Here is a 144179-nt window from a genome sequence, read left to right as displayed (position 1 = left end):
TTACAAGTAAAACTAGCTAAAATGTGCCTGGCTGCTCTTCACTGAAAAGCTCATTCTGCGTACATTTTTGGCATACATTTGCTCCTGCCGGGTCAGCTGAGCAGCGAATTTCTATTTAACCACCTGCTATCATGAGAGACCTCAGGGCTGCATGTTTTGGGCCCAGTACTGAACCTGAAAAGTGTTTCCAACCCCACCTACAAGTAAAACTACCTAAATGTGCCTGGCTGCTCTTCACTGAAAAGCTCATTCTGCGTACATTTTTGGCATACGTTTGCTCCTGCCGGGTCAGCTGAGCAGCGAATTTCTATTTAACCACCTGCTATCATGAGAGACCTCAGGGCTGCATGTTTTGAGCCCAGTACTGATCCTGAAAAGCGTTTCCAACCCCACTTACAAGTAAAACTAGCTAAAATGTGCCTGGCTGCTATTCACTGAAAAGCTCATTCTGTGTACATTTTTGGCATACGTTTGCTCCTGCTGGGTCAGCCAAGTGCCAAACTTCTACTTAACCACCTGCTATCATGAGAGACCTCAGGGCTGCATCTTTTGAGCGCAGTACTGAGCCTGAAAAGCGTTTCCAACCCCAACTTACAAGTAAAACTTGCTAGAATGTGCCTGGCTGCTCTTTAGTGAAAAGCTCATTCTGCGTACATTTTTGGCATACGTTTGCTCCTGCCGGGTCAGCTGAGCAGCGAATTTCTATTTAACCACCTGCTATCATGTGAGACCTCAGGGCTGCATGTTTTGAGCCCAGTACTGAGCCTGAAAAGCGTTTCCAACCCCACTTACAAGTAAAACTAGCTAGAATGTGCCTGGATGCTATTCACTGAAAAGCTCATTCTGCGTACATTTTTGGCATACGTTTGCTCCGGCCGGGTCAGCTGAGCAGCGAATTTCTATTTAACCACCTGCTATCATGAGAAACCTCAGGGCTGCATGTTTTGAGCGCAGTACTGAGCCTGAAAAGCGTTTCCAACCCCACTTACAAGTAAAACGAGCTAAAATGTGCCTGGCTGCTAGTCACTGAAAAGCTCATTCTGCGTACATTTTTGGCATACATTTGCTCCTGCCGGGTCAGCTGAGCAGCGAAGTTCTACTTAACTACCTCCTATCAGGAGAGACCTCCGGGCTGCATGTTTTGAGCCCCGTACTGAGCCTGAAAAGCGTTTCCAACCCCACTTACAAGTAAAACTAGCTAAAATATGCCTGCCTGCTCTTCACTGAAAAGCTCATTCTGGGTACATTTTTGGCATACGTTTGCTCCTGCCGGGTCAGCTGAGCAGCGAATTTCTACTTAACCACCTGCTATCATGAGAGACCTCAGGGCTGCATCTTTTGAGCGCAGTACTGAGCTTGAAAAGCGTTTCCAACCCCACTTACAAGTAAAACGAGCTAAAATGTGCCTGGCTGCTAGTCACTGAAAAGCTCATTCTGCGTACATTTTTGGCATACATTTGTTCCTGCCGGGTCAGCTGAGCAGCGAAGTTCTACTTAACTACCTCCTATCAGGAGAGACCTCTGAGCTGCATGTTTTGAGCCCAGTACTGATCCTGAAAAGCGTTTCCAACCCCACTTACAAGTAAAACGAGCTAAAATGTGCCTGGCTGCTAGTCACTGAAAAGCTCATTCTGCGTACATTTTTGGCATACATTTGCTCCTGCCGGGTCAGCTGAGCAGCGAAGTTCTACTTAACTACCTCCTATCAGGAGAGACCTCAGAGCTGCATGTTTTGAGCCCGGTACTGATCCTGAAAAGCGTTTCCAACCCCACTTACAAGTAAAACTAGCTAAAATGTGCCTGGCGGCTATTCACTGAAAAGCTCATTCTGTGTACATTTTTGGCATACGTTTGCTCCTGCTGGGTCAGCCAAGTGGCAAATTTCTACTTAACCACCTGCTATCATGAGAGACCTTAGGGCTGCATGTTTTGAGTGCAGTACTGAGCCTGAAAAGTGTTTCCAACCCCACTTACAAGTAAAACTAGCTAAAATGTGCCTGGCTGCTAGTCACTGAAAAGCTCCTTCTGCGTACATTTTTGGCATACATTTGCTCCTGCCGGGTCAGCTGAGCAGCGAAGTTCTACTTAACTACCTCCTATCAGGAGAGACCTCTGAGCTGCATGTTTTGAGCCCAGTACTGATCCTGAAAAGCGTTTCCAACCCCACTTACAAGTAAAACTAGCTAAAATGTGCCTGGCTGCTATTCACTGAAAAGCTGAGCCTGAAAAGCGTTTCCAACCCCACTTACAAGTAAAACTTGCTAGAATGTGCCCAGCTGCTCTTCACTGAAAAGCTGATTCTGCGTACATTTTTGACATACATTTGCTCCTGCCGGGTCAGCTGAGCAGCGTAGTTCTACTTAACCACCTGCTATCATGAGAGACCTCAGGGCGGCATGTTTTGAGCCCAGTACTGATCCTGAAAAGCGTTTCCAACCCCACTTACAAGTAAAACTAGCTAAAATGTGCCTGGCTGCTAGTCACTGAAAAGCTCATTCTGCGTACATTTTTGGCATACATTTGCTCCTGCCGGGTCAGCTGAGCAGCGAAGTTCTACTTAACTACCTCCTATCAGGAGAGATCTCAGAGCTGCATCTTTTGAGCCCAGTACTGAGCCTGAAAAGCATTTCCAACCCCACTTACAGGTAAAACTAGCTAAAATGTGCCTGGCTGCTCTTCACTGAAAAGCGCATTGTGCGTACATTTTTGGCATACGTTTGCTCCTGCCGGGTCAGCTGAGCAGCGAATTTCTATTTAACCACCTGCTATCATGAGAGACCTCAGGGCTGCATGTTTTGAGCCCAGTACTGTTCCTGAAAAGTATTTCCAACCCCACTTACAAGTAAAACTAGCTAAAATGTGCCTGGCTGCTATTCACTGAAAAGATCATTCTGCGTACATTTTTGGCATACATTTGCTCCTGCCGGGTCAGATGAGCAGCGAAGTTCTACTTAACTACCTCCTATCAGGAGAGATCTCAGAGCTGCATCTTTTGAGCCCAGTACTGAGCCAGAAAAGCATTTCCAACCCCACTTACAAGTAAAACTAGCTAAAATGTGCCTGGCTGCTCTTCACTGAAAAGCTCATTCTGCGTACATTTTTGGCATACATTTGCTCCTGCCGGGTCAGCTGAGCAGCGAATTTCTATTTAACCACCTGCTATCATGAGAGACCTCAGGGCTGCATGTTTTGAGCCCAGTACTAAACCTGAAAAGCGTTTCCAACCCCTCTTACAAGTAAAACTAGCTAGAATGTGCCTGGCTGCTATTCACTGAAAAGCTCATTCTGCGTACATTTTTGGCATACGTTTGCTCCGGCCGGGTCAGCTGAGCAGCGAATTTCTATTTAACCACCTGCTATCATGAGAGACCTCAGGGCTGCATGTTTTGAGAGCAGTACTGAGCCTGAAAAGCGTTTCCAACCCCACTTACAAGTAAAACGAGCTAAAATGTGCCTGGCTGATAGTCACTGAAAAGCTCATTCTTCGTACATTTTTGGCATACATTTGCTCCTGCCGGGTCAGCTGAGCAGCGAAGTTCTACTTAACTACCTGCTATCAGGAGAGACCTCCGGGCTGCATGTTTTGAGCCCCGTACTGAGCCTGAAATGCGTTTCCAACCCCACTTACAAGTAAAACTAGCTAAAATATGCCTGCCTGCTCTTCACTGAAAAGCTCATTCTGCGTACATTTTTGGCATATGTTTGCTCCTGCCGGGTCAGCTGAGCAGCGAATTTCTACTTAACCACCTGCTATCATGAGAGACCTCAGGGCTGCATCTTTTGAGCGCAGTACTGAGCTTGAAAAGCGTTTCCAACCCCACTTACAAGTAAAACGAGCTAAAATGTGCCTGGCTGCTAGTCACTGAAAAGCTCATTCTGCGTACATTTTTGGCATACATTTGCTCCTGCCGGGTCAGCTGAGCAGCGAAGTTCTACTTAACTACCTCCTATCAGGAGAGACCTCTGAGCTGCATGTTTTGAGCCCAGTACTGATCCTGAAAAGCGTTTCCAACCCCACTTACAAGTAAAACGAGCTAAAATGTGCCTGGCTGCTAGTCACTGAAAAGCTCATTCTGCGTACATTTTTGGCATACATTTGCTCCTGCCGGGTCAGCTGAGCAGCGAAGTTCTACTTAACTACCTCCTATCAGGAGAGACCTCAGAGCTGCATGTTTTGAGCCCAGTACTGATCCTGAAAAGCGTTTCCAACCCCACTTACAAGTAAAACTAGCTAAAATGTGCCTGGCGGCTATTCACTGAAAAGCTCATTCTGTGTACATTTTTGGCATACGTTTGCTCCTGCTGGGTCAGCCAAGTAGCAAATTTCTACTTAACCACCTGCTATCATGAGAGACCTTAGGGCTGCATGTTTTGAGTGCAGTACTGAGCCTGAAAAGTGTTTCCAACCCCACTTACAAGTAAAACTAGCTAAAATGTGCCTGGCTGCTAGTCACTGAAAAGCTCATTCTGCGTACATTTTTGGCATACATTTGCTCCTGCCGGGTCAGCTGAGCAGCGAAGTTCTACTTAACTACCTCCTATCAGGAGAGACCTCTGAGCTGCATGTTTTGAGCCCAGTACTGATCCTGAAAAGCGTTTCCAACCCCACTTACAAGTAAAACTAGCTAAAATGTGCCTGGCTGCTATTCACTGAAAAGCTGAGCCCGAAAAGCGTTTCCAACCCCACTTACAAGTAAAACTTGCTAGAATGTGCCCGGCTGCTCTTCACTGAAAAGCTGATTCTGCGTACATTTTTGGCATACATTTGCTCCTGCCGGGTCAGCTGAGCAGCGTAGTTCTACTTAACCACCTGCTATCATGAGAGACCTCAGGGCGGCATGTTTTGAGCCCAGTACTGATCCTGAAAAGCGTTTCCAACCCCACTTACAAGTAAAACTAGCTAAAATGTGCCTGGCTGCTAGTCACTGAAAAGCTCATTCTGCGTACATTTTTGGCATACATTTGCTCCTGCCGGGTCAGCTGAGCAGCGAAGTTCTACTTAACTACCTCCTATCAGGAGAGATCTCAGAGCTGCATCTTTTGAGCCCAGTACTGAGCCTGAAAAGCATTTCCAACCCCACTTACAAGTAAAACTAGCTAAAATGTGCCTGGCTGCTCTTCACTGAAAAGCTCATTCTGCGTACATTTTTGGCATACGTTTGCTCCTGCCGGGTCAGCTGAGCAGCGAATTTCTATTTAACCACCTGCTATCATGAGAGACCTCAGGGCTGCATGTTTTGAGCCCAGTACTGTTCCTGAAAAGTATTTCCAACCCCACTTACAAGTAAAACTAGCTAAAATGTGCCTGGCTGCTATTCACTGAAAAGATCATTCTGCGTACATTTTTGGCATACATTTGCTCCTGCCGGGTCAGATGAGCAGCGAAGTTCTACTTAACTACCTCCTATCAGGAGAGATCTCAGAGCTGCATCTTTTGAGCCCAGTACTGAGCCTGAAAAGCATTTCCAACCCCACTTACAAGTAAAACTAGCTAAAATGTGCCTGGCTGCTCTTCACTGAAAAGCTCATTCTGCGTACATTTTTGGCATACATTTGCTCCTGCCGGGTCAGCTGAGCAGCGAATTTCTATTTAACCACCTGCTATCATGAGAGACCTCAGGGCTGCATGTTTTGAGCCCAGTACTGAACCTGAAAAGTGTTTCCAACCCCTCTTACAAGTAAAACTACCTAAATGTGCCTGGCTGCTCTTCACTGAAAAGCTCATTCTGCGTATATTTTTGGCATACGTTTGCTCCTGCCGGGTCAGCTGAGCAGCGAATTTCTATTTAACCACCTGCTATCATGAGAGACCTCAGGGCTGCATGTTTTGAGCCCAGTACTGATCATGAAAAGCGTTTCCAACCCCACTTACAAGTAAAACTAGCTAAAATGTGCCTGGCTGCTAGTCACTGAAAAGCTCATTCTGCGTACATTTTTGGCATACGTTTGCTCCTGCTGGGTCAGCCAAGTGCCAAACTTCTACTTAACCACCTGCTATCATGAGAGACCTCAGGGCTGCATCTTTTGAGCGCAGTACTGAGCCTGAAAAGCGTTTCCAACCCCAACTTACAAGTAAAACTTGCTAGAATGTGCCTGGCTGCTCTTTAGTGAAAAGCTCATTCTGCGTACATTTTTGGCATACGTTTGCTCCTGCCGGGTCAGCTGAGCAGCGAATTTCTATTTAACCACCTGCTATCATGTGAGACCTCAGGGCTGCATGTTTTGAGCCCAGTACTGAGCCTGAAAAGCGTTTCCAACCCCACTTACAAGTAAAACTAGCTAGAATGTGCCTGGATGCTATTCACTGAAAAGCTCATTCTGCGTACATTTTTGGCATACGTTTGCTCCGGCCGGGTCAGCTGAGCAGCGAATTTCTATTTAACCACCTGCTATCATGAGAGACCTCAGGGCTGCATGTTTTGAGCGCAGTACTGAGCCTGAAAAGCGTTTCCAACCCCACTTACAAGTAAAACGAGCTAAAATGTGCCTGGCTGCTAGTCACTGAAAAGCTCATTCTGCGTACATTTTTGGCATACATTTGCTCCTGCCGGGTCAGCTGAGCAGCGAAGTTCTACTTAACTACCTCCTATCAGGAGAGACCTCCGGGCTGCATGTTTTGAGCCCCGTACTGAGCCTGAAAAGCGTTTCCAACCCCACTTACAAGTAAAACTAGCTAAAATATGCCTGCCTGCTCTTCACTGAAAAGCTCATTCTGCGTACATTTTTGGCATACGTTTGCTCCTGCCGGGTCAGCTGAGCAGCGAATTTCTACTTAACCACCTGCTATCATGAGAGACCTCAGGGCTGCATCTTTTGAGCGCAGTACTGAGCTTGAAAAGCGTTTCCAACCCCACTTACAAGTAAAACGAGCTAAAATGTGCCTGGCTGCTAGTCACTGAAAAGCTCATTCTGCGTACATTTTTGGCATACATTTGCTCCTGCCGGGTCAGCTGAGCAGCGAAGTTCTACTTAACTACCTCCTATCAGGAGAGACCTCTGAGCTGCATGTTTTGAGGCCAGTACTGATCCTGAAAAGCGTTTCCAACCCCACTTACAAGTAAAACGAGCTAAAATGTGCCTGGCTGCTAGTCACTGAAAAGCTCATTCTGCGTACATTTTTGGCATACATTTGCTCCTGCCGGGTCAGCTGAGCAGCGAAGTTCTACTTAACTACCTCCTATCAGGAGAGACCTCAGAGCTGCATGTTTTGAGCCTGGTACTGATCCTGAAAAGCGTTTCCAACCCCACTTACAAGTAAAACTAGCTAAAATGTGCCTGGCGGCTATTCACTGAAAAGCTCATTCTGTGTACATTTTTGGCATACGTTTGCTCCTGCTGGGTCAGCCAAGTGGCAAATTTCTACTTAACCACCTGCTATCATGAGAGACCTTAGGGCTGCATGTTTTGAGTGCAGTACTGAGCCTGAAAAGTGTTTCCAACCCCACTTACAAGTAAAACTAGCTAAAATGTGCCTGGCTGCTAGTCACTGAAAAGCTCATTCTGCGTACATTTTTGGCATACATTTGCTCCTGCCGGGTCAGCTGAGCAGCGAAGTTCTACATAACTACCTCCTATCAGGAGAGACCTCTGAGCTGCATGTTTTGAGCCCAGTACTGATCCTGAAAAGCGTTTCCAACCCCACTTACAAGTAAAACTAGCTAAAATGTGCCTGGCTGCTATTCACTGAAAAGCTGAGCCTGAAAAGCGTTTCCAACCCCACTTACAAGTAAAACTTGCTAGAATGTGCCCAGCTGCTCTTCACTGAAAAGCTGATTCTGCGTACATTTTTGACATACATTTGCTCCTGCCGGGTCAGCTGAGCAGCGTAGTTCTACTTAACCACCTGCTATCATGAGAGACCTCAGGGCGGCATGTTTTGAGCCCAGTACTGATCCTGAAAAGCGTTTCCAACCCCACTTACAAGTAAAACTAGCTAAAATGTGCCTGGCTGCTAGTCACTGAAAAGCTCATTCTGCGTACATTTTTGGCATACATTTGCTCCTGCCGGGTCAGCTGAGCAGCGAAGTTCTACTTAACTGCCTCCTATCAGGAGAGATCTCAGAGCTGCATCTTTTGAGCCCAGTACTGAGCCTGAAAAGCATTTCCAACCCCACTTACAGGTAAAACTAGCTAAAATGTGCCTGGCTGCTCTTCACTGAAAAGCTCATTCTGCGTACATTTTTGGCATACGTTTGCTCCTGCCGGGTCAGCTGAGCAGCGAATTTCTATTTAACCACCTGCTATCATGAGAGACCTCAGGGCTGCATGTTTTGAGCCCAGTACTGTTCCTGAAAAGTATTTCCAACCCCACTTACAAGTAAAACTAGCTAAAATGTGCCTGGCTGCTATTCACTGAAAAGATCATTCTGCGTACATTTTTGGCATACATTTGCTCCTGCCGGGTCAGATGAGCAGCGAAGTTCTACTTAACTACCTCCTATCAGGAGAGATCTCAGAGCTGCATCTTTTGAGCCCAGTACTGAGCCTGAAAAGCATTTCCAACCCCACTTACAAGTAAAACTAGCTAAAATGTGCCTGGCTGCTCTTCACTGAAAAGCTCATTCTGCGTACATTTTTGGCATACATTTGCTCCTGCCGGGTCAGCTGAGCAGCGAATTTCTATTTAACCACCTGCTATCATGAGAGACCTCAGGGCTGCATGTTTTGAGCCCAGTACTGAACCTGAAAAGCGTTTCCAACTCCACTTACAAGTAAAACTAGCTAGAATGTGCCTGGCTGCTATTCACTGAAAAGCTCATTCTGCGTACATTTTTGGCATACGTTTGCTCCGGCCGGGTCAGCTGAGCAGCGAATTTCTATTTAACCACCTGCTATCATGAGAGACCTCAGGGCTGCATGTTTTGAGCGCAGTACTGAGCCTGAAAAGCGTTTCCAACCCCACTTACAAGTAAAACGAGCTAAAATGTGCCTGGCTGCTAGTCACTGAAAAGCTCATTCTGCGTACATTTTTGGCATACATTTGCTCCTGCCGGGTCAGCTGAGCAGCGAAGTTCTACTTAACTACCTCCTATCAGGAGAGACCTCCGGGCTGCATGTTTTGAGCCCCGTACTGAGCCTGAAATGCGTTTCCAACCCCACTTACAAGTAAAACTAGCTAAAATATGCCTGCCTGCTCTTCACTGAAAAGCTCATTCTGCGTACATTTTTGGCATACGTTTGCTCCTGCCGGGTCAGCTGAGCAGCGAAGTTCTACTTAACTACCTCCTATCAGGAGAGACCTCTGAGCTGCATGTTTTGAGCCCAGTACTGATCTGAAAAGCGTTTCCAACCCCACTTACAAGTAAAACTAGCTAAAATGTGCCTGGCTGCTATTCACTGAAAAGCTGAGCCTGAAAAGCGTTTCCAACCCCACTTACAAGTAAAACTTGCTAGAATGTGCCCGGCTGCTCTTCACTGAAAAGCAGATTCTGCGTACATTTTTGGCATACATTTGCTCCTGCCGGGTCAGCTGAGCAGCGTAGTTCTACTTAACCACCTGCTATCATGAGAGACCTCAGGGCGGCATGTTTTGAGCCCAGTACTGATCCTGAAAAGCGTTTCCAACCCCACTTACAAGTAAAACTAGCTAAACTGTGCCTGGCTGCTATTCACTGAAAAGATCATTCTGCGTACATTTTTGGCATACATTTGCTCCTGCCGGGTCAGATGAGCAGCGAAGTTCTACTTAACTACCTCCTATCAGGAGAGATCTCAGAGCTGCATCTTTTGAGCCCAGTACTGAGCCTGAAAAGCATTTCCAACCCCACTTACAAGTAAAACTAGCTAAAATGTGCCTGGCTGCTCTTCACTGAAAAGCTCATTCTGCGTACATTTTTGGCATACATTTGCTCCTGCCGGGTCAGCTGAGCAGCGAATTTCTATTTAACCACCTGCTATCATGAGAGACCTCAGGGCTGCATGTTTTGAGCCCAGTACTGATCCTGAAAAGCGTTTCCAACCCCACTTACAAGTAAAACTAGCTAAAATGTGCCTGGCTGCTATTCACTGAAAAGATCATTCTGCGTACATTTTTGGCATACGTTTGCTCCTGCTGGGTCAGCCAAGTGCCAAACTTCTACTTAACCACCTGCTATCATTAGAGACCTCAGGGCTGCATCTTTTGAGCGCAGTACTGAGCCAGAAAAGCGTTTCCAACCCCAACTTACAAGTAAAACTTGCTAGAATGTGCCTGGCTGCTCTTTAGTGAAAAGCTCATTCTGCGTACATTTTTGGCATACGTTTGCTCCTGCCGGGTCAGCTGAGCAGCGAATTTCTATTTAACCACCTGCTATCATGTGAGACCTCAGGGCTGCATGTTTTGAGCCCAGTACTGATCCTGAAAAGCGTTTCCAACCCCACTTACAAGTAAAACTAGCTAAAATGTGCCTGGCTGCTATTCACTGAAAAGCTCATTCTGTGTACATTTTTGGCATACGTTTGCTCCTGCTGGGTCAGCCAAGTGGCAAATTTCTACTTAACCACCTGCTATCATCATGAGAGACCTCAGGGCTGCATCTTTTGAGCGCAGTACTGAGCCTGAAAAGCGTTTCCAACCCCACTTACAAGTAAAACATGCTAGAATGTGCCTGGCTGCTCTTCACTGAAAAGCTCATTCTGCGTACATTTTTGGCATACGTTTGCTCCTGCCGGGTCAGCTGAGCAGCGAAGTTCTACTTAACTACCTCCTATCAGGAGAGACCTCAGAGCTGCATCTTTTGAGCCCAGTACTGAGCCTGAAAAGCATTTCCAACCCCACTTACAAGTAAAACTAGCTAAAATGTGCCTGGCTGCTCTCACTGAAAAGCTCATTCTGCGTACATTTTTGGCATACGTTTGCTCCTGCCGGGTCAGCTGAGCAGCGAATTTCTATTTAACCACCTGCTATCATGAGAGACCTCAGGGCTGCATGTTTTGAGCCCAGTACTGAGCCTGAAAAGCGTTTCCAACCCCACTTACAAGTAAAACTAGCTAGAATGTGCCTGGATGCTATTCACTGAAAAGCTCATTCTGCGTACATTTTTGGCATACGTTTGCTCGGGCCGGGTCAGCTGAGCAGCGAATTTCTATTTAACCACCTGCTATCATGAGAGACCTCAGGGCTGCATGTTTTGAGCGCAGTACTGAGCCTGAAAAGCGTTTCCAACCCCACTTACAAGTAAAACGAGCTAAAATGTGCCTGGCTGCTAGTCACTGAAAAGCTCATTCTGCGTACATTTTTGGCATACATTTGCTCCTGCCGGGTCAGCTGAGCAGCGAAGTTCTACTTAACTACCTCCTATCAGGAGAGACCTCCGGGCTGCATGTTTTGAGCCCCGTACTGAGCCTGAAAAGCGTTTCCAACCCCACTTACAAGTAAAACTAGCTAAAATATGCCTGCCTGCTCTTCACTGAAAAGCTCATTCTGCGTACATTTTTGGCATACGTTTGCTCCTGCCGGGTCAGCTGAGCAGGGAATTTCTACTTAACCACCTGCTATCATGAGAGACCTCAGGGCTGCATCTTTTGAGTGCAGTACTGAGCTTGAAAAGCGTTTCCAACCCCACTTACAAGTAAAACGAGCTAAAATGTGCCTGGCTGCTAGTCACTGAAAAGCTCATTCTGCGTACATTTTTGGCATACATTTGCTCCTGCCGGGTCAGCTGAGCAGCGAAGTTCTACTTAACTACCTCCTATCAGGAGAGACCTCTGAGCTGCATGTTTTGAGCCCAGTACTGATCCTGAAAAGCGTTTCCAACCCCACTTACAAGTAAAACGAGCTAAAATGTGCCTGGCTGCTAGTCACTGAAAAGCTCATTCTGCGTACATTTTTGGCATACATTTGCTCCTGCCGGGTCAGCTGAGCAGCGAAGTTCTACTTAACTACCTCCTATCAGGAGAGACCTCAGAGCTGCATGTTTTGAGCCCGGTACTGATCCTGAAAAGCGTTTCCAACCCCACTTACAAGTAAAACTAGCTAAAATGTGCCTGGCGGCTATTCACTGAAAAGCTCATTCTGTGTACATTTTTGGCATACGTTTGCTCCTGCTGGGTCAGCCAAGTGGCAAATTTCTACTTAACCACCTGCTATCATGAGAGGCCTTAGGGCTGCATGTTTTGAGTGCAGTACTGAGCCTGAAAAGTGTTTCCAACCCCACTTACAAGTAAAACTAGCTAAAATGTGCCTGGCTGCTAGTCACTGAAAAGCTCATTCTGCGTACATTTTTGGCATACATTTGCTCCTGCCGGGTCAGCTGAGCAGCGAAGTTCTACTTAACTACCTCCTATCAGGAGAGACCTCTGAGCTGCATGTTTTGAGCCCAGTACTGATCCTGAAAAGCGTTTCCAACCCCACTTACAAGTAAAACTAGCTAAAATGTGCCTGGCTGCTATTCACTGAAAAGCTGAGCCTGAAAAGCGTTTCCAACCCCACTTACAAGTAAAACTTGCTAGAATGTGCCCAGCTGCTCTTCACTGAAAAGCTGATTCTGCGTACATTTTTGACATACATTTGCTCCTGCCGGGTCAGCTGAGCAGCGTAGTTCTACTAAACCACCTGCTATCATGAGAGACCTCAGGGCGGCATGTTTTGAGCCCAGTACTGATCCTGAAAAGCGTTTCCAACCCCACTTACAAGTAAAACTAGCTAAAATGTGCCTGGCTGCTAGTCACTGAAAAGCTCATTCTGCGTACATTTTTGGCATACATTTGCTCCTGCCGGGTCAGCTGAGCAGCGAAGTTCTACTTAACTACCCTATCAGGAGAGATCTCAGAGCTGCATCTTTTGAGCCCAGTACTGAGCCTGAAAAGCATTTCCAACCCCACTTACAGGTAAAACTAGCTAAAATGTGCCTAACTGCTCTTCACTGAAAAGCTCATTCTGCGTACATTTTTGGCATACGTTTGCTCCTGCCGGGTTAGCTGAGCAGCGAATTTCTATTTAACCACCTGCTATCATGAGAGACCTCAGGGCTGCATGTTTTGAGCCCAGTACTGTTCCTGAAAAGTATTTCCAACCCCACTTACAAGTAAAACTAGCTAAAATGTGCCTGGCTGCTATTCACTGAAAAGATCATTCTGCGTACATTTTTGGCATACATTTGCTCCTGCCGGGTCAGATGAGCAGCGAAGTTCTACTTAACTACCTCCTATCAGGAGAGATCTCAGAGCTGCATCTTTTGAGCCCAGTACTGAGCCTGAAAAGCATTTCCAACCCCACTTACAAGCAAAACTAGCTAAAATGTGCCTGGCTGCTCTTCACTGAAAAGCTCATTCTGCGTACATTTTTGGCATACATTTGCTCCTGCCGGGTCAGCTGAGCAGCGAATTTCTATTTAACCACCTGCTATCATGAGAGACCTCAGGGCTGCATGTTTTGAGCCCAGTACTGAACCTGAAAAGTGTTTCCAACCCCTCTTACAAGTAAAACTACCTAAATGTGCCTGGCTGCTCTTCACTGAAAAGCTCATTCTGCGTATATTTTTGGCATACGTTTGCTCCTGCCGGGTCAGCTGAGCAGCGAATTTCTATTTAACCACCTGCTATCATGAGAGACCTCAGGGCTGCATGTTTTGAGCCCAGTACTGATCATGAAAAGCGTTTCCAACCCCACTTACAAGTAAAACTAGCTAAAATGTGCCTGGCTGCTATTCACTGAAAAGCTCATTCTGTGTACATTTTTGGCATACGTTTGCTCCTGCTGGGTCAGCCAAGTGCCAAACTTCTACTTAACCACCTGCTATCATGAGAGACCTTAGGGCTGCATCTTTTGAGCGCAGTACTGAGCCTGAAAAGTGTTTCCAACCCCAACTTACAAGTAAAACTTGCTAGAATATGCCTGGCTGCTCTTTAGTGAAAAGCTCATTCTGCGTACATTTTTGGCATACGTTTGCTCCTGCCGGGTCAGCTGAGCAGCGAATTTCTATTTAACCACCTGCTATCATGTGAGACCTCAGGGCTGCATGTTTTGAGCCCAGTACTGAGCCTGAAAAGCGTTTCCAACCCCACTTACAAGTAAAACTAGCTAGAATGTGCCTGGATGCTATTTACTGAAAAGCTCATTCTGCGTACATTTTTGGCATACGTTTGCTCCGGCCGGGTCAGCTGAGCAGCGAATTTCTATTTAACCACCTGCTATCATGAGAGACCTCAGGGCTGCATGTTTTGAGCGCAGTACTGAGCCTGAAAAGCGTTTCCAACCCCACTTACAAGTAAAACGAGCTAAAATGTGCCTGGCTGCTAGTCACTGAAAAGCTCATTCTGCGTACATTTTTGGCATACATTTGCTCCTGCTGGGTTAGCTGAGCAGCGAAGTTCTACTTAACTACCTCCTATCAGGAGAGACCTCCGGGCTGCATGTTTTGAGCCCCGTACTGAGCCTGAAAAGCGTTTCCAACCCCACTTACAAGTAAAACTAGCTAAAATATGCCTGCCTGCTCTTCACTGAAAAGCTCATTCTGCGTACATTTTTGGCATACGTTTGCTCCTGCCGGGTCAGCTGAGCAGCGAATTTCTACTTAACCACCTGCTATCATGAGAGACCTCAGGGCTGCATCTTTTGAGCGCAGTACTGAGCTTGAAATGCGTTTCCAACCCCACTTACAAGTAAAACGAGCTAAAATGTGCCTGGCTGCTAGTCACTGAAAAGCTCATTCTGCGTACATTTTTGGCATACATTTGCTCCTGCCGGGTCAGCTGAGCAGCGAAGTTCTACTTAACTACCTCCTATCAGGAGAGACCTCTGAGCTGCATGTTTTGAGGCCAGTACTGATCCTGAAAAGCGTTTCCAACCCCACTTACAAGTAAAACGAGCTAAAATGTGCCTGGCTGCTAGTCACTGAAAAGCTCATTCTGCGTACATTTTTGGCATACATTTGCTCCTGCCGGGTCAGCTGAGCAGCGAAGTTCTACTTAACTACCTCCTATCAGGAGAGACCTCAGAGCTGCATGTTTTGAGCCCGGTACTGATCCTGAAAAGCGTTTCCAACCCCACTTACAAGTAAAACTAGCTAAAATGTGCCTGGCGGCTATTCACTGAAAAGCTCATTCTGTGTACATTTTTGGCATACGTTTGCTCCTGCTGGGTCAGCCAAGTGGCAAATTTCTACTTAACCACCTGCTATCATGAGAGACCTTAGGGCTGCATGTTTTGAGTGCAGTACTGAGCCTGAAAAGTGTTTCCAACCCCACTTACAAGTAAAACTAGCTAAAATGTGCCTGGCTGCTAGTCACTGAAAAGCTCATTCTGCGTACATTTTTGGCATACATTTGCTCCTGCCGGGTCAGCTGAGCAGCGAAGTTCTACTTAACTACCTCCTATCAGGAGAGACCTCTGAGCTGCATGTTTTGAGCCCAGTACTGATCCTGAAAAGCGTTTCCAACCCCACTTACAAGTAAAACTAGCTAAACTGTGCCTGGCTGCTATTCACTGAAAAGATCATTCTGCGTACATTTTTGGCATACATTTGCTCCTGCCGGGTCAGATGAGCAGCGAAGTTCTACTTAACTACCTCCTATCAGGAGAGATCTCAGAGCTGCATCTTTTGAGCCCAGTACTGAGCCTGAAAAGCATTTCCAACCCCACTTACAAGTAAAACTAGCTAAAATGTGCCTGGCTGCTCTTCACTGAAAAGCTCATTCTGCGTACATTTTTGGCATACATTTGCTCCTGCCGGGTCAGCTGAGCAGTGAATTTCTATTTAACCACCTGCTATCATGAGAGACCTCAGGGCTGCATGTTTTGAGCCCAGTACTGATCCTGAAAAGCGTTTCCAACCCCACTTACAAGTAAAACTAGCTAAAATGTGCCTGGCTGCTATTCACTGAAAAGATCATTCTGCGTACATTTTTGGCATACGTTTGCTCCTGCTGGGTCAGCCAAGTGCCAAACTTCTACTTAACCACCTGCTATCATTAGAGACCTCAGGGCTGCATCTTTTGAGCGCAGTACTGAGCCTGAAAAGCGTTTCCAACCCCAACTTACAAGTAAAACTTGCTAGAATGTGCCTGGCTGCTCTTTAGTGAAAAGCTCATTCTGCGTACATTTTTGGCATACGTTTGCTCCTGCCGGGTCAGCTGAGCAGCGAATTTCTATTTAACCACCTGCTATCATGTGAGACCTCAGGGCTGCATGTTTTGAGCCCAGTACTGATCCTGAAAAGCGTTTCCAACCCCACTTACAAGTAAAACTAGCTAAAATGTGCCTGGCTGCTATTCACTGAAAAGCTCATTCTGTGTACATTTTTGGCATACGTTTGCTCCTGCTGGGTCAGCCAAGTGGCAAATTTCTACTTAACCACCTGCTATCATCATGAGAGACCTCAGGGCTGCATCTTTTGAGCGCAGTACTGAGCCTGAAAAGCGTTTCCAACCCCACTTACAAGTAAAACATGCTAGAATGTGCCTGGCTGCTCTTCACTGAAAAGCTCATTCTGCGTACATTTTTGGCATACGTTTGCTCCTGCCGGGTCAGCTGAGCAGCGAAGTTCTACTTAACTACCTCCTATCAGGAGAGACCTCAGAGCTGCATCTTTTGAGCCCAGTACTGAGCCTGAAAAGCATTTCCAACCCCACTTACAAGTAAAACTAGCTAAAATGTGCCTGGCTGCTCTCACTGAAAAGCTCATTCTGCGTACATTTTTGGCATACGTTTGCTCCTGCCGGGTCAGCTGAGCAGCGAATTTCTATTTAACCACCTGCTATCATGAGAGACCTCAGGGCTGCATGTTTTGAGCCCAGTACTGAGCCTGAAAAGCGTTTCCAACCCCACTTACAAGTAAAACTAGCTAGAATGTGCCTGGATGCTATTCACTGAAAAGCTCATTCTGCGTACATTTTTGGCATACGTTTGCTCGGGCCGGGTCAGCTGAGCAGCGAATTTCTATTTAACCACCTGCTATCATGAGAGACCTCAGGGCTGCATGTTTTGAGCGCAGTACTGAGCCTGAAAAGCGTTTCCAACCCCACTTACAAGTAAAACGAGCTAAAATGTGCCTGGCTGCTAGTCACTGAAAAGCTCATTCTGCGTACATTTTTGGCATACATTTGCTCCTGCCGGGTCAGCTGAGCAGCGAAGTTCTACTTAACTACCTCCTATCAGGAGAGACCTCCGGGCTGCATGTTTTGAGCCCCGTACTGAGCCTGAAAAGCGTTTCCAACCCCACTTACAAGTAAAACTAGCTAAAATATGCCTGCCTGCTCTTCACTGAAAAGCTCATTCTGCGTACATTTTTGGCATACGTTTGCTCCTGCCGGGTCAGCTGAGCAGGGAATTTCTACTTAACCACCTGCTATCATGAGAGACCTCAGGGCTGCATCTTTTGAGTGCAGTACTGAGCTTGAAAAGCGTTTCCAACCCCACTTACAAGTAAAACGAGCTAAAATGTGCCTGGCTGCTAGTCACTGAAAAGCTCATTCTGCGTACATTTTTGGCATACATTTGCTCCTGCCGGGTCAGCTGAGCAGCGAAGTTCTACTTAACTACCTCCTATCAGGAGAGACCTCTGAGCTGCATGTTTTGAGCCCAGTACTGATCCTGAAAAGCGTTTCCAACCCCACTTACAAGTAAAACGAGCTAAAATGTGCCTGGCTGCTAGTCACTGAAAAGCTCATTCTGCGTACATTTTTGGCATACATTTGCTCCTGCCGGGTCAGCTGAGCAGCGAAGTTCTACTTAACTACCTCCTATCAGGAGAGACCTCAGAGCTGCATGTTTTGAGCCCGGTACTGATCCTGAAAAGCGTTTCCAACCCCACTTACAAGTAAAACTAGCTAAAATGTGCCTGGCGGCTATTCACTGAAAAGCTCATTCTGTGTACATTTTTGGCATACGTTTGCTCCTGCTGGGTCAGCCAAGTGGCAAATTTCTACTTAACCACCTGCTATCATGAGAGGCCTTAGGGCTGCATGTTTTGAGTGCAGTACTGAGCCTGAAAAGTGTTTCCAACCCCACTTACAAGTAAAACTAGCTAAAATGTGCCTGGCTGCTAGTCACTGAAAAGCTCATTCTGCGTACATTTTTGGCATACATTTGCTCCTGCCGGGTCAGCTGAGCAGCGAAGTTCTACTTAACTACCTCCTATCAGGAGAGACCTCTGAGCTGCATGTTTTGAGCCCAGTACTGATCCTGAAAAGCGTTTCCAACCCCACTTACAAGTAAAACTAGCTAAAATGTGCCTGGCTGCTATTCACTGAAAAGCTGAGCCTGAAAAGCGTTTCCAACCCCACTTACAAGTAAAACTTGCTAGAATGTGCCCAGCTGCTCTTCACTGAAAAGCTGATTCTGCGTACATTTTTGACATACATTTGCTCCTGCCGGGTCAGCTGAGCAGCGTAGTTCTACTTAACCACCTGCTATCATGAGAGACCTCAGGGCGGCATGTTTTGAGCCCAGTACTGATCCTGAAAAGCGTTTCCAACCCCACTTACAAGTAAAACTAGCTAAAATGTGCCTGGCTGCTAGTCACTGAAAAGCTCATTCTGCGTACATTTTTGGCATACATTTGCTCCTGCCGGGTCAGCTGAGCAGCGAAGTTCTACTTAACTACCCTATCAGGAGAGATCTCAGAGCTGCATCTTTTGAGCCCAGTACTGTTCCTGAAAAGTATTTCCAACCCCACTTACAAGTAAAACTAGCTAAAATGTGCCTGGCTGCTATTCACTGAAAAGATCATTCTGCGTACATTTTTGGCATACATTTGCTCCTGCCGGGTCAGATGAGCAGCGAAGTTCTACTTAACTACCTCCTATCAGGAGAGATCTCAGAGCTGCATCTTTTGAGCCCAGTACTGAGCCTGAAAAGCATTTCCAACCCCACTTACAAGCAAAACTAGCTAAAATGTGCCTGGCTGCTCTTCACTGAAAAGCTCATTCTGCGTACATTTTTGGCATACATTTGCTCCTGCCGGGTCAGCTGAGCAGCGAATTTCTATTTAACCACCTGCTATCATGAGAGACCTCAGGGCTGCATGTTTTGAGCCCAGTACTGAACCTGAAAAGTGTTTCCAACCCCTCTTACAAGTAAAACTACCTAAATGTGCCTGGCTGCTCTTCACTGAAAAGCTCATTCTGCGTATATTTTTGGCATACGTTTGCTCCTGCCGGGTCAGCTGAGCAGCGAATTTCTATTTAACCACCTGCTATCATGAGAGACCTCAGGGCTGCATGTTTTGAGCCCAGTACTGATCATGAAAAGCGTTTCCAACCCCACTTACAAGTAAAACTAGCTAAAATGTGCCTGGCTGCTATTCACTGAAAAGCTCATTCTGTGTACATTTTTGGCATACGTTTGCTCCTGCTGGGTCAGCCAAGTGCCAAACTTCTACTTAACCACCTGCTATCATGAGAGACCTTAGGGCTGCATCTTTTGAGCGCAGTACTGAGCCTGAAAAGTGTTTCCAACCCCAACTTACAAGTAAAACTTGCTAGAATATGCCTGGCTGCTCTTTAGTGAAAAGCTCATTCTGCGTACATTTTTGGCATACGTTTGCTCCTGCCGGGTCAGCTGAGCAGCGAATTTCTATTTAACCACCTGCTATCATGTGAGACCTCAGGGCTGCATGTTTTGAGCCCAGTACTGAGCCTGAAAAGCGTTTCCAACCCCACTTACAAGTAAAACTAGCTAGAATGTGCCTGGATGCTATTTACTGAAAAGCTCATTCTGCGTACATTTTTGGCATACGTTTGCTCCGGCCGGGTCAGCTGAGCAGCGAATTTCTATTTAACCACCTGCTATCATGAGAGACCTCAGGGCTGCATGTTTTGAGCGCAGTACTGAGCCTGAAAAGCGTTTCCAACCCCACTTACAAGTAAAACGAGCTAAAATGTGCCTGGCTGCTAGTCACTGAAAAGCTCATTCTGCGTACATTTTTGGCATACATTTGCTCCTGCTGGGTTAGCTGAGCAGCGAAGTTCTACTTAACTACCTCCTATCAGGAGAGACCTCCGGGCTGCATGTTTTGAGCCCCGTACTGAGCCTGAAAAGCGTTTCCAACCCCACTTACAAGTAAAACTAGCTAAAATATGCCTGCCTGCTCTTCACTGAAAAGCTCATTCTGCGTACATTTTTGGCATACGTTTGCTCCTGCCGGGTCAGCTGAGCAGCGAATTTCTACTTAACCACCTGCTATCATGAGAGACCTCAGGGCTGCATCTTTTGAGCGCAGTACTGAGCTTGAAATGCGTTTCCAACCCCACTTACAAGTAAAACGAGCTAAAATGTGCCTGGCTGCTAGTCACTGAAAAGCTCATTCTGCGTACATTTTTGGCATACATTTGCTCCTGCCGGGTCAGCTGAGCAGCGAAGTTCTACTTAACTACCTCCTATCAGGAGAGACCTCTGAGCTGCATGTTTTGAGGCCAGTACTGATCCTGAAAAGCGTTTCCAACCCCACTTACAAGTAAAACGAGCTAAAATGTGCCTGGCTGCTAGTCACTGAAAAGCTCATTCTGCGTACATTTTTGGCATACATTTGCTCCTGCCGGGTCAGCTGAGCAGCGAAGTTCTACTTAACTACCTCCTATCAGGAGAGACCTCAGAGCTGCATGTTTTGAGCCCGGTACTGATCCTGAAAAGCGTTTCCAACCCCACTTACAAGTAAAACTAGCTAAAATGTGCCTGGCGGCTATTCACTGAAAAGCTCATTCTGTGTACATTTTTGGCATACGTTTGCTCCTGCTGGGTCAGCCAAGTGGCAAATTTCTACTTAACCACCTGCTATCATGAGAGACCTTAGGGCTGCATGTTTTGAGTGCAGTACTGAGCCTGAAAAGTGTTTCCAACCCCACTTACAAGTAAAACTAGCTAAAATGTGCCTGGCTGCTAGTCACTGAAAAGCTCATTCTGCGTACATTTTTGGCATACATTTGCTCCTGCCGGGTCAGCTGAGCAGCGAAGTTCTACTTAACTACCTCCTATCAGGAGAGACCTCTGAGCTGCATGTTTTGAGCCCAGTACTGATCCTGAAAAGCGTTTCCAACCCCACTTACAAGTAAAACTAGCTAAAATGTGCCTGGCTGCTATTCACTGAAAAGCTGAGCCTGAAAAGCGTTTCCAACCCCACTTACAAGTAAAACTTGCTAGAATGTGCCCAGCTGCTCTTCACTGAAAAGCTGATTCTGCGTACATTTTTGACATACATTTGCTCCTGCCGGGTCAGCTGAGCAGCGTAGTTCTACTTAACCACCTGCTATCATGAGAGACCTCAGGGCGGCATGTTTTGAGCCCAGTACTGATCCTGAAAAGCGTTTCCAACCCCACTTACAAGTAAAACTAGCTAAAATGTGCCTGGCTGCTAGTCACTGAAAAGCTCATTCTGCGTACATTTTTGGCATACATTTGCTCCTGCCGGGTCAGCTGAGCAGCGAAGTTCTACTTAACTACCTCCTATCAGGAGAGATCTCAGAGCTGCATCTTTTGAGCCCAGTACTGAGCCTGAAAAGCATTTCCAACCCCACTTACAGGTAAAACTAGCTAAAATGTGCCTGGCTGCTCTTCACTGAAAAGCTCATTCTGCGTACATTTTTGGCATACGTTTGCTCCTGCCGGGTCAGCTGAGCAGCGAATTTCTATTTAACCACCTGCTATCATGAGAGACCTCAGGGCTGCATGTTTTGAGCCCAGTACTGTTCCTGAAAAGTATTTCCAACCCCACTTACAAGTAAAACTAGCTAAAATGTGCCTGGCTGCTATTCACTGAAAAGATCATTCTGCGTACATTTTTGGCATACATTTGCTCCTGCCGGGTCAGATGAGCAGCGAAGTTCTACTTAACTACCTCCTATCAGGAGAGATCTCAGAGCTGCATCTTTTGAGCCCAGTACTGAGCCTGAAAAGCATTTCCAACCCCACTTACAAGTAAAACTAGCTAAAATGTGCCTGGCTGCTCTTCACTGAAAAGCTCATTCTGCGTACATTTTTGGCATACATTTGCTCCTGCCGGGTCAGCTGAGCAGCGAATTTCTATTTAACCACCTGCTATCATGAGAGACCTCAGGGCTGCATGTTTTGAGCCCAGTACTGAACCTGAAAAGCGTTTCCAAGCCCACTTACAAGTAAAACTAGCTAGAATGTGCCTGGCTGCTATTCACTGAAAAGCTCATTCTGCGTACATTTTTGGCATACGTTTGCTCCGGCCGGGTCAGCTGAGCAGCGAATTTCTATTTAACCACCTGCTATCATGAGAGACCTCAGGGCTGCATGTTTTGAGCGCAGTACTGAGCCTGAAAAGCGTTTCCAACCCCACTTACAAGTAAAACGAGCTACAATGTGCCTGGCTGCTAGTCACTGAAAAGCTCATTCTGCGTACATTTTTGGCATACATTTGCTCCTGCCGGGTCAGCTGAGCAGCGAAGTTCTACTTAACTACCTCCTATCAGGAGAGACCTCCGGGCTGCATGTTTTGAGCCCCGTACTGAGCCTGAAATGCGTTTCCAATTCCACTTACAAGTAAAACTAGCTAAAATATGCCTGCCTGCTCTTCACTGAAAAGCTCATTCTGCGTACATTTTTGGCATACGTTTGCTCCTGCCGGGTCAGCTGAGCAGCGAAGTTCTACTTAACTACCTCCTATCAGGAGAGACCTCTGAGCTGCATGTTTTGAGCCCAGTACTGATCTGAAAAGCGTTTCCAACCCCACTTACAAGTAAAACTAGCTAAAATGTGCCTGGCTGCTATTCACTGAAAAGCTGAGCCTGAAAAGCGTTTCCAACCCCACTTACAAGTAAAACTTGCTAGAATGTGCCCGGCTGCTCTTCACTGAAAAGCTGATTCTGCGTACATTTTTGGCATACATTTGCTCCTGCCGGGTCAGCTGAGCAGCGTAGTTCTACTTAACCACCTGCTATCATGAGAGACCTCAGGGCGGCATGTTTTGAGCCCAGTACTGATCCTGAAAAGCGTTTCCAACCCCACTTACAAGTAAAACTAGCTAAACTGTGCCTGGCTGCTATTCACTGAAAAGATCATTCTGCGTACATTTTTGGCATACATTTGCTCCTGCCGGGTCAGATGAGCAGCGAAGTTCTACTTAACTACCTCCTATCAGGAGAGATCTCAGAGCTGCATCTTTTGAGCCCAGTACTGAGCCTGAAAAGCATTTCCAACCCCACTTACAAGTAAAACTAGCTAAAATGTGCCTGGCTGCTCTTCACTGAAAAGCTCATTCTGCGTACATTTTTGGCATACATTTGCTCCTGCCGGGTCAGCTGAGCAGCGAATTTCTATTTAACCACCTGCTATCATGAGAGACCTCAGGGCTGCATGTTTTGAGCCCAGTACTGATCCTGAAAAGCGTTTCCAACCCCACTTACAAGTAAAACTAGCTAAAATGTGCCTGGCTGCTATTCACTGAAAAGATCATTCTGCGTACATTTTTGGCATACGTTTGCTCCTGCTGGGTCAGCCAAGTGCCAAACTTCTACTTAACCACCTGCTATCATTAGAGACCTCAGGGCTGCATCTTTTGAGCGCAGTACTGAGCCTGAAAAGCGTTTCCAACCCCAACTTACAAGTAAAACTTGCTAGAATGTGCCTGGCTGCTCTTTAGTGAAAAGCTCATTCTGCGTACATTTTTGGCATACGTTTGCTCCTGCCGGGTCAGCTGAGCAGCGAATTTCTATTTAACCACCTGCTATCACGTGAGACCTCAGGGCTGCATGTTTTGAGCCCAGTACTGATCCTGAAAAGCGTTTCCAACCCCACTTACAAGTAAAACTAGCTAAAATGTGCCTGGCTGCTATTCACTGAAAAGCTCATTCTGTGTACATTTTTGGCATACGTTTGCTCCTGCTGGGTCAGCCAAGTGGCAAATTTCTACTTAACCACCTGCTATCATCATGAGAGACCTCAGGGCTGCATCTTTTGAGCGCAGTACTGAGCCTGAAAAGCGTTTCCAACCCCACTTACAAGTAAAACATGCTAGAATGTGCCTGGCTGCTCTTCACTGAAAAGCTCATTCTGCGTACATTTTTGGCATACGTTTGCTCCTGCCGGGTCAGCTGAGCAGCGAAGTTCTACTTAACTACCTCCTATCAGGAGAGACCTCAGAGCTGCATCTTTTGAGCCCAGTACTGAGCCTGAAAAGCATTTCCAACCCCACTTACAAGTAAAACTAGCTAAAATGTGCCTGGCTGCTCTCACTGAAAAGCTCATTCTGCGTACATTTTTGGCATACGTTTGCTCCTGCCGGGTCAGCTGAGCAGCGAATTTCTATTTAACCACCTGCTATCATGAGAGACCTCAGGGCTGCATGTTTTGAGCCCAGTACTGAGCCTGAAAAGCGTTTCCAACCCCACTTACAAGTAAAACTAGCTAGAATGTGCCTGGATGCTATTCACTGAAAAGCTCATTCTGCGTACATTTTTGGCATACGTTTGCTCGGGCCGGGTCAGCTGAGCAGCGAATTTCTATTTAACCACCTGCTATCATGAGAGACCTCAGGGCTGCATGTTTTGAGCGCAGTACTGAGCCTGAAAAGCGTTTCCAACCCCACTTACAAGTAAAACGAGCTAAAATGTGCCTGGCTGCTAGTCACTGAAAAGCTCATTCTGCGTACATTTTTGGCATACATTTGCTCCTGCCGGGTCAGCTGAGCAGCGAAGTTCTACTTAACTACCTCCTATCAGGAGAGACCTCCGGGCTGCATGTTTTGAGCCCCGTACTGAGCCTGAAAAGCGTTTCCAACCCCACTTACAAGTAAAACTAGCTAAAATATGCCTGCCTGCTCTTCACTGAAAAGCTCATTCTGCGTACATTTTTGGCATACGTTTGCTCCTGCCGGGTCAGCTGAGCAGGGAATTTCTACTTAACCACCTGCTATCATGAGAGACCTCAGGGCTGCATCTTTTGAGTGCAGTACTGAGCTTGAAAAGCGTTTCCAACCCCACTTACAAGTAAAACGAGCTAAAATGTGCCTGGCTGCTAGTCACTGAAAAGCTCATTCTGCGTACATTTTTGGCATACATTTGCTCCTGCCGGGTCAGCTGAGCAGCGAAGTTCTACTTAACTACCTCCTATCAGGAGAGACCTCAGAGCTGCATGTTTTGAGCCCGGTACTGATCCTGAAAAGCGTTTCCAACCCCACTTACAAGTAAAACTAGCTAAAATGTGCCTGGCGGCTATTCACTGAAAAGCTCATTCTGTGTACATTTTTGGCATACGTTTGCTCCTGCTGGGTCAGCCAAGTGGCAAATTTCTACTTAACCACCTGCTATCATGAGAGGCCTTAGGGCTGCATGTTTTGAGTGCAGTACTGAGCCTGAAAAGTGTTTCCAACCCCACTTACAAGTAAAACTAGCTAAAATGTGCCTGGCTGCTAGTCACTGAAAAGCTCATTCTGCGTACATTTTTGGCATACATTTGCTCCTGCCGGGTCAGCTGAGCAGCGAAGTTCTACTTAACTACCTCCTATCAGGAGAGACCTCTGAGCTGCATGTTTTCAGCCCAGTACTGATCCTGAAAAGCGTTTCCAACCCCACTTACAAGTAAAACTAGCTAAAATGTGCCTGGCTGCTATTCACTGAAAAGCTGAGCCTGAAAAGCGTTTCCAACCCCACTTACAAGTAAAACTTGCTAGAATGTGCCCAGCTGCTCTTCACTGAAAAGCTGATTCTGCGTACATTTTTGACATACATTTGCTCCTGCCGGGTCAGCTGAGCAGCGTAGTTCTACTTAACCACCTGCTATCATGAGAGACCTCAGGGCGGCATGTTTTGAGCCCAGTACTGATCCTGAAAAGCGTTTCCAACCCCACACAAGTAAAACTAGCTAAAATGTGCCTGGCTGCTAGTCACTGAAAAGCTCATTCTGCGTACATTTTTGGCATACATTTGCTCCTGCCGGGTCAGCTGAGCAGCGAAGTTCTACTTAACTACCCTATCAGGAGAGATCTCAGAGCTGCATCTTTTGAGCCCAGTACTGAGCCTGAAAAGCATTTCCAACCCCACTTACAGGTAAAACTAGCTAAAATGTGCCTAACTGCTCTTCACTGAAAAGCTCATTCTGCGTACATTTTTGGCATACGTTTGCTCCTGCCGGGTTAGCTGAGCAGCGAAGTTCTACTTAACCACCTGCTATCATGAGAGACCTCAGAGCTGCATGTTTTGAGCCCGGTACTGATCCTGAAAAGCGTTTCCAACCCCACTTACAAGTAAAACTAGCTAAAATGTGCCTGGCGGCTATTCACTGAAAAGCTCATTCTGTGTACATTTTTGGCATACGTTTGCTCCTGCTGGGTCAGCCAAGTGGCAAATTTCTACTTAACCACCTGCTATCATGAGAGACCTCAGGGCTGCATGTTTTGAGCCCAGTACTGAGCCTGAAAAGCGTTTCCAACCCCACTTACAAGTAAAACTAGCTAAAATGTGCCTGGCTGCTAGTCACTGAAAAGCTCATTCTGCGTACATTTTTGGCATACATTTGCTCCTGCCGGGTCAGCTGAGCAGCGAAGTTCTACTTAACTACCTCCTATCAGGAGAGATCTCAGAGCTGCATCTTTTGAGCCCAGTACTGAGCCTGAAAAGCATTTCCAACCCCACTTACAGGTAAAACTAGCTAAAATGTGCCTGGCTGCTCTTCACTGAAAAGCTCATTCTGCGTACATTTTTGGCATACGTTTGCTCCTGCCGGGTCAGCTGAGCAGCGAATTTCTATTTAACCACCTGCTATCATGAGAGACCTCAGGGCTGCATGTTTTGAGCCCAGTACTGTTCCTGAAAAGTATTTCCAACCCCACTTACAAGTAAAACTAGCTAAAATGTGCCTGGCTGCTATTCACTGAAAAGATCATTCTGCGTACATTTTTGGCATACATTTGCTCCTGCCGGGTCAGATGAGCAGCGAAGTTCTACTTAACTACCTCCTATCAGGAGAGATCTCAGAGCTGCATCTTTTGAGCCCAGTACTGAGCCTGAAAAGCATTTCCAACCCCACTTACAAGTAAAACTAGCTAAAATGTGCCTGGCTGCTCTTCACTGAAAAGCTCATTCTGCGTACATTTTTGGCATACATTTGCTCCTGCCGGGTCAGCTGAGCAGCGAATTTCTATTTAACCACCTGCTATCATGAGAGACCTCAGGGCTGCATGTTTTGAGCCCAGTACTGAACCTGAAAAGCGTTTCCAACCCCTCTTACAAGTAAAACTAGCTAGAATGTGCCTGGCTGCTATTCACTGAAAAGCTCATTCTGCGTACATTTTTGGCATACGTTTGCTCCGGCCGGGTCAGCTGAGCAGCGAATTTCTATTTAACCACCTGCTATCATGAGAGACCTCAGGGCTGCATGTTTTGAGCGCAGTACTGAGCCTGAAAAGCGTTTCCAACCCCACTTACAAGTAAAACGAGCTAAAATGTGCCTGGCTGCTAGTCACTGAAAAGCTCATTCTGCGTACATTTTTGGCATACATTTGCTCCTGCCGGGTCAGCTGAGCAGCGAAGTTCTACTTAACTACCTCCTATCAGGAGAGACCTCCGGGCTGCATGTTTTGAGCCCCGTACTGAGCCTGAAATGCGTTTCCAACCCCACTTACAAGTAAAACTAGCTAAAATATGCCTGCCTGCTCTTCACTGAAAAGCTCATTCTGCGTACATTTTTGGCATACGTTTGCTCCTTCCGGGTCAGCTGAGCAGCGAAGTTCTACTTAACTACCTCCTATCAAGAGAGACCTCTGAGCTGCATGTTTTGAGCCCAGTACTGATCCTGAAAAGCGTTTCCAACCCCACTTACAAGTAAAACTAGCTAAAATGTGCCTGGCTGCTATTCACTGAAAAGCTGAGCCTGAAAAGCGTTTCCAACCCCACTTACAAGTAAAACTTGCTAGAATGTGCCCGGCTGCTCTTCACTGAAAAGCTGATTCTGCGTACATTTTTGGCATACATTTGCTCCTGCCGGGTCAGCTGAGCAGCGTAGTTCTACTTAACCACCTGCTATCATGAAAGACCTCAGGGCGGCATGTTTTGAGCCCAGTACTGATCCTGAAAAGCGTTTCCAACCCCACTTACAAGTAAAACTAGCTAAACTGTGCCTGGCTGCTAGTCACTGAAAAGCTCATTCTGCGTACATTTTTGGCATACATTTGCTCCTGCCGGGTCAGCTGAGCAGCGAAGTTCTACTTAACTACCTCCTATCAGGAGAGATCTCAGAGCTGCATCTTTTGAGCCCAGTACTGAGCCTGAAAAGCATTTCCAACGCCACTTACAAGTAAAACTAGCTAAAATGTGCCTGGCTGCTCTTCACTGAAAAGCTCATTCTGCGTACATTTTTGGCATACGTTTGCTCCTGCCGGGTCAGCTGAGCAGCGAATTTCTATTTAACCACCTGCTATCATGAGAGACCTCAGGGCTGCATGTTTTGAGCCCAGTACTGTTCCTGAAAAGTATTTCCAACCCCACTTACAAGTAAAACTAGCTAAAATGTGCCTGGCTGCTATTCACTGAAAAGATCATTCTGCGTACATTTTTGGCATACATTTGCTCCTGCCGGGTCAGATGAGCAGCGAAGTTCTACTTAACTACCTCCTATCAGGAGAGATCTCAGAGCTGCATCTTTTGAGCCCAGTACTGAGCCTGAAAAGCATTTCCAACCCCACTTACAAGTAAAACTAGCTAAAATGTGCCTGGCTGCTCTTCACTGAAAAGCTCATTCTGCGTACATTTTTGGCATACATTTGCTCCTGCCGGGTCAGCTGAGCAGCGAATTTCTATTTAACCACCTGCTATCATGAGAGACCTCAGGGCTGCATGTTTTGAGCCCAGTACTGAACCTGAAAAGTGTTTCCAACCCCTCTTACAAGTAAAACTACCTAAATGTGCCTGGCTGCTCTTCACTGAAAAGCTCATGCTGCGTACATTTTTGGCATACGTTTGCTCCTGCCGGGTCAGCTGAGCAGCGAATTTCTATTTAACCACCTGCTATCATGAGAGACCTCAGGGCTGCATGTTTTGAGCCCAGTACTGATCCTGAAAAGCGTTTCCAACCCCACTTACAAGTAAAACTAGCTAAAATGTGCCTGGCTGCTATTCACTGAAAAGCTCATTCTGTGTACATTTTTGGCATACGTTTGCTCCTGCTGGGTCAGCCAAGTGCCAAACTTCTACTTAACCACCTGCTATCATGAGAGACCTCAGGGCTGCATCTTTTGAGCGCAGTACTGAGCCTGAAAAGCGTTTCCAACCCCAACTTACAAGTAAAACTTGCTAGAATGTGCCTGGCTGCTCTTTAGTGAAAAGCTCATTCTGCGTACATTTTTGGCATACGTTTGCTCCTGCCGGGTCAGCTGAGCAGCGAATTTCTATTTAACCACCTGCTATCATGTGAGACCTCAGGGCTGCATGTTTTGAGCCCAGTACTGATCCTGAAAAGCGTTTCCAACCCCACTTACAAGTAAAACTAGCTAAAATGTGCCTGGCTGCTATTCACTGAAAAGCTCATTCTGTGTACATTTTTGGCATACGTTTGCTCCTGCTGGGTCAGCCAAGTGGCAAATTTCTACTTAACCACCTGCTATCATCATGAGAGACCTCAGGGCTGCATCTTTTGAGCGCAGTACTGAGCCTGAAAAGCGTTTCCAACCCCACTTACAAGTAAAACATGCTAGAATGTGCCCGGCTGCTCTTCACTGAAAAGCTGATTCTGCGTACATTTTTGGCATACATTTGCTCCTGCCGGGTCAGCTGAGCAGCGTAGTTCTACTTAACCACCTGCTATCATGAAAGACCTCAGGGCGGCATGTTTTGAGCCCAGTACTGATCCTGAAAAGCGTTTCCAACCCCACTTACAAGTAAAACTAGCTAAACTGTGCCTGGCTGCTAGTCACTGAAAAGCTCATTCTGCGTACATTTTTGGCATACATTTGCTCCTGCCGGGTCAGCTGAGCAGCGAAGTTCTACTTAACTACCTCCTATCAGGAGAGATCTCAGAGCTGCATCTTTTGAGCCCAGTACTGAGCCTGAAAAGCATTTCCAACGCCACTTACAAGTAAAACTAGCTAAAATGTGCCTGGCTGCTCTTCACTGAAAAGCTCATTCTGCGTACATTTTTGGCATACGTTTGCTCCTGCCGGGTCAGCTGAGCAGCGAATTTCTATTTAACCACCTGCTATCATGAGAGACCTCAGGGCTGCATGTTTTGAGCCCAGTACTGTTCCTGAAAAGTATTTCCAACCCCACTTACAAGTAAAACTAGCTAAAATGTGCCTGGCTGCTATTCACTGAAAAGATCATTCTGCGTACATTTTTGGCATACATTTGCTCCTGCCGGGTCAGATGAGCAGCGAAGTTCTACTTAACTACCTCCTATCAGGAGAGATCTCAGAGCTGCATCTTTTGAGCCCAGTACTGAGCCTGAAAAGCATTTCCAACCCCACTTACAAGTAAAACTAGCTAAAATGTGCCTGGCTGCTCTTCACTGAAAAGCTCATTCTGCGTACATTTTTGGCATACATTTGCTCCTGCCGGGTCAGCTGAGCAGCGAATTTCTATTTAACCACCTGCTATCATGAGAGACCTCAGGGCTGCATGTTTTGAGCCCAGTACTGAACCTGAAAAGTGTTTCCAACCCCTCTTACAAGTAAAACTACCTAAATGTGCCTGGCTGCTCTTCACTGAAAAGCTCATGCTGCGTACATTTTTGGCATACGTTTGCTCCTGCCGGGTCAGCTGAGCAGCGAATTTCTATTTAACCACCTGCTATCATGAGAGACCTCAGGGCTGCATGTTTTGAGCCCAGTACTGATCCTGAAAAGCGTTTCCAACCCCACTTACAAGTAAAACTAGCTAAAATGTGCCTGGCTGCTATTCACTGAAAAGCTCATTCTGTGTACATTTTTGGCATACGTTTGCTCCTGCTGGGTCAGCCAAGTGCCAAACTTCTACTTAACCACCTGCTATCATGAGAGACCTCAGGGCTGCATCTTTTGAGCGCAGTACTGAGCCTGAAAAGCGTTTCCAACCCCAACTTACAAGTAAAACTTGCTAGAATGTGCCTGGCTGCTCTTTAGTGAAAAGCTCATTCTGCGTACATTTTTGGCATACGTTTGCTCCTGCCGGGTCAGCTGAGCAGCGAATTTCTATTTAACCACCTGCTATCATGTGAGACCTCAGGGCTGCATGTTTTGAGCCCAGTACTGATCCTGAAAAGCGTTTCCAACCCCACTTACAAGTAAAACTAGCTAAAATGTGCCTGGCTGCTATTCACTGAAAAGCTCATTCTGTGTACATTTTTGGCATACGTTTGCTCCTGCTGGGTCAGCCAAGTGGCAAATTTCTACTTAACCACCTGCTATCATCATGAGAGACCTCAGGGCTGCATCTTTTGAGCGCAGTACTGAGCCTGAAAAGCGTTTCCAACCCCACTTACAAGTAAAACATGCTAGAATGTGCCTGGCTGCTCTTCACTGAAAAGCTCATTCTGCGTACATTTTTGGCATACGTTTGCTCCTGCCGGGTCAGCTGAGCAGCGAAGTTCTACTTAACTACCTCCTATCAGGAGAGACCTCAGAGCTGCATCTTTTGAGCCCAGTACTGAGCCTGAAAAGCATTTCCAACCCCACTTACAAGTAAAACTAGCTAAAATGTGCCTGGCTGCTCTCACTGAAAAGCTTATTCTGCGTACATTTTTGGCATACGTTTGCTCCTGCCGGGTCAGCTGAGCAGCGAATTTCTATTTAACCACCTGCTATCATGAGAGACCTCAGGGCTGCATGTTTTGAGCCCAGTACTGAGCCTGAAAAGCGTTTCCAACCCCACTTACAAGTAAAACTAGCTAGAATGTGCCTGGATGCTATTCACTGAAAAGCTCATTCTGCGTACATTTTTGGCATACGTTTGCTCCGGCCGGGTCAGCTGAGCAGCGAATTTCTATTTAACCACCTGCTATCATGAGAGACCTCAGGGCTGCATGTTTTGAGCGCAGTACTGAGCCTGAAAAGCGTTTCCAACCCCACTTACAAGTAAAACGAGCTAAAATGTGCCTGGCTGCTAGTCACTGAAAAGCTCATTCTGCGTACATTTTTGCAATACATTTGCTCCTGCCGGGTCAGCTGAGCAGCGAAGTTCTACTTAACTACCTCCTATCAGGAGAGACCTCCGGGCTGCATGTTTTGAGCCCCGTACTGAGCCTGAAAAGCATTTCCAACCCCACTTACAAGTAAAACTAGCTAAAATATGCCTGCCTGCTCTTCACTGAAAAGCTCATTCTGCGTACATTTTTGGCATACGTTTGCTCCTGCCGGGTCAGCTGAGCAGCGAATTTCTACTTAACCACCTGCTATCATGAGAGACCTCAGGGCTGCATCTTTTGAGTGCAGTACTGAGCTTGAAAAGCGTTTCCAACCCCACTTACAAGTAAAACGAGCTAAAATGTGCCTGGCTGCTAGTCACTGAAAAGCTCATTCTGCGTACATTTTTGGCATACATTTGCTCCTGCCGGGTCAGCTGAGCAGCGAAGTTCTACTTAACTACCTCCTATCAGGAGAGACCTCTGAGCTGCATGTTTTGAGCCCAGTACTGATCCTGAAAAGCGTTTCCAACCCCACTTACAAGTAAAACGAGCTAAAATGTGCCTGGCTGCTAGTCACTGAAAAGCTCATTCTGCGTACATTTTTGGCATACATTTGCTCCTGCCGGGTCAGCTGAGCAGCGAAGTTCTACTTAACTACCTCCTATCAGGAGAGACCTCAGAGCTGCATGTTTTGAGCCCGGTACTGATCCTGAAAAGCGTTTCCAACCCCACTTACAAGTAAAACTAGCTAAAATGTGCCTGGCGGCTATTCACTGAAAAGCTCATTCTGTGTACATTTTTGGCATACGTTTGCTCCTGCTGGGTCAGCCAAGTGGCAAATTTCTACTTAACCACCTGCTATCATGAGAGGCCTTAGGGCTGCATGTTTTGAGTGCAGTACTGAGCCTGAAAAGTGTTTCCAACCCCACTTACAAGTAAAACTAGCTAAAATGTGCCTGGCTGCTAGTCACTGAAAAGCTCATTCTGCGTACATTTTTGGCATACATTTGCTCCTGCCGGGTCAGCTGAGCAGCGAAGTTCTACTTAACTACCTCCTATCAGGAGAGACCTCTGAGCTGCATGTTTTGAGCCCAGTACTGATCCTGAAAAGCGTTTCCAACCCCACTTACAAGTAAAACTAGCTAAAATGTGCCTGGCTGCTATTCACTGAAAAGCTGAGCCTGAAAAGCGTTTCCAACCCCACTTACAAGTAAAACTTGCTAGAATGTGCCCAGCTGCTCTTCACTGAAAAGCTGATTCTGCGTACATTTTTGACATACATTTGCTCCTGCCGGGTCAGCTGAGCAGCGTAGTTCTACTTAACCACCTGCTATCATGAGAGACCTCAGGGCGGCATGTTTTGAGCCCAGTACTGATCCTGAAAAGCGTTTCCAACCCCACTTACAAGTAAAACTAGCTAAAATGTGCCTGGCTGCTAGTCACTGAAAAGCTCATTCTGCGTACATTTTTGGCATACATTTGCTCCTGCCGGGTCAGCTGAGCAGCGAAGTTCTACTTAACTACCCTATCAGGAGAGATCTCAGAGCTGCATCTTTTGAGCCCAGTACTGAGCCTGAAAAGCATTTCCAACCCCACTTACAGGTAAAACTAGCTAAAATATGCCTGCCTGCTCTTCACTGAAAAGCTCATTCTGCGTACATTTTTGGCATACGTTTGCTCCTGCCGGGTCAGCTGAGCAGCGAATTTCTACTTAACCACCTGCTATCATGAGAGACCTCAGGGCTGCATCTTTTGAGTGCAGTACTGAGCTTGAAAAGCGTTTCCAACCCCACTTACAAGTAAAACGAGCTAAAATGTGCCTGGCTGCTAGTCACTGAAAAGCTCATTCTGCGTACATTTTTGGCATACATTTGCTCCTGCCGGGTCAGCTGAGCAGCGAAGTTCTACTTAACTACCTCCTATCAGGAGAGACCTCTGAGCTGCATGTTTTGAGCCCAGTACTGATCCTGAAAAGCGTTTCCAACCCCACTTACAAGTAAAACGAGCTAAAATGTGCCTGGCTGCTAGTCACTGAAAAGCTCATTCTGCGTACATTTTTGGCATACATTTGCTCCTGCCGGGTCAGCTGAGCAGCGAAGTTCTACTTAACTACCTCCTATCAGGAGAGCATCAGAGCTGCATGTTTTGAGCCCGGTACTGATCCTGAAAAGCGTTTCCAACCCCACTTACAAGTAAAACTAGCTAAAATGTGCCTGGCGGCTATTCACTGAAAAGCTCATTCTGTGTACATTTTTGGCATACGTTTGCTCCTGCTGGGTCAGCCAAGTGGCAAATTTCTACTTAACCACCTGCTATCATGAGAGGCCTTAGGGCTGCATGTTTTGAGTGCAGTACTGAGCCTGAAAAGTGTTTCCAACCCCACTTACAAGTAAAACTAGCTAAAATGTGCCTGGCTGCTAGTCACTGAAAAGCTCATTCTGCGTACATTTTTGGCATACATTTGCTCCTGCCGGGTCAGCTGAGCAGCGAAGTTCTACTTAACTACCTCCTATCAGGAGAGACCTCTGAGCTGCATGTTTTGAGCCCAGTACTGATCCTGAAAAGCGTTTCCAACCCCACTTACAAGTAAAACTAGCTAAAATGTGCCTGGCTGCTATTCACTGAAAAGCTGAGCCTGAAAAGCGTTTCCAACCCCACTTACAAGTAAAACTTGCTAGAATGTGCCCAGCTGCTCTTCACTGAAAAGCTGATTCTGCGTACATTTTTGACATACATTTGCTCCTGCCGGGTCAGCTGAGCAGCGTAGTTCTACTTAACCACCTGCTATCATGAGAGACCTCAGGGCGGCATGTTTTGAGCCCAGTACTGATCCTGAAAAGCGTTTCCAACCCCACTTACAAGTAAAACTAGCTAAAATGTGCCTGGCTGCTAGTCACTGAAAAGCTCATTCTGCGTACATTTTTGGCATACATTTGCTCCTGCCGGGTCAGCTGAGCAGCGAAGTTCTACTTAACTACCCTATCAGGAGAGATCTCAGAGCTGCATCTTTTGAGCCCAGTACTGAGCCTGAAAAGCATTTCCAACCCCACTTACAGGTAAAACTAGCTAAAATGTGCCTAACTGCTCTTCACTGAAAAGCTCATTCTGCGTACATTTTTGGCATACGTTTGCTCCTGCCGGGTCAGCTGAGCAGCGAATTTCTATTTAACCACCTGCTATCATGAGAGACCTCAGGGCTGCATGTTTTGAGCCCAGTACTGTTCCTGAAAAGTATTTACAACCCCACTTACAAGTAAAACTAGCTAAAATGTGCCTGGCTGCTATTCACTGAAAAGATCATTCTGCGTACATTTTTGGCATACATTTGCTCCTGCCGGGTCAGATGAGCAGCGAAGTTCTACTTAACTACCTCCTATCAGGAGAGATCTCAGAGCTGCATCTTTTGAGCCCAGTACTGAGCCTGAAAAGCATTTCCAACCCCACTTACAAGTAAAACTAGCTAAAATGTGCCTGGCTGCTCTTCACTGAAAAGCTCATTCTGCGTACATTTTTGGTATACATTTGCTCCTGCCGGGTCAGCTGAGCAGCGAATTTCTATTTAACCACCTGCTATCATGAGAGACCTCAGGGCTGCATGTTTTGAGCCCAGTACTGAACCTGAAAAGCGTTTCCAACCCCTCTTACAAGTAAAACTAGCTAGAATGTGCCTGGCTGCTATTTACTGAAAAGCTCATTCTGCGTACATTTTTGGCATACGTTTGCTCCGGCCGGGTCAGCTGAGCAGCGAATTTCTATTTAACCACCTTGTGAGAAGTTGGCCTGATAGGTAGTGTTTCCAATTCTGGAACCACTGGTTATCAGTCCAAACAAACCCCAAAGATGTCAGGTTGTAAGTCAACCTTGTAGACAAGCTATCCTAGTGGTAGCATGGACTAAGCAGCCTTAAAGGCTTAACTTAAGAGGTCGTGTTAAGCGAGCTTGTTTTACCACATACAATCCTGTAATCAAATGAAAGGACACCACACAAGTATATATTATAAAAATATATGTATTTATTACTAAATTACTCCCCAGTACTCTTTATGAGGAAAGGGGCACAAGCGTTAAATCAAAAGCACTGTTACACATAGAAAGTTGGCACAATTATGGCTGAGGGCGGGGGCCACTCAGACCATATATCAAAAAAGTGGTATAAGTAACACTTTACGAACAATGGTTAGGCCTAGGGCCTAGAGATTCGCTGGGAGCAGTCAGGACAAGCAATGAAGAAGTCGGGAGTAGCCCACAGGAGACGGATGCAGCACGGAAAGTGCAGCGCGCACCAATGCACTGTCAATGGTGCGTAAAAGTCAGTTAAAGTGAATAAAAAGATACTTCCGCTGAACCTAGGAACACAAAACTTTAGACACAGACCCTAGAGGTGTGTACCAGTGTAAATACACCGGCGTTGCAAAGTTACCTCACCCACAGGCCGTGGGTGCACAGGGTCGAAGTGGCGTCGGGTTCTGTCACGCAGGTTCTGGGTGCTTGGAGCTGTTGCAGCTGCAGGCGCTGTGAAGCAGAAGTGTCCGGTGCGATCCAAGGGTGGATCGATGTAGAAAAGTACCTGAAAGCAGAGGGGACAGAGTCTGGGTCACTCAGCAGTGACCAGGGTGGAACCAGGACGGAACCAGGCAATGTCGGGCGCAATCAGGCGGTTGTCGATAGGCTTCTCTCCGCTGTCACGTGGGCTCTGGGGCATCTGCGACGTCCAGGAGCGGGTCACGATCTGTCCCACGTAGGCTCTCGCCGTCAGCACCGTCGGCTTGAAGATTGTAGCAAACAGCACTTGGCAAAAGCAATCCACGCGGAACCGGGAGATTGCTTATCACTCGAACCAGGAGGGTCAGAGTGGGTGCTCCTTTTCACAGGAGCTGGTGCAGATCTGGAGCAACCAGAAAAGCAAGTCGTATTTCGAAGTTCGTCGGCACAGGGGCCACAAGCCAGCTGGCAAGTGACCGGGCCAACGCGTCGAGCGCACACAAGCAGAAGGGCCCCACGCAGCACTCAGCGAGTGTGGAGGGGTGAGCTTTGGTGCAAGTGGAGCTCGGGGCTGGGGCTTCTCAAACCCCGGTGTACAGCTTCGAGGGTCACTCGTGGGCCGCACGGTCAGCGTCTCGTGGCCTTTTCAAGATGGCGTGCCCCACGCTTCCGGTCGCCTCCACGGGTCTCAGCTCTGCAGGGACTGTGGATCGGGCAGGTAGAAGGCAGGCAAGCTTGATCTCGTCGATCTCTGTCGCTCGAGTTCCGGCGGGAACTGCAACAAAGCAAGGGTCGAGGGCTGGATGGTGCCTGTTTGCACAGGGTGGTCACTCCTTGACCACAAGGGAGATTCTTCAGTCTTCTCACGTCGTGTAGAAAGTCGAAGGGTCCAGATTTCGTTTCTTATGTTTCTTCAGGATGATCTGAGGTCCGTTGGGACTGCTCCCCCTCTTATTCGAATCTAGGGGGTTGGACATCCTGCTAGGTCCCCTCCTATGGGTGGGACCCAGGAAGGGGGTGGTTACACCCCTCTCCTTTGATCCTGGCCGCGCTGGGACAGGGGCTGGGAGGCCCCAGAACCGGTTTGGCCGGATCCTGCAAGGGGCAGCCTTGTGCTCCCCAGGCAGTGTCTGGTTTCATTGAAACCTCCCTACTCCAATCCACTATCTCCTGTCTGGGGTGGTTTGACACCGCCCTGTGACAGGAAACTCTTTGTCCAGGCCTCCTCTGCCGGGTTTCGGTCAGCAGCAGGAGGTCAGACCCGTGTCTGTGGCAGGGGCATCCATTTTGTGGATCTGAGGCTCATTTTAAATCAACCGCGTTTCAGTAAAGTAACATGTCTTCTCCCTCTAGAAGGGTGGAATGCTATCCCCGTCGCCAGAACTGGCGAGGGGATAGTATTCCAATTCGTATGACACCTTACACGACATGTTTTGATAAAGCCAAACCAAAGTTGCTATATAACCGCGAGGATTATAATGCGCTTAAGAGTATATGGTATGGCATTATCCCAGATCAGCTTAGGGAGTTGTTCCCGACAGCTGCAGACAGGCTCAGCTCACGCCAGAGCACCATCTCACATAAAACCACGCACTCTGCCTCCAGGATTGATGAGGCCTTCCATAGGAGTGGCTTACAGGCTATATATGTGTCCAGATATAGGTTTAGATATAGGTATACTATATCTAAGCAAGGGGTGATTACACCCACTTGCCCCAGCTGAGTGATCAGCCAGTTGTGTCAATTTAGATAGCCAGCCAGGGGTGGCAAAAGATATGCTGCAGCCCCTGGTAGGCCTTGGATGCACCTATGCCCTGGGCACCTATAGTGCTCTGTACAGGGGCTGATAAGGTGACCCAAGCCAATCTAGTTATGCACCTAGGGTACATGGAATCCATTTTACAGAGAGAGCAGATAGCCTGGGGCCCTGATTAGCAGGGAACCAGGCCAACTAAGTCGAAAACCAGCTAAACACAGGGCAAAAAATCTGGGGTAACCATAGTCAGGTAGCCACCTTCCTACATAACCCCCCCCCAAACGAAAGGAGATAAGGCTATCCTTGGCCAGGTAAGCCTTTATTGCCTGAGTGGCCATATAAGGAAGTACCTGCACTAGCATGGGTACCCCCTGTCTCATGGTCCACTAAGCAGTCCCTCACCCTAGGGGTATTAGAGGGTCTCCACCATAGGGAATCACTACCTTGGGTGTGTTTATGCAAAGTTAAAGGCTGGTTTGGATATGGAGTATTGAAGTGAGGCTCCACTATTTTTGGGCTCAACTTCCTCCAATTATCTTCCACCATATGTGCCTTTCTTTCTTCAACTGAGTTGCACTGAGCTCTCAGGGTCAACCTCTGGCTACCTAAAGCTGGAGGCTGGGTCCCTCTGTTTGGCTTGCTGGAGGGACAGTTCAGGTTTGGGCCCTTTGGGTCCCAGGTTTGGCTGTGCCCAACAGCATCCATCTGTGGGAGGTCCCTAACTGTTTTTAAGGGGGCTCCCTCAGGAGTTTTTAAAGTTTTCACCTTACTAGGCCTCCTAGTTTTGGTGCCCCTAATCTGTTGATGGGGGTGCTTTATTTGACAGGGGGCCCTCTGGGTCTCACTGTCCGTCTTGTCCTCTGCAGCCCTGGGCTGACTAAGGCAAGGTAGAGAGGGGCAGGTTACCTGCTCCAGACTGGATCCCACCTGAGAAGGGTCCACTGCCATCAGAGGCTCTGTCAGGCCAGGCCTAACAACCTCTGGGGCAGTTCCTTCACCAGGGGTAAGATCAGTTCCCTGAGGAGGCTGATCCTGTCCTACTGTCTGGTGAGGGGGAGATTTCTCTTCCTCCTCCATGCTCTCAGTTTGGGTGGAGTGATCCATCATTTCAGGCTTCACAACACACATATCTGTTTGAGTTTGGGCTGTGGCCATCACAGCCCCACCAACCTTTTCAGGAGGAGACTCAGTTTGGGTTTCTGCTGTTATCATAACAGCTTTGCTACTCTGTCTTGGAAGAGCTTCTGGTAAAGATGGGGCAGAGAGTTGCTCAGCCCTACCAACCTTTTCAGGAAGGACATCTTGAATTGGGGCTATAGCCAGTACAGCCCCACTAACCTTTCCATTGGAATTTACCATTCTAGAATGGATTTCCTGTTCAACCTCAGCCCAGGCTGAGATTTCCAAATCATTACCCAGTAGACAGTCTACAGGCAAGTTTGGTGATACTGCCACTCTCTTTGGGCCAGTGACACCTCCCCAGCTGAGACTTACTACTGCCATGGGATGATCGGTTTGGATGCCATCAATGTTTGTTACCTGGTATGTGGCACCTGGTAAAAGTTGCTTAGAGGGGACTATACAGTCAGCCACCATGGTGATGCTAGCCCCTGTGTCTCTAAAAGCTTCAACTTTCAAACCATTGATGATGGGTTCCTGTCTATATTTGCTCAATGTATTTGGGCAAACAGAGAAGTTGGCAAACCCCATGCCAGTCTCATAGACAAGATCATTTGGGGATGGAGACCTGGATAGGCCAGGGTCCCCTTGGGCTCCAAAAGTAAACCCACCCAGATTCCTGGGTGTGCTCCCACTTCCTGGGGGATTACTGCTGACAGTAACAGGAGGTGTTGGAGCTGGCTTTGGAGGTATGTTTTCTTTATTGCCATTCTTGGGACAACAGCTGTCTGTTTTGTAATGCCCAACCTGTTTACAGGCATGGCAATAAGGCTTTTTCTCTGTTGAAGAAGTGTCTTGGGACCCACCCCCCTTCTTGGAGTTTTGGGGCCCTGGGGAAGTGTTTTCTTTACTTTTATCCCCACCCTTATCTTGAGGCTTGGTAGACTCCTTCTTCTGGTTATTGTCCTGATTCTTAGGCCTAATCCTGGTTCTGACCCACTTATCTGCCCTCTTTCCCAATTCTTGGGGAGAGGTCAAATCTGAGTCCACCAGGTGCTGGTGTAAGAGCTGGTTCTGACAATTACTAAGGATCTGCTCCCTCATAATCAAATTATACAATCCTGTGAAGTCATGTACTTTGCTGCCATTCAGCCAACCCTCCAGAGCCTTAGTTGCACAATCAACAAAATCAGTCCAGTCCTGAGTCTGTGTCTTCTGGGTATCTCTGAACTTTAACCTGTACTGTTCAGTGGTTAAGCCAAACCCATCTATCAGAACACTCTTCAGGACTTTGTAATTGCTGGCATCCTCATGTCTGACAGTGAGGAGCCTATCCCTCCCTTTCTCTGAAAAGGAGTACCATAAGATTGCTGCCCACTGTTCCTCAGGAACCTGCTGTACCATGCAGGCTCTCTCCAGAGCAGTCATCCATTTGTGGATGTCATCCCCTTCCTGATAGGGGGGCACAATCTTTGTCAGGTTTCTACTATCATAGGACCTGGCTTTTTCTTTAGGAACTTTGCTGCCACCAGTGGCATCTAAGCCACACAATTTTCTCTCTCTTGCTAAAGCAAGTTTAGCTTGAGCCAAGGCTACCTCTTCCCTTTCTATTTGGAGTTGGACAGCCCTCATCCTGGCCCTATGCTCTTTTCTCTGGGAGGAAGTCATTCCTCTTTGAGATTCTCTTGAGGCACTAGAAAGGTGAGAGTCCCTTGACAGAGATCTCTCCCTTCTATTACCTGGGAGAATTTGGTTATGAGATCTGGAGTGGTGCTGGCCCCCTCCATTCCCATGTAGGTCCAAGTTGGCCTGGTTAAGCCTGGCAACCTGTACCTGGTTTCCCACCTGATCCTGATCTTCAGGCTCTTCTACATCAGAGCCTTCCTCTTCTTCTTCCTCCTCCACTACATCATCTTGAAGATCCTCATTCTCAGGGGAGTTTATCCCTTCCTCTGTTTCTAAGGGAGTCTGACTCACCTTGTCTAGGTCATCCTTTTCTAGGAGAGCTATTAGGGAAGGAATGGTAGGGCCTCTGCCCTTTTTTAGCCCCCTGGCTGTGCACAAGGCACTCAGGTCTTTGTGGCTAAGGTTGTCATATCTGGATGTTGTCCCTATAGGATCAACTTCTACAGGAGCAGAGCCTGAGGCTCTTTCTGTATCAGACATGACTGCTAGTGAGGTGTAAGTGGTGCACTTACCTACACTAAGTGGTTTCCTACTGTACCTTGCTAGTGAGTTGTAGTCAGGGTGTGCTAATCCCTTTAATCTACAACTACTAAGTTCAGTAGAACTTAATATGCTAAGCTTTTGATTTATATGTACCTAGAGGTACTTGATGTGATCTTTCAATTTGATAAAGATTGTAATGGTAAAACAAACAGCAAGCTCAAATCCGCACCGCTGCACACCAATGTGAGAAGTTGGCCTGATAGGTAGTGTTTCCAATTCTGGAACCACTGGTTATCAGTCCAAACAAACCCCAAAGATGTCAGGTTGTAAGTCAACCTTGTAGACAAGCTATCCTAGTGGTAGCATGGACTAAGCAGCCTTAAAGGCTTAACTTAAGAGGTCGTGTTAAGCGAGCTTGTTTTACCACATACAATCCTGTAATCAAATGAAAGGACACCACACAAGTATATATTATAAAAATATATGTATTTATTACTAAATTACTCCCCAGTACTCTTTATGAGGAAAGGGGCACAAGCGTTAAATCAAAAGCACTGTTACACATAGAAAGTTGGCACAATTATGGCTGAGGGCGGGGGCCACTCAGACCATATATCAAAAAAGTGGTATAAGTAACACTTTACGAACAATGGTTAGGCCTAGGGCCTAGAGATTCGCTGGGAGCAGTCAGGACAAGCAATGAAGAAGTCGGGAGTAGCCCACAGGAGACGGATGCAGCACGGAAAGTGCAGCGCGCACCAATGCACTGTCAATGGTGCGTAAAAGTCAGTTAAAGTGAATAAAAAGATACTTCCGCTGAACCTAGGAACACAAAACTTTAGACACAGACCCTAGAGGTGTGTACCAGTGTAAATACACCGGCGTTGCAAAGTTACCTCACCCACAGGCCGTGGGTGCACAGGGTCGAAGTGGCGTCGGGTTCTGTCACGCAGGTTCTGGGTGCTTGGAGCTGTTGCAGCTGCAGGCGCTGTGAAGCAGAAGTGTCCGGTGCGATCCAAGGGTGGATCGATGTAGAAAAGTACCTGAAAGCAGAGGGGACAGAGTCTGGGTCACTCAGCAGTGACCAGGGTGGAACCAGGACGGAACCAGGCAATGTCGGGCGCAATCAGGCGGTTGTCGATAGGCTTCTCTCCGCTGTCACGTGGGCTCTGGGGCATCTGCGACGTCCAGGAGCGGGTCACGATCTGTCCCACGTAGGCTCTCGCCGTCAGCACCGTCGGCTTGAAGATTGTAGCAAACAGCACTTGGCAAAAGCAATCCACGCGGAACCGGGAGATTGCTTATCACTCGAACCAGGAGGGTCAGAGTGGGTGCTCCTTTTCACAGGAGCTGGTGCAGATCTGGAGCAACCAGAAAAGCAAGTCGTATTTCGAAGTTCGTCGGCACAGGGGCCACAAGCCAGCTGGCAAGTGACCGGGCCAACGCGTCGAGCGCACACAAGCAGAAGGGCCCCACGCAGCACTCAGCGAGTGTGGAGGGGTGAGCTTTGGTGCAAGTGGAGCTCGGGGCTGGGGCTTCTCAAACCCCGGTGTACAGCTTCGAGGGTCACTCGTGGGCCGCACGGTCAGCGTCTCGTGGCCTTTTCAAGATGGCGTGCCCCACGCTTCCGGTCGCCTCCACGGGTCTCAGCTCTGCAGGGACTGTGGATCGGGCAGGTAGAAGGCAGGCAAGCTTGATCTCGTCGATCTCTGTCGCTCGAGTTCCGGCGGGAACTGCAACAAAGCAAGGGTCGAGGGCTGGATGGTGCCTGTTTGCACAGGGTGGTCACTCCTTGACCACAAGGGAGATTCTTCAGTCTTCTCACGTCGTGTAGAAAGTCGAAGGGTCCAGATTTCGTTTCTTATGTTTCTTCAGGATGATCTGAGGTCCGTTGGGACTGCTCCCCCTCTTATTCGAATCTAGGGGGTTGGACATCCTGCTAGGTCCCCTCCTATGGGTGGGACCCAGGAAGGGGGTGGTTACACCCCTCTCCTTTGATCCTGGCCGCGCTGGGACAGGGGCTGGGAGGCCCCAGAACCGGTTTGGCCGGATCCTGCAAGGGGCAGCCTTGTGCTCCCCAGGCAGTGTCTGGTTTCATTGAAACCTCCCTACTCCAATCCACTATCTCCTGTCTGGGGTGGTTTGACACCGCCCTGTGACAGGAAACTCTTTGTCCAGGCCTCCTCTGCCGGGTTTCGGTCAGCAGCAGGAGGTCAGACCCGTGTCTGTGGCAGGGGCATCCATTTTGTGGATCTGAGGCTCATTTTAAATCAACCGCGTTTCAGTAAAGTAACATGTCTTCTCCCTCTAGAAGGGTGGAATGCTATCCCCGTCGCCAGAACTGGCGAGGGGATAGTATTCCAATTCGTATGACACCTTACACGACATGTTTTGATAAAGCCAAACCAAAGTTGCTATATAACCGCGAGGATTATAATGCGCTTAAGAGTATATGGTATGGCATTATCCCAGATCAGCTTAGGGAGTTGTTCCCGACAGCTGCAGACAGGCTCAGCTCACGCCAGAGCACCATCTCACATAAAACCACGCACTCTGCCTCCAGGATTGATGAGGCCTTCCATAGGAGTGGCTTACAGGCTATATATGTGTCCAGATATAGGTTTAGATATAGGTATACTATATCTAAGCAAGGGGTGATTACACCCACTTGCCCCAGCTGAGTGATCAGCCAGTTGTGTCAATTTAGATAGCCAGCCAGGGGTGGCAAAAGATATGCTGCAGCCCCTGGTAGGCCTTGGATGCACCTATGCCCTGGGCACCTATAGTGCTCTGTACAGGGGCTGATAAGGTGACCCAAGCCAATCTAGTTATGCACCTAGGGTACATGGAATCCATTTTACAGAGAGAGCAGATAGCCTGGGGCCCTGATTAGCAGGGAACCAGGCCAACTAAGTCGAAAACCAGCTAAACACAGGGCAAAAAATCTGGGGTAACCATAGTCAGGTAGCCACCTTCCTACACACCTGCTATCATGAGAGACCTCAGGGCTGCATGTTTTGAGCGCAGTACTGAGCCTGAAAAGCGTTTCCAACCCCACTTACAAGTAAAACGAGCTAAAATGTGCCTGGCTGCTAGTCACTGAAAAGCTCATTCTGCGTACATTTTTGGCATACATTTGCTCCTGCCGGGTCAGCTGAGCAGCGAAGTTCTACTTAACTACCTCCTATCAGGAGAGACCTCCGGGCTGCATGTTTTGAGCCCCGTACTGAGCCTGAAATGCGTTTCCAACCCCACTTACAAGTAAAACTAGCTAAAATATGCCTGCCTGCTCTTCACTGAAAAGCTCATTCTGCGTACATTTTTGGCATACGTTTGCTCCTGCCGGGTCAGCTGAGCAGCGAAGTTCTACTTAACTACCTCCTATCAGGAGAGACCTCTGAGCTGCATGTTTTGAGCCCAGTACTGATCCTGAAAAGCGTTTCCAACCCCACTTACAAGTAAAACTAGCTAAAATGTGCCTGGCTGCTATTCACTGAAAAGCTGAGCCTGAAAAGCGTTTCCAACCCCACTTACAAGTAAAACTTGCTAGAATGTGCCCGGCTGCTCTTCACTGAAAAGCTGATTCTGCGTACATTTTTGGCATACATTTGCTCCTGCCGGGTCAGCTGAGCAGCGTAGTTCTACTTAACCACCTGCTATCATGAGAGACCTCAGGGCGGCATGTTTTGAGCCCAGTACTGATCCTGAAAAGCGTTTCCAACCCCACTTACAAGTAAAACTAGCTAAAATGTGCCTGGCTGCTAGTCACTGAAAAGCTCATTCTGCGTACATTTTTGGCATACATTTGCTCCTGCCGGGTCAGCTGAGCAGCGAAGTTCTACATAACTACCTCCTATCAGGAGAGATCTCAGAGCTGCATCTTTTGAGCCCAGTACTGAGCCTGAAAAGCATTTCCAACCCCACTTACAAGTAAAACTAGCTAAAATGTGCCTGGCTGCTCTTCACTGAAAAGCTCATTCTGCTTACATTTTTGGCATACATTTGCTCCTGCCGGGTCAGCTGAGCAGCGAATTTCTATTTAACCACCTGCTATCATGAGAGACCTCAGGGCTGCATGTTTTGAGCCCAGTACTGTTCCTGAAAAGTATTTCCAACCCCACTTACAAGTAAAACTAGCTAAAATGTGCCTGGTTGCTATTCACTGAAAAGCTCATTCTGTGTACATTTTTGGCATACGTTTGCTCCTGCTGGGTCAGCCAAGTGCCAAACTTCTACTTAACCACCTGCTATCATGAGAGACCTCAGGGCTGCATCTTTTGAGCGCAGTACTGAGCCTGAAAAGCGTTTCCAACCCCAACTTACAAGTAAAACTTGCTAGAATGTGCCTGGCTGCTCTTTAGTGAAAAGCTCATTCTGCGTACATTGTTGGCATACGTTTGCTCCTGCCGGGTCAGCTGAGCAGCGAATTTCTATTTAACCACCTGCTATCATGTGAGACCTCAGGGCTGCATGTTTTGAGCCCAGTACTGATCCTGAAAAGCGTTTCCAACCCCACTTACAAGTAAAACTAGCTAAAATGTGCCTGGCTGCTATTCACTAAAAAGCTCATTCTGTGTACATTTTTGGCATACGTTTGCTCCTGCTGGGTCAGCCAAGTGGCAAATTTCTACTTAACCACCTGCTATCATCATGAGAGACCTCAGGGCTGCATCTTTTGAGCGCAGTACTGAGCCTGAAAAGCGTTTCCAACCCCACTTACAAGTAAAACATGCTAGAATGTGCCTGGCTGCTCTTCACTGAAAAGCTCATTCTGCGTACATTTTTGGCATACGTTTGCTCCTGCCGGGTCAGCTGAGCAGCGAAGTTCTACTTAACTACCTCCTATCAGGAGAGACCTCAGAGCTGCATCTTTTGAGCCCAGTACTGAGCCTGAAAAGCATTTCCAACCCCACTTACAAGTAAAACTAGCTAAAATGTGCCTGGCTGCTCTCACTGCAAAGCTCATTCTGCGTACATTTTTGGCATACGTTTGCTCCTGCCGGGTCAGCTGAGCAGCGAATTTCTATTTAACCACCTGCTATCATGAGAGACATCAGGGCTGCATGTTTTGAGCCCAGTACTGAGCCTGAAAAGCGTTTCCAACCCCACTTACAAGTAAAACTAGCTAGAATGTGCCTGGATGCTATTCACTGAAAAGCTCATTCTGCGTACATTTTTGGCATACGTTTGCTCCGGCCGGGTCAGCTGAGCAGCGAATTTCTATTTAACCACCTGCTATCATGAGAGACCTCAGGGCTGCATGTTTTGAGCGCAGTACTGAGCCTGAAAAGCGTTTCCAACCCCACTTACAAGTAAAACTAGCTAAAATGTGCCTGGCTGCTAGTCACTGAAAAGCTCATTCTGCGTAAATTTTTGGCATACATTTGCTCCTGCCGGGTCAGCTGAGCAGCGAAGTTCTACTTAACTACCTCCTATCAGGAGAGACCTCCGGGCTGCATGTTTTGAGCCCCGTACTGAGCCTGAAAAGCGTTTCCAACCCCACTTACAAGTAAAACTAGCTAAAATATGCCTGCCTGCTCTTCACTGAAAAGCTCATTCTGCGTACATTTTTGGCATACGTTTGCTCCTGCCGGGTCAGCTGAGCAGCGAATTTCTACTTAACCACCTGCTATCATGAGAGACCTCAGGGCTGCATCTTTTGAGCGCAGTACTGAGCTTGAAAAGCGTTTCCAACCCCACTTACAAGTAAAACGAGCTAAAATGTGCCTGGCTGCTAGTCACTGAAAAGCTCATTCTGCGTAAATTTTTGGCATACATTTGCTCCTGCCGGGTCAGCTGAGCAGCGAAGTTCTACTTAACTACCTCCTATCAGGACAGACCTCTGAGCTGCATGTTTTGAGCCCAGTACTGATCCTGAAAAGCGTTTCCAACCCCACTTACAAGTAAAACGAGCTAAAATGTGCCTGGCTGCTAGTCACTGAAAAGCTCATTCTGCGTACATTTTTGGCATACATTTGCTCCTGCCGGGTCAGCTGAGCAGCGAAGTTCTACTTAACTACCTCCTATCAGGAGAGACCTCAGAGCTGCATGTTTTGAGCCCGGTACTGATCCTGAAAAGCGTTTCCAACCCCACTTACAAGTAAAACTAGCTAAAATGTGCCTGGCGGCTATTCACTGAAAAGCTAATTCTGTGTACATTTTTGGCATACGTTTGCTCCTGCTGGGTCAGCCAAGTGGCAAATTTCTACTTAACCACCTGCTATCATGAGAGACCTTAGGGCTGCATGTTTTGAGTGCAGTACTGAGCCTGAAAAGTGTTTCCAACCCCACTTACAAGTAAAACTAGCTAAAATGTGCCTGGCTGCTAGTCACTGAAAAGCTCATTCTGCGTACATTTTTGGCATACATTTGCTCCTGCCGGGTCAGCTGAGCAGCGAAGTTCTACTTAACTACCTCCTATCAGGAGAGACCTCTGAGCTGCATGTTTTGAGCCCAGTACTGATCCTGAAAAGCGTTTCCAACCCCACTTACAAGTAAAACTAGCTAAAATGTGCCTGGCTGCTATTCACTGAAAAGCTGAGCCTGAAAAGCGTTTCCAACCCCACTTACAAGTAAAACTTGCTAGAATGTGCCCAGCTGCTCTTCACTGAAAAGCTGATTCTGCGTACATTTTTGACATACATTTGCTCCTGCCGGGTCAGCTGAGCAGCGTAGTTCTACTTAACCACCTGCTATCATGAGAGACCTCAGGGCGGCATGTTTTGAGCCCAGTACTGATCCTGAAAAGCGTTTCCAACCCCACTTACAAGTAAAACTAGCTAAAATGTGCCTGGCTGCTAGTCACTGAAAAGCTCATTCTGCGTACATTTTTGGCATACATTTGCTCCTGCCGGGTCAGCTGAGCAGCGAAGTTCTACTTAACTACCTCCTATCAGGAGAGATCTCAGAGCTGCATCTTTTGAGCCCAGTACTGAGCCTGAAAAGCATTTCCAACCCCACTTACAGGTAAAACTAGCTAAAATGTGCCTGGCTGCTCTTCACTGAAAAGCTCATTCTGCGTACATTTTTGGCATACGTTTGCTCCTGCCGGGTCAGCTGAGCAGCGAATTTCTATTTAACCACCTGCTATCATCATGAGAGACCTCAGGGCTGCATGTTTTGAGCCCAGTACTGTTCCTGAAAAGTATTTCCAACCCCAATTACAAGTAAAACTAGCTAAAATGTGCCTGGCTGCTATTCACTGAAAAGATCATTCTGCGTACATTTTTGGCATACATTTGCTCCTGCCGGGTCAGATGAGCAGCGAAGTTCTACTTAACTACCTCATATCAGGAGAGATCTCAGAGCTGCATCTTTTGAGCCCAGTACTGAGCCTGAAAAGCGTTTCCAACCCCACTTACAAGTAAAACTAGCTAAAATGTGCCTGGCTGCTAGTCACTGAAAAGCTCATTCTGCGTACATTTTTGGCATACATTTGCTCCTGCCGGGTCAGCTGAGCAGCGAAGTTCTACTTAACTACCTCCTATCAGGAGAGAGCTCAGAGCTGCATCTTTTGAGCCCAGTACTGAGCCTGAAAAGCATTTCCAACCCCACTTACAGGTAAAACTAGCTAAAATGTGCCTGGCTGCTCTTCACTGAAAAGCTCATTCTGCGTACATTTTTGGCATACGTTTGCTCCTGCCGGGTCAGCTGAGCAGCGAATTTCTATTTAACCACCTGCTATCATCATGAGAGACCTCAGGGCTGCATGTTTTGAGCCCAGTACTGTTCCTGAAAAGTATTTCCAACCCCAATTACAAGTAAAACTAGCTAAAATGTGCCTGGCTGCTATTCACTGAAAAGATCATTCTGCGTACATTTTTGGCATACATTTGCTCCTGCCGGGTCAGATGAGCAGCGAAGTTCTACTTAACTACCTCATATCAGGAGAGATCTCAGAGCTGCATCTTTTGAGCCCAGTACTGAGCCTGAAAAGCATTTCCAACCCCACTTACAAGTAAAACTAGCTAAAATGTGCCTGGCTGCTCTTCACTGAAAAGCTCATTCTGCGTACATTTTTGGCATACATTTGCTCCTGCTGGGTCAGCCAAGTGCCAAACTTCTACTTAACCACCTGCTATCATGAGAGACCTCAGGGCTGCATCTTTTGAGCGCAGTACTGATCCTGAAAAGCGTTTCCAACCCCAACTTACAAGTAAAAGTAGCTAAAATGTGCCTGGCTGCTATTCACTGAAAAGCTCATTCTGCGTACATTTTTGGCATACGTTTGCTCCTGCTGGGTCAGCCAAGTGGCAAATTTCTACTTAACCACCTGCTATCATCATGAGAAACCTCAGGGCTGCATCTTTTGTGCGCAGTACTGAGCCTGAAAAGCGTTTCCAACCCCACTTACAAGTAAAACATGCTAGAATGTGCCTGGCTGCTCTTCACTGAAAAGCTCATTCTGCGTACATTTTTGGCATACGTTTGCTCCTGCCGGGTCAGCTGAGCAGCGAAGTTCTACTTAACTACCTCCTATCAGGAGAGACCTCAGAGCTGCATCTTTTGAGCCCAGTACTGAGCCTGAAAAGCATTTCCAACACCACTTACAAGTAAAACTAGCTAAAATGTGCCTGGCTGCTCTCACTGAAAAGCTCATTCTGCGTACATTTTTGGCATACGTTTGCTCCTGCCGGGTCAGCTGAGCAGCGAATTTCTATTTAACCACCTGCTATCATGAGAGACCTCAGGGCTGCATGTTTTGAGCCCAGTACTGAGCCTGAAAAGCGTTTCCAACCCCACTTACAAGTAAAACTAGCTAGAATGTGCCTGGATGCTATTCACTGAAAAGCTCATTCTGCGTACATTTTTGGCATACGTTTGCTCCGGCCGGGTCAGCTGAGCAGCGAATTTCTATTTAACCACCTGCTATCATGAGAGACCTCAGGGCTGTATGTTTTGAGCGCAGTACTGAGCCTGAAAAGCGTTTCCAACCCCACTTACAAGTAAAACGAGCTAAAATGTGCCTGGCTGCTAGTCACTGAAAAGCTCATTCTGCGTAAATTTTTGGCATACATTTGCTCCTGCCGGGTCAGCTGAGCAGCGAATTTCTACTTAACCACCTGCTATCATGAGAGACCTCAGGGCTGCATCTTTTGAGCGCAGTACTGAGCTTGAAAAGCGTTTCCAACCCCACTTACAAGTAAAACGAGCTAAAATGTGCCTGGCTGCTAGTCACTGAAAAGCTCATTCTGCGTAAATTTTTGGCATACATTTGCTCCTGCCGGGTCAGCTGAGCAGCGAAGTTCTACTTAACTACCTCCTATCAGGAGAGACCTCTGAGGTGCATGTTTTGAGCCCAGTACTGATCCTGAAAAGCGTTTCCAACCCCACTTACAAGTAAAACGAGCTAAAATGTGCCTGGCTGCTAGTCACTGAAAAGCTCATTCTGCGTACATTTTTGGCATACATTTGCTCCTGCCGGGTCAGCTGAGCAGCAAAGTTCTACTTAACTACCTCCTATCAGGAGAGACCTCAGAGCTGCATGTTTTGAGCCCGGTACTGATCCTGAAAAGCGTTTCCAACCCAACTTACAAGTAAAACTAGCTAAAATGTGCCTGGCGGCTATTCACTGAAAAGCTCATTCTGTGTACATTTTTGGCATACGTTTGCTCCTGCTGGGTCAGCCAAGTGGCAAATTTCTACTTAACCACCTGCTATCATGAGAGACCTTAGGGCTGCATGTTTTGAGTGCAGTACTGAGCCTGAAAAGTGTTTCCAACCCCACTTACAAGTAAAACTAGCTAAAATGTGCCTGGCTGCTAGTCACTGAAAAGCTCATTCTGCGTACATTTTTGGCATACATTTGCTCCTGCCGGGTCAGCTGAGCAGCGAAGTTCTACTTAACTACCTCCTATCAGGAGAGACCTCTGAGCTGCATGTTTTGAGCCCAGTACTGATCCTGAAAAGCGTTTCCAACCCCACTTACAAGTAAAACTAGCTAAAATGTGCCTGGCTGCTATTCACTGAAAAGCTGAGCCTGAAAAGCGTTTCCAACCCCACTTACAAGTAAAACTTGCTAGAATGTGCCCAGCTGCTCTTCACTGAAAAGCTGATTCTGCGTACATTTTTGACATACATTTGCTCCTGCCGGGTCAGCTGAGCAGCGTAGTTCTACTTAACCACCTGCTATCATGAGAGACCTCAGGGCGGCATGTTTTGAGCCCAGTACTGATCCTGAAAAGCGTTTCCAACCCCACTTACAAGTAAAACTAGCTAAAATGTGCCTGGCTGCTAGTCACTGAAAAGCTCATTCTGCGTACATTTTTGGCATACATTTGCTCCTGCCGGGTCAGCTGAGCAGCGAAGTTCTACTTAACTACCTCCTATCAGGAGAGATCTCAGAGCTGCATCTTTTGAGCCCAGTACTGAGCCTGAAAAGCATTTCCAACCCCACTTACAGGTAAAACTAGCTAAAATGTGCCTGGCTGCTCTTCACTGAAAAGCTCATTCTGCGTACATTTTTGGCATACGTTTGCTCCTGCCGGGTCAGCTGAGCAGCGAATTTCTATTTAACCACCTGCTATCATCATGAGAGACCTCAGGGCTGCATGTTTTGAGCCCAGTACTGTTCCTGAAAAGTATTTCCAACCCCAATTACAAGTAAAACTAGCTAAAATGTGCCTGGCTGCTATTCACTGAAAAGATCATTCTGCGTACATTTTTGGCATACATTTGCTCCTGCCGGGTCAGATGAGCAGCGAAGTTCTACTTAACTACCTCATATCAGGAGAGATCTCAGAGCTGCATCTTTTGAGCCCAGTACTGAGCCTGAAAAGCATTTCCAACCCCACTTACAAGTAAAACTAGCTAAAATGTGCCTGGCTGCTCTTCACTGAAAAGCTCATTCTGCGTACATTTTTGGCATACATTTGCTCCTGTCGGGTCAGCTGAGCAGCGAATTTCTATTTAACCACCTGCTATCATGAGAGACCTCAGGGCTGCATGTTTTGAGCCCAGTACTGAACCTGAAAAGCGTTTCCAACCCCTCTTACAAGTAAAACTAGCTAGAATGTGCCTGGCTGCTAGTCACTGAAAAGCTCATTCTGCGTACATTTTTGGCATACATTTGCTCCTGTCGGGTCAGCTGAGCAGCGAATTTCTATTTAACCACCTGCTATCATGAGAGACCTCAGGGCTGCATGTTTTGAGCCCAGTACTGAACCTGAAAAGCGTTTCCAACCCCTCTTACAAGTAAAACTAGCTAGAATGTGCCTGGCTGCTAGTCACTGAAAAGCTCATTCTGCGTACATTTTTGGCATACATTTGCTCCTGCCGGGTCAGCTGAGCAGCGAAGTTCTACTTAACTACCTCCTATCAGGAGAGACCTCCGGGCTGCATGTTTTGAGCCCCGTACTGAGCCTGAAATGCGTTTCCAACCCCACTTACAAGTAAAACTAGCTAAAATATGCCTGCCTGCTCTTCACTGAAAAGCTCATTCTGCGTACATTTTTGGCATACGTTTGCTCCTGCCGGGTCAGATGAGCAGCGAAGTTCTACTTAACTACCTCCTATCAGGAGAGACCTCTGAGCTGCATGTTTTGAGCCCAGTACTGATCCTGAAAAGCGTTTCCAACCCCACTTACAAGTAAAACTAGCTAAAATGTGCCTGGCTGCTATTCACTGAAAAGCTGAGCCTGAAAAGCGTTTCCAACCCCACTTACAAAACTTGCTAGAATGTGCCCGGCTGCTCTTCACTGAAAAGCTGATTCTGCGTACATTTTTGGCATACATTTGCTCCTGCCGGGTCAGCTGAGCAGCGTAGTTCTACTTAACCACCTGCTATCATGAGAGACCTCAGGGCTGCATGTTTTGAACCCAGTAATGATCCTGAAAAGCGTTTCCAACCCCACTTACAAGTAAAACTAGCTAAAATGTGCCTGGCTGCTAGTCACTGAAAAGCTCATTCTGCGTACATTTTTGGCATACATTTGCTCCTGCCGGGTCAGCTGAGCAGCGAAGTTCTACTTAACTACCTCCTATCATGAGAGATCTCAGAGCTGCATCTTTTGAGCCCAGTACTGAGCCTGAAAAGCATTTCCAACCCCACTTACAAGTAAAACTAGCTAAAATGTGCCTGGCTGCTCTTCACTGAAAAGCTCATTCTGCTTACATTTTTGGCATACGTTTGCTCCTGCCGGGTCAGCTGAGCAGCGAATTTCTATTTAACCACCTGCTATCATGAGAGACCTCAGGGCTGCATGTTTTGAGCCCAGTACTCTTCCTGAAAAGTATTTCCAACCCCACTTACAAGTAAAACTAGCTAAAATGTGCCTGGCTGCTAGTCACTGAAAAGCTCATTCTGCGTACATTTTTGGCATACATTTGCTCCTGCCGGGTCAGCTGAGCAGCGAAGTTCTACTTAACTACCTCCTATCATGAGAGATCTCAGAGCTGCATCTTTTGAGCCCAGTACTGAGCCTGAAAAGCATTTCCAACCCCACTTACAAGTAAAACTAGCTAAAATGTGCCTGGCTGCTCTTCACTGAAAAGCTCATTCTGCTTACATTTTTGGCATACGTTTGCTCCTGCCGGGTCAGCTGAGCAGCGAATTTCTATTTAACCACCTGCTATCATGAGAGACCTCAGGGCTGCATGTTTTGAGCCCAGTACTGTTCCTGAAAAGTATTTCCAACCCCACTTACAAGTAAAACTAGCTAAAATGTGCCTGGTTGCTATTCACTGAAAAGATCATTCTGCGTACATTTTTGGCATACATTTGCTCCTGCCGGGTCAGATGAGCAGCGAAGTTCTACTTAACTACCTCCTATCAGGAGAGATCTCAGAGCTGCATCTTTTGAGCCCAGTACTGAGCCTGAAAAGCATTTCCAACCCCACTTACAAGTAAAACTAGCTAAAATGTGCCTGGCTGCTCTTCACTGAAAAGCTCATTCTGCGTACATTTTTAGCATACATTTGCTCCTGCCGGGTCAGCTGAGCAGCGAATTTCTATTTAACCACCTGCTATCATGAGAGACCTCAGGGCTGCATGTTTTGAGCCCAGTACTGAACCTGAAAAGTGTTTCCAACCCCTCTTACAAGTAAAACTAGCTAAAATGTGCCTGGCTGCTCTTCACTGAAAAGCTCATTCTGCGTACATTTTTGGCATACGTTTGCTCCTGCCGGGTCAGCTGAGCAGCGAATTTCTATTTAACCACCTGCTATCATGAGAGACCTCAGGGCTGCATGTTTTGAGCCCAGTACTGATCCTGAAAAGCGTTTCCAACCCCACTTACAAGTAAAACTAGCTAAAATGTGCCTGGCTGCTATTCACTGAAAAGCTCATTCTGTGTACATTTTTGGCATACGTTTGCTCCTGCTGGGTCAGCCAAGTGCCAAACTTCTACTTAACCACCTGCTATCATGAGAGACCTCAGGGCTACATCTTTTGAGCGCAGTACTGAGCCTGAAAAGCGTTTCCAACCCCACTTACAAGTAAAACTTGCTAGAATGTGCCTGGCTGCTCTTTAGTGAAAAGCTCATTCTGCGTACATTTTTGGCATACATTTGCTCCTGCCGGGTCAGCTGAGCAGCGAAGTTCTACTTAACTACCTCCTATCAGGAGAGACCTCAGAGCTGCATCTTTTGAGCCCAGTACTGAGCCTGAAAAGCATTTCCAACCCCACTTACAAGTAAAACTAGCTAAAATGTGCCTGGCTGCTATTCACTGAAAAGCTCATTCTGCTTACATTTTTGGCATACGTTTGCTGCTGCCGGGTCAGCTGAGCAGCGAATTTCTATTTAACCACCTGCTATCATGAGACCTCAGGGCTGCATGTTTTGAGCCCAGTACTGAACCTGAAAAGTGTTTCCAACCCCTCTAACAAGTAAAACTAGCTAAAATGTGCCTGGCTGCTCTTCACTGAAAAGCTCATTCTGCGTACATTTTTGGCATACGTTTGTCCTGCCGGGTCAGCTGAGCAGCGAATTTCTATTTAACCACCTGCTATCATGAGAGACCTCAGGGCTGCATGTTTTGAGCCCAGTACTGATCCTGAAAAGCGTTTCCAACCCTACTTACAAGTAAAACTAGCTAAAATGTGCCTGGCTGCTATTCACTGAAAAGCTCATTCTGTGTACATTTTTGGCATACGTTTGCTCCTGCCGGGTCAGCTGAGCAGCGAATTTCTATTTAACCACCTGCTATCATGAGAGACCTCAGGGCTGCATGTTTTGAGCCCAGTACTGATCCTGAAAAGCGTTTCCAACCCCACTTACAAGTAAAACTAGCTAAAGTGCGCCTGGCTGCTATTCACTGAAAAGCTCATTCTGTGGACATTTTTGGCATACATTTGCTCCTGCTGGGTCAGCCAAATGGCAAATTTCTTTTAACCACCTGCTATCATGAGAGACCTCAGGGCTGCATCTTTTGAGCCCAGTACTGAGCCTGAAAAGCGTTTCCAACCCCAACTTACAAGTAAAACTTGCTAGAATGTGCCTGGCTGCTCTTTAGTGAAAAGCTCATTCTGCGTACATGTTTGGCATACGTTTGCTCCTGCAGGGTCAGCTGAGCAGCGAATTTCTATTTAACCACCTGCTATCATGTGAGACCTCAGGGCTGTATGTTTTGAGCCCAGTACTGATCCTGAAAAGCGTTTCCAACCCCACTTACAAGTAAAACTAGCTAAAATGTGCCTGGCTGCTATTCACTGAAAAGCTCATTCTGTGTACATTTTTGGCATACGTTTGCTCCTGCTGGGTCAGCCAAGTGGCAAATTTCTACTTAACCACCTGCTATCATCATGAGCGACCTCAGGGCTGCATCTTTTGAGCGCAGTACTGAGCCTGAAAAGCGTTTCCAACCCCACTTACAAGTAAAACATGCTAGAATGTGCCTGGCTGCTCTTCACTGAAAAGCTCATTCTGCGTACATTTTTGGCATACGTTTGCTCCTGCCGGGTCAGCTGAGCAGCGAAGTTCTACTTAACTACCTCCTATCAGGAGAGACCTCAGAGCTGCATCTTTTGAGCCCAGTACTGAGCCTGAAAAGCATTTCCAACCCCACTTACAAGTAAAACTAGCTAAAATGTGCCTGGCTGCTCTCACTGAAAAGCTCATTCTGCGTACATTTTTGGCATACGTTTGCTCCTGCCGTGTTAGCTGAGCAGCGAATTTCTATTTAACCACCTGCTATCATGAGAGACCTCAGGGCTGCATGTTTTGAGCCCCGTACTGAGCCTGAAAAGCGTTTCCAACCCCACTTACAAGTAAAACTAGCTAAAATATGCCTGCCTGCTCTTCACTGAAAAGCTCATTCTGCGTACATTTTTGGCATACGTTTGCTCCTGCCGGGTCAGCTGAGCAGCGAATTTCTACTTAACCACCTGCTATCATGAGAGACCTCAGGGCTGCATCTTTTGAGCGCAGTACTGAGCTTGAAAAGCATTTCCAACCCCACTTACAAGTAAAACGAGCTAAAATGTGCCTGGCTGCTAGTCACTGAAAAGCTCATTCTGCGTAAATTTTTGGCATACATTTGCTCCTGCCGGGTCAGCTGAGCAGCGAAGTTCTACTTAACTACCTCCTATCAGGAGAGACCTCTGAGCTGCATGTTTTGAGCCCAGTACTGATCCTGAAAAGCGTTTCCAACCCCACTTACAAGTAAAACGAGCTAAAATGTGCCTGGCTGCTAGTCACTGAAAAGCTCATTCTGCGTACATTTTTGGCATACATTTGCTCCTGCCGGGTCAGCTGAGCAGCGAAGTTCTACTTAACTACCTCCTATCAGGAGAGACCTCAGAGCTGCATGTTTTGAGCCCGGTACTGATTCTGAAAAGCGTTTCCAACCCCACTTACAAGTAAAACTAGCTAAAATGTGCCTGGCGGCTATTCACTGAAAAGCTCATTCTGTGTACATTTTTGGCATACGTTTGCTCCTGCTGGGTCAGCCAAGTGGCAAATTTCTACTTAACCACCTGCTATCATGAGAGACCTTAGGGCTGCATGTTTTGAGTGCAGTACTGAGCCTGAAAAGTGTTTCCAACCCCACTTACAAGTAAAACTAGCTAAAATGTGCCTGGCTGCTAGTCACTGAAAAGCTCATTCTGCGTACATTTTTGGCATACATTTGCTCCTGCCGGGTCAGCTGAGCAGCGAAGTTCTACTTAACTACCTCCTATCAGGAGAGACCTCTGAGCTGCATGTTTTGAGCCCAGTACTGATCCTGAAAAGCGTTTCCAACCCCACTTACAAGTAAAACTAGCTAAAATGTGCCTGGCTGCTATTCACTGAAAAGCTGAGCCTGAAAAGCGTTTCCAACCCCACTTACAAGTAAAACTTGCTAGAATGTGCCCAGCTGCTCTTCACTGAAAAGCTGATTCAGCGTACATTTTTGACATACATTTGCTCCTGCCGGGTCAGCTGAGCTGCGTAGTTCTTTTAACCACCTGCTATCATGAGAGACCTCAGGGCGGCATGTTTTGAGCCCAGTACTGATCCTGAAAAGCGTTTCCAACCCCACTTACAAGTAAACTAGCTAAAATGTGCCTGGCTGCTAGTCACTGAAAAGCTCATTCTGCGTACATTTTTGGCATACATTTGCTTCTGCCGGGTCAGCTGAGCAGCGAAGTTCTACTTAACTACCTCCTATCAGGAGAGATCTCAGAGCTGCATCTTTTGAGCCCAGTACTGAGCCTGAAAAGCATTTCCAACCCCACTTACAGGTAAAACTAGCTAAAATGTGCCTGGCTGCTCTTCACTGAAAAGCTCATTCTGCGTACATTTTTGGCATACGTTTGCTCCTGCCGGGTCAGCTGAGCAGCGAATTTCTATTTAACCACCTGCTATCATCATGAGAGACCTCAGGGCGGCATGTTTTGAGCCCAGTACTGTTCCTGAAAAGTATTTCCAACCCCAATTACAAGTAAAACTAGCTAAAATGTGCCTGGCTGCTATTCACTGAAAAGATCATTCTGCGTACATTTTTGGCATACATTTGCTCCTGCCGGGTCAGATGAGCAGCGAAGTTCTACTTAACTACCTCATATCAGGAGAGATCTCAGAGCTGCATCTTTTGAGCCCAGTACTGAGCCTGAAAAGCATTTCCAACCCCACTTACAAGTAAAACTAGCTAAAATGTGCCTGGCTGCTCTTCACTGAAAAGCTCATTCTGCGTACATTTTTGGCATACATTTGCTCCTGTCGGGTCAGCTGAGCAGCGAATTTCTATTTAACCACCTGCTATCATGAGAGACCTCAGGGCTGCATGTTTTGAGCCCAGTACTGAACCTGAAAAGCGTTTCCAACCCCTCTTACAAGTAAAACTAGCTAGAATGTGCCTGGCTGCTAGTCACTGAAAAGCTCATTCTGCGTACATTTTTGGCATACATTTGCTCCTGCCGGGTCAGCTGAGCAGCGAAGTTCTACTTAACTACCTCCTATCAGGAGAGACCTCCGGGCTGCATGTTTTGAGCCCCGTACTGAGCCTGAAATGCGTTTCCAACCCCACTTACAAGTAAAACTAGCTAAAATATGCCTGCCTGCTCTTCACTGAAAAGCTCATTCTGCGTAAATTTTTGGCATACATTTGCTCCTGCCGGGTCAGCTGAGCAGCGTAGTTCTACTTAACCTCCTGCTATCATGAGAGACCTCAGGGCTGCATGTTTTGAACCCAGTAATGATCCTGAAAAGCGTTTCCAACCCCACTTACAAGTAAAACTAGCTAAAATGTGCCTGGCTGCTAGTCACTGAAAAGATCATTCTGCGTACATTTTTGGCATATATTTGCTCCTGCCGGGTCAGATGAGCAGCGAAGTTCTACTTAACTACCTCCTATCAGGAGAGATCTCAGAGCTGCATCTTTTGAGCCCAGTACTGAGCCTGAAAAGCATTTCCAACCCCACTTACAAGTAAAACTAGCTAAAATGTGCCTGGCTGCTCTTCACTGAAAAGCTCATTCTGCGTACATTTTTGGCATACATTTGCTCCTGCCGGGTCAGCTGAGCAGCGAATTTCTATTTAACCACCTGCTATCATGAGAGACCTCAGGGCTGCATGTTTTGAGCCCAGTACTGAACCTGAAAAGTGTTTCCAACCCCTCTTACAAGTAAAACTAGCTAGAATGTGCCTGGCTGCTCTTCACTGAAAAGCTCATTCTGCGTACATTTTTGGCATACGTTTGCTCCTGCCGGGTCAGCTGAGCAGCGAATTTCTATTTAACCACCTGCTATCATGAGAGACCTCAGGGCTGCATGTTTTGAGCCCAGTACTGATCCTGAAAAGCGTTTCCAACCCCACTTACAAGTAAAACTAGCTAAAATGTGCCTGGCTGCTATTCACTGAAAAGCTCATTCTGTGTACATTTTTGGCATACGTTTGCTCCTGCTGGGTCAGCCAAGTGCCAAACTTCTACTTAACCACCTGCTATCATGAGAGACCTCAGGGCTACATCTTTTGAGCGCAGTACTGAGCCTGAAAAGCGTTTCCAACCCCACTTACAAGTAAAACTTGCTAGAATGTGCCTGGCTGCTCTTTAGTGAAAAGCTCATTCTGCGTACATTTTTGGCATACATTTGCTCCTGCCGGGTCAGCTGAGCAGCGAAGTTCTACTTAACTACCTCCTATCAGGAGAGACCTCAGAGCTGCATCTTTTGAGCCCAGTACTGAGCCTGAAAAGCATTTCCAACCCCACTTACAAGTAAAACTAGCTAAAATGTGCCTGGCTGCTATTCACTGAAAAGCTCATTCTGCTTACATTTTTGGCATACGTTTGCTGCTGCCGGGTCAGCTGAGCAGCGAATTTCTATTTAACCACCTGCTATCATGAGACCTCAGGGCTGCATGTTTTGAGCCCAGTACTGAACCTGAAAAGTGTTTCCAACCCCTCTAACAAGTAAAACTAGCTAAAATGTGCCTGGCTGCTCTTCACTGAAAAGCTCATTCTGCGTACATTTTTGGCATACGTTTGTCCTGCCGGGTCAGCTGAGCAGCGAATTTCTATTTAACCACCTGCTATCATGAGAGACCTCAGGGCTGCATGTTTTGAGCCCAGTACTGATCCTGAAAAGCGTTTCCAACCCTACTTACAAGTAAAACTAGCTAAAATGTGCCTGGCTGCTATTCACTGAAAAGCTCATTCTGTGTACATTTTTGGCATACGTTTGCTCCTGCCGGGTCAGCTGAGCAGCGAATTTCTATTTAACCACCTGCTATCATGAGAGACCTCAGGGCTGCATGTTTTGAGCCCAGTACTGATCCTGAAAAGCGTTTCCAACCCCACTTACAAGTAAAACTAGCTAAAGTGCGCCTGGCTGCAATTCACTGAAAAGCTCATTCTGTGGACATTTTTGGCATACATTTGCTACTGCTGGGTCAGCCAAATGGCAAACTTCTTTTAACCACCTGCTATCATGAGAGACCTCAGGGCTGCATCTTTTGAGCCCAGTACTGAGCCTGAAAAGCGTTTCCAACCCCAACTTACAAGTAAAACTTGCTAGAATGTGCCTGGCTGCTCTTTAGTGAAAAGCTCATTCTGCGTACATGTTTGGCATACGTTTGCTCCTGCAGGGTCAGCTGAGCAGCGAATTTCTATTTAACCACCTGCTATCATGTGAGACCTCAGGGCTGCATGTTTTGAGCCCAGTACTGATCCTGAAAAGCGTTTCCAACCCCACTTACAAGTAAAACTAGCTAAAATGTGCCTGGCTGCTATTCACTGAAAAGCTCATTCTGTGTACATTTTTGGCATACGTTTGCTCCTGCTGGGTCAGCCAAGTGGCAAATTTCTACTTAACCACCTGCTATCATCATGAGAGACCTCAGGGCTGCATCTTTTGAGCGCAGTACTGAGCCTGAAAAGCGTTTCCAACCCCACTTACAAGTAAAACATGCTAGAATGTGCCTGGCTGCTCTTCACTGAAAAGCTCATTCTGCGTACATTTTTGGCATACGTTTGCTCCTGCCGGGTCAGCTGAGCAGCGAAGTTCTACTTAACTACCTCCTATCAGGAGAGACCTCAGAGCTGCATCTTTTGAGCCCAGTACTGAGCCTGAAAAGCATTTCCAACCCCACTTACAAGTAAAACTAGCTAAAATGTGCCTGGCTGCTCTCACTGAAAAGCTCATTCTGCGTACATTTTTGGCATACGTTTGCTCCTGCCGTGTTAGCTGAGCAGCGAATTTCTATTTAACCACCTGCTATCATGAGAGACCTCAGGGCTGCATGTTTTGAGCCCCGTACTGAGCCTGAAAAGCGTTTCCAACCCCACTTACAAGTAAAACTAGCTAAAATGTGCCTGCCTGCTCTTCACTGAAAAGCTCATTCTGCGTACATTTTTGGCATACGTTTGCTCCTGCCGGGTCAGCTGAGCAGCGAATTTCTACTTAACCACCTGCTATCATGAGAGACCTCAGGGCTGCATCTTTTGAGCGCAGTACTGAGCTTGAAAAGCGTTTCCAACCCCACTTACAAGTAAAACGAGCTAAAATGTGCCTGGCTGCTAGTCACTGAAAAGCTCATTCTGCGTAAATTTTTGGCATACATATGCTCCTGCCGGGTCAGCTGAGCAGCGAAGTTCTACTTAACTACCTCCTATCAGGAGAGACCTCTGAGCTGCATGTTTTGAGCCCAGTACTGATCCTGAAAAGCGTTTCCAACCCCACTTACAAGTAAAACGAGCTAAAATGTGCCTGGCTGCTAGTCACTGAAAAGCTCATTCTGCGTACATTTTTGGCATACATTTGCTCCTGCCGGGTCAGCTGAGCAGCGAAGTTCTACTTAACTACCTCCTATCAGGAGAGACCTCAGAGCTGCATGTTTTGAGCCCGGTACTGATTCTGAAAAGCGTTTCCAACCCCACTTACAAGTAAAACTAGCTAAAATGTGCCTGGCGGCTATTCACTGAAAAGCTCATTCTGTGTACATTTTTGGCATACGTTTGCTCCTGCTGGGTCAGCCAAGTGGCAAATTTCTACTTAACCACCTGCTATCATGAGAGACCTTAGGGCTGCATGTTTTGAGTGCAGTACTGAGCCTGAAAAGTGTTTCCAACCCCACTTACAAGTAAAACTAGCTAAAATGTGCCTGGCTGCTAGTCACTGAAAAGCTCATTCTGCTTACATTTTTGGCATACATTTGCTCCTGCCGGGTCAGCTGAGCAGCGAAGTTCTACTTAACTACCTCCTATCAGGAGAGACCTCTGAGCTGCATGTTTTGAGCCCAGTACTGATCCTGAAAAGCGTTTCCAACCCCACTTACAAGTAAAACTAGCTAAAATGTGCCTGGCTGCTATTCACTGAAAAGCTGAGCCTGAAAAGCGTTTCCAACCCCACTTACAAGTAAAACTTGCTAGAATGTGCCCAGCTGCTCTTCACTGAAAAGCTGATTCTGCGTACATTTTTGACATACATTTGCTCCTGCCGGGTCAGCTGAGCAGCGTAGTTCTTTTAACCACCTGCTATCATGAGAGACCTCAGGGCGGCATGTTTTGAGCCCAGTACTGATCCTGAAAAGCGTTTCCAACCCCACTTACAAGTAAACTAGCTAAAATGTGCCTGGCTGCTAGTCACTGAAAAGCTCATTCTGCGTACATTTTTGGCATACATTTGCTCCTGCCGGGTCAGCTGAGCAGCGAAGTTCTACTTAACTACCTCCTATCAGGAGAGATCTCAGAGCTGCATCTTTTGAGCCCAGTACTGAGCCTGAAAAGCATTTCCAACCCCACTTACAGGTAAAACTAGCTAAAATGTGCTTGGCTGCTCTTCACTGAAAAGCTCATTCTGCGTACATTTTTGGCATACGTTTGCTCCTGCCGGGTCAGCTGAGCAGCGAATTTCTATTTAACCACCTGCTATCATCATGAGAGACCTCAGGGCTGCATGTTTTGAGCCCAGTACTGTTCCTGAAAAGTATTTCCAACCCCAATTACAAGTAAAACTAGCTAAAATGTGCCTGGCTGCTATTCACTGAAAAGATCATTCTGCGTACATTTTTGGCATACATTTGCTCCTGCCGGGTCAGATGAGCAGCGAAGTTCTACTTAACTACCTCATATCAGGAGAGATCTCAGAGCTGCATCTTTTGAGCCCAGTACTGAGCCTGAAAAGCATTTCCAACCCCACTTACAAGTAAAACTAGCTAAAATGTGCCTGGCTGCTCTTCACTGAAAAGCTCATTCTGCGTACATTTTTGGCATACATTTGCTCCTGTCGGGTCAGCTGAGCAGCGAATTTCTATTTAACCACCTGCTATCATGAGAGACCTCAGGGCTGCATGTTTTGAGCCCAGTACTGAACCTGAAAAGCGTTTCCAACCCCTCTTACAAGTAAAACTAGCTAGAATGTGCCTGGCTGCTAGTCACTGAAAAGCTCATTCTGCGTACATTTTTGGCATACATTTGCTCCTGCCGGGTCAGCTGAGCAGCGAAGTTCTACTTAACTACCTCCTATCAGGAGAGACCTCTGAGCTGCATGTTTTGAGCCCAGTACTGATCCTGAAAAGCGTTTCCAACCCCACTTACAAGTAAAACTAGCTAAAATGTGCCTGCCTGCTCTTCACTGAAAAGCTCATTCTGCGTACATTTTTGGCATACATTTGCTCCTGCCGGGTCAGATGAGCAGCGAAGTTCTACTTAACTACCTCCTATCAGGAGAGACCTCTGAGCTGCATGTTTTGAGCCCAGTACTGATCCTGAAAAGCGTTTCCAACCCCACTTACAAGTAAAACTAGCTAAAATGTGCCTGGCTGCTATTCACTGAAAAGCTGAGCCTGAAAAGCGTTTCCAACCCCACTTACAAGTAAAACTTGCTAGAATGTGCCCGGCTGCTCTTCACTGAAAAGCTGATTCTGCGTACATTTTTGGCATACATTTGCTCCTGCCGGGTCAGCTGAGCAGCGTAGTTCTACTTAACCACCTGCTATCATGAGAGACCTCAGGGCTGCATGTTTTGAACCCAGTACTGATCCTGAAAAGCGTTTCCAACCCCACTTACAAGTAAAACTAGCTAAAATGTGCCTGGCTGCTAGTCACTGAAAAGCTCATTCTGCGTACATTTTTGGCATACATTTGCTCCTGCCGGGTCAGCTGAGCAGCGAAGTTCTACTTAACTACCTCCTATCATGAGAGATCTCAGAGCTGCATCTTTTGAGCCCAGTACTGAGCCTGAAAAGCATTTCCAACCCCACTTACAAGTAAAACTAGCTAAAATGTGCCTGGCTGCTCTTCACTGAAAAGCTCATTCTGCTTACATTTTTGGCATACGTTTGCTCCTGCCGGGTCAGCTGAGCAGCGAATTTCTATTTAACCACCTGCTATCATGAGAGACCTCAGGGCTGCATGTTTTGAGCCCAGTACTGTTCCTGAAAAGTATTTCCAACCCCACTTACAAGTAAAACTAGCTAAAATGTGCCTGGTTGCTATTCACTGAAAAGATCATTCTGCGTACATTTTTGGCATACATTTGCTCCTGCCGGGTCAGATGAGCAGCGAAGTTCTACTTAACTACCTCCTATCAGGAGAGATCTCAGAGCTGCATCTTTTGAGCCCAGTACTGAGCCTGAAAAGCATTTCCAACCCCACTTACAAGTAAAACTAGCTAAAATGTGCCTGGCTGCTATTCACTGAAAAGCTCATTCTGTGTACATTTTTGGCATACGTTTGCTCCTGCTGGGTCAGCCAAGTGCCAAACTTCTACTTAACCACCTGCTATCATGAGAGACCTCAGGGCTGCATCTTTTGAGCGCAGTACTGAGCCTGAAAAGCGTTTCCAACCCCAACTTACAAGTAAAACTTGCTAGAATGTGCCTGGCTGCTCTTTAGTGAAAAGCTCATTCTGCGTACATTTTTGGCATACGTTTGCTCCTGCCGGGTCAGCTGAGCAGCGAATTTCTATTTAACCACCTGCTATCATGTGAGACCTCAGGGCTGCATGTTTTGAGCCCAGTACTGATCCTGAAAAGCGTTTCCAACCCCACTTACAAGTAAAACTAGCTAAAATGTGCCTGGCTGCTATTCACTGAAAAGCTCATTCTGTGTACATTTTTGGCATACGTTTGCTCCTGCTGGGTCAGCCAAGTGGCAAATTTCTACTTAACCACCTGCTATCATCATGAGAGACCTCAGGGCTGCATCTTTTGAGCGCAGTACTGAGCCTGAAAAGCGTTTCCAACCCCACTTACAAGTAAAACATGCTAGAATGTGCCTGGCTGCTCTTCACTGAAAAGCTCATTCTGCGTACATTTTTGGCATACGTTTGCTCCTGCCGGGTCAGCTGAGCAGCGAAGTTCTACTTAACTACCTCCTATCAGGAGAGACCTCAGAGCTGCATCTTTTGAGCCCAGTACTGAGCCTGAAAAGCATTTCCAACCCCACTTACAAGTAAAACTAGCTAAAATGTGCCTGGCTGCTCTCACTGAAAAGCTCATTCTGCGTACATTTTTGGCATACGTTTGCTCCTGCCGGGTCAGCTGAGCAGCGAATTTCTATTTAACCACCTGCTATCATGAGAGACCTCAGGGCTGCATGTTTTGAGCCCAGTACTGAGCCTGAAAAGCGTTTCCAACCCCACTTACAAGTAAAACTAGCTAGAATGTGCCTGGATGCTATTCACTGAAAAGCTCATTCTGCGTACATTTTTGGCATACGTTTGCTCCGGCCGGGTCAGCTGAGCAGCGAATTTCTATTTAACCACCTGCTATCATGAGAGACCTCAGGGCTGCATGTTTTGAGCGCAGTACTGAGCCTGAAAAGCGTTTCCAACCCCACTTACAAGTAAAACGAGCTAAAATGTGCCTGGCTGCTAGTCACTGAAAAGCTCATTCTGCGTACATTTTTGGCATACATTTGCTCCTGCCGGGTCAGCTGAGCAGCGAAGTTCTACTTAACTACCTCCTATCAGGAGAGACCTCCGGGCTGCATGTTTTGAGCCCCGTACTGAGCCTGAAAAGCGTTTCCAACCCCACTTACAAGTAAAACTAGCTAAAATATGCCTGCCTGCTCTTCACTGAAAAGCTCATTCTGCGTACATTTTTGGCATACGTTTGCTCCTGCCGGGTCAGCTGAGCAGCGAATTTCTACTTAACCACCTGCTATCATGAGAGACCTCAGGGCTGCATCTTTTGAGTGCAGTACTGAGCTTGAAAAGCGTTTCCAACCCCACTTACAAGTAAAACGAGCTAAAATGTGCCTGGCTGCTAGTCACTGAAAAGCTCATTCTGCGTAAATTTTTGGCATACATTTGCTCCTGCCGGGTCAGCTGAGCAGCGAAGTTCTACTTAACTACCTCCTATCAGGAGAGACCTCTGAGCTGCATGTTTTGAGCCCAGTACTGATCCTGAAAAGCGTTTCCAACCCCACTTACAAGTAAAACGAGCTAAAATGTGCCTGGCTGCTAGTCACTGAAAAGCTCATTCTGCGTACATTTTTGGCATACATTTGCTCCTGCCGGGTCAGCTGAGCAGCGAAGTTCTACTTAACTACCTCCTATCAGGAGAGACCTCAGAGCTGCATGTTTTGAGCCCGGTACTGATCCTGAAAAGCGTTTCCAACCCCACTTACAAGTAAAACTAGCTAAAATGTGCCTGGCGGCTATTCACTGAAAAGCTCATTCTGTGTACATTTTTGGCATACGTTTGCTCCTGCTGGGTCAGCCAAGTGGCAAATTTCTACTTAACCACCTGCTATCATGAGAGACCTTAGGGCTGCATGTTTTGAGTGCAGTACTGAGCCTGAAAAGTGTTTCCAACCCCACTTACAAGTAAAACTAGCTAAAATGTGCCTGGCTGCTAGTCACTGAAAAGCTCATTCTGCGTACATTTTTGGCATACATTTGCTCCTGCCGGGTCAGCTGAGCAGCGAAGTTCTACTTAACTACCTCCTATCAGGAGAGACCTCTGAGCTGCATGTTTTGAGCCCAGTACTGATCCTGAAAAGCGTTTCCAACCCCACTTACAAGTAAAACTAGCTAAAATGTGCCTGGCTGCTATTCACTGAAAAGCTGAGCCTGAAAAGCGTTTCCAACCCCACTTACAAGTAAAACTTGCTAGAATGTGCCCAGCTGCTCTTCACTGAAAAGCTGATTCTGCTTACATTTTTGACATACATTTGCTCCTGCCGGGTCAGCTGAGCAGCGTAGTTCTACTTAACCACCTGCTATCATGAGAGACCTCAGGGCGGCATGTTTTGAGCCCAGTACTGATCCTGAAAAGCGTTTCCAACCCCACTTACAAGTAAAACTAGCTAAAATGTGCCTGGCTGCTAGTCACTGAAAAGCTCATTCTGCGTACATTTTTGGCATACATTTGCTCCTGCCGGGTCAGCTGAGCAGCGAAGTTCTACTTAACTACCTCCTATCAGGAGAGATCTCAGAGCTGCATCTTTTGAGCCCAGTACTGAGCCTGAAAAGCATTTCCAACCCCACTTACAGGTAAAACTAGCTACAATGTGCCTGGCTGCTCTTCACTGAAAAGCTCATTCTGCGTACATTTTTGGCATACGTTTGCTCCTGCCGGGTCAGCTGAGCAGCGAATTTCTATTTAACCGCCTGCTATCATCATGAGGGACCTCAGGGCTGCATGTTTTGAGCCCAGTACTGTTCCTGAAAAGTATTTCCAACCCCAATTACAAGTAAAACTAGCTAAAATGTGCCTGGCTGCTATTCACTGAAAAGATCATTCTGCGTACATTTTTGGCATACATTTGCTCCTGCCGGGTCAGATGAGCAGCGAAGTTCTACTTAACTACCTCATATCAGGAGAGATCTCAGAGCTGCATCTTTTGAGCCCAGTACTGAGCCTGAAAAGCATTTCCAACCCCACTTACAAGTAAAACTAGCTAAAATGTGCCTGGCTGCTCTTCACTGAAAAGCTCATTCTGCGTACATTTTTGGCATACATTTGCTCCTGTCGGGTCAGCTGAGCAGCGAATTTCTATTTAACCACCTGCTATCATGAGAGACCTCAGGGCTGCATGTTTTGAGCCCAGTACTGAACCTGAAAAGCGTTTCCAACCCCTCTTACAAGTAAAACTAGCTAGAATGTGCCTGGCTGCTAGTCACTGAAAAGCTCATTCTGCGTACATTTTTGGCATACATTTGCTCCTGCCGGGTCAGCTGAGCAGCGAAGTTCTACTTAACTACCTCCTATCAGGAGAGACCTCCGGGCTGCATGTTTTGAGCCCAGTACTGATCCTGAAAAGCGTTTCCAACCCCACTTACAAGTAAAACTAGCTAAAATGTGCCTGGCTGCTATTCACTGAAAAGCTCATTCTGTGTACATTTTTGGCATACGTTTGCTCCTGCTGGGTCAGCCAAGTGCCAAACTTCTACTTAACCACCTGCTATCATGAGAGACCTCAGGGCTACATCTTTTGAGCCAGTACTGAGCCTGAAAAGCGTTTCCAACCCCACTTACAAGTAAAACTTGCTAGAATGTGCCTGGCTGCTCTTTAGTGAAAAGCTCATTCTGCGTACATTTTTGGCATACATTTGCTCCTGCCGGGTCAGCTGAGCAGCGAAGTTCTACTTAACTACCTCCTATCAGGAGAGACCTCAGAGCTGCATATTTTGAGCCCAGTACTGAGCCTGAAAAGCATTTCCAACCCCACTTACAAGTAAAACTAGCTAAAATGTGCCTGGCTGCTATTCACTGAAAAGCTCATTCTGCTTACATTTTTGGCATACGTTTGCTCCTGCCGGGTCAGCTGAGCAGCGAATTTCTATTTAACCACCTGCTATCATGAGACCTCGGGGCTGCATGTTTTGAGCCCAGTACTGAACCTGAAAAGTGTTTCCAACCCCTCTTACAAGTAAAACTAGCTAAAATGTGCCTGGCTGCTCTTCACTGAAAAGCTCATTCTGCGTACATTTTTGGCATACGTTTGTCCTGCCGGGTCAGCTGAGCAGCGAATTTCTATTTAACCACCTGCTATCATGAGAGACCTCAGGGCTGCATGTTTTGAGCCCAGTACTGATCCTGAAAAGCGTTTCCAACCCTACTTACAAGTAAAACTAGCTAAAATGTGCCTGGCTGCTATTCACTGAAAAGCTCATTCTGTGTACATTTTTGGCATACGTTTGCTCCTGCCGGGTCAGCTGAGCAGCGAATTTCTATTTAACCACCTGCTATCATGAGAGACCTCAGGGCTGCATGTTTTGAGCCCAGTACTGATCCTGAAAAGCGTTTCCAACCCCACTTACAAGTAAAACTAGCTAAAATGCGCCTGGCTGCTATTCACTGAAAAGCTCATTCTGTGGACATTTTTGGCATACATTTGCTCCTGCTGGGTCAGCCAAATGGCAAATTTCTTTTAACCACCTGCTATCATGAGAGACCTCAGGGCTGCATCTTTTGAGCGCAGTACTGAGCCTGAAAAGCGTTTCCAACCCCAACTTACAAGTAAAACTTGCTAGAATGTGCCTGGCTGCTCTTTAGTGAAAAGCTCATTCTGCGTACATGTTTGGCATACGTTTGCTCCTGCAGGGTCAGCTGAGCAGCGAATTTCTATTTAACCACCTGCTATCATGTGAGACCTCAGGGCTGCATGTTTTGAGCCCAGTACTGATCCTGAAAAGCGTTTCCAACCCCACTTACAAGTAAAACTAGCTAAAATGTGCCTGGCTGCTATTCACTGAAAAGCTCATTCTGTGTACATTTTTGGCATACGTTTGCTCCTGCTGGGTCAGCCAAGTGGCAAATTTCTACTTAACCACCTGCTATCATCATGAGAGACCTCAGGGCTGCATCTTTTGAGCGCAGTACTGAGCCTGAAAAGCGTTTCCAACCCCACTTACAAGTAAAACATGCTAGAGTGTGCCTGGCTGCTCTTCACTGAAAAGCTCATTCTGCGTACATTTTTGGCATATGTTTGCTCCTGCCGGGTCAGCTGAGCAGCGAAGTTCTACTTAACTACCTCCTATCAGGAGAGACCTCAGAGCTGCATCTTTTGAGCCCAGTACTGAGCCTGAAAAGCATTTCCAACCCCACTTACAAGTAAAACTAGCTAAAATGTGCCTGGCTGCTCTCACTGAAAAGCTCATTCTGCGTACATTTTTGGCATACGTTTGCTCCTGCCGGGTCAGCTGAGCAGCGAATTTCTATTTAACCACCTGCTATCATGAGAGACCTCAGGGCTGCATGTTTTGAGCCCAGTACTGAGCCTCAAAAGCGTTTCCAACCCCACTTACAAGTAAAACTAGCTAGAATGTGCCTGGATGCTATTCACTGAAAAGCTCATTCTGCGTACATTTTTGGCATACGTTTGCTCCGGCCGGGTCAGCTGAGCAGCGAATTTCTATTTAACCACCTGCTATCATGAGAGACCTCAGGGCTGCATGTTTTGAGCGCAGTACTGAGCCTGAAAAGCGTTTCCAACCCCACTTACAAGTAAAACGAGCTAAAATGTGCCTGGCTGCTAGTCACTGAAAAGCTCATTCTGCGTAAATTTTTGGCATACATTTGCTCCTGCCGGGTCAGCTGAGCAGCGGAGTTCTACTTAACTACCTCCTATCAGGAGAGACCTCTGAGCTGCATGTTTTGAGCCCAGTACTGATCCTGAAAAGCGTTTCCAACCCCACTTACAAGTAAAACGAGCTAAAATGTGCCTGGCTGCTAGTCACTGAAAAGCTCATTCTGCGTACATTTTTGGCATACATTTGCTCCTGCCGGGTCAGCTGAGCAGCGAAGTTCTACTTAACTACCTCCTATCAGGAGAGACCTCAGAGCTGCATGTTTTGAGCCCGGTACTGATTCTGAAAAGCGTTTCCAACCCCACTTACAAGTAAAACTAGCTAAAATGTGCCTGGCGGCTATTCACTGAAAAGCTCATTCTGTGTACATTTTTGGCATACGTTTGCTCCTGCTGGGTCAGCCAAGTGGCAAATTTCTACTTAACCACCTGCTATCATGAGAGACCTTAGGGCTGCATGTTTTGAGTGCAGTACTGAGCCTGAAAAGTGTTTCTAACCCCACTTACAAGTAAAACTAGCTAAAATGTGCCTGGCTGCTAGTCACTGAAAAGCTCATTCTGCGTACATTTTTGGCATACATTTGCTCCTGCCGGGTCAGCTGAGCAGCGAAGTTCTACTTAACTACCTCCTATCAGGAGAGACCTCTGAGCTGCATGTTTTGAGCCCAGTACTGATCCTGAAAAGCGTTTCCAACCCCACTTACAAGTAAAACTAGCTAAAATGTGCCTGGCTGCTATTCACTGAAAAGCTGAGCCTGAAAAGCGTTTCCAACCCCACTTACAAGTAAAACTTGCTAGAATGTGCCCAGCTGCTCTTCACTGAAAAGCTGATTCTGCGTACATTTTTGACATACATTTGCTCCTGCCGGGTCAGCTGAGCAGCGTAGTTCTTTTAACCACCTGCTATCATGAGAGACCTCAGGGCGGCATGTTTTGAGCCCAGTACTGATCCTGAAAAGCGTTTCCAACCCCACTTACAAGTAAAACTAGCTAAAATGTGCCTGGCTGCTAGTCACTGAAAAGCTCATTCTGCGTACATTTTTGGCATACATTTGCTCCTGCCGGGTCAGCTGAGCAGCGAAGTTCTACTTAACTACCTCCTATCAGGAGAGATCTCAGAGCTGCATCTTTTGAGCCCAGTACTGAGCCTGAAAAGCATTTCCAACCCCACTTACAGGTAAAACTAGCTAAAATGTGCCTGGCTGCTCTTCACTGAAAAGCTCATTCTGCGTACATTTTTGGCATACGTTTGCTCCTGCCGGGTCAGCTGAGCAGCGAATTTCTATTTAACCACCTGCTATCATCATGAGAGACCTCAGGGCTGCATGTTTTGAGCCCAGTACTGTTCCTGAAAAGTATTTTCAACCCCAATTACAAGTAAAACTAGCTAAAATGTGCCTGGCTGCTCTTCACTGAAAAGCTCATTCTGCGTACATTTTTGGCATACATTTGCTCCTGTCGGGTCAGCTGAGCAGCGAATTTCTATTTAACCACCTGCTATCATGAGAGACCTCAGGGCTGCATGTTTTGAGCCCAGTACTGAACCTGAAAAGCGTTTCCAACCCCTCTTACAAGTAAAACTAGCTAGAATGTGCCTGGCTGCTAGTCACTGAAAAGCTCATTCTGCGTACATTTTTGGCATACATTTGCTCCTGCCGGGTCAGCTGAGCAGCGAAGTTCTACTTAACTACCTCCTATCAGGAGAGACCTCCGGGCTGCATGTTTTGAGCCCCGTACTGAGCCTGAAATGCGTTTCCAACCCCACTTACAAGTAAAACTAGCTAAAATATGCCTGCCTGCTCTTCACTGAAAAGCTCATTCTGCGTACATTTTTGGCATACGTTTGCTCCTGCCGGGTCAGATGAGCAGCGAAGTTCTACTTAACTACCTCCTATCAGGAGAGACCTCTGAGCTGCATGTTTTGAGCCGAGTACTGATCCTGAAAAGCGTTTCCAACCCCACTTACAAGTAAAACTAGCTAAAATGTGCCTGGCTGCTATTCACTGAAAAGCTGAGCCTGAAAAGCGTTTCCAACCCCACTTACAAGTAAAACTTGCTAGAATGTGCCCGGCTGCTCTTCACTGAAAAGCTGATTCTGCGTACATTTTTGGCATACATTTGCTCCTGCCGGGTCAGCTGAGCAGCGTAGTTCTACTTAACCACCTGCTATCATGAGAGACCTCAGGGCTGCATGTTTTGAACCCAGTACTGATCCTGAAAAGCGTTTCCAACCCCACTTACAAGTAAAACTAGCTAAAATGTGCCTGGCTGCTAGTCACTGAAAAGCTCATTCTGCGTACATTTTTGGCATACATTTGCTCCTGCCGGGTCAGCTGAGCAGCGAAGTTCTACTTAACTACCTCCTATCATGAGAGATCTCAGAGCTGCATCTTTTGAGCCCAGTACTGAGCCTGAAAAGCATTTCCAACCCCACTTACAAGTAAAACTAGCTAAAATGTGCCTGGCTGCTCTTCACTGAAAAGCTCATTCTGCTTACATTTTTGGCATACGTTTGCTCCTGCCGGGTCAGCTGAGCAGCGAATTTCTATTTAACCACCTGCTATCATGAGAGACCTCAGGGCTGCATGTTTTGAGCCCAGTACTGTTCCTGAAAAGTATTTCCAACCCCACTTACAAGTAAAACTAGCTAAAATGTGCCTGGTTGCTATTCACTGAAAAGATCATTCTGCGTACATTTTTGGCATACATTTGCTCCTGCCGGGTCAGATGAGCAGCGAAGTTCTACTTAACTACCTCCTATCAGGAGAGATCTCAGAGCTGCATCTTTTGAGCCCAGTACTGAGCCTGAAAAGCATTTCCAACCCCACTTACAAGTAAAACTAGCTAAAATGTGCCTGGCTGCTCTTCACTGAAAAGCTCATTCTGCGTACATTTTTGGCATACATTTGCTCCTGCCGGGTCAGCTGAGCAGCGAATTTCTATTTAACCACCTGCTATCATGAGAGACCTCAGGGCTGCATGTTTTGAGCCCAGTACTGAACCTGAAAAGTGTTTCCAACCCCTCTTACAAGTAAAACTAGCTAAAATGTGCCTGGCTGCTCTTCACTGAAAAGCTCATTCTGCGTACATTTTTGGCATACGTTTGCTCCTGCCGGGTCAGCTGAGCAGCGAATTTCTATTTAACCACCTGCTATCATGAGAGACCTCAGGGCTGCATGTTTTGAGCCCAGTACTGATCCTGAAAAGCGTTTCCAACCCCACTTACAAGTAAAACTAGCTAAAATGTGCCTGGCTGCTATTCACTGAAAAGCTCATTCTGTGTACATTTTTGGCATACGTTTGCTCCTGCTGGGTCAGCCAAGTGCCAAACTTCTACTTAACCACCTGCTATCATGAGAGACCTCAGGGCTGCATCTTTTGAGCGCAGTACTGAGCCTGAAAAGCGTTTCCAACCCCAACTTACAAGTAAAACTTGCTAGAATGTGCCTGGCTGCTCTTTAGTGAAAAGCTCATTCTGCGTACATTTTTGGCATACGTTTGCTCCTGCCGGGTCAGCTGAGCAGCGAATTTCTATTTAACCACCTGCTATCATGTGAGACCTCAGGGCTGCATGTTTTGAGCCCAGTACTGATCCTGAAAAGCGTTTCCAACCCCACTTACAAGTAAAACTAGCTAAAATGTGCCTGGCTGCTATTCACTGAAAAGCTCATTCTGTGTACATTTTTGGCATACGTTTGCTCCTGCTGGGTCAGCCAAGTGGCAAATTTCTACTTAACCACCTGCTATCATCATGAGAGACCTCAGGGCTGCATCTTTTGAGCGCAGTACTGAGCCTGAAAAGCGTTTCCAACCCCACTTACAAGTAAAACATGCTAGAATGTGCCTGGCTGCTCTTCACTGAAAAGCTCATTCTGCGTACATTTTTGGCATACGTTTGCCCCTGCCGGGTCAGCTGAGCAGCGAAGTTCTACTTAACTACCTCCTATCAGGAGAGACCTCAGAGCTGCATCTTTTGAGCCCAGTACTGAGCCTGAAAAGCATTTCCAACCCCACTTACAAGTAAAACTAGCTAAAATGTGCCTGGCTGCTCTCACTGAAAAGCTCATTCTGCGTACATTTTTGGCATACGTTTGCTCCTGCCGGGTCAGCTGAGCAGCGAATTTCTATTTAACCACCTGCTATCATGAGAGACCTCAGGGCTGCATGTTTTGAGCCCAGTACTGAGCCTGAAAAGCGTTTCCAACCCCACTTACAAGTAAAACTAGCTAGAATGTGCCTGGATGCTATTCACTGAAAAGCTCATTCTGCGTACATTTTTGGCATACGTTTGCTCCGGCCGGGTCAGCTGAGCAGCGAAGTTCTACTTAACTACCTCCTATCAGGAGAGACCTCCGGGCTGCATGTTTTGAGCCCCGTACTGAGCCTGAAAAGCGTTTCCAACCCCACTTACAAGTAAAACTAGCTAAAATATGCCTGCCTGCTCTTCACTGAAAAGCTCATTCTGCGTACATTTTTGGCATACGTTTGCTCCTGCCGGGTCAGCTGAGCAGCGAATTTCTACTTAACCACCTGCTATCATGAGAGACCTCAGGGCTGCATCTTTTGAGCGCAGTACTGAGCTTGAAAAGCGTTTCCAACCCCACTTACAAGTAAAACGAGCTAAAATGTGCCTGGCTGCTAGTCACTGAAAAGCTCATTCTGCGTAAATTTTTGGCATACATTTGCTCCTGCCGGGTCAGCTGAGCAGCGAAGTTCTACTTAACTACCTCCTATCAGGAGAGACCTCTGAGCTGCATGTTTTGAGCCCAGTACTGATCCTGAAAAGCGTTTCCAACCCCACTTACAAGTAAAACGAGCTAAAATGTGCCTGGCTGCTAGTCACTGAAAAGCTCATTCTGCGTACATTTTTGGCATACATTTGCTCCTGCCGGGTCAGCTGAGCAGCGAAGTTCTACTTAACTACCTCCTATCAGGAGAGACCTCAGAGCTGCATGTTTTGAGCCCGGTACTGATCCTGAAAAGCGTTTCCAACCCCACTTACAAGTAAAACTAGCTAAAATGTGCCTGGCGGCTATTCACTGAAAAGCTCATTCTGTGTACATTTTTGGCATACGTTTGCTCCTGCTGGGTCAGCCAAGTGGCAAATTTCTACTTAACCACCTGCTATCATGAGAGACCTTAGGGCTGCATGTTTTGAGTGCAGTACTGAGCCTGAAAAGTGTTTCCAACCCCACTTACAAGTAAAACTAGCTAAAATGTGCCTGGCTGCTAGTCACTGAAAAGCTCATTCTGCGTACATTTTTGGCATACATTTGCTCCTGCCGGGTCAGCTGAGCAGCGAAGTTCTACTTAACTACCTCCTATCAGGAGAGACCTCTGAGCTGCATGTTTTGAGCCCAGTACTGATCCTGAAAAGCGTTTCCAACCCCACTTACAAGTAAAACGAGCTAAAATGTGCCTGGCTGCTAGTCACTGAAAAGCTCATTCTGCGTACATTTTTGGCATACATTTGCTCCTGCCGGGTCAGCTGAGCAGCGAAGTTCTACTTAACTACCTCCTATCAGGAGAGACCTCAGAGCTGCATGTTTTGAGCCCGGTACTGATTCTGAAAAGCGTTTCCAACCCCACTTACAAGTAAAACTAGCTAAAATGTGCCTGGCGGCTATTCACTGAAAAGCTCATTCTGTGTACATTTTTGGCATACGTTTGCTCCTGCTGGGTCAGCCAAGTGGCAAATTTCTACTTAACCACCTGCTATCATGAGAGACCTTAGGGCTGCATGTTTTGAGTGCAGTACTGAGCCTGAAAAGTGTTTCCAACCCCACTTACAAGTAAAACTAGCTAAAATGTGCCTGGCTGCTAGTCACTGAAAAGCTCATTCTGCGTACATTTTTGGCATACATTTGCTCCTGCCGGGTCAGCTGAGCAGCGAAGTTCTACTTAACTACCTCCTATCAGGAGAGACCTCTGAGCTGCATGTTTTGAGCCCAGTACTGATCCTGAAAAGCGTTTCCAACCCCACTTACAAGTAAAACTAGCTAAAATGTGCCTGGCTGCTATTCACTGAAAAGCTGAGCCTGAAAAGCGTTTCCAACCCCACTTACAAGTAAAACTTGCTAGAATGTGCCCAGCTGCTCTTCACTGAAAAGCTGATTCTGCGTACATTTTTGACATACATTTGCTCCTGCCGGGTCAGCTGAGCAGCGTAGTTCTTTTAACCACCTGCTATCATGAGAGACCTCAGGGCGGCATGTTTTGAGCCCAGTACTGATCCTGAAAAGCGTTTCCAACCCCACTTACAAGTAAAACTAGCTAAAATGTGCCTGGCTGCTAGTCACTGAAAAGCTCATTCTGCGTACATTTTTGGCATACATTTGCTCCTGCCGGGTCAGCTGAGCAGCAAAGTTCTACTAACTACCTCCTATCAGGAGAGATCTCAGAGCTGCATCTTTTGAGCCCAGTACTGAGCCTGAAAAGCATTTCCAACCCCACTTACAGGTAAAACTAGCTAAAATGTGCCTGGCTGCTCTTCACTGAAAAGCTCATTCTGCGTACATTTTTGGCATACGTTTGCTCCTGCCGGGTCAGCTGAGCAGCGAATTTCTATTTAACCACCTGCTATCATCATGAGAGACCTCAGGGCTGCATGATTTGAGCCCAGTACTGTTCCTGAAAAGTATTTCCAACCCCAATTACAAGTAAAACTAGCTAAAATGTGCCTGGCTGCTCTTCACTGAAAAGCTCATTCTGCGTACATTTTTGGCATACATTTGCTCCTGTCGGGTCAGCTGAGCAGCGAATTTCTATTTAACCACCTGCTATCATGAGAGACCTCAGGGCTGCATGTTTTGAGCCCAATACTGAACCTGAAAAGCGTTTCCAACCCCTCTTACAAGTAAAACTAGCTAGAATGTGCCTGGCTGCTAGTCACTGAAAAGCTCATTCTGCGTACATTTTTGGCATACATTTGCTCCTGCCGGGTCAGCTGAGCAGCGAAGTTCTACTTAACTACCTCCTATCAGGAGAGACCTCCGGGCTGCATGTTTTGAGCCCCGTACTGAGCCTGAAATGCGCTTCCAACCCCACTTACAAGTAAAACTAGCTAAAATATGCCTGCCTGCTCTTCACTGAAAAGCTCATTCTGCGTACATTTTTGGCATACGTTTGCTCCTGCCGGGTCAGATGAGCAGCGAAGTTCTACTTAACTACCTCCTATCAGGAGAGACCTCTGAGCTGCATGTTTTGAGCCCAGTACTGATCCTGAAAAGCGTTTCCAACCCCACTTACAAGTAAAACTAGCTAAAATGTGCCTGGCTGCTATTCACTGAAAAGCTGAGCCTGAAAAGCGTTTCCAACCCCACTTACAAGTAAAACTTGCTAGAATGTGCCCGGCTGCTCTTCACTGAAAAGCTGATTCTGCGTACATTTTTGGCATACATTTGCTCCTGCCGGGTCAGCTGAGCAGCGTAGTTCTACTTAACCACCTGCTATCATGAGAGACCTCAGGGCTGCATGTTTTGAACCCAGTACTGATCCTGAAAAGCGTTTCCAACCCCACTTACAAGTAAAACTAGCTAAAATGTGCCTGGCTGCTAGTCACTGAAAAGCTCATTCTGCGTACATTTTTGGCATACATTTGCTCCTGCCGGGTCAGCTGAGCAGCGAAGTTCTACTTAACTACCTCCTATCATGAGAGATCTCAGAGCTGCATCTTTTGAGCCCAGTACTGAGCCTGAAAAGCATTTCCAACCCCACTTACAAGTAAAACTAGCTAAAATGTGCCTGGCTGCTCTTCACTGAAAAGCTCATTCTGCTTACATTTTTGGCATACGTTTGCTCCTGCCGGGTCAGCTGAGCAGCGAATTTCTATTTAACCACCTGCTATCATGAGAGACCTCAGGGCTGCATGTTTTGAGCCCAGTACTGTTCCTGAAAAGTATTTCCAACCCCACTTACAAGTAAAACTAGCTAAAATGTGCCTGGTTGCTATTCACTGAAAAGATCATTCTGCGTACATTTTTGGCATACATTTGCTCCTGCCGGGTCAGATGAGCAGCGAAGTTCTACTTAACTATCTCCTATCAGGAGAGATCTCAGAGCTGCATCTTTTGAGCCCAGTACTGAGCCTGAAAAGCATTTCCAACCCCACTTACAAGTAAAACTAGCTAAAATGTGCCTGGCTGCTCTTCACTGAAAAGCTCATTCTGCGTACATTTTTGGCATACATTTGCTCCTGCCGGGTCAGCTGAGCAGGGAATTTCTATTTAACCACCTGCTATCATGAGAGACCTCAGGGCTGCATGTTTTGAGCCCAGTACTGAACCTGAAAAGTGTTTCCAACCCCTCTTACAAGTAAAACTAGCTAAAATGTGCCTGGCTGCTCTTCACTGAAAAGCTCATTCTGCGTACATTTTTGGCATACGTTTGCTCCTGCCGGGTCAGCTGAGCAGCGAATTTCTATTTAACCACCTGCTATCATGAGAGACCTCAGGGCTGCATGTTTTGAGCCCAGTACTGATCCTGAAAAGCGTTTCCAACCCCACTTACAAGTAAAACTAGCTAAAATGTGCCTGGCTGCTATTCACTGAAAAGCTCATTCTGTGTACATTTTTGGCATACGTTTGCTCCTGCTGGGTCAGCCAAGTGCCAAACTTCTACTTAACCACCTGCTATCATGAGAGACCTCAGGGCTGCATCTTTTGAGCGCAGTACTGAGCCTGAAAAGCGTTTCCAACCCCAACTTACAAGTACAACTTGCTAGAATGTGCTTGGCTGCTCTTTAGTGAAAAGCTCATTCTGCGTACATTTTTGGCATACGTTTGCTCCTGCCGGGTCAGCTGAGCAGCGAATTTCTATTTAACCACCTGCTATCATGTGAGACCTCAGGGCTGCATGTTTTGAGCCCAGTACTGATCCTGAAAAGCGTTTCCAACCCCACTTACAAGTAAAACTAGCTAAAATGTGCCTGGCTGCTATTCACTGAAAAGCTCATTCTGTGTACATTTTTGGCATACGTTTGCTCCTGCTGGGTCAGCCAAGTGGCAAATTTCTACTTAACCACCTGCTATCATCATGAGAGACCTCAGGGCTGCATCTTTTGAGCGCAGTACTGAGCCTGAAAAGCGTTTCCAACCCCACTTACAAGTAAAACATGCTAGAATGTGCCTGGCTGCTCTTCACTGAAAAGCTCATTCTGCGTACATTTTTGGCATACGTTTGCTCCTGCCGGGTCAGCTGAGCAGCGAAGTTCTACTTAACTACCTCCTATCAGGAGAGACCTCAGAGCTGCATCTTTTGAGCCCAGTACTGAGCCTGAAAAGCATTTCCAACCCCACTTACAAGTAAAACTAGCTAAAATGTGCCTGGCTGCTCTCACTGAAAAGCTCATTCTGCGTACATTTTTGGCATACGTTTGCTCCTGCCGGGTCAGCTGAGCAGCGAATTTCTATTTAACCACCTGCTATCATGAGAGACCTCAGGGCTGCATGTTTTGAGCCCAGTACTGAGCCTGAAAAGCGTTTCCAACCCCACTTACAAGTAAAACTAGCTAGAATGTGCCTGGATGCTATTCACTGAAAAGCTCATTCTGCGTACATTTTTGGCATACGTTTGCTCCGGCCGGGTCAGCTGAGCAGCGAATTTCTATTTAACCACCTGCTATCATGAGAGACCTCAGGGCTGCATGTTTTGAGCGCAGTACTGAGCCTGAAAAGCGTTTCCAACCCCACTTACAAGTAAAACGAGCTAAAATGTGCCTGGCTGCTAGTCACTGAAAAGCTCATTCTGCGTACATTTTTGGCATACATTTGCTCCTGCCGGGTCAGCTGAGCAGCGAAGTTCTACTTAACTACCTCCTATCAGGAGAGACCTCCGGGCTGCATGTTTTGAGCCCCGTACTGAGCCTGAAAAGCGTTTCCAACCCCACTTACAAGTAAAACTAGCTAAAATATGCCTGCCTGCTCTTCACTGAAAAGCTCATTCTGCGTACATTTTTGGCATACGTTTGCTCCTGCCGGGTCAGCTGAGCAGCGAATTTCTACTTAACCACCTGCTATCATGAGAGACCTCAGGGCTGCATCTTTTGAGCGCAGTACTGAGCTTGAAAAGCGTTTCCAACCCCACTTACAAGTAAAACGAGCTAAAATGTGCCTGGCTGCTAGGCACTGAAAAGCTCATTCTGCGTAAATTTTTGGCATACATTTGCTCCTGCCGGGTCAGCTGAGCAGCGAAGTTCTACTTAACTACCTCCTATCAGGAGAGACCTCTGAGCTGCATGTTTTGAGCCCAGTACTGATCCTGAAAAGCGTTTCCAACCCCACTTACAAGTAAAACGAGCTAAAATGTGCCTGGCTGCTAGTCACTGAAAAGCTCATTCTGCGTACATTTTTGGCATACATTTGCTCCTGCCGGGTCAGCTGAGCAGCGAAGTTCTACTTAACTACCTCCTATCAGGAGAGACCTCAGAGCTGCATGTTTTGAGCCCGGTACTGATCCTGAAAAGCGTTTCCAACCCCACTTACAAGTAAAACTAGCTAAAATGTGCCTGGCGGCTATTCACTGAAAAGCTCATTCTGTGTACATTTTTGGCATACGTTTGCTCCTGCTGGGTCAGCCAAGTGGCAAATTTCTACTTAACCACCTGCTATCATGAGAGACCTTAGGGCTGCATGTTTTGAGTGCAGTACTGAGCCTGAAAAGTGTTTCCAACCCCACTTACAAGTAAAACTAGCTAAAATGTGCCTGGCTGCTAGTCACTGAAAAGCTCATTCTGCGTACATTTTTGGCATACATTTGCTCCTGCCGGGTCAGCTGAGCAGCGAAGTTCTACTTAACTACCTCCTATCAGGAGAGACCTCTGAGCTGCATGTTTTGAGCCCAGTACTGATCCTGAAAAGCGTTTCCAACCCCACTTACAAGTAAAACTAGCTAAAATGTGCCTGGCTGCTATTCACTGAAAAGCTGAGCCTGAAAAGCGTTTACAACCCCACTTACAAGTAAAACTTGCTAGAATGTGCCCAGCTGCTCTTCACTGAAAAGCTGATTCTGCGTACATTTTTGACATACATTTGCTCCTGCCGGGTCAGCTGAGCAGCGTAGTTCTACTTAACCACCTGCTATCATGAGAGACCTCAGGGCGGCATGTTTTGAGCCCAGTACTGATCCTGAAAAGCGTTTCCAACCCCACTTACAAGTAAAACTAGCTAAAATGTGCCTGGCTGCTAGTCACTGAAAAGCTCATTCTGCGTACATTTTTGGCATACATTTGCTCCTGCCGGGTCAGCTGAGCAGCGAAGTTCTACTTAACTACCTCCTATCAGGAGAGATCTCAGAGCTGCATCTTTGAGCCCAGTACTGAGCCTGAAAAGCATTTCCAACCCCACTTCAGGTAAAACTAGCTAAAATGTGCCTGGCTGCTCTTCACTGAAAAGCTCATTCTGCGTACATTTTTGGCATACGTTTGCTCCTGCCGGGTCAGCTGAGCAGCGAATTTCTATTTAACCACCTGCTATCATCATGAGAGACCTCAGGGCTGCATGTTTTGAGCCCAGTACTGTTCCTGAAAAGTATTTCCAACCCCAATTACAAGTAAAACTAGCTAAAATGTGCCTGGCTGCTATTCACTGAAAAGATCATTCTGCGTACATTTTTGGCATACATTTGCTCCTGCCGGGTCAGATGAGCAGCGAAGTTCTACTTAACTACCTCATATCAGGAGAGATCTCAGAGCTGCATCTTTTGAGCCCAGTACTGAGCCTGAAAAGCATTTCCAACCCCACTTACAAGTAAAACTAGCTAAAATGTGCCTGGCTGCTATTCACTGAAAAGCTCATTCTGTGTACATTTTTGGCATACGTTTGCTCCTGCTGGGTCAGCCAAGTGGCAAATTTCTACTTAACCACCTGCTATCATCATGAGAGACCTCAGGGCTGCATCTTTTGAGCGCAGTACTGAGCCTGAAAAGCGTTTCCAACCCCACTTACAAGTAAAACTTGCTAGAATGTGCCTGGCTGCTCTTTAGTGAAAAGCTCATTCTGCGTACATTTTTGGCATACGTTTGCTCCTGCCGGGTCAGCTGAGCAGCGAAGTTCTACTTAACTACCTCCTATCAGGAGAGATCTCAGAGCTGCATCTTTGAGCCCAGTACTGAGCCTGAAAAGCATTTCCAACCCCACTTCAGGTAAAACTAGCTAAAATGTGCCTGGCTGCTCTTCACTGAAAAGCTCATTCTGCGTACATTTTTGGCATACGTTTGCTCCTGCCGGGTCAGCTGAGCAGCGAATTTCTATTTAACCACCTGCTATCATCATGAGAGACCTCAGGGCTGCATGTTTTGAGCCCAGTACTGTTCCTGAAAAGTATTTCCAACCCCAATTACAAGTAAAACTAGCTAAAATGTGCCTGGCTGCTATTCACTGAAAAGATCATTCTGCGTACATTTTTGGCATACATTTGCTCCTGCCGGGTCAGATGAGCAGCGAAGTTCTACTTAACTACCTCATATCAGGAGAGATCTCAGAGCTGCATCTTTTGAGCCCAGTACTGAGCCTGAAAAGCATTTCCAACCCCACTTACAAGTAAAACTAGCTAAAATGTGCCTGGCTGCTATTCACTGAAAAGCTCATTCTGTGTACATTTTTGGCATACGTTTGCTCCTGCTGGGTCAGCCAAGTGGCAAATTTCTACTTAACCACCTGCTATCATCATGAGAGACCTCAGGGCTGCATCTTTTGAGCGCAGTACTGAGCCTGAAAAGCGTTTCCAACCCCACTTACAAGTAAAACTTGCTAGAATGTGCCTGGCTGCTCTTTAGTGAAAAGCTCATTCTGCGTACATTTTTGGCATACGTTTGCTCCTGCCGGGTCAGCTGAGCAGCGAATTTCTATTTAACCACCTGCTATCATGTGAGACCTCAGGGCTTCATGTTTTGAGCCCAGTACTGATCCTGAAAAGCGTTTCCAACCCCACTTACAAGTAAAACTAGCTAAAATGTGCCTGGCTGCTATTCACTGAAAAGCTCATTCTGTGTACATTTTTGGCATACGTTTGCTCCTGCTGGGTCAGCCAAGTGGCAAATTTCTACTTAACCACCTGCTATCATCATGAGAGACCTCAGGGCTGCATCTTTTGAGCGCAGTACTGAGCCTGAAAAGCGTTTCCAACCCCACTTACAAGTAAAACATGCTAGAATGTGCCTGGCTGCTCTTCACTGAAAAGCTCATTCTGCGTACATTTTTGGCATACGTTTGCTCCTGCCGGGTCAGCTGAGCAGCGAAGTTCTACTTAACTACCTCCTATCAGGAGAGACCTCAGAGCTGCATCTTTTGAGCCCAGTACTGAGCCTGAAAAGCATTTCCAACCCCACTTACAAGTAAAACTAGCTAAAATGTGCCTGGCTGCTCTCACTGAAAAGCTCATTCTGCGTACATTTTTGGCATACGTTTGCTCCTGCCGGGTCAGCTGAGCAGCGAATTTCTATTTAACCACCTGCTATCATGAGAGACCTCAGGGCTGCATGTTTTGAGCCCAGTACTGAGCCTGAAAAGCGTTTCCAACCCCACTTACAAGTAAAACTAGCTAGAATGTGCCTGGATGCTATTCACTGAAAAGCTCATTCTGCGTACATTTTTGGCATACGTTTGCTCCGGCCGGGTCAGCTGAGCAGCGAATTTCTATTTAACCACCTGCTATCATGAGAGACCTCAGGGCTGCATGTTTTGAGCGCAGTACTGAGCCTGAAAAGCGTTTCCAACCCCACTTACAAGTAAAACGAGCTAAAATGTGCCTGGCTGCTAGTCACTGAAAAGCTCATTCTGCGTACATTTTTGGCATACATTTGCTCCTGCCGGGTCAGCTGAGCAGCGAAGTTCTACTTAACTACCTCCTATCAGGAGAGACCTCCGGGCTGCATGTTTTGAGCCCCGTACTGAGCCTGAAAAGCGTTTCCAACCCCACTTACAAGTAAAACTAGCTAAAATATGCCTGCCTGCTCTTCACTGAAAAGCTCATTCTGCGTACATTTTTGGCATACGTTTGCTCCTGCCGGGTCAGCTGAGCAGCGAATTTCTACTTAACCACCTGCTATCATGAGAGACCTCAGGGCTGCATCTTTTGAGCGCAGTACTGAGCTTGAAAAGCGTTTCCAACCCCACTTACAAGTAAAACGAGCTAAAATGTGCCTGGCTGCTAGTCACTGAAAAGCTCATTCTGCGTAAATTTTTGGAATACATTTGCTCCTGCCGGGTCAGCTGAGCAGTGAAGTTCTACTTAACTACCTCCTATCAGGAGAGACCTCTGAGCTGCATGTTTTGAGCCCAGTACTGATCCTGAAAAGCGTTTCCAACCCCACTTACAAGTAAAACGAGCTAAAATGTGCCTGGCTGCTAGTCACTGAAAAGCTCATTCTGCGTACATTTTTGGCATACATTTGCTCCTGCCGGGTCAGCTGAGCAGCGAAGTTCTACTTAACTACCTCCTATCAGGAGAGACCTCAGAGCTGCATGTTTTGAGCCCGGTACTGATCCTGAAAAGCGTTTCCAACCCCACTTACAAGTAAAACTAGCTAAAATGTGCCTGGCGGCTATTCACTGAAAAGCTCATTCTGTGTACATTTTTGGCATACGTTTGCTCCTGCTGGGTCAGCCAAGTGGCAAATTTCTACTTAACCACCTGCTATCATGAGAGACCTTAGAGCTGCATGTTTTGAGTGCAGTACTGAGCCTGAAAAGTGTTTCCAACCCCACTTACAAGTAAAACTAGCTAAAATGTGCCTGGCTGCTAGTCACTGAAAAGCTCATTCTGCGTACATTTTTGGCATACATTTGCTCCTGCCGGGTCAGCTGAGCAGCGAAGTTCTACTTAACTACCTCCTATCAGGAGAGACCTCTGAGCTGCATGTTTTGAGCCCAGTACTGATCCTGAAAAGCGTTTCCAACCCCACTTACAAGTAAAACTAGCTAAAATGTGCCTGGCTGCTATTCACTGAAAAGCTGAGCCTGAAAAGCGTTTCCAACCCCACTTACAAGTAAAACTTGCTAGAATGTGCCCAGCTGCTCTTCACTGAAAAGCTGATTCTGCGTACATTTTTGACATACATTTGCTCCTGCCGGGTCAGCTGAGCAGCGTAGTTCTACTTAACCACCTGCTATCATGAGAGACCTCAGGGCGGCATGTTTTGAGCCCAGTACTGATCCTGAAAAGCGTTTCCAACCCCACTTACAAGTAAAACTAGCTAAAATGTGCCTGGCTGCTAGTCACTGAAAAGCTCATTCTGCGTACATTTTTGGCATACATTTGCTCCTGCCGGGTCAGCTGAGCAGCGAAGTTCTACTTAACTACCTCCTATCAGGAGAGATCTCAGAGCTGCATCTTTTGAGCCCAGTACTGAGCCTGAAAAGCATTTCCAACCCCACGTACAGGTAAAACTAGCTAAAATGTGCCTGGCTGCTCTTCACTGAAAAGCTCGTTCTGCGTACATTTTTGGCATACGTTTGCTCCTGCCGGGTCAGCTGAGCAGCGAATTTCTATTTAACCACCTGCTATCATCATGAGAGACCTCAGGGCTGCATGTTTTGAGCCCAGTACTGTTCCTGAAAAGTATTTCCAACCCCAATTACAAGTAAAACTAGCTAAAATGTGCCTGGCTGCTATTCACTGAAAAGATCATTCTGCGTACATTTTTGGCATACATTTGCTCCTGCCGGGTCAGATGAGCAGCGAAGTTCTACTTAACTACCTCATATCAGGAGAGATCTCAGAGCTGCATCTTTTGAGCCCAGTACTGAGCCTGAAAAGCATTTCCAACCCCACTTACAAGTAAAACTAGCTAAAATGTGCCTGGCTGCTATTCACTGAAAAGCTCATTCTGTGTACATTTTTGGCATACGTTTGCTCCTGCTGGGTCAGCCAAGTGGCAAATTTCTACTTAACCACCTGCTATCATCATGAGAGACCTCAGGGCTGCATCTTTTGAGCGCAGTACTGAGCCTGAAAAGCGTTTCCAACCCCACTTACAAGTAAAACATGCTAGAATGTGCCTGGCTGCTCTTCACTGAAAAGCTCATTCTGCGTACATTTTTGGCATACGTTTGCTCCTGCCGGGTCAGCTGAGCAGCGAAGTTCTACTTAACTACCTCCTATCAGGAGAGACCTCAGAGCTGCATCTTTTGAGCCCAGTACTGAGCCTGAAAAGCATTTCCAACCCCACTTACAAGTAAAACTAGCTAAAATGTGCCTGGCTGCTCTCACTGAAAAGCTCATTCTGCGTACATTTTTGGCATACGTTTGCTCCTGCCGGGTCAGCTGAGCAGCGAATTTCTATTTAACCACCTGCTATCATGAGAGACCTCAGGGCTGCATGTTTTGAGCCCAGTACTGAGCCTGAAAAGCGTTTCCAACCCCACTTACAAGTAAAACTAGCTAGAATGTGCCTGGATGCTATTCACTGAAAAGCTCATTCTGCGTACATTTTTGGCATATGTTTGCTCCGGCCGGGTCAGCTGAGCAGCGAATTTCTATTTAACCACCTGCTATCATGAGAGACCTCAGGGCTGCATGTTTTGAGCGCTGTACTGAGCCTGAAAAGCGTTTCCAACCCCACTTACAAGTAAAACGAGCTAAAATGTGCCTGGCTGCTAGTCACTGAAAAGCTCATTCTGCGTTCATTTTTGGCATACATTTGCTCCTGCCGGGTCAGCTGAGCAGCGAAGTTCTACTTAACTACCTCCTATCAGGAGAGACCTCTGAGCTGCATGTTTTGAGCCCAGTACTGATCCTGAAAAGCGTTTCCAACCCCACTTACAAGTAAAACGAGCTAAAATGTGCCTGGCTGCTAGTCACTGAAAAGCTCATTCTGCGTACATTTTTGGCATACATTTGCTCCTGCCGGGTCAGCTGAGCAGCGAAGTTCTACTTAACTACCTCCTATCAGGAGAGACCTCAGAGCTGCATGTTTTGAGCCCGGTACTGATTCTGAAAAGCGTTTCCAACCCCACTTACAAGTAAAACTAGCTAAAATGTGCCTGGCGGCTATTCACTGAAAAGCTCATTCTGTGTACATTTTTGGCATACGTTTGCTCCTGCTGGGTCAGCCAAGTGGCAAATTTCTACTTAACCACCTGCTATCATGAGAGACCTTAGGGCTGCATGTTTTGAGTGCAGTACTGAGCCTGAAAAGTGTTTCCAACCCCACTTACAAGTAAAACTAGCTAAAATGTGCCTGGCTGCTAGTCACTGAAAAGCTCATTCTGCGTACATTTTTGGCATACATTTGCTCCTGCCGGGTCAGCTGAGCAGCGAAGTTCTACTTAACTACCTCCTATCAGGAGAGACCTCTGAGCTGCATGTTTTGAGCCCAGTACTGATCCTGAAAAGCGTTTCCAACCCCACTTACAAGTAAAACTAGCTAAAATGTGCCTGGCTGCTAGTCACTGAAAAGCTCATTCTGCGTACATTTTTGGCATACGTTTGCTCCTGCCGGGTCAGCTGAGCAGCGAATTTCTACTTAACCACCTGCTATCATGAGAGACCTCAGGGCTGCATCTTTTGAGCGCAGTACTGAGCTTGAAAAGCGTTTCCAACCCCACTTACAAGTAAAACGAGCTAAAATGTGCCTGGCTGCTAGTCACTGAAAAGCTCATTCTGCGTAAATTTTTGGCATACATTTGCTCCTGCCGGGTCAGCTGAGCAGCGAAGTTCTACTTAACTACCTCCTATCAGGAGAGACCTCTGAGCTGCATGTTTTGAGCCCAGTACTGATCCTGAAAAGCGTTTCCAACCCCACTTACAAGTAAAACGAGCTAAAATGTGCCTGGCTGCTAGTCACTGAAAAGCTCATTCTGCGTACATTTTTGGCATACATTTGCTCCTGCCGGGTCAGCTGAGCAGCGAAGTTCTACTTAACTACCTCCTATCAGGAGAGACCTCAGAGCTGCATGTTTTGAGCCCGGTACTGATCCTGAAAAGCGTTTCCAACCCCACTTACAAGTAAAACTAGCTAAAATGTGCCTGGCGGCTATTCACTGAAAAGCTCATTCTGTGTACATTTTTGGCATACGTTTGCTCCTGCTGGGTCAGCCAAGTGGCAAATTTCTACTTAACCACCTGCTATCATGAGAGACCTTAGGGCTGCATGTTTTGAGTGCAGTACTGAGCCTGAAAAGTGTTTCCAACCCCACTTACAAGTAAAACTAGCTAAAATGTGCCTGGCTGCTAGTCACTGAAAAGCTCATTCTGCGTACATTTTTGGCATACATTTGCTCCTGCCGGGTCAGCTGAGCAGCGAAGTTCTACTTAACTACCTCCTATCAGGAGAGACCTCTGAGCTGCATGTTTTGAGCCCAGTACTGATCCTGAAAAGCGTTTCCAACCCCACTTACAAGTAAAACTAGCTAAAATGTTCTGGCTGCTATTCACTGAAAAGCTGAGCCTGAAAAGCGTTTCCAACCCCACTTACAAGTAAAACTTGCTAGAATGTGCCCAGCTGCTCTTCACTGAAAAGCTGATTCTGCGTACATTTTTGACATACATTTGCTCCTGCCGGGTCAGCTGAGCAGCGTAGTTCTACTTAACCACCTGCTATCATGAGAGACCTCAGGGCGGCATGTTTTGAGCCCAGTACTGATCCTGAAAAGCGTTTCCAACCCCACTTACAAGTAAAACTAGCTAAAATGTGCCTGGCTGCTAGTCACTGAAAAGCTCATTCTGCGTACATTTTTGGCATACATTTGCTCCTGCCGGGTCAGCTGAGCAGCGAAGTTCTACTTAACTACCTCCTATCAGGAGAGATCTCAGAGCTGCATCTTTTGAGCCCAGTACTGAGCCTGAAAAGCATTTCCAACCCCACTTCAGGTAAAACTAGCTAAAATGTGCCTGGCTGCTCTTCACTGAAAAGCTCATTCTGCGTACATTTTTGGCATACGTTTGCTCCTGCCGGGTCAGCTGAGCAGCGAATTTCTATTTAACCACCTGCTATCATCATGAGAGACCTCAGGGCTGCATGTTTTGAGCCCAGTACTGTTCCTGAAAAGTATTTCCAACCCCAATTACAAGTAAAACTAGCTAAAATGTGCCTGGCTGCTATTCATTGAAAAGATCATTCTGCGTACATTTTTGGCATACATTTGCTCCTGCCGGGTCAGATGAGCAGCGAAGTTCTACTTAACTACCTCATATCAGGAGAGATCTCAGAGCTGCATCTTTTGAGCCCAGTACTGAGCCTGAAAAGCATTTCCAACCCCACTTACAAGTAAAACTAGCTAAAATGTGCCTGGCTGCTATTCACTGAAAAGCTCATTCTGTGTACATTTTTGGCATACGTTTGCTCCTGCTGGGTCAGCCAAGTGGCAAATTTCTACTTAACCACCTGCTATCATCATGAGAGACCTCAGGGCTGCATCTTTTGAGCGCAGTACTGAGCCTAAAAAGCGTTTCCAACCCCACTTACAAGTAAAACTTGCTAGAATGTGCCTGGCTGCTCTTTAGTGAAAAGCTCATTCTGCGTACATTTTTGGCATACGTTTGCTCCTGCCGGGTCAGCTGAGCAGCGAATTTCTATTTAACCACCTGCTATCATGTGAGACCTCAGGGCTGCATGTTTTGAGCCCAGTACTGATCCTGAAAAGCGTTTCCAACCCCACTTACAAGTAAAACTAGCTAAAATGTGCCTGGCTGCTATTCACTGAAAAGCTCATTCTGTGTACATTTTTGGCATACGTTTGCTCCTGCCGGGTCAGCTGAGCAGCGAAGTTCTACTTAACTACCTCCTATCAGGAGAGACCTCAGAGCTGCATCTTTTGAGCCCAGTACTGAGCCTGAAAAGCATTTCCAACCCCACTTACAAGTAAAACTAGCTAAAATGTGCCTGGCTGCTCTCACTGAAAAGCTCATTCTGCGTACATTTTTGGCATACGTTTGCTCCTGCCGGGTCAGCTGAGCAGCGAATTTCTATTTAACCACCTGCTATCATGAGAGACCTCAGGGCTGCATGTTTTGAGCCCAGTACTGAGCCTGAAAAGCGTTTCCAACCCCACTTACAAGTAAAACTAGCTAGAATGTGCCTGGATGCTATTCACTGAAAAGCTCATTCTGCGTACATTTTTGGCATACGTTTGCTCCGGCTGGGTCAGCTGAGCAGCGAATTTCTATTTAACCACCTGCTATCATGAGAGACCTCAGGGCTGCATGTTTTGAGCGCAGTACTGAGCCTGAAAAGCGTTTCCAACCCCACTTACAAGTAAAACTAGCTAAAATGTGCCTGGCTGCTAGTCACTGAAAAGCTCATTCTGCGTACATTTTTGGCATACATTTGCTCCTGCCGGGTCAGCTGAGCAGCGAAGTTCTACTTAACTACCTCCTATCAGGAGAGACCTCCGGGCTGCATGTTTTGAGCCCCGTACTGAGCCTGAAAAGCGTTTCCAACCCCACTTACAAGTAAAACTAGCTAAAATATGCCTGCCTGCTCTTCACTGAAAAGCTCATTCTGCGTACATTTTTGGCATACGTTTGCTCCTGCCGGGTCAGCTGAGCAGCGAATTTCTACTTAACCACCTGCTATCATGAGAGACCTCAGGGCTGCATCTTTTGAGCGCAGTACTGAGCTTGAAAAGCGTTTCCAACCCCACTTACAAGTAAAACGAGCTAAAATGTGCCTGGCTGCTAGTCACTGAAAAGCTCATTCTGCGTAAATTTTTGGAATACATTTGCTCCTGCCGGGTCAGCTGAGCAGTGAAGTTCTACTTAACTACCTCCTATCAGGAGAGACCTCTGAGCTGCATGTTTTGAGCCCAGTACTGATCCTGAAAAGCGTTTCCAACCCCACTTACAAGTAAAACGAGCTAAAATGTGCCTGGCTGCTAGTCACTGAAAAGCTCATTCTGCGTACATTTTTGGCATACATTTGCTCCTGCCGGGTCAGCTGAGCAGCGAAGTTCTACTTAACTACCTCCTATCAGGAGAGACCTCAGAGCTGCATGTTTTGAGCCCGGTACTGATCCTGAAAAGCGTTTCCAACCCCACTTACAAGTAAAACTAGCTAAAATGTGCCTGGCGGCTATTCACTGAAAAGCTCATTCTGTGTACATTTTTGGCATACGTTTGCTCCTGCTGTATCAGCCAAGTGGCAAATTTCTACTTAACCACCTGCTATCATGAGAGACCTTAGGGCTGCATGTTTTGAGTGCAGTACTGAGCCTGAAAAGTGTTTCCAACCCCACTTACAAGTAAAACTAGCTAAAATGTGCCTGGCTGCTAGTCACTGAAAAGCTCATTCTGCGTACATTTTTGGCATACATTTGCTCCTGCCGGGTCAGCTGAGCAGCGAAGTTCTACTTAACTACCTCCTATCAGGAGAGACCTCTGAGCTGCATGTTTTGAGCCCAGTACTGATCCTGAAAAGCGTTTCCAACCCCACTTACAAGTAAAACTAGCTAAAATGTGCCTGGCTGCTATTCACTGAAAAGCTGAGCCTAAAAAGCGTTTCCAACCCCACTTACAAGTAAAACTTGCTAGAATGTGCCCAGCTGCTCTTCACTGAAAAGCTGATTCTGCGTACATTTTTGACATACATTTGCTCCTGCCGGGTCAGCTGAGCAGCGTAGTTCTACTTAACCACCTGCTATCATGAGAGACCTCAGGGCGGCATGTTTTGAGCCCAGTACTGATCCTGAAAAGCGTTTCCAACCCCACTTACAAGTAAAACTAGCTAAAATGTGCCTGGCTGCTAGTCACTGAAAAGCTCATTCTGCGTACATTTTTGGCATACATTTGCTCCTGCCGGGTCAGCTGAGCAGCGAAGTTCTACTTAACTACCTCCTATCAGGAGAGATCTCAGAGCTGCATCTTTTGAGCCCAGTACTGAGCCTGAAAAGCATTTCCAACCCCACTTACAGGTAAAACTAGCTAAAATGTGCCTGGCTGCTCTTCACTGAAAAGCTCATTCTGCGTACATTTTTGGCATACGTTTGCTCCTGCCGGGTCAGCTGAGCAGCGAATTTCTATTTAACCACCTGCTATCATCATGAGAGACCTCAGGGCTGCATGTTTTGAGCCCAGTACTGTTCCTGAAAAGTATTTCCAACCCCAATTACAAGTAAAACTAGCTAAAATGTGCCTGGCTGCTATTCACTGAAAAGATTATTCTGCGTACATTTTTGGCATACATTTGCTCCTGCCGGGTCAGATGAGCAGCGAAGTTCTACTTAACTACCTCATATCAGGAGAGATCTCAGAGCTGCATCTTTTGAGCCCAGTACTGAGCCTGAAAAGCATTTCCAACCCCACTTACAAGTAAAACTAGCTAAAATGTGCCTGGCTGCTATTCACTGAAAAGCTCATTCTGTGTACATTTTTGGCATACGTTTGCTCCTGCTGGGTCAGCCAAGTGGCAAATTTCTACTTAACCACCTGCTATCATCATGAGAGACCTCAGGGCTGCATCTTTTGAGCGCAGTACTGAGCCTGAAAAGCGTTTCCAACCCCACTTACAAGTAAAACATGCTAGAATGTGCCTGGCTGCTCTTCACTGAAAAGCTCATTCTGCGTACATTTTTGGCATACGTTTGCTCCTGCCGGGTCAGCTGAGCAGCGAAGTTCTACTTAACTACCTCCTATCAGGAGAGACCTCAGAGCTGCATCTTTTGAGCCCAGTACTGAGCCTGAAAAGCATTTCCAACCCCACTTACAAGTAAAACTAGCTAAAATGTGCCTGGCTGCTCTCACTGAAAAGCTCATTCTGCGTACATTTTTGGCATACGTTTGCTCCTGCCGGGTCAGCTGAGCAGCGAATTTCTATTTAACCACCTGCTATCATGAGAGACCTCAGGGCTGCATGTTTTGAGCCCAGTACTGAGCCTGAAAAGCGTTTCCAACCCCACTTACAAGTAAAACTAGCTAGAATGTGCCTGGATGCTATTCACTGAAAAGCTCATTCTGCGTACATTTTTGGCATACGTTTGCTCCGGCCGGGTCAGCTGAGCAGCGAATTTCTATTTAACCACCTGCTATCATGAGAGACCTCAGGGCTGCATGTTTTGAGCGCAGTACTGAGCCTGAAAAGCGTTTCCAACCCCACTTACAAGTAAAACTAGCTAAAATGTGCCTGGCTGCTAGTCACTGAAAAGCTCATTCTGCGTACATTTTTGGCATACATTTGCTCCTGCCGGGTCAGCTGAGCAGCGAAGTTCTACTTAACTACCTCCTATCAGGAGAGACCTCCGGGCTGCATGTTTTGAGCCCCGTACTGAGCCTGAAAAGCGTTTCCAACCCCACTTACAAGTAAAACTAGCTAAAATATGCCTGCCTGCTCTTCACTGAAAAGCTCATTCTGCGTACATTTTTGGCATACGTTTGCTCCTGCCGGGTCAGCTGAGCAGCGAATTTCTACTTAACCACCTGCTATCATGAGAGACCTCAGGGCTGCATCTTTTGAGCGCAGTACTGAGCTTGAAAAGCGTTTCCAACCCCACTTACAAGTAAAACGAGCTAAAATGTGCCTGGCTGCTAGTCACTGAAAAGCTCATTCTGCGTAAATTTTTGGAATACATTTGCTCCTGCCGGGTCAGCTGAGCAGTGAAGTTCTACTTAACTACCTCCTATCAGGAGAGACCTCTGAGCTGCATGTTTTGAGCCCAGTACTGATCCTGAAAAGCGTTTCCAACCCCACTTACAAGTAAAACGAGCTAAAATGTGCCTGGCTGCTAGTCACTGAAAAGCTCATTCTGCGTACATTTTTGGCATACATTTGCTCCTGCCGGGTCAGCTGAGCAGCGAAGTTCTACTTAACTACCTCCTATCAGGAGAGACCTCAGAGCTGCATGTTTTGAGCCCGGTACTGATCCTGAAAAGCGTTTCCAACCCCACTTACAAGTAAAACTAGCTAAAATGTGCCTGGCGGCTATTCACTGAAAAGCTCATTCTGTGTACATTTTTGGCATACGTTTGCTCCTGCTGGGTCAGCCAAGTGGCAAATTTCTACTTAACCACCTGCTATCATGAGAGACCTTAGGGCTGCATGTTTTGAGTGCAGTACTGAGCCTGAAAAGTGTTTCCAACCCCACTTACAAGTAAAACTAGCTAAAATGTGCCTGGCTGCTAGTCACTGAAAAGCTCATTCTGCGTACATTTTTGGCATACATTTGCTCCTGCCGGGTCAGCTGAGCAGCGAAGTTCTACTTAACTACCTCCTATCAGGAGAGACCTCTGAGCTGCATGTTTTGAGCCCAGTACTGATCCTGAAAAGCGTTTCCAACCCCACTTACAAGTAAAACTAGCTAAAATGTGCCTGGCTGCTATTCACTGAAAAGCTGAGCCTAAAAAGCGTTTCCAACCCCACTTACAAGTAAAACTTGCTAGAATGTGCCCAGCTGCTCTTCACTGAAAAGCTGATTCTGCGTACATTTTTGACATACATTTGCTCCTGCCGGGTCAGCTGAGCAGCGTAGTTCTACTTAACCACCTGCTATCATGAGAGACCTCAGGGCGGCATGTTTTGAGCCCAGTACTGATCCTGAAAAGCGTTTCCAACCCCACTTACAAGTAAAACTAGCTAAAATGTGCCTGGCTGCTAGTCACTGAAAAGCTCATTCTGCGTACATTTTTGGCATACATTTGCTCCTGCCGGGTCAGCTGAGCAGCGAAGTTCTACTTAACTACCTCCTATCAGGAGAGATCTCAGAGCTGCATCTTTTGAGCCCAGTACTGAGCCTGAAAAGCATTTCCAACCCCACTTACAGGTAAAACTAGCTAAAATGTGCCTGGCTGCTCTTCACTGAAAAGCTCATTCTGCGTACATTTTTGGCATACGTTTGCTCCTGCCGGGTCAGCTGAGCAGCGAATTTCTATTTAACCACCTGCTATCATCATGAGAGACCTCGGGGCTGCATGTTTTGAGCCCAGTACTGTTCCTGAAAAGTATTTCCAACCCCAATTACAAGTAAAACTAGCTAAAATGTGCCTGGCTGCTATTCACTGAAAAGATCATTCTGCGTACATTTTTGGCATACATTTGCTCCTGCCGGGTCAGATGAGCAGCGAAGTTCTACTTAACTACCTCATATCAGGAGAGATCTCAGAGCTGCATCTTTTGAGCCCAGTACTGAGCCTGAAAAGCATTTCCAACCCCACTTACAAGTAAAACTAGCTAAAATGTGCCTGGCTGCTATTCACTGAAAAGCTCATTCTGTGTACATTTTTGGCATACGTTTGCTCCTGCTGGGTCAGCCAAGTGGCAAATTTCTACTTAACCACCTGCTATCATCATGAGAGACCTCAGGGCTGCATCTTTTGAGCGCAGTACTGAGCCTGAAAAGCGTTTCCAACCCCACTTACAAGTAAAACATGCTAGAATGTGCCTGGCTGCTCTTCACTGAAAAGCTCATTCTGCGTACATTTTTGGCATACGTTTGCTCCTGCCGGGTCAGCTGAGCAGCGAAGTTCTACTTAACTACCTCCTATCAGGAGAGACCTCAGAGCTGCATCTTTTGAGCCCAGTACTGAGCCTGAAAAGCATTTCCAACCCCACTTACAAGTAAAACTAGCTAAAATGTGCCTGGCTGCTCTCACTGAAAAGCTCATTCTGCGTACATTTTTGGCATACGTTTGCTCCTGCCGGGTCAGCTGAGCAGCGAATTTCTATTTAACCACCTGCTATCATGAGAGACCTCAGGGCTGCATGTTTTGAGCCCAGTACTGAGCCTGAAAAGCGTTTCCAACCCCACTTACAAGTAAAACTAGCTAGAATGTGCCTGGATGCTATTCACTAAAAAGCTCATTCTGCGTACATTTTTGGCATACGTTTGCTCCGGCCGGGTCAGCTGAGCAGCGAATTTCTATTTAACCACCTGCTATCATGAGAGACCTCAGGGCTGCATGTTTTGAGCGCTGTACTGAGCCTGAAAAGCGTTTCCAACCCCACTTACAAGTAAAACGAGCTAAAATGTGCCTGGCTGCTAGTCACTGAAAAGCTCATTCTGCGTACATTTTTGGCATACATTTGCTCCTGCCGGGTCAGCTGAGCAGCGAATTTCTATTTAACTACCTGCTATCATGTGAGACCTCAGGGCTGCATGTTTTGAGCCCAGTACTGATCCTGAAAAGCGTTTCCAACCCCACTTACAAGTAAAACTAGCTAAAATGTGCCTGGCTGCTATTCACTGAAAAGCTCATTCTGTGTACATTTTTGGCATACGTTTGCTCCTGCCGGGTCAGCTGAGCAGCGAAGTTCTACTTAACTACCTCCTATCAGGAGAGACCTCAGAGCTGCATCTTTTGAGCCCAGTACTGAGCCTGAAAAGCATTTCCAACCCCACTTACAAGTAAAACTAGCTAAAATGTGCCTGGCTGCTCTCACTGAAAAGCTCATTCTGCGTACATTTTTGGCATACGTTTGCTCCTGCCGGGTCAGCTGAGCAGCGAATTTCTATTTAACCACCTGCTATCATGAGAGACCTCAGGGCTGCAGGTTTTGAGCCCAGTACTGAGCCTGAAAAGCGTTTCCAACCCCACTTACAAGTAAAACTAGCTAGAATGTGCCTGGATGCTATTCACTGAAAAGCTCATTCTGCGTACATTTTTGGCATACGTTTGCTCCGGCCGGGTCAGCTGAGCAGCGAATTTCTATTTAACCACCTGCTATCATGAGAGACCTCAGGGCTGCATGTTTTGAGCGCAGTACTGAGCCTGAAAAGCGTTTCCAACCCCACTTACAAGTAAAACTAGCTAAAATGTGCCTGGCTGCTAGTCACTGAAAAGCTCATTCTGCGTACATTTTTGGCATACATTTGCTCCTGCCGGGTCAGCTGAGCAGCGAAGTTCTACTTAACTACCTCCTATCAGGAGAGACCTCCGGGCTGCATGTTTTGAGCCCCGTACTGAGCCTGAAAAGCGATCCAACCCCACTTACAAGTAAAACTAGCTAAAATATGCCTGCCTGCTCTTCACTGAAAAGCTCATTCTGCGTACATTTTTGGCATACGTTTGCTCCTGCCGGGTCAGCTGAGCAGCAAATTTCTACTTAACCACCTGCTATCATGAGAGACCTCAGGGCTGCATCTTTTGAGCGCAGTACTGAGCTTGAAAAGCATTTCCAACCCCACTTACAAGTAAAACGAGCTAAAATGTGCCTGGCTGCTAGTCACTGAAAAGCTCATTCTGCGTAAATTTTTGGAATACATTTGCTCCTGCCGGGTCAGCTGAGCAGTGAAGTTCTACTTAACTACCTCCTATCAGGAGAGACCTCTGAGCTGCATGTTTTGAGCCCAGTACTGATCCTGAAAAGCGTTTCCAACCCCACTTACAAGTAAAACGAGCTAAAATGTGCCTGGCTGCTAGTCACTGAAAAGCTCATTCTGCGTACATTTTTGGCATACATTTGCTCCTGCCGGGTCAGCTGAGCAGCGAAGTTCTACTTAACTACCTCCTATCAGGAGAGACCTCAGAGCTGCATGTTTTGAGCCCGGTACTGATCCTGAAAAGCGTTTCCAACCCCACTTACAAGTAAAACTAGCTAAAATGTGCCTGGCGGCTATTCACTGAAAAGCTCATTCTGTGTACATTTTTGGCATACGTTTGCTCCTGCTGGGTCAGCCAAGTGGCAAATTTCTACTTAACCACCTGCTATCATGAGAGACCTTAGGGCTGCATGTTTTGAGTGCAGTACTGAGCCTGAAAAGTGTTTCCAACCCCACTTACAAGTAAAACTAGCTAAAATGTGCCTGGCTGCTAGTCACTGAAAAGCTCATTCTGCGTACATTTTTGGCATACATTTGCTCCTGCCGGGTCAGCTGAGCAGCGAAGTTCTACTTAACTACCTCCTATCAGGAGAGACCTCTGAGCTGCATGTTTTGAGCCCAGTACTGATCCTGAAAAGCGTTTCCAACCCCACTTACAAGTAAAACTAGCTAAAATGTGCCTGGCTGCTATTCACTGAAAAGCTGAGCCTGAAAAGCGTTTCCAACCCCACTTACAAGTAAAACTTGCTAGAATGTGCCCAGCTGCTCTTCACTGAAAAGCTGATTCTGCGTACATTTTTGACATACATTTGCTCCTGCCGGGTCAGCTGAGCAGCGTAGTTCTACTTAACCACCTGCTATCATGAGAGACCTCAGGGCGGCATGTTTTGAGCCCAGTACTGATCCTGAAAAGCGTTTCCAACCCCACTTACAAGTAAAACTAGCTAAAATGTGCCTGGCTGCTAGTCACTGAAAAGCTCATTCTGCGTACATTTTTGGCATACATTTGCTCCTGCCGGGTCAGCTGAGCAGCGAAGTTCTACTTAACTACCTCCTATCAGGAGAGATCTCAGAGCTGCATCTTTTGAGCCCAGTACTGAGCCTGAAAAGCATTTCCAACCCCACTTACAGGTAAAACTAGCTAAAATGTGCCTGGCTGCTCTTCACTGAAAAGCTCATTCTGCGTACATTTTTGGCATACGTTTGCTCCTGCCGGGTCAGCTGAGCAGCGAATTTCTATTTAACCACCTGCTATCATCATGAGAGACCTCAGGGCTGCATGTTTTGAGCCCAGTACTGTTCCTGAAAAGTATTTCCAACCCCAATTACAAGTAAAACTAGCTAAAATGTGCCTGGCTGCTATTCACTGAAAAGATCATTCTGCGTACATTTTTGGCATACATTTGCTCCTGCCGGGTCAGATGAGCAGCGAAGTTCTACTTAACTACCTCATATCAGGAGAGATCTCAGAGCTGCATCTTTTGAGCCCAGTACTGAGCCTGAAAAGCATTTCCAACCCCACTTACAAGTAAAACTAGCTAAAATGTGCCTGGCTGCTATTCACTGAAAAGCTCATTCTGTGTACATTTTTGGCATACGTTTGCTCCTGCTGGGTCAGCCAAGTGGCAAATTTCTACTTAACCACCTGCTATCATCATGAGAGACCTCAGGGCTGCATCTTTTGAGCGCAGTACTGAGCCTGAAAAGCGTTTCCAACCCCACTTACAAGTAAAACATGCTAGAATGTGCCTGGCTGCTCTTCACTGAAAAGCTCATTCTGCGTACATTTTTGGCATACGTTTGCTCCTGCCGGGTCAGCTGAGCAGCGAAGTTCTACTTAACTACCTCCTATCAGGAGAGACCTCAGAGCTGCATCTTTTGAGCCCAGTACTGAGCCTGAAAAGCATTTCCAACCCCACTTACAAGTAAAACTAGCTAAAATGTGCCTGGCTGCTCTCACTGAAAAGCTCATTCTGCGTACATTTTTGGCATACGTTTGCTCCTGCCGGGTCAGCTGAGCAGCGAATTTCTATTTAACCACCTGCTATCATGAGAGACCTCAGGGCTGCATGTTTTGAGCCCAGTACTGAGCCTGAAAAGCGTTTCCAACCCCACTTACAAGTAAAACTAGCTAGAATGTGCCTGGATGCTATTCACTAAAAAGCTCATTCTGCGTACATTTTTGGCATACGTTTGCTCCGGCCGGGTCAGCTGAGCAGCGAATTTCTATTTAACCACCTGCTATCATGAGAGACCTCAGGGCTGCATGTTTTGAGCGCTGTACTGAGCCTGAAAAGCGTTTCCAACCCCACTTACAAGTAAAACGAGCTAAAATGTGCCTGGCTGCTAGTCACTGAAAAGCTCATTCTGCGTACATTTTTGGCATACATTTGCTCCTGCCGGGTCAGCTGAGCAGCGAAGTTCTACTTAACTACCTCCTATCAGGAGAGACCTCCGGGCTGCATGTTTTGAGCCCCGTACTGAGCCTGAAAAGCGTTTCCAACACCACTTACAAGTAAAACTAGCTAAAATATGCCTGCCTGCTCTTCACTGAAAAGCTCATTCTGTGTACATTTTTGGCATACGTTTGCTCCTGCCGGGTCAGCTGAGCAGCAAATTTCTACTTAACCACCTGCTATCATGAGAGACCTCAGGGCTGCATCTTTTGAGCGCAGTACTGAGCTTGAAACGCGTTTCCAACCCCACTTACAAGTAAAACGAGCTAAAATGTGCCTGGCTGCTAGTCACTGAAAAGCTCATTCTGCGTAAATTTTTGGCATACATTTGCTCCTGCCGGGTCAGCTGAGCAGCGAAGTTCTACTTAACTACCTCCTATCAGGAGAGACCTCTGAGCTGCATGTTTTGAGCCCAGTACTGATCCTGAAAAGCGTTTCCAACCCCACTTACAAGTAAAACGAGCTAAAATGTGCCTGGCTGCTAGTCACTGAAAAGCTCATTCTGCGTACATTTTTGGCATACATTTGCTCCTGCCGGGTCAGCTGAGCAGCGAAGTTCTACTTAACTACCTCCTATCAGGAGAGACCTCAGAGCTGCATGTTTTGAGCCCGGTACTGATTCTGAAAAGCGTTTCCAACCCCACTTACAAGTAAAACTAGCTAAAATGTGCCTGGCGGCTATTCACTGAAAAGCTCATTCTGTGTACATTTTTGGCATACGTTTGCTCCTGCTGGGTCAGCCAAGTGGCAAATTTCTACTTAACCACCTGCTATCATGAGAGACCTTAGGGCTGCATGTTTTGAGTGCAGTACTGAGCCTGAAAAGTGTTTCCAACCCCACTTACAAGTAAAACTAGCTAAAATGTGCCTGGCTGCTAGTCACTGAAAAGCTCATTCTGCGTACATTTTTGGCATACATTTGCTCCTGCCGGGTCAGCTGAGCAGCGAAGTTCTACTTAACTACCTCCTATCAGGAGAGACCTCTGAGCTGCATGTTTTGAGCCCAGTACTGATCCTGAAAAGCGTTTCCAACCCCACTTACAAGTAAAACTAGCTAAAATGTGCCTGGCTGCTATTCACTGAAAAGCTGAGCCTGAAAAGCGTTTCCAACCCCACTTACAAGTAAAACTTGCTAGAATGTGCCCAGCTGCTCTTCACTGAAAAGCTGATTCTGCGTACATTTTTGACATACATTTGCTCCTGCCGGGTCAGCTGAGCAGCGTAGTTCTTTTAACCACCTGCTATCATGAGAGACCTCAGGGCGGCATGTTTTGAGCCCAGTACTGATCCTGAAAAGCGTTTCCAACCCCACTTACAAGTAAAACTAGCTAAAATGTGCCTGGCAGCTAGTCACTGAAAAGCTCATTCTGCGTACATTTTTGGCATACATTTGCTCCTGCCGGGTCAGCTGAGCAGCGAAGTTCTACTTAACTACCTCCTATCAGGAGAGATCTCAGAGCTGCATCTTTTGAGCCAAGTACTGAGCCTGAAAAGCATTTCCAACCCCACTTACAGGTAAAACTAGCTAAAATGTGCCTGGCTGCTCTTCACTGAAAAGCTCATTCTGCGTACATTTTTGGCATACGTTTGCTCCTGCCGGGTCAGCTGAGCAGCGAATTTCTATTTAACCACCTGCTATCATGAGAGACCTCAGGGCTGCATGTTTTGAGCCCAGTACTGTTCCTGAAAAGTATTTCCAACCCCACTTACAAGTAAAACTAGCTAAAATGTGCCTGGCTGCTATTCACTGAAAAGATCATTCTGCGTACATTTTAGGCATACATTTGCTCCTGCCGGGTCAGATGAGCAGCGAAGTTCTACTTAACTACCTCCTATCAGGAGAGATCTCAGAGCTGCATCTTTTGAGCCCAGTACTGAGCCTGAAAAGCATTTCCAACCCCACTTACAAGTAAAACTAGCTAAAATGTGCCTGGCTGCTCTTCACTGAAAAGCTCATTCTGCGTACATTTTTGGCATACGTTTGCTCCTGCCGGGTCAGCTGAGCAGCGAATTTCTATTTAACCACCTGCTATCATGAGAGACCTCAGGGCTGCATGTTTTGAGCCCAGTACTGAACCTGAAAAGCGTTTCCAACCCCTCTTACAAGTAAAACTAGCTAGAATGTGCCTGGCTGCTAGTCACTGAAAAGCTCATTCTGCGTACATTTTTGGCATACATTTGCTCCTGCCGGGTCAGCTGAGCAGCGAAGTTCTACTTAACTACCTCCTATCAGGAGAGACCTCCGGGCTGCATGTTTTGAGCCCCGTACTGAGCCTGAAATGCGTTTCCAACCCCACTTACAAGTAAAACTAGCTAAAATATGCCTGCCTGCTCTTCACTGAAAAGCTCATTCTGCGTACATTTTTGGCATACGTTTGCTCCTGCCGGGTCAGCTGAGCAGCGAAGTTCTACTTAACTACCTCCTATCAGGAGAGACCTCTGAGCTGCATGTTTTGAGCCCAGTACTGATCCTGAAAAGCGTTTCCAACCCCACTTACAAGTAAAACTAGCTAAAATGTGCCTGGCTGCTATTCACTGAAAAGCTGAGCCTGAAAAGCGTTTCCAACACCACTTACAAGTAAAACTTGCTAGAATGTGCCCGGCTGCTCTTCACTGAAAAGCTGATTCTGCGTACATTTTTGGCATACATTTGCTCCTGCCGGGTCAGCTGAGCAGCGTAGTTCTACTTAACCACCTGCTATCATGAGAGACCTCAGGGCTGCATGTTTTGAACCCAGTACTGATCCTGAAAAGCGTTTCCAACCCCACTTACAAGTAAAACTAGCTAAAATGTGCCTGTCTGCTAGTCACTGAAAAGCTCATTCTGCGTACATTTTTGGCATACATTTGCTCCTGCCGGGTCAGCTGAGCAGCGAAGTTCTACTTAACTACCTCCTATCAGGAGAGATCTCAGAGCTGCATCTTTTGAGCCCAGTACTGAGCCTGAAAAGCATTTCCAACCCCACTTACAAGTAAAACTAGCAAAAATGTGCCTGGCTGCTCTTCACTGAAAAGCTCATTCTGCGTACATTTTTGGCATACATTTGCTCCTGCCGGGTCAGCTGAGCAGCGAATTTCTATTTAACCACCTGCTATCATGAGAGACCTCAGGGCTGCATGTTTTGAGCCCAGTACTGAACCTGAAAAGTGTTTCCAACCCCTCTTACAAGTAAAACTAGCTAAAATGTGCCTGGCTGCTCTTCACTGAAAAGCTCATTCTGCGTACATTTTTGGCATACGTTTGCTCCTGCCGGGTCAGCTGAGCAGCGAATTTCTATTTAACCACCTGCTATCATGAGAGACCTCAGGGCTGCATGTTTTGAGCCCAGTACTGATCCTGAAAAGCGTTTCCAACCCCACTTACAAGTAAAACTAGCTAAAATGTGCCTGGCTGCTATTCACTGAAAAGCTCATTCTGTGTACATTTTTGGCATACGTTTGCTCCTGCTGGGTCAGCCAAGTGCCAAACTTCTACTTAACCACCTGCTATCATGAGAGACCTCAGGGCTACATCTTTTGAGCGCAGTACTGAGCCTGAAAAGCGTTTCCAACCCCACTTACAAGTAAAACTTGCTAGAATGTGCCTGGCTGCTCTTTAGTGAAAAGCTCATTCTGTGTACATTTTTGGCATACATTTGCTCCTGCCGGGTCAGCTGAGCAGCGAAGTTCTACTTAACTACCTCCTATCAGGAGAGACCTCAGAGCTGCATCTTTTGAGCCCAGTACTGAGCCTGAAAAGCATTTCCAACCCCACTTACAAGTAAAACTAGCTAAAATGTGCCTGGCTGCTATTCACTGAAAAGCTCATTCTGCTTACATTTTTGGCATACGTTTGCTCCTGCCGGGTCAGCTGAGCAGCGAATTTCTATTTAACCACCTGCTATCATGAGACCTCTGAGCTGCATGTTTTGAGCCCAGTACTGAACCTGAAAAGTGTTTCCAACCCCTCTTACAAGTAAAACTAGCTAAAATGTGCCTGGCTGCTCTTCACTGAAAAGCTCATTCTGCGTACATTTTTGGCATACGTTTGCTCCTGCCGGGTCAGCTGAGCAGCGAATTTCTATTTAACCACCTGCTATCATGAGAGACCTCAGGGCTGCATGTTTTGAGCCCAGTACTGATCCTGAAAAGCGTTTCCAACCCCACTTACAAGTAAAACTAGCTAAAATGCGCCTGGCTGCTATTCACTGAAAAAATCATTCTGTGGACATTTTTGGCATACATTTGCTCCTGCTGGGTCAGCCAAATGGCAAATTTCTCTTAACCACCTGCTATCATGAGAGACCTCAGGGCTGCATCTTTTGAGCGCAGTACTGAGCCTGAAAAGCGTTTCCAACCCCAACTTACAAGTAAAACTTGCTAGAATGTGCCTGGCTGCTCTTTAGTGAAAAGCTCATTCTGCGTACATTTTTGGCATACGTTTCCTCCTGCCGGGTCAGCTGAGCAGCGAATTTCTATTTAACCACCTGCTATCATGTGAGACCTCAGGGCTGCATGTTTTGAGCCCAGTACTGATCCTGAAAAGCGTTTCCAACCCCACTTACAAGTAAAACTAGCTAAAATGTGCCTGGCTGCTATTCACTGAAAAGCTCATTCTGTGTACATTTTTGGCATACGTTTGCTCCTGCTGGGTCAGCCAAGTGGCAAATTTCTACTTAACCACCTGCTATCATCATGAGAGACCTCAGGGCTGCATCTTTTGAGCGCAGTACTGAGCCTGGAAAGCGTTTCCAACCCCACTTACAAGTAAAACATGCTAGAATGTGCCTGGCTGCTCTTCACTGAAAAGCTCATTCTGCGTACATTTTTGGCATACGTTTGCTCCTGCCGGGTCAGCTGAGCAGCGAAGTTCTACTTAACTACCTCCTATCAGGAGAGACCTCAGAGCTGCATCTTTTGAGCCCAGTACTGAGCCTGAAAAGCATTTCCAACCCCACTTACAAGTAAAACTAGCTAAAATGTGCCTGGCTGCTCTCACTGAAAAGCTCATTCTGCGTACATTTTTGGCATACGTTTGCTCCTGCCGGGTCAGCTGAGCAGCGAATTTCTATTTAACCACCTGCTATCATGAGAGACCTCAGGGCTGCATGTTTTGAGCCCAGTACTGAGCCTGAAAAGCGTTTCCAACCCCACTTACAAGTAAAACTAGCTAGAATGTGCCTGGATGCTATTCACTGAAAAGCTCATTCTGCGTACATTTTTGGCATACGTTTGCTCCGGCCGGGTCAGCTGAGCAGCGAATTTCTATTTAACCACCTGCTATCATGAGAGACCTCAGGGCTGCATGTTTTGAGCGCAGTACTGAGCCTGAAAAGCGTTTCCAACCCCACTTACAAGTAAAACGAGCTAAAATGTGCCTGGCTGCTAGTCACTGAAAAGCTCATTCTGCGTACATTTTTGGCATACATTTGCTCCTGCCGGGTCAGCTGAGCAGCGAAGTTCTACTTAACTACCTCCTATCAGGAGAGACCTCAGAGATGCATGTTTTGAGCCCGGTACTGATCCTGAAAAGCGTTTCCAACCCCACTTACAAGTAAAACTAGCTAAAATGTGCCTGGCGGCTATTCACTGAAAAGCTCATTCTGTGTACATTTTTGGCATACGTTTGCTCCTGCTGGGTCAGCCAAGTGGCAAATTTCTACTTAACCACCTGCTATCATGAGAGACCTTAGGGCTGCATGTTTTGAGTGCAGTACTGAGCCTGAAAAGTGTTTCCAACCCCACTTACAAGTAAACTAGCTAAAATGTGCCTGGCTGCTAGTCACTGAAAAGCTCATTCTGCGTAAATTTTTGGCATACATTTGCTCCTGCCGGGTCAGCTGAGCAGCGAAGTTCTACTTAACTACCTCCTATCAGGAGAGACCTCTGACCTGCATGTTTTGAGCCCAGTACTGATCCTGAAAAGCGTTTCCAACCCCACTTACAAGTAAAACTAGCTAAAATGTGCCTGGCTGCTATTCACTGAAAAGCTGAGCCTGAAAAGCGTTCCAACCCCACTTACAAGTAAAACTTGCTAGAATGTGCCCAGCTGCTCTTCACTGAAAAGCTGATTCTGCGTACATTTTTGACATACATTTGCTCCTGCCGGGTCAGCTGAGCAGCGTAGTTCTACTTAACCACCTGCTATCATGAGAGACCTCAGGGCGGCATGTTTTGAGCCCAGTACTGATCCTGAAAAGCGTTTCCAACCCCACTTACAAGTAAAACTAGCTAAAATGTGCCTGGCTGCTAGTCACTGAAAAGCTCATTCTGCGTACATTTTTGGCATACATTTGCTCCTGCCGGGTCAGCTGAGCAGCGAAGTTCTACTTAACTACCTCCTATCAGGAGAGATCTCAGAGCTGCATCTTTTGAGCCCAGTACTGAGCCTGAAAAGTATTTCCAACCCCACTTACAAGTAAAACTAGCTAAAATGTGCCTGGCTGCTATTCACTGAAAAGATCATTCTGCGTACATTTTTGGCATACATTTGCTCCTGCCGGGTCAGATGAGCAGCGAAGTTCTACTTAACTACCTCCTATTAGGAGAGATCTCAGAGCTGCATCTTTTGAGCCCAGTACTGAGCCTGAAAAGCATTTCCAACCCCACTTACAAGTAAAACTAGCTAAAATGTGCCTGGCTGCTCTTCACTGAAAAGCCCATTCTGCGTACATTTTTGGCATACATTTGCTCCTGCCGGGTCAGCTGAGCAGCGAATTTCTATTTAACCACCTGCTATCATGAGAGACCTCAGGGCTGCATGTTTTGAGCCCAGTACTGAACCTGAAAAGCGTTTCCAACCCCTCTTACAAGTAAAACTAGCTAGAATGTGCCTGGCTGCTATTCACTGAAAAGCTCATTCTGCGTACATTTTTGGCATACGTTTGCTCCGGCCGGGTCAGCTGAGCAGCGAATTTCTATTTAACCACCTGCTATCATGAGAGACCTCAGGGCTGCATGTTTTGAGCGCAGTACTGAGCCTGAAAAGCGTTTCCAACCCCACTTACAAGTAAAACGAGCTCAAATGTGCCTGGCTGCTAGTCACTGAAAAGCTCATTCTGCGTACATTTTTGGCATACATTTGCTCCTGCCGGGTCAGCTGAGCAGCGAAGTTCTACTTAACTACCTCCTATCAGGAGAGACCTCCGGGCTGCATGTTTTGAGCCCCGTACTGAGCCTGAAATGCGTTTCCAACCCCACTTACAAGTAAAACTAGCTAAAATATGCCTGCCTGCTCTTCACTGAAAAGCTCATTCTGCGTACATTTTTGGCATACGTTTGCTCCTGCCGGGTCAGCTGAGCAGCGAAGTTCTACTTAACTACCTCCTATCAGGAGAGACCTCTGAGCTGCATGTTTTGAGCCCAGTACTGATCCTGAAAAGCGTTTCCAACCCCACTTACAAGTAAAACTAGCTAAAATGTGCCTGGCTGCTATTCACTGAAAAGCTGAGCCTGAAAAGCGTTTCCAACCCCACTTACAAGTAAAACTTGCTAGAATGTGCCCGGCTGCTCTTCACTGAAAAGCTGATTCTGCGTACATTTTTGGCATACATTTGCTTCTGCCGGGTCAGCTGAGCAGCGTAGTTCTACTTAACCACCTGCTATCATGAGAGACCTCAGGGCTGCATGTTTTGAACCCAGTACTGATCCTGAAAAGCGTTTCCAACCCCACTTACAAGTAAAACTAGCTAAAATGTGCCTGGCTGCTAGTCACTGAAAAGCTCATTCTGCGTACATTTTTGGCATACATTTGCTCCTGCCGGGTCAGCTGAGCAGCGAAGTTCTACTTAACTACCTCCTTTCAGGAGAGATCTCAGAGCTGCATCTTTTGAGCCCAGTACTGAGCCTGAAAAGCATTTCCAACCCCATTTACAAGTAAAACTAGCTAAAATGTGCCTGGCTGCTCTTCACTGAAAAGCTCATTCTGCTTACATTTTTGGCATACGTTTGCTCCTGCCGGGTCAGCTGAGCAGCGAATTTCTATTTAACCACCTGCTATCATGAGAGACCTCAGGGCTGCATGTTTTGAGCCCAGTACTGTTCCTGAAAAGTATTTCCAACCCCACTTACAAGTAAAACTAGCTAAAATGTGCCTGGTTGCTATTCACTGAAAAGATCATTCTGCGTACATTTTTGGCATACATTTGCTCCTGCCGGGTCAGATGAGCAGCGAAGTTCTACTTAACTACCTCCTATCAGGAGAGATCTCAGAGCTGCATCTTTTGAGCCCAGTACTGAGCCTGAAAAGCATTTCCAACCCCACTTACAAGTAAAACTAGCTAAAATGTGCCTGGCTGCTCTTCACTGAAAAGCTCATTCTGCGTACATTTTTGGCATACATTTGCTCCTGCCGGGTCAGCTGAGCAGCGAATTTCTATTTAACCACCTGCTATCATGAGAGACCTCAGGGCTGCATGTTTTGAGCCCAGTACTGAACCTGAAAAGTGTTTCCAACCCCTCTTACAAGTAAAACTAGCTAAAATGTGCCTGGCTGCTCTTCACTGAAAAGCTCATTCTGCGTACATTTTTGGCATACGTTTGCTCCTGCCGGGTCAGCTGAGCAGCGAATTTCTATTTAACCACCTGCTATCATGAGAGACCTCAGGGCTGCATGTTTTGAGCCCAGTACTGATCCTGAAAAGCGTTTCCAACCCCACTTACAAGTAAAACTAGCTAAAATGTGCCTGGCTGCTATTCACTGAAAAGCTCATTCTGTGTACATTTTTGGCATACGTTTGCTCCTGCTGGGTCAGCCAAGTGCCAAACTTCTACTTAACCACCTGCTATCATGAGAGACCTCAGGGCTACATCTTTTGAGCGCAGTACTGAGCCTGAAATGCGTTTCCAAACCCACTTACAAGTAAAACTTGCTAGAATGTGCCTGGCTGCTCTTTAGTGAAAAGCTCATTCTGCGTACATTTTTGGCATACATTTGCTCCTGCCGGGTCAGCTGAGCAGCGAAGTTCTACTTAACTACCTCCTATCAGGAGAGACCTCAGAGCTGCATCTTTTGAGCCCAGTACTGAGCCTGAAAAGCATTTCCAACCCCACTTACAAGTAAAACTAGCTAAAATGTGCCTGGCTGCTATTCACTGAAAAGCTCATTCTGCTTACATTTTTGGCATACATTTGCTCCTGCCGGGTCAGCTGAGCAGCGAATTTCTATTTAACCACCTGCTATCATGAGACCTCAGGGCTGCATGTTTTGAGCCCAGTACTGAACCTGAAAAGTGTTTCCAACCCCTCTTACAAGTAAAACTAGCTAAAATGTGCCTGGCTGCTCTTCACTGAAAAGCTCATTCTGCGTACATTTTTGGCATACGTTTGTCCTGCCGGGTCAGCTGAGCAGCAAATTTCTATTTAACCACCTGCTATCATGAGAGACCTCAGGGCTGCATGTTTTGAGCCCAGTACTGAACCTGAAAAGTGTTTCCAACCCCTCTTACAAGTAAAACTAGCTAAAATGTGCCTGGCTGCTCTTCACTGAAAAGCTCATTCTGCGTACATTTTTGGCATACGTTTGTCCTGCCGGGTCAGCTGAGCAGCGAATTTCTATTTAACCACCTGCTATCATGAGAGACCTCAGGGCTGCATGTTTTGAGCCCAGTACTGATCCTGAAAAGCGTTTCCAACCCCACTTACAAGTAAAACTAGCTAAAATGCGCCTGGCTGCTATTCACTGAAAAGCTCATTCTGTGGACATTTTTGGCATACATTTGCTCCTGCTGGGTCAGCCAAATGGCAAATTTCTTTTAACCACCTGCTATCATGAGAGACCTCAGGGCTGCATCTTTTGAGCGCAGTACTGAGCCTGAAAAGCGTTTCCAACCCCAACTTACAAGTAAAACTTGCTAGAATGTGCCTGGCTGCTCTTTAGTGAAAAGCTCATTCTGCGTACATTTTTGGCATACGTTTGCTCCTGCCGGGTCAGCTGAGCAGCGAATTTCTATTTAACCACCTGCTATCATGTGAGACCTCAGGGCTGCATGTTTTGAGCTCAGTACTGATCCTGAAAAGCGTTTCCAACCCCACTTACAAGTAAAACTAGCTAAAATGTGCCTGGCTGCTATTCACTGAAAAGCTCATTCTGTGTACATTTTTGGCATACGTTTGCTCCTGCTGGGTCAGCCAAGTGGCAAATTTCTACTTAACCACCTGCTATCATCATGAGAGACCTCAGGGTTGCATCTTTTGAGCGCAGTACTGAGCCTGAAAAGCATTTCCAACCCCACTTACAAGTAAAACTAGCTAAAATGTGCCTGGCTGCTCTCACTGAAAAGCTCATTCTGCGTACATTTTTGGCATACGTTTGCTCCTGCCGGGTCAGCTGAGCAGCGAATTTCTATTTAACCACCTGCTATCATGAGAGACCTCAGGGCTGCATGTTTTGAGCCCAGTACTGAGCCTGAAAAGCGTTTCCAACCCCACTTACAAGTAAAACTAGCTAGAATGTGCCTGGATGCTATTCACTGAAAAGCTCATTCTGCGTACATTTTTGGCATACGTTTGCTCCGGCCGGGTCAGCTGAGCAGCGAATTTCTATTTAACCACCTGCTATCATGAGAGACCTCTGGGCTGCATGTTTTGAGCGCAGTACTGAGCCTGAAAAGCGTTTCCAACCCCACTTACAAGTAAAACGAGCTAAAATGTGCCTGGCTGCTAGTCACTAAAAAGCTCATTCTGCGTACATTTTTGGCATACATTTGCTCCTGCCGGGTCAGCTGAGCAGCGAAGTTCTACTTAACTACCTCCTATCAGGAGAGACCTCCGGGCTGCATGTTTTGAGCCCCGTACTGAGCCTGAAAAGCGTTTCCAACCCCACTTACAAGTAAAACTAGCTAAAATATGCCTGCCTGCTCTTCACTGAAAAGCTCATTCTGCGTACATTTTTGGCATACGTTTGCTCCTGCCGGGTCAGCTGAGCAGCGAATTTCTACTTAACCACCTGCTATCATGAGAGACCTCAGGGCTGCATCTTTTGAGCGCAGTACTGAGCTTGAAAAGCGTTTCCAACCCCACTTACAAGTAAAACGAGCTAAAATGTGCCTGGCTGCTAGTCACTGAAAAGCTCATTCTGCGTAAATTTTTGGCATACATTTGCTCCTGCCGGGTCAGCTGAGCAGCGAAGTTCTACTTAACTACCTCCTATCAGGAGAGACCTCTGAGCTGCATGTTTTGAGCCCAGTACTGATCCTGAAAAGCGTTTCCAACCCCACTTACAAGTAAAACGAGCTAAAATGTGCCTGGCTGCTAGTCACTGAAAAGCTCATTCTGCGTACATTTTTGGCATACATTTGCTCCTGCCGGGTCAGCTGAGCAGCGAAGTTCTACTTAACTACCTCCTATCAGGAGAGACCTCAGAGCTGCATGTTTTGAGCCCGGTACTGATCCTGAAAAGCGTTTCCAACCCCACTTACAAGTAAAACTAGCTAAAATGTGCCTGGCGGCTATTCACTGAAAAGCTCATTCTGTGTACATTTTTGGCATACGTTTGCTCCTGCTGGGTCAGCCAAGTGGAAAATTTCTACTTAACCACCTGCTATCATGAGAGACCTTAGGGCTGCATGTTTTGAGTGCAGTACTGAGCCTGAAAAGTGTTTCCAACCCCACTTACAAGTAAAACTAGCTAAAATGTGCCTGGCTGCTAGTCACTGAAAAGCTCATTCTGCGTACATTTTTGGCATACATTTGCTCCTGCCGGGTCAGCTGAGCAGCGAAGTTCTACTTAACTACCTCCTATCAGGAGAGACCTCTGAGCTGCATGTTTTGAGCCCAGTACTGATCCTGAAAAGCGTTTCCAACCCCACTTACAAGTAAAACTAGCTAAAATGTGCCTGGCTGCTATTCACTGAAAAGCTGAGCCTGAAAAGCGTTTCCAACCCCACTTACAAGTAAAACTTGCTAGAATGTGCCCAGCTGCTCTTCACTGAAAAGCTGATTCTGCGTACATTTTTGACATACATTTGCTCCTGCCGGGTCAGCTGAGCAGCGTAGTTCTACTTAACCACCTGCTATCATGAGAGACCTCAGGGCGGCATGTTTTGAGCCCAGTACTGATCCTGAAAAGCGTTTCCAACCCCACTTACAAGTGAAACTAGCTAAAATGTGCCTGGCTGCTAGTCACTGAAAAGCTCATTCTGCGTACATTTTTGGCATACATTTGCTCCTGCCGGGTCAGCTGAGCAGCGAAGTTCTACTTAACTACCTCCTATCAGGAGAGACCTCCGGGCTGCATGTTTTGAGCCCCGTACTGAGCCTGAAATGCGTTTCCAACCCCACTTACAAGTAAAACTAGCTAAAATATGCTCAAACTGTCTTAGGCTTAACTCGGACAAGACCAAGGTTATGACCTTTGGAAAACTCTCTCCCGAATGGTCTCCCAGTTGGTGGCCGGAAACCCTTGGCCATCCACCTTCCCCAGTGGAAAAAGCCAGAAACTTGGGAGTGATTTTTGATAGTAAGCTGGCTTTCGACCTCCACACTAATAAGGTTGTGTCGTCTTCATTTTTCATTTTGAAGAAAATTAAGAAGCTACTGCCTTACCTCCCTGCCTCAGCCGGGAAGACTCTGGTTTCCACCTTAGTCTTCTCAAAAATAGACTACGGGAACGCTCTCTTTTTACACGCCCAGAAGCGTGTCATAATGAAGCTGCAATCCATTCAAAATGCGGCAGCTAGGATTCTTCTTACCATCCCTCGCCGCAAATCCACCACTCTTGGAATTCGTCAGCTTCACTGGCTGAGAGTTGAGAGTCGTGTTAAATTTAAGGCCCTTTGCATTGCTATAAGGCTGTACACGGCACAGGACCTTGGTTCTTGACTGAAGCCTTTCAGCCTTATACTCCTGGAAGGCAACTAAGGTCGGCCAATGCCAGTCTCCTCCGTGTGCCACGCACAAGGTCGGTCACCTGGGGAGACAGGCGCTTTCTTGTGGCCACTCCAAAACTTTGGAATCATTTGCCACCTGCCATTAAAGCTGCCCCGAACCTGATAAGTTTCCGCAGGCTTTTGAAAACATGGCTGTTCAACCAGTAAGAGGATGGTAGGATGACGGACTCTAGTTGCTCTACAGCGCCGAGACACCTCCGGGAATTTGTTAGCGCTTTAGAAATCACGAAAATAAAATAAATAAATAAATAAATAAATAAAATAGGAATGTGCCTGGCTGCTATTCACTGAAAAGCTCATTCTGCGTACATTTTTGGCATACGTTTGCTCCGGCCGGGTCAGCTGAGCAGCGAATTTCTATTTAACCACCTGCTATCATGAGAGACCTCAGGGCTGCATGTTTTGAGCGCAGTACTGAGCCTGAAAAGCGTTTCCAACCCCACTTACAAGTAAAACGAGCTCAAATGTGCCTGGCTGCTAGTCACTGAAAAGCTCATTCTGCGTACATTTTTGGCATACATTTGCTCCTGCCGGGTCAGCTGAGCAGCGAAGTTCTACTTAACTACCTCCTATCAGGAGAGACCTCCGGGCTGCATGTTTTGAGCCCCGTACTGAGCCTGAAATGCGTTTCCAACCCCACTTACAAGTAAAACTAGCTAAAATATGCCTGCCTGCTCTTCACTGAAAAGCTCATTCTGCGTACATTTTTGGCATACGTTTGCTCCTGCCGGGTCAGCTGAGCAGCGAAGTTCTACTTAACTACCTCCTATCAGGAGAGACCTCTGAGCTGCATGTTTTGAGCCCAGTACTGATCCTGAAAAGCGTTTCCAACCCCACTTACAAGTAAAACTAGCTAAAATGTGCCTGGCTGCTATTCACTGAAAAGCTGAGCCTGAAAAGCGTTTCCAACCCCACTTACAAGTAAAACTTGCTAGAATGTGCCCGGCTGCTCTTCACTGAAAAGCTGATTCTGCGTACATTTTTGGCATACATTTGCTCCTGCCGGGTCAGCTGAGCAGCGTAGTTCTACTTAACCACCTGCTATCATGAGAGACCTCAGGGCTGCATGTTTTGAACCCAGTACTGATCCTGAAAAGCGTTTCCAACCCCACTTACAAGTAAAACTAGCTAAAATGTGCCTGGCTGATATTCACTGAAAAGCTCATTCTGCGTACATTTTTGGCATATATTTGGTCCTGCCGGGTCAGCTGAGCAGCGAATTTCTATTTAACCACCTGCTATCATGAGAGACCTCAGGGCTGCATGTTTGAGCCCAGTACTGAGCCCGAAAAGCATTTCCAACCCCACTTACAAGTAAAACTAGCTAAAATGTGCCTGGCAGCTCTTCACTGAAAAGCTCATTCTGCATACATTTTTGGCATACGTTTGCTCCGGCCGGGTCAGCTGAGCAGCGAATTTCTATTTAACCACCTGCTATCATGAGAGACCTCAGGGCTGCATGTTTTGAGCGCAGTACTGAGCCTGAAAAGCGTTTCCAACCCCACTTACAAGTAAAACGAGCTAAAATGTGCCTGGCTGCTAGTCACTGAAAAGCTCATTCTGCGTACATTTTTGGCATACATTTGCTCCTGCCGGGTCAGCTGAGCAGCGAAGTTCTACTTAACTACCTCCTATCAGGAGAGACCTCCGGGCTGCATGTTTTGAGCCCCGTACTGAGCCTGAAAAGCGTTTCCAACCCCACTTACAAGTAAAACTAGCTAAAATATGCCTGCCTGCTCTTCACTGAAAAGCTCATTCTGCGTACATTTTTGGCATACGTTTGCTCCTGCCGGGTCAGCTGAGCAGCGAATTTCTACTTATCCACCTGCTATCATGAGAGACCTCAGGGCTGCATCTTTTGAGCGCAGTACTGAGCTTGAAAAGCGTTTCCAACCCCACTTACAAGTAAAACGAGCTAAAATGTGCCTGGCTGCTAGTCACTGAAAAGCTCATTCTGCGTACATTTTTGGCATACATTTGCTCCTGCCGGGTCAGATGAGCAGCGAAGTTCTACTTAACTACCTCCTATCAGGAGAGACCTCTGAGCTGCATGTTTTGAGCCCAGTACTGATCCTGAAAAGCGTTTCCAACCCCACTTACAAGTAAAACGAGCTAAAATGTGCCTGGCTGCTAGTCACTGAAAAGCTCATTCTGCGTACATTTTTGGCATACATTTGCTCCTGCCGGGTCAGCTGAGCAGCGAAGTTCTACTTAACTACCTCATCAGGAGAGACCTCAGAGCTGCATGTTTTGAGCCCAGTACTGATCCTGAAAAGCGTTTCCAACCCCACTTACAAGTAAAACTAGCTAAAATGTGCCTGGCTGCTATTCACTGAAAAGCTCATTCTGTGTACATTTTTGGCATACGTTTGCTCCTGCTGGGTCAGCCAAGTGGCAAATTTCTACTTAACCACCTGCTATCATGAGAGACCTTAGGGCTGCATGTTTTGAGTGCAGTACTGAGCCTGAAAAGTGTTTCCAACCCCACTTAGAAGTAAAACTAGCTAAAATGTGCCTGGCTGCTAGTCACTGAAAAGCTCATTCTGCGTACATTTTTGGCATACATTTGCTCCTGCCGGGTCAGCTGAGCAGCGAAGTTCTACTTAACTACCTCCTATCAGGAGAGACCTCTGAGCTGCATGTTTTGAGCCCAGTACTGATCCTGAAAAGCGTTTCCAACCCCACTTACAAGTAAAACTAGCTAAAATGTGCCTGCCTGCTCTTCACTGAAAAGCTCATTCTGCGTACATTTTTGGCATACGTTTGCTCCTGCCGGGTCAGCTGAGCAGCGAATTTCTACTTAACCACCTGCTATCATGAGAGACCTCAGGGCTGCATCTTTTGAGCGCAGTACTGAGCTTGAAAAGCGTTTCCAACCCCACTTACAAGTAAAACGAGCTAAAATGTGCCTGGCTGCTAGTCACTGAAAAGCTCATTCTGCGTAAATTTTTGGCATACATTTGCTCCTGCCGGGTCAGCTGAGCAGCGAAGTTCTACTTAACTACCTCCTATCAGGAGAGACCTCTGAGCTGCATGTTTTGAGCCCAGTACTGATCCTGAAAAGCGTTTCCAACCCCACTTACAAGTAAAACGAGCTAAAATGTGCCTGGCTGCTAGTCACTGAACAGCTCATTCTGCGTACATTTTTGGCATACATTTGCTCCTGCCGGGTCAGCTGAGCAGCGAAGTTCTACTTAACTACCTCCTATCAGGAGAGACCTCAGAGCTGCATGTTTTGAGCCCGGTACTGATCCTGAAAAGCGTTTCCAACCCCACTTACAAGTAAAACTAGCTAAAATGTGCCTGGCGGCTATTCACTGAAAAGCTCATTCTGTGTACATTTTTGGCATACGTTTGCTCCTGCTGGGTCAGCCAAGTGGCAAATTTCTACTTAACCACCTGCTATCATGAGAGACCTTAGGGCTGCATGTTTTGAGTGCAGTACTGAGCCTGAAAAGTGTTTCCAACCCCACTTACAAGTAAAACTAGCTAAAATGTGCCTGGCTGCTAGTCACTGAAAAGCTCATTCTGCGTACATTTTTGGCATACATTTGCTCCTGCCGGGTCAGCTGAGCAGCGAAGTTCTACTTAACTACCTCCTATCAGGAGAGACCTCTGAGCTGCATGTTTTGAGCCCAGTACTGATCCTGAAAAGCGTTTCCAACCCCACTTACAAGTAAAACTAGCTAAAATGTGCCTGGCTGCTATTCACTGAAAAGCTGAGCCTGAAAAGCGTTTCCAACCCCACTTACAAGTAAAACTTGCTAGAATGTGCCCAGCTGCTCTTCACTGAAAAGCTGATTCTGCGTACATTTTTGACATACATTTGCTCCTGCCGGGTCAGCTGAGCAGCGTAGTTCTACTTAACCACCTGCTATCATGAGAGACCTCAGGGCGGCATGTTTTGAGCCCAGTACTGATCCTGAAAAGCGTTTCCAACCCCACTTACAAGTGAAACTAGCTAAAATGTGCCTGGCTGCTAGTCACTGAAAAGCTCATTCTGCGTACATTTTTGGCATACATTTGCTCCTGCCGGGTCAGCTGAGCAGCGAAGTTCTACTTAACTACCTCCTATCAGGAGAGACCTCCGGGCTGCATGTTTTGAGCCCCGTACTGAGCCTGAAATGCGTTTCCAACCCCACTTACAAGTAAAACTAGCTAAAATATGCTCAAACTGTCTTAGGCTTAACTCGGACAAGACCGAGGTTATGACCTTTGGAAAACTCTCTCCCGAATGGTCTCCCAGTTGGTGGCCGGAAACCCTTGGCCATCCACCTTCCCCAGTGGAAAAAGCCAGAAACTTGGGAGTGATTTTTGATAGTAAGCTGGCTTTCGACCTCCACACTAATAAGGTTGTGTCGTCTTCATTTTTCATTTTGAAGAAAATTAAGAAGCTACTGCCTTACCTCCCTGCCTCAGCCGGGAAGACTCTGGTTTCCACCTTAGTCTTCTCAAAAATAGACTACGGGAATGCTCTCTTTTTACACGCCCAGAAGCGTGTCATAATGAAGCTGCAATCCATTCAAAATGCGGCAGCTAGGATTCTTCTTACCATCCCTCGCCGCAAATCCACCACTCTTGGAATTCGTCAGCTTCACTGGCTGAGAGTTGAGAGTCGTGTTAAATTTAAGGCCCTTTGCATTGCGTATAAGGCTGTACACGGCACAGGACCTTGGTTCTTGACTGAAGCCTTTCAGCCTTATACTCCTGGAAGGCAACTAAGGTCGGCCAATGCCAGTCTCCTCCGTGTGCCACGCACAAGGTCGGTCACCTGGGGAGACAGGCGCTTTCTTGTGGCCACTCCAAAACTTTGGAATCATTTGCCACCTGCCATTAAAGCTGCCCCGAACCTGATAAGTTTCCGCAGGCTTTTGAAAACATGGCTGTTCAACCAGTAAGAGGATGGTAGGATGACGGACTCTAGTTGCTCTACAGCGCCGAGACACCTCCGGGAATTTGTTAGCGCTTTAAAAATCACGAAAATAAAATAAATAAATAAATAAATAAATAAAATAAGAATGTGCCTGGCTGCTATTCACTGAAAAGCTCATTCTGCGTACATTTTTGGCATACGTTTGCTCCGGCCGGGTCAGCTGAGCAGCGAATTTCTATTTAACCACCTGCTATCATGAGAGACCTCAGGGCTGCATGTTTTGAGCGCAGTACTGAGCCTGAAAAGCGTTTCCAACCCCACTTACAAGTAAAACGAGCTCAAATGTGCCTGGCTGCTAGTCACTGAAAAGCTCATTCTGCGTACATTTTTGGCATACATTTGCTCCTGCCGGGTCAGCTGAGCAGCGAAGTTCTACTTAACTACCTCCTATCAGGAGAGACCTCCGGGCTGCATGTTTTGAGCCCCGTACTGAGCCTGAAATGCGTTTCCAACCCCACTTACAAGTAAAACTAGCTAAAATATGCCTGCCTGCTCTTCACTGAAAAGCTCATTCTGCGTACATTTTTGGCATACGTTTGCTCCTGCCGGGTCAGCTGAGCAGCGAAGTTCTACTTAACTACCTCCTATCAGGAGAGACCTCTGAGCTGCATGTTTTGAGCCCAGTACTGATCCTGAAAAGCGTTTCCAACCCCACTTACAAGTAAAACTAGTTAAATGTGCCTGGCTGCTATTCACTGAAAAGCTGAGCCTGAAAAGCGTTTCCAACCCCACTTACAAGTAAAACTTGCTAGAATGTGCCCGGCTGCTCTTCACTGAAAAGCTGATTCTGCGTACATTTTTGGCATACATTTGCTCCTGCCGGGTCAGCTGAGCAGCGTAGTTCTACTTAACCACCTGCTATCATGAGAGACCTCAGGGCTGCATGTTTTGAACCCAGTACTGATCCTGAAAAGCGTTTCCAACCCCACTTACAAGTAAAACTAGCTAAAATGTGCCTGGCTGCTAGTCACTGAAAAGCTCATTCTGCGTACATTTTTGGCATACATTTGCTCCTGCCGGGTCAGCTGAGCAGCGAAGTTCTACTTAACTACCTCCTATCAGGAGAGATCTCAGAGCTGCATCTTTTGAGCCCAGTACTGAGCCTGAAAAGCATTTCCAACCCCACTTACAAGTAAAACTAGCTAAAATGTGCCTGGCTGCTCTTCACTGAAAAGCTCATTCTGCGTACATTTTTGGCATACATTTGCTCCTGCCGGGTCAGCTGAGCAGCGAATTTCTATTTAACCACCTGCTATCATGAGAGACCTCAGGGCTGCATGTTTTGAGTCCAGTACTGAACCTGAAAAGTGTTTCCAACCCCTCTTACAAGTAAAACTAGCTAAAATGTGCCTGGCTGCTCTTCACTGAAAAGCTCATTCTGCGTACATTTGTGGCATACGTTTGCTCCTGCCGGGTCAGCTGAGCAGCGAATTTCTATTTAACCACCTGCTATCATGAGAGACCTCAGGGCTGCATGTTTTGAGCCCAGTACTGATCCTGAAAAGCGTTTCCAACCCCACTTACAAGTAAAACTAGCTAAAATGTGCCTGGCTGCTATTCACTGAAAAGCTCATTCTGTGTACATTTTTGGCATACGTTTGCTCCTGCTGGGTCAGCCAAGTGCCAAACTTCTACTTAACCACCTGCTATCATGAGAGACCTCAGGGCTACATCTTTTGAGCGCAGTACTGAGCCTGAAAAGCATTTCCAACCCCACTTACAAGTAAAACTAGCTAAAATGTGCCTGGCTGCTATTCACTGAAAAGCTCATTCTGCTTACATTTTTGGCATACGTTTGCTCCTGCCGGGTCAGCTGAGCAGCGAATTTCTATTTAACCACCTGCTATCATGAGACCTCAGGGCTGCATGTTTTGAGCCCAGTACTGAACCTGAAAAGTGTTTCAACCCCACTTACAAGTAAAACTAGCTAGAATGTGACTGGCTGCTATTCACTGAAAAGCTCATTCTGCGTACATTTTTGGCATACGTTTGCTCCGGCCGGGTCAGCTGAGCAGCGAATTTCTATTTAACCACCTGCTATCATGAGAGACCTCAGGGCTGCATGTTTTGAGCGCAGTACTGAGCCCGAAAAGCGTTTCCAACCCCACTTACAAGTAAAACGAGCTAAAATGTGCCTGGCTGCTAGTCACTGAAAAGCTCATTCTGCGTACATTTTTGGCATACATTTGCTCCTGCCGGGTCAGCTGAGCAGCGAAGTTCTACTTCACTACCTCCTATCAGGAGAGACCTCAGAGCTGCATGTTTTGAGCCCAGTACTGATCCTGAAAAGCGTTTCCAACCCCACTTACAAGTAAAACTAGCTAAAATGTGCCTGGCTGCTATTCACTGAAAAGCTCATTCTGTGTACATTTTTGGCATACGTTTGCTCCTGCTGGGTCAGCCAAGTAGCAAATTTCTACTTAACCACCTGCTATCATGAGAGACCTTAGGGCTGCATGTTTTGAGTGCAGTACTGAGCCTGAAAAGTGTTTCCAACCCCACTTACAAGTAAAACTAGCTAAAATGTGCCTGGCTGATATTCACTGAAAAGCTCATTCTGCGTACATTTTTGGCATATATTTGGTCCTGCCGGGTCAGCTGAGCAGCGAATTTCTATTTAACCACCTGCTATCATGAGAGACCTCAGGGCTGCATGTTTGAGCCCAGTACTGAGCCCGAAAAGCATTTCCAACCCCACTTACAAGTAAAACTAGCTAAAATGTGCCTGGCAGCTCTTCACTGAAAAGCTCATTCTGCATACATTTTTGGCATACGTTTGCTCCGGCCGGGTCAGCTGAGCAGCGAATTTCTATTTAACCACCTGCTATCATGAGAGACCTCAGGGCTGCATGTTTTGAGCGCAGTACTGAGCCTGAAAAGCGTTTCCAACCCCACTTACAAGTAAAACGAGCTAAAATGTGCCTGGCTGCTAGTCACTGAAAAGCTCATTCTGCGTACATTTTTGGCATACATTTGCTCCTGCCGGGTCAGCTGAGCAGCGAAGTTCTACTTAACTACCTCCTATCAGGAGAGACCTCCGGGCTGCATGTTTTGAGCCCCGTACTGAGCCTGAAAAGCGTTTCCAACCCCACTTACAAGTAAAACTAGCTAAAATATGCCTGCCTGCTCTTCACTGAAAAGCTCATTCTGCGTACATTTTTGGCATACGTTTGCTCCTGCCGGGTCAGCTGAGCAGCGAATTTCTACTTATCCACCTGCTATCATGAGAGACCTCAGGACTGCATCTTTTGAGCGCAGTACTGAGCTTGAAAAGCGTTTCCAACCCCACTTACAAGTAAAACGAGCTAAAATGTGCCTGGCTGCTAGTCACTGAAAAGCTCATTCTGCGTACATTTTTGGCATACATTTGCTCCTGCCGGGTCAGATGAGCAGCGAAGTTCTACTTAACTACCTCCTATCAGGAGAGACCTCTGAGCTGCATGTTTTGAGCCCAGTACTGATCCTGAAAAGGGTTTCCAACCCCACTTACAAGTAAAACTAGCTAAAATGTGCCTGGCTGCTATTCACTGAAAAGCTCATTCTGTGTACATTTTTGGCATACGTTTGCTCCTACCGGGTCAGCTGAGCAGCGAAGTTCTACTTAACTACCTCCTATCAGGAGAGACCTCTGAGCTGCATGTTTTGAGCCCAGTACTGATCCTGAAAAGGGTTTCCAACCCCACTTACAAGTAAAACTAGCTAAAATGTGCCTGGCTGCTAGTCACTGAAAAGCTCATTCTGCATACATTTTTGGCATACATTTGCTCCTGCCGGGTCAGCTGAGCAGCGAAGTTCTATTAACTACCTCCTATCAGGAGAGACCTCTGAGCTGCATGTTTTGAGCCCAGTACTGATCCTGAAAAGCGTTTCCAACCCCACTTACAAGTAAAACTAGCTAAAATGCGCCTGGCTGCTATTCACTGAAAAGCTCATTCTGTGTACATTTTTGGCATACATTTGCTCCTGCTGGGTCAGCCAAATGGCAAATTTCTTTTAACCACCTGCTATCATAAGAGATCTCAGGGCTGCATCTTTTGAGCGCAGTACTGAGCCTGAACAGCGTTTCCAACCCCACTTACAAGTAAAACTTGCTAGAATGTGCCTGGCTGCTCTTCACTGAAAAGCTCATTCTGCATACATTTTTGGCATACATGTGCTCCTGCCGGGTCAGCTGAGCAGCGAAGTTCTACTTAACTACCTCCTATCAGGAGAGATCTCAGAGCTGCATCTTTTGAGCCCAGTACTGAGCCTGAAAAGCATTTCCAACCCCACTTACAAGTAAAAATAGCTAAAATGTGCCTGGCTGCTCTTCACTGAAAAGGTCATTCTGCGTACATTTTTGGCATACGTTTGCTCCTACCGGGTCAGCTGAGCAGCGAATTTCTATTTAACCACCTGCTATCATGAGAGACCTCAGGGCTGCATGTTTTGAGCCCAGTACTGAGCCTGAAAAGCGTTTCCAAACCCACTTACAAGTAAAACTAGCTAGAATGTGCCTGGCTGCTATTCACTGAAAAGCTCATTCTGCGTACATTTTTGGCATACGTTTGCTCCGGCCGGGTCAGCTGAGCAGCGAATTTCTATTTAACCACCTGCTATCATGAGAGACCTCAGGGCTGCATGTTTTGAGCGCTGTACTGAGCCTGAAAAGCGTTTCCAACCCCACTTACAAGTAAAACGAGCTAAAATGTGCCTGGCTGCTAGTCACTGAAAAGCTCATTCTGCGTACATTTTTGGCATACATTTGCTCCTGCCGGGTCAGCTGAGCAGCGAAGTTCTACTTAACTACCTGCTATCATGAGAGACCTCAGGGCTGCATGTTTTGAGCGCAGTACTGATCCTGAAAAGCGTTTCCAACTCCACTTACAAGTAAAACGAGCTAAAATGTGCCTGGCTGCTAGTCACTGAAAAGCTCATTCTGCGTACATTTTTGGCATACATTTGCTCCGGCTGGGTCAGCTGAGCAGCGAATTTCTATTTAACCACCTGCTATCATGAGAGACCTCAGGGCTGCATGTTTTGAGCGCAGTACTGATCCTGAAAAGCGTTTCCAACCCCACTTACAAGTAAAACTAGCTACAATGTGCCTGGCTGCTATTCACTGAAAAGCTCATTCTGTGTACATTTTTGGCATACGTTTGCTCCTGCTGGGTCAGCCAAGTGGCAAATTTCTACTTAACCACCTGCTATCATCATGAGCGACCTCAGGGCTGCATCTTTTGAGCGCAGTACTGAGCCTGAAAAGCGTTTCCAACCCCACTTACAAGTAAAACTTGCTAGAATGTGCCTGGCTGCTCTTCACTGAAAAGCTCATTCTGCGTACATTTTTGGCATACGTTTGCTCCTGCCGGGTCAGCTGAGCAGCGAAGTTCTACTTAACTACCTACTATCAGGAGAGACCTCAGAGCTGCATCTTTTGAGCCCAGTACTGAGCCTGAAAAGCATTTCCAACCCCACTTACAAGTAAAACTAGCTAAAATGTGCCTGGCTGCTCTCACTGAAAAGCTCATTCTGCGTACATTTTTGGCATACGTTTGCTCCTGCCGGGTCAGCTGAGCAGCGAATTTCTATTTAACCACCTGCTATCATGAGAGACCTCAGGGCTGCATGTTTTGAGCCCAGTACTGAGCCTGCAAAGCGTTTCCAACCCCACTTACAAGTAAAACTAGCTAGAATGTGCCTGGCTGCTATTCACTGAAAAGCTCATTCTGCGTACATTTTTTGCATACGTTTGCTCCTGCCGGGTCAGCTGAGCAGCGAATTTCTATTTAACAACCTGCTATCATGAGAGACATCAGGGCTGCATGTTTTGAGCCCAGTACTGATCCTGAAAAGCGTTTCTAACCCCACTTACAAGTAAAACTAGCTAAAATGTGCCTGGCTGCTATTCACTGAAAAGCTCATTCTGTGTACATTTTTGGCATACGTTTGCTCCTGCCGGGTCAGCTGAGCAGCGAATTTCTACTTAACCACCTGCTATCATGAGAGACCTCAGGGCTGCATGTTTTGAGTCCAGTACTGATCCTGATAAGCGTTTCCAACCCCACTTACAAGTAAAACTAGCTAAAATGTGCCTGGCTGCTATTCATTGAAAAGCTCATTCTGCGTACATTTTTGGCATACATTTGCTCCTGCCGGGTCAGCTGAGCAGCGAATTTCTATTTAACCACCTGCTATCATGAGAGACCTCAGGGCTGCATGTTTTGAGCCCAGTACTGAGCCGGAAAAGCATTTCCAACCCCACTTACAAGTAAAACTAGCTAAAATGTGCCTGGCAGCTCTTCACTGAAAAGCTCATTCTGCATACATTTTTGGCATACGTTTGCTCCTGCCGGGTCAGCTGAGCAGCGAATACTATTTAACCACCTGCTATCATGAGAGACCTCAGGGCTGCATGTTTTGAGCCCAGTACTGATCCTGAAAGCGTTTCCAACCCCACTTACAAGTAAAACTAGCTACAATGTGCCTGGCTGCTATTCACTGAAAAGCTCATTCTGCGTACATTTTTTGCATACGTTTGCTCCTGCCGGGTCAGCTGAGCAGCGAATTTCTATTTAACCACCTGCTATCATGAGAGACATCAGGGCTGCATGTTTTGAGCCCAGTACTGATCCTGAAAAGCATTTCTAACCCCACTTACAAGTAAAACTAGCTAAAATGTGCCTGGCTGCTATTCACTGAAAAGCTCATTCTGTGTACGTTTTTGGCATACGTTTGCTCCTGCCGGGTCAGCTGAGCAGCGAATTTCTACTTAACCACCTGCTATCATGAGAGACCTCAGGGCTGCATCTTTTGAGCCCAGTACTGATCCTGATAAGCGTTTCCAACCCCACTTACAAGTAAAACTAGCTAAAATGTGCCTGGCTGCTTTTCACTGAAAAGATCATTCTGCGTACATTTTTGGCATACATTTGCTCCTGCCGGGTCAGCTGAGCAGCGAATTTCTATTTAACCACCTGCTATCATGAGAGACCTCAGGGCTGCATGTTTTGAGCCCAGTACTGATCCTGAAAAGCGTTTCCAACCCTACTTACAAGTAAAACTAGCTAAAATGTGCCTGGCTGCTATTCACTGAAAAGCTCATTCTGTGTACATTTTTGGCATAGGTTTGCTCCTGCCGGGTCAGCTGAGCAGCGAATTTCTATTTAACCACCTGCTATCATGAGAGACCTCAGGGCTGCATGTTTTGAGCCCAGTACTGATCCTGAAAAGCGTTTCCAACCCCACTTACAAGTAAAACTAGCTAAAATGTGCCTGGCAGCTCTTCACTGAAAAGCTCATTCTGCATACATTTTTGGCATACGTTTGCTCCTGCCGGGTCAGCTGAGCAGCGAATTTCTATTTAACAACCTGCTATCATGAGAGACCTCAGGGCTGCATGTTTTGAGCCCAGTACTGAGCCTGAAAAGCGTTTCCAACCCCACTTACAAGTAAAACTAGCTAGAATGTGCCTGGCTGCTATTCACTGAAAAGCTCATTCTGCGTACATTTTTTGCATACGTTTGCTCCTGCCGGGTCAGCTGAGCAGCGAATTTCTATTTAACCACCTGCTATCATGAGAGACATCAGGGCTGCATGTTTTGAGCCCAGTACTGATCCTGAAAAGCATTTCTAACCCCACTTACAAGTAAAACTAGCTAAAATGTGCCTGGCTGCTATTCACTGAAAAGCTCATTCTGTGTACATTTTTGGCATACGTTTGCTCCTGCCGGGTCAGCTGAGCAGCGAATTTCTACTTAACCACCTGCTATCATGAGAGACCTCAGGGCTGCATCTTTTGAGCCCAGTACTGATCCTGATAAGCGTTTCCAACCCCACTTACAAGTAAAACTAGCTAAAATGTGCCTGGCTGCTCTTCACTGAAAAGATCATTCTGCGTACATTTTTGGCATACATTTGCTCCTGCCGGGTCAGCTGAGCAGCGAATTTCTATTTAACCACCTGCTATCATGAGAGACCTCAGGGCTGCATGTTTTGAGCCCAGTACTGATCCTGAAAAGCGTTTCCAACCCTACTTACAAGTAAAACTAGCTAAAATGTGCCTGGCTGCTATTCACTGAAAAGCTCATTCTGTGTACATTTTTGGCATAGGTTTGCTCCTGCCGGGTCAGCTGAGCAGCGAATTTCTATTTAAACACCTGCTATCATGAGAGACCTCAGGGCTGCATGTTTTGAGCCCAGTACTGATCCTGAAAAGCGTTTCCAACCCCACTTACAAGTAAAACTAGCTAAAATGCGCCTGGCTGCTATTCACTGAAAAGCTCATTCTGTGTACATTTTTGGCATACATTTGCTCCTGCTGGGTCAGCCACATGGCAAATTTCTTTTGACCACCTGCTATCATGAGAGACCTCAGGGCTGCATCTTTTGAGCGCAGTACTGAGCCTGAACAGCGTTTCCAACCCCACTTACAAGTAAAACTTGCTAGAATGTGCCTGGCTGCTCTTCACTGAAAAGCTCATTCTGCATACATTTTTGGCATACATTTGCTCCTGCCGGGTCAGCTGAGCAGTTAAGTTCTACTTAACTACCTCCTATCAGGAGAGATCTCAGAGCTGCATCTTTTGAGCCCAGTACTGATCCTGAAAAGCATTTCCAACCCCACTTACAAGTAAAACTAGCTAAAATGTGCCTGGCTGCTATTCACTGAAAAGCTCATTCTGTGTACATTTTTGGCATACGTTTGCTCCTGCTGGGTCAGCCAAGTAGCAAATTTCTACTTAACCACCTGCTATCATGAGAGACCTTAGGGCTGCATGTTTTGAGTGCAGTACTGAGCCTGAAAAGTGTTTCCAACCCCACTTACAAGTAAAACTAGCTAAAATGTGCCTGGCTGCTATTCACTGAAAAGCTCATTCTGCGTACATTTTTGGCATATATTTGGTTCTGCCGGGTCAGCTGAGCAGCGAATTTCTATTTAACCACCTGCTATCATGAGAGACCTCAGGGCTGCATGTTTGAGCCCAGTACTGAGCCCGAAAAGCATTTCCAACCCCACTTACAAGTAAAACTAGCTAAAATGTGCCTGGCAGCTCTTCACTGAAAAGCTCATTCTGCATACATTTTTGGCATACGTTTGCTCCTGCCGGGTCAGCTGAGCAGCGAATTTCTATTTAACCACCTGCTATCATGAGAGACCTCAAGGCTGCATGTTTTGAGCCCAGTACTGATCCTGAAAAGCGTTTCCAATCCCACTTACAAGTAAAACTAGCTAAAATGTGCCTGGCTGCTATTCACTGAAAAGCTCATTCTGTGTACATTTTTGGCATACGTTTGCTCCTGCTGGGTCAGCCAAGTGGCAAATTTCTACTTAACCACCTGCTATCATCATGAGCGACCTCAGGGCTGCATCTTTTGAGCGCAGTACTGAGCCTGAAAAGCGTTTCCAACCCCACTTACAAGTAAAACTTGCTAGAATGTGCCTGGCTGCTCTTTAGTGAAAAGCTCATTCTGCGTACATTTTTGGCATACATTTGCTCCTGCCGGGTCAGCTGAGCAGCGAAGTTCTACTTAACTACCTCCTATCAGGAGAGACCTCAGAGCTGCATCTTTTGAGCCCAGTACTGAGCCTGAAAAGCATTTCCAACCCCACTTACAAGTAAAACTAGCTAAAATGTGCCTGGCTGCTATTCACTGAAAGCTCATTCTGCTTACATTTTTGGCATACGTTTGCTCCTGCCGGGTCAGCTGAGCAGCGAATTTCTATTTAACCACCTGCTATCACGAGAGACCTCAGGGCTGCATGTTTTGAGCCCAGTACTGAACCTGAAAAGTGTTTCCAACCCCTCTTACAAGTAAAACTAGCTAAAATGTGCCTGGCTGCTCTTCACTGAAAAGCTCATTCTGCGTACATTTTTGGCATACGTTTGTCCTGCCGCGTCAGCTGAGCAGCGAATTTCTATTTAACCACCTGCTATCATGAGAGACCTCAGGGCTGCATGTTTTGAGCCCAGTACTGATCCTGAAAAGCGTTTCCAACCCTACTTACAAGTAAAACTAGCTAAAATGTGCCTGGCTGCTCTTCACTGAAAAGCTCATTCTGCATACATTTTTGGCATACATTTGCTCCTGCCGGGTCAGCTGAGCAGCGAATTTCTATTTAACCACCTGCTATCATGAGAGACCTCAGGGCTGCATGTTTTGAGCCCAGTACTGATCCTGAAAAGCGTTTCCAACCCCACTTACAAGTAAAACTAGCTAAAATGCGCCTGGCTGCTATTCACTGAAAAGCTCATTCTGTGTACATTTTTGGCATACATTTGCTCCTGCTGGGTCAGCCAAATGGCAAATTTCTTTTAACCACCTGCTATCATGAGAGACCTCAGGGCTGCATCTTTTGAGCGCAGTACTGAGCCTGAACAGCGTTTCCAACCCCACTTACAAGTAAAACTTGCTAGAATGTGCCTGGCTGCTCTTCACTGAAAAGCTCATTCTGCATACATTTTTGGCATACATGTGCTCCTGCCGGGTCAGCTGAGCAGCGAAGTTCTACTTAACTACCTCCTATCAGGAGAGATCTCAGAGCTGCATCTTTTGAGCCCAGTACTGAGCCTGAAAAGCATTTCCAACCCCACTTACAAGTAAAAATAGCTAAAATGTGCCTGGCTACTCTTCACTGAAAAGCTCATTCTGCGTACATTTTTGGCATACGTTTGCTCCTACCGGGTCAGCTGAGCAGCGAATTTCTATTTAACCACCTGCTATCATGAGAGACCTCAGGGCTGCATGTTTTGAGCCCAGTACTGAGCCTGAAAAGCGTTTCCAAACCCACTTACAAGTAAAACTAGCTAAAATGTGCCTGGCTGCTATTCACTGAAAAGCTCATTCTGCGTACATTTTTGGCATACGTTTGCTCCGGCCGGGTCAGCTGAGCAGCGAATTTCTATTTAACCACCTGCTATCATGAGAGACCTCAGGGCTGCATGTTTTGAGCGCAGTACTGAGCCTGAAAAGCGTTTCCAACCCCACTTACAAGTAAAACGAGCTAAAATGTGCCTGGCTGCTAGTCACTGAAAAGCTCATTGTGCGTACATTTTTGGCATACATTTGCTCCTGCCGGGTCAGCTGAGCAGCGAAGTTCTACTTAACTACCTCCTAGCCCAGTACTGATCCTGAAAAGCATTTCCAACCCCACTTACAAGTAAAACTAGCTAAAATGTGCCTGGCTGCTATTCACTGAAAAGCTCATTCTGTGTACATTTTTGGCATACGTTTGCTCCTGCTGGGTCAGCCAAGTAGCAAATTTCTACTTAACCACCTGCTATCATGAGAGACCTTAGGGCTGCATGTTTTGAGTGCAGTACTGAGCCTGAAAAGTGTTTCCAACCCCACTTACAAGTAAAACTAGCTAAAATGTGCCTGGCTGCTATTCACTGAAAAGCTCATTCTGCGTACATTTTTGGCATATATTTGGTCCTGCCGGGTCAGCTGAGCAGCGAATTTCTATTTAACCACCTGCTATCATGAGAGACCTCAGGGCTGCATGTTTGAGCCCAGTACTGAGCCCGAAAAGCATTTCCAACCCCACTTACAAGTAAAACTAGCTAAAATGTGCCTGGCAGCTCTTCACTGAAAAGCTCATTCTGCATACATTTTTGGCATACGTTTGCTCCTGCCGGGTCAGCTGAGCAGCGAATTTCTATTTAACCACCTGCTATCATGAGAGACCTCAGGGCTGCATGTTTTGAGCCCAGTACTGATCCTGAAAAGCGTTTCCAACCCCACTTACAAGTAAAACTAGCTACAATGTGCCTGGCTGCTATTCACTGAAAAGCTCATTCTGTGTACATTTTTGGCATACGTTTGCTCCTGCTGGGTCAGCCAAGTGGCAAATTTCTACTTAACCACCTGCTATCATCATGAGCGACCTCAGGGCTGCATCTTTTGAGCGCAGCACTGAGCCTGAAAAGCGTTTCCAACCCCACTTACAAGTAAAACTTGCTAGAATGTGCCTGGCTGCTCTTCACTGAAAAGCTCATTCTGCGTACATTTTTGGCATACGTTTGCTCCTGCGGGGTCAGCTGAGCAGCGAAGTTCTACTTAACTACCTCCTATCAGGAGAGACCTCAGAGCTGCATCTTTTGAGCCCAGTACTGAGCCTGAAAAGCATTTCTAACCCCACTTACAAGTAAAACTAGCTAAAATGTGCCTGGCTGCTCTCACTGAAAAGCTCATTCTGCGTACATTTTTGGCATACGTTTGCTCCTGCCGGGTCAGCTGAGCAGCGAATTTCTATTTAAGCACCTGCTATCATGAGAGACCTCAGGGCTGCATGTTTTGAGCCCAGTACTGAGCCTGCAAAGCGTTTCCAACCCCACTTACAAGTAAAACTAGCTAGAATGTGCCTGGCTGCTATTCACTGAAAAGCTCATTCTGCGTACATTTTTTGCATACGTTTGCTCCTGCCGGGTCAGCTGAGCAGCGAATTTCTATTTAACCACCTGCTATCATGAGAGACATCAGGGCTGCATGTTTTGAGCCCAGTACTGATCCTGAAAAGCGTTTCTAACCCCACTTACAAGTAAAACTAGCTAAAATGTGCCTGGCTGCTATTCACTGAAAAGCTCATTCTGTGTACATTTTTGGCATACGTTTGCTCCTGCCGGGTCAGCTGAGCAGCGAATTTCTACTTAACCACCTGCTATCATGAGAGACCTCAGGGCTGCATCTTTTGAGTCCAGTACTGATCCTGATAAGCGTTTCCAACCCCACTTACAAGTAAAACTAGCTAAAATGTGCCTGGCTGCTATTCATTGAAAAGCTCATTCTGCGTACATTTTTGGCATACATTTGCTCCTGCCGGGTCAGCTGAGCAGCGAATTTCTATTTAACCACCTGCTATCATGAGAGACCTCAGGGCTGCATGTTTTGAGCCCAGTACTGAGCCCGAAAAGCATTTCCAACCCCACTTACAAGTAAAACTAGCTAAAATGTGCCTGGCAGCTCTTCACTGAAAAGCTCATTCTGCATACATTTTTGGCATACGTTTGCTCCTGCCGGGTCAGCTGAGCAGCGAATTTCTATTTAACCACCTGCTATCATGAGAGACCTCAGGGCTGCATGTTTTGAGCCCAGTACTGATCCTGAAAAGCGTTTCCAACCCCACTTACAAGTAAAACTAGCTAAAATGTGCCTGGCTGCTATTCACTGAAAAGCTCATTCTGTGTACATTTTTGGCATACGTTTGCTCCTGCCGGGTCAGCTGAGCAGCGAATTTCTACTTAACCACCTGCTATCATGAGAGACCTCAGGGCTGCATCTTTTGAGCCCAGTACTGATCCTGATAAGCGTTTCCAACCCCACTTACGAGTAAAACTAGCTAAAATGTGCCTGGCTGCTATTCATTGAAAAGCTCATTCTGTGTACATTTTTGGCATACATTTGCTCCTGCCGGGTCAGCTGAGCAGCGAATTTCTATTTAACCACCTGCTATCATGAGAGACCTCAGGGCTGCATGTTTTGAGCCCAGTACTGATCCTGAAAAGCGTTTCCAACCCCACTTACAAGTAAAACTAGCTAAAATGTGCCTGGCTGCTATTCACTGAAAAGCTCATTCTGTGTACATTTTTGGCATAATTTGCTCCTGCCGGGTCAGATGAGCAGCGAAGTTCTACTTAACTACCTCCTATCAGGAGAGATCTCAGAGCTGCATCTTTTGAGCCCAGTACTGAGCCTGAAAAGCATTTCCAACCCAACTTACAAGTAAAACTAGCTAAAATGTGCCTGGCTGCTCTTCACTGAAAAGCTCATTCTGCGTACATTTTTGGCATACATTTGCTCCTGCCGGGTCAGCTGAGCAGCGAATTTCTATTTAACCACCTGCTATCATGAGAGACCTCAGGGCTGCATGTTTTGAGCCCAGTACTGAACCTGAAAAAGCGTTTCCAACCCCTCTTACAAGTAAAACTAGCTAAAATGTGCCTGGCTGCTCTTCACTGAAAAGCTCATTCTGCGTACATTTTTGGCATACGTTTGCTCCTGCCGGGTCAGCTGAGCAGCGAATTTCTATTTAACCACCTGCTATCATGGGAGACCTCAGGGCTGCATCTTTTGGGCGCAGTCCTGAGCCTGAAAAGCGTTTCCAACCCCACTTACAAGTAAAACTTGCTAGAATGTGCCTGGCTGCTCTTTAGTGAAAAGCTCATTCTGCGTACATTTTTGGCATACATTTGCTCCTGCCGGGTCAGCTGAGCAGCGAAGTTCTACTTAACTACCTCCTATCAGGAGAGACCTCAGAGCTGCATCTTTTGAGCCCAGTACTGAGCCTGAAAAGCATTTCCAACCCTACTTACAAGTAAAACTAGCTAAAATGTGCCAGGCTGCTATTCACTGAAAGCTCATTCTGCTACATTTTTGGCATACGTTTGCTCCTGCCGGGTCAGCTGAGCAGCGAATTTCTATTTAACCACCTGCTATCACGAGAGACCTCAGGGCTGCATGTTTTGAGCCCAGTACTGAACCTGAAAAGTGTTTCCAACCCCTCTTACAAGTAAAACTAGCTAAAATGTGCCTGGCTGCTCTTCACTGAAAAGCTCATTCTGCGTACATTTTTGGCATACGTTTGTCCTGCCGCGTCAGCTGAGCAGCGAATTTCTATTTAACCACCTGCTATCATGAGAGACCTCAGGGCTGCATGTTTTGAGCCCAGTACTGATCCTGAAAAGCGTTTCCAACCCTACTTACAAGTAAAACTAGCTAAAATGTGCCTGGCTGCTCTTCACTGAAAAGCTCATTCTGCATACATTTTTGGCATACATGTGCTCCTGCCGGGTCAGCTGAGCAGCGAAGTTCTACTTAACTACCTCCTATCAGGAGAGATCTCAGAGCTGCATCTTTTGAGCCCAGTACTGAGCCTGAAAAGCATTTCCAACCCCACTTACAAGTAAAAATAGCTAAAATGTGCCTGGCTGCTCTTCACTGAAAAGCTCATTCTGCGTACATTTTTGGCATACGTTTGCTCCTACCGGGTCAGCTGAGCAGCGAATTTCTACTTAACTACCTCCTATCAGGAGAGATCTCAGAGCTGCATCTTTTGAGCCCAGTACTGATCCTGAAAAGCATTTCCAACCCCACTTACAAGTAAAACTAGCTAAAATGTGCCTGGCTGCTATTCACTGAAAAGCTCATTCTGTGTACATTTTTGGCATACGTTTGCTCCTGCTGGGTCAGCCAAGTAGCAAATTTCTACTTAACCACCTGCTATCATGAGAGACCTTAGGGCTGCATGTTTTGAGTGCAGTACTGAGCCTGAAAAGTGTTTCCAACCCCACTTACAAGTAAAACTAGCTAAAATGTGCCTGGCTGCTATTCACTGAAAAGCTCATTCTGCGTACATTTTTGGCATATATTTGGTCCTGCCGGGTCAGCTGAGCAGCGAATTTCTATTTAACCACCTGCTATCATGAGAGACCTCAGGGCTGCATGTTTGAGCCCAGTACTGAGCCCGAAAAGCATTTCCAACCCCACTTACAAGTAAAACTAGCTAAAATGTGCCTGGCAGCTCTTCACTGAAAAGCTCATTCTGCATACATTTTTGGCATACGTTTGCTCCTGCCGGGTCAGCTGAGCAGCGAATTTCTATTTAACCACCTGCTATCATGAGAGACCTCAGGGCTGCATGTTTTGAGCCCAGTACTGATCCTGAAAAGCGTTTCCAACCCCACTTACAAGTAAAACTAGCTAAAATGTGCCTGGCTGCTATTCACTGAAAAGCTCATTCTGTGTACATTTTTGGCATACGTTTGCTCCTGCTGGGTCAGCCAAGTGGCAAATTTCTACTTAACCACCTGCTATCATCATGAGCGACCTCAGGGCTGCATCTTTTGAGCGCAGTACTGAGCCTGAAAAGCATTTCTAACCCCACTTACAAGTAAAACTAGCTAAAATGTGCCTGGCTGCTCTCACTGAAAAGCTCATTCTGCGTACATTTTTGGCATACGTTTGCTCCTGCCGGGTCAGCTGAGCAGCGAATTTCTATTTAACCACCTGCTATCATGAGAGACCTCAGGGCTGCATGTTTTGAGCCCAGTACTGAGCCTGCAAAGCGTTTCCAACCCCACTTACAAGTAAAACTAGCTAGAATGTGCCTGGCTGCTATTCACTGAAAAGCTCATTCTGCGTACATTTTTTGCATACGTTTGCTCCTGCCGGGTCAGCTGAGCAGCGAATTTCTATTTAACCACCTGCTATCATGAGAGACATCAGGGCTGCATGTTTTGAGCCCAGTACTGATCCTGAAAAGCGTTTCTAACCCCACTTACAAGTAAAACTAGCTAAAATGTGCCTGGCTGCTATTCACTGAAAAGCTCATTCTGTGTACATTTTTGGCATACGTTTGCTCCTGCCGGGTCAGCTGAGCAGCGAATTTCTACTTAACCACCTGCTATCATGAGAGACCTCAGGGCTGCATCTTTTGAGTCCAGTACTGATCCTGATAAGCGTTTCCAACCCCACTTACAAGTAAAACTAGCTAAAATGTGCCTGGCTGCTATTCATTGAAAAGCTCATTCTGCGTACATTTTTGGCATACATTTGCTCCTGCCGGGTCAGCTGAGCAGCGAATTTCTATTTAACCACCTGCTATCATGAGAGACCTCAGGGCTGCATGTTTTGAGCCCAGTACTGAGCCCGAAAAGCATTTCCAACCCCACTTACAAGTAAAACTAGCTAAAATGTGCCTGGCAGCTCTTCACTGAAAAGCTCATTCTGCATACATTTTTGGCATACGTTTGCTCCTGCCGGGTCAGCTGAGCAGCGAATTTCTATTTAACCACCTGCTATCATGAGAGACCTCGGGGCTGCATGTTTTGAGCCCAGTACTGATCCTGAAAAGCGTTTCCAACCCCACTTACAAGTAAAACTAGCTAAAATGTGCCTGGCTGCTATTCACTGAAAAGCTCATTCTGTGTACATTTTTGGCATACGTTTGCTCCTGCCGGGTCAGCTGAGCAGCGAATTTCTACTTAACCACCTGCTATCATGAGAGACCTCAGGGCTGCATCTTTTGAGCCCAGTACTGATCCTGATAAGCGTTTCCAACCCCACTTACAAGTAAAACTAGCTAAAATGTGCCTGGCTGCTATTCATTGAAAAGCTCATTCTGCGTACATTTTTGGCATACATTTGCTCCTGCCGGGTCAGCTGAGCAGCGAATTTCTATTTAACCACCTGCTATCATGAGAGACCTCAGGGCTGCATGTTTTGAGCCCAGTACTGATCCTGAAAAGCGTTTCCAACCCCACTTACAAGTAAAACTAGCTAAAATGTGCCTAGCTGCTATTCACTGAAAAGCTCATTCTGTGTACATTTTTGGCATAATTTGCTCCTGCCGGGTCAGATGAGCAGCGAAGTTCTACTTAACTACCTCCTATCAGGAGAGATCTCAGAGCTGCATCTTTTGAGCCCAGTACTGAGCCTGAAAAGCATTTCCAACCCAACTTACAAGTAAAACTAGCTAAAATCTGCCTGGCTGCTCTTCACTGAAAAGCTCATTCTGCGTACATTTTTGGCATACATTTGCTCCTGCCGGGTCAGCTGAGCAGCGAATTTCTATTTAACCACCTGCTATCATGAGAGACCTCAGGGCTGCATGTTTTGAGCCCAGTACTGAACCTGAAAAGCGTTTCCAACCCCTCTTACAAGTAAAACTAGCTAAAATGTGCCTGGCTGCTCTTCACTGAAAAGCTCATTCTGCGTACATTTTTGGCATACGTTTGCTCCTGCCGGGTCAGCTGAGCAGCGAATTTCTATTTAACCACCTGCTATCATGGGAGACCTCAGGGCTGCATCTTTTGAGCGCAGTCCTGAGCCTGAAAAGCGTTTCCAACCCCACTTACAAGTAAAACTTGCTAGAATGTGCCTGGCTGCTCTTTAGTGAAAAGCTCATTCTGCGTACATTTTTGGCATACATTTGCTCCTGCCGGGTCAGCTGAGCAGCGAAGTTCTACTTAACTACCTCCTATCAGGAGAGACCTCAAAGCTGCATCTTTTGAGCCCAGTACTGAGCCTGAAAAGCATTTCCAACCCTACTTACAAGTAAAACTAGCTAAAATGTGCCTGGCTGCTCTTCACTGAAAAGCTCATTCTGCGTACATTTTTGGCATACGTTTGTCCTGCCGCGTCAGCTGAGCAGCAAATTTCTATTTAACCACCTGCTATCATGAGAGACCTCAGGGCTGCATGTTTTGAGCCCAGTACTGATCCTGAAAAGCGTTTCCAACCCTACTTACAAGTAAAACTAGCTAAAATGTGCCTGGCTGCTCTTCACTGAAAAGCTCATTCTGCATACATTTTTGGCATACATTTGCTCCTGCCGGGTCAGCTGAGCAGCGAATTTCTATTTAACCACCTGCTATCATGAGAGACCTCAGGGCTGCATGTTTTGAGCCCAGTACTGATCCTGAAAAGCGTTTCCAACCCCACTTACAAGTAAAACTAGCTAAAATGCGCCTGGCTGCTATTCACTGAAAAGCTCATTCTGTGTACATTTTTGGCATACATTTGCTCCTGCTGGGTCAGCCAAATGGCAAATTTCTTTTAACCACCTGCTATCATGAGAGACCTCAGGGCTGCATCTTTTGAGCGCTGTACTGAGCCTGAACAGCGTTTCCAACCCCACTTACAAGTAAAACTTGCTAGAATGTGCCTGGCTGCTCTTCACTGAAAAGCTCATTCTGCATACATTTTTGGCATACATGTGCTCCTGCCGGGTCAGCTGAGCAGCGAAGTTCTACTTAACTACCTCCTATCAGGAGAGATCTCAGAGCTGCATCTTTTGAGCCCAGTACTGAGCCTGAAAAGCATTTCCAACCCCACTTACAAGTAAAAATAGCTAAAATGTGCCTGGCTGCTCTTCACTGAAAAGCTCATTCTGCGTACATTTTTGGCATACGTTTGCTCCTACCGGGTCAGCTGAGCAGCGAATTTCTATTTAACCACCTGCTATCATGAGAGACCTCAGGGCTGCATGTTTTGAGCCCAGTACTGAGCCTGAAAAGCGTTTCCAAACCCACTTACAAGTAAAACTAGCTAAAATGTGCCTGGCTGCTATTCACTGAAAAGCTCATTCTGCGTACATTTTTGGCATACGTTTGCTCCGGCCGGGTCAGCTGAGCAGCGAATTTCTATTTAACCACCTGCTATCATGAGAGACCTCAGGGCTGCATGTTTTGAGCGCAGTACTGAGCCTGAAAAGCGTTTCCAACCCCACTTACAAGTAAAACGAGCTAAAATGTGCCTGGCTGCTAATCACTGAAAAGCTCATTGTGCGTACATTTTTGGCATACATTTGCTCCTGCCGGGTCAGCTGAGCAGCGAAGTTCTACTTAACTACCTCCTATCAGGAGAGATCTCAGAGCTGCATCTTTTGAGCCCAGTACTGATCCTGAAAAGCATTTCCAACCCCACTTACAAGTAAAACTAGCTAAAATGTGCCTGGCTGCTATTCACTGAAAAGCTCATTCTGTGTACATTTTTGGCATACGTTTGCTCCTGCTGGGTCAGCCAAGTAGCAAATTTCTACTTAACCACCTGCTATCATGAGAGACCTTAGGGCTGCATGTTTTGAGTGCAGTACTGAGCCTGAAAAGTGTTTCCAACCCCACTTACAAGTAAAACTAGCTAAAATGTGCCTGGCTGCTATTCACTGAAAAGCTCATTCTGCGTACATTTTTGGCATATATTTGGTCCTGCCGGGTCAGCTGAGCAGCGAATTTCTATTTAACCACCTGCTATCATGAGAGACCTCAGGGCTGCATGTTTGAGCCCAGTACTGAGCCCGAAAAGCATTTCCAACCCCACTTACAAGTAAAACTAGCTAAAATGTGCCTGGCAGCTCTTCACTGAAAAGCTCATTCTGCATACATTTTTGGCATACGTTTGCTCCTGCCGGGTCAGCTAAGCAGCGAATTTCTATTTAACCACCTGCTATCATGAGAGACCTCAGGGCTGCATGTTTTGAGCCCAGTACTGATCCTGAAAAGCGTTTCCAACCCCACTTACAAGTAAAACTAGCTACAATGTGCCTGGCTGCTATTCACTGAAAAGCTCATTCTGTGTACATTTTTGGCATACGTTTGCTCCTGCTGGGTCAGCCAAGTGGCAAATTTCTACTTAACCACCTGCTATCATCATGAGCGACCTCAGGGCTGCATCTTTTGAGCGCAGTACTGAGCCTGAAAAGCGTTTCCAACCCCACTTACAAGTAAAACTTGCTAGAATGTGCCTGGCTGCTCTTCACTGAAAAGCTCATTCTGCGTACATTTTTGGCATACGTTTGCTCCTGCCGGGTCAGCTGAGCAGCGAAGTTCTACTTAACTACCTCCTTATCAGGAGAGACCTCAGAGCTGCATCTTTTGAGCCCAGTACTGAGCCTGAAAAGCATTTCCAACCCCACTTACAAGTAAAACTAGCTAAAATGTGCCTGGCTGCTCTCACTGAAAAGCTCATTCTGCGTACATTTTTGGCATACGTTTGCTCCTGCCGGGTCAGCTGAGCAGCGAATTTCTATTTAACCACCTGCTATCATGAGAGACCTCAGGGCTGCATGTTTTGAGCCCAGTACTGAGCCTGAAAAGCGTTTCCAACCCCACTTACAAGTAAAACTAGCTAGAATGTGCCTGGCTGCTATTCACTGAAAAGCTCATTCTGCGTACATTTTTGGCATACGTTTGCTCCTGCCGGGTCAGCTGAGCAGCGAATTTCTACTTAACCACCTGCTATCATGAGAGACCTCAGGGCTGCATCTTTTGAGCCCAGTACTGATCCTGATAAGCGTTTCCAACCCCACTTACAAGTAAAACTAGCTAAAATGCGCCTGGCTGCTATTCACTGAAAAGCTCATTCTGTGTACATTTTTGGCATACATTTGCTCCTGCCGGGTCAGCTGAGCAGCGAATTTCTATTTAACCACCTGCTATCATGAGAGACCTCAGGGCTGCATGTTTTGAGCCCAGTACTGATCCTGAAAAGCGTTTCCAACCCTACTTACAAGTAAAACTAGCTAAAATGTGCCTGGCTGCTATTCACTGAAAAGCTCATTCTGTGTACATTTTTGGCATAGGTTTGCTCCTGCCGGGTCATCTGAGCAGCGAATTTCTATTTAACCACCTGCTATCATGAGACCTCAGGGCTGCATGTTTTGAGCCCAGTACTGATCCTGAAAAGCGTTTCCAACCCCACTTACAAGTAAAACTAGCTAAAATGCGCCTGGCTGCTATTCACTGAAAAGCTCATTCTGTGTACATTTTTGGCATACATTTGCTCCTGCTGGGTCAGCCACATGGCAAATTTCTTTTAACCACCTGCTATCATGAGAGACCTCAGGGCTGCATCTTTTGAGCGCAGTACTGAGCCTGAACAGCGTTTCCAAACCCACTTACAAGTAAAACTTGCTAGAATGTGCCTGGCTGCTATTCACTGAAAAGCTCATTCTGTGTACATTTTTGGCATACGTTTGCTCCTGCTGGGTCAGCCAAGTAGCAAATTTCTACTTAACCACCTGCTATCATGAGAGACCTTAGGGCTGCATGTTTTGAGTGCAGTACTGAGCCTGAAAAGTGTTTCCAACCCCACTTACAAGTAAAACTAGCTAAAATGTGCCTGGCTGCTATTCACTGAAAAGCTCATTCTGCGTACATTTTTGGCATATATTTGGTCCTGCCGGGTCAGCTGAGCAGCGAATTTCTATTTAACCACCTGCTATCATGAGAGACCTCAGGGCTGCATGTTTGAGCCCAGTACTGAGCCCGAAAAGCATTTCCAACCCCACTTACAAGTAAAACTAGCTAAAATGTGCCTGGCAGCTCTTCACTGAAAAGCTCATTCTGCATACATTTTTGGCATACGTTTGCTCCTGCCGGGTCAGCTGAGCAGCGAATTTCTATTTAACCACCTGCTATCATGAGAGACCTCAGGGCTGCATGTTTTGAGCCCAGTACTGATCCTGAAAAGCGTTTCCAACCCCACTTACAAGTAAAACTAGCTACAATGTGCCTGGCTGCTATTCACTGAAAAGCTCATTCTGTGTACATTTTTGGCATACGTTTGCTCCTGCTGGGTCAGCCAAGTGGCAAATTTCTACTTAACCACCTGCTATCATCATGAGCGACCTCAGGGCTGCATCTTTTGAGCGCAGCACTGAGCCTGAAAAGCGTTTCCAACCCCACTTACAAGTAAAACTTGCTAGAATGTGCCTGGCTGCTCTTCACTGAAAAGCTCATTCTGCGTACATTTTTGGCATACGTTTGCTCCTGCCGGGTCAGCTGAGCAGCGAAGTTCTACTTAACTACCTCCTATCAGGAGAGACCTCAGAGCTGCATCTTTTGAGCCCAGTACTGAGCCTGAAAAGCATTTCTAACCCCACTTACAAGTAAAACTAGCTAAAATGTGCCTGGCTGCTCTCACTGAAAAGCTCATTCTGCGTACATTTTTGGCATACGTTTGCTCCTGCCGGGTCAGCTGAGCAGCGAAGTTCTACTTAACTACCTCCTATCAGGAGAGATCTCAGAGCTGCATCTTTTGAGCCCAGTACTGATCCTGAAAAGCATTTCCAACCCCACTTACAAGTAAAACTAGCTAAAATGTGCCTGGCTGCTATTCACTGAAAAGCTCATTCTGTGTACATTTTTGGCATACGTTTGCTCCTGCTGGGTCAGCCAAGTAGCAAATTTCTACTTAACCACCTGCTATCATGAGAGACCTTAGGGCTGCATGTTTTGAGTGCAGTACTGAGCCTGAAAAGTGTTTCCAACCCCACTTACAAGTAAAACTAGCTAAAATGTGCCTGGCTGCTATTCACTGAAAAGCTCATTCTGCGTACATTTTTGGCATATATTTGGTCCTGCCGGGTCAGCTGAGCAGCGAATTTCTATTTAACCACCTGCTATCATGAGAGACCTCAGGGCTGCATGTTTGAGCCCAGTACTGAGCCCGAAAAGCATTTCCAACCCCACTTACAAGTAAAACTAGCTAAAATGTGCCTGGCAGCTCTTCACTGAAAAGCTCATTCTGCATACATTTTTGGCATACGTTTGCTCCTGCCGGGTCAGCTGAGCAGCGAATTTCTATTTAACCACCTGCTATCATGAGAGACCTCAGGGCTGCATGTTTTGAGCCCAGTACTGATCCTGAAAAGCGTTTCCAATCCCACTTACAAGTAAAACTAGCTAAAATGTGCCTGGCTGCTATTCACTGAAAAGCTCATTCTGTGTACATTTTTGGCATACGTTTGCTCCTGCTGGGTCAGCCACGTGGCAAATTTCTACTTAACCACCTGCTATCATCATGAGCGACCTCAGGGCTGCATCTTTTGAGCGCAGTACTGAGCCTGAAAAGCGTTTCCAACCCCACTTACAAGTAAAACTTGCTAGAATGTGCCTGGCTGCTATTCACTGAAAGCTCATCCTGCTTACATTTTTGGCATACGTTTGCTCCTGCCGGGTCAGCTGAGCAGCGAAGTTCTACTTAACTACCTCCTATCAGGAGAGACCTCAGAGCTGCATCTTTTGAGCCCAGTACTGAGCCTGAAAAGCATTTCCAACCCCACTTACAAGTAAAACTAGCTAAAATGTGCCTGGCTGCTATTCACTGAAAGCTCATTCTGCTTACATTTTTGGCATACGTTTGCTCCTGCCGGGTCAGCTGAGCAGCGAATTTCTATTTAACCACCTGCTATCACGAGAGACCTCAGGGCTGCATGTTTTGAGCCCAGTACTGAACCTGAAAAGTGTTTCCAACCCCTCTTACAAGTAAAACTAGCTAAAATGTGCCTGGCTGCTCTTCACTGAAAAGCTCATTCTGCGTACATTTTTGGCATACGTTTGCTCCTGCCGGGTCAGCTGAGCAGCGAATTTCTATTTAACCACCTGCTATCATGAGAGACCTCAGGGCTGCATGTTTTGAGCCCAGTACTGATCCTGAAAAGCGTTTCCAACCCCACTTACAAGTAAAACTAGCTACAATGTGCCTGGCTGCTATTCACTGAAAAGCTCATTCTGCGTACATTTTTTGCATACGTTTGCTCCTGCCGGGTCAGCTGAGCAGCGAATTTCTATTTAACCACCTGCTATCATGAGAGACATCAGGGCTGCATGTTTTGAGCCCAGTACTGATCCTGAAAAGCGTTTCTAACCCCACTTACAAGTAAAACTAGCTAAAATGTGCCTGGCTGCTATTCACTGAAAAGCTCATTCTGTGTACATTTTTGGCATACGTTTGCTCCTGCCGGGTCAGCTGAGCAGCGAATTTCTACTTAACCACCTGCTATCATGAGAGACCTCAGGGCTGCATCTTTTGAGTCCAGTACTGATCCTGATAAGCGTTTGCAACCCCACTTACAAGTAAAACTAGCTAAAATGTGCCTGGCTGCTATTCATTGAAAAGCTCATTCTGCGTACATTTTTGGCATACATTTGCTCCTGCCGGGTCAGCTGAGCAGCGAATTTCTATTTAACCACCTGCTATCATGAAAGACCTCAGGGCTGCATGTTTTGAGCCCAGTACTGAGCCCGAAAAGCATTTCTAACCCCACTTACAAGTAAAACTAGCTAAAATGTGCCTGGCTGCTCTCACTGAAAAGCTCATTCTGCGTACATTTTTGGCATACGTTTGCTCCTGCCGGGTCAGCTGAGCAGCGAATTTCTAATTAACCACATGCTATCATGAGAGACCTCAGGGCTGCATGTTTTGAGCCCAGTACTGAGCCTGAAAAGCGTTTCCAACCCCACTTACAAGTAAAACTAGCTAGAATGTGCCTGGCTGCTATTCACTGAAAAGCTCATTCTGCATACATTTTTTGCATACGTTTGCTCCTGCCGGGTCAGCTGAGCAGCGAATTTCTATTTAACCACCTGCTATCATGAGAGACATCAGGGCTGCATGTTTTGAGCCCAGTACTGATCCTGAAAAGCGTTTCTAACCCCACTTACAAGTAAAACTAGCTAAAATGTGCCTGGCTGCTATTCACTGAAAAGCTCATTCTGTGTACATTTTTGGCATACGTTTGCTCCTGCCGGGTCAGCTGAGCAGCGAATTTCTACTTAACCACCTGCTATCATGAGAGACCTCAGGGCTGCATCTTTTGAGCCCAGTACTGATCCTGATAAGCGTTTCCAACCCCACTTACAAGTAAAACTAGCTAAAATGTGCCTGGCTGCTATTCACTGAAAAGCTCATTCTGCGTACATTTTTGGCATACATTTGCTCCTGCCGGGTCAGCTGAGCAGCGAATTTCTATTTAACCACCTGCTATCATGAGAGACCTCAGGGCTGCATGTTTTGAGCCCAGTACTGATCCTGAAAAGCGTTTCCAACCCTACTTACAAGTAAAACTAGCTAAAATGTGCCTGGCTGCTATTCACTGAAAAGCTCATTCTGTGTACATTTTTGGCATAGGTTTGCTCCTGCCGGGTCAGCTGAGCAGCGAATTTCTATTTAACCACCTGCTATCATGAGAGACCTCAGGGCTGCATGTTTTGAGCCCAGTACTGATCCTGAAAAGCGTTTCCAACCCCACTTACAAGTAAAACTAGCTAAAATGCGCCTGGCTGCTATTCACTGAAAAGCTCATTCTGTGTACATTTTTGGCATACATTTGCTCCTGCTGGGTCAGCCACATGGCAAATTTCTTTTAACCACCTGCTATCATGAGAGACCTCAGGGCTGCATCTTTTGAGCGCAGTACTGAGCCTGAACAGCGTTTCCAACCCCACTTACAAGTAAAACTTGCTAGAATGTGCCTGGCTGCTCTTCACTGAAAAGCTCATTCTGCATACATTTTTGGCATACATTTGCTCCTGCCGGGTCAGCTGAGCAGCGAAGTTCTACTTAACTACCTCCTATCAGGAGAGATCTCAGAGCT

This window comes from Lissotriton vulgaris, chromosome 9 (assembly GCF_964263255.1).
Source record: "Lissotriton vulgaris chromosome 9, aLisVul1.2, whole genome shotgun sequence".
NCBI classification, from domain to species: domain Eukaryota; kingdom Metazoa; phylum Chordata; class Amphibia; order Caudata; family Salamandridae; genus Lissotriton; species Lissotriton vulgaris.
Note: the sequence above shows the minus strand (reverse complement) of the source record.